The 121,896-nt window shown below is 41.7% G+C and overlaps 1 protein-coding gene across 1 annotated transcript; it reads right to left on the bottom strand.

Moving 5' to 3' along the window:
- Positions 1-28,246: 28,246 nt before the first annotated feature.
- Positions 28,247-119,757, bottom strand: tafa3a (TAFA chemokine like family member 3a). The gene is made up of 5 exons (XM_070958979.1): positions 119,279-119,757; positions 66,511-66,623; positions 37,927-38,076; positions 36,965-37,089; positions 28,247-28,640 (listed from the first exon to the last, which is right to left on the bottom strand). The coding sequence occupies exons 2-5, from the start codon at positions 66,620-66,622 to the stop codon at positions 28,629-28,631; spliced, it is 399 nt and encodes a 132-aa protein (XP_070815080.1). The 5' UTR covers position 66,623; positions 119,279-119,757; the 3' UTR covers positions 28,247-28,628.
- Positions 119,758-121,896: the final 2,139 nt, after the last annotated feature.

A 121,896-nucleotide genomic window follows, 5' to 3' on the forward strand; every position in this document is an offset into this window, starting at 1 on the left:
CAGTGCGTTCCACTTCTTTTGCTCTCCACATGGACTGTTTACCTGCATGCAACCAAATCCTACCCTAACATGATTGGTCAATAATACTTGGACAACAAACTGACTACAAACAGAGAGCAGAATGCTGATGATACCAAAATTGTGTCCCTTGCCTGTAGATTCTGTTTTAATATGCACGTATCTGTGGGCAGGTTTTGAAGTGATGAGGGTGTAGACAGAAGAAGAGTACTTTTTCTTCACAATGACGATTGCATTTGAAAAATGTCCAGGAAAGCCTCCCTTTACATGCATCCGTGAACATGTTTTAAGGCAACATAAAGCAATTGAGAAGATCATTTATTCATAAATGTGTACATTAATGCCAGTTTTCCAAAATCTTATCAGATCATCTACTGGATTGGGAGGGAGGTGCTGTAAGTATGATGTTTGTTTCATGTTGTTCTTGAATATTGTTTCCAGAATAATGTGTATAATGTTCCTGGAAACCATCTGCTTGTACTGCAGAGGACATTAAAAAAAGATACTGAAAGTGGAGAATGATGCCATGTAGCCAGAGGGTTTTATCTTGGCATCACTGGGGATGATTCAGTCTTTTAAAGAATTTAATCTGGTTGCTTCTTGCAACCAGACTTGTAGGACAGGGAGCATTGTTGGGTCATCATTCTTTAAAAGTTGGCCCAGGTGCCCCTTGCTCCTGGAGTAGCTGGTTTATTATCAGGGCCAGAGGGGGGTGTCAGGGGCCAGTAAAACTGTTGAGCTGGAAGTCCCAGCTTCACGGCTTGTTGCTCCCACCTCTTCGACCCACAGCACAGGGTGCATGGCTTCGAGCAAGGACACCAGAGAGAGCTGTGCGTGTGTAGGTGTGCTTTTGGTTTGTGTTTGTGCATAATTAACAAAGCGCCCTGTTGCAAAGGCAAGGCAGCGTGCACATGCAGTGCATGTGTCATTTCTAATTAATCGCTACGTAGCATAATTAACAAAATAGCCCAAAGGTGTATCGCATTAGTAACTATATTTAAAAAAGTGCCACGTTCCTCGAAAATGACCACTACAGTATATCTTTTTGTGTCATTTACCTATTTACAAGTCTTGGATTCATCAACCCAACAAGACACAGTTTGTGACTGCAAACACAAGCGAGCAGAAGACAATCTGAAATGCATTCAAGTATTGTGGCATTTCTCCAGATGTATAATTCATGGCACACACCTGTTTTCTCGACGGTTGCCCCCCTCCACACTCCCTCTTTGTTTTGTATTCTGCCATGTTCCTTCCCCGTGCTATAATTATTCATTACAAGGGCCTTCAATCCACTGTGACAGAGTTCCATTATGATGAAGTGGGCTTTGTTTGAGCGCGCACAGCTGGACAATCTGAACGCGGACTAAATCCAGCCCTGTAGGTGTAATGCTGCTGCACTTTAGCACCTTTTCTTATAAACACGGAATGCTCATGTCATTTTTCAGCCTGATACATTCATGACGATGGCCAGATCAAAAGTCAGTCTCAACTGCACCGATGTCACATTCATAATGGTAAACAAAAATGATAGTGTTAATAAATGTATATTCTTCAAACTGACGGTCTTTGAAGTCTGTGCTCAGTATTTTTTGGGACTTGAAATGAAGTGAGACCAAAATGAATTTAACATCACTGGCTCATGACACTTGTCAGAGAGCAACAAACACAAGCAGGTTCTGTAGTGACACTTTGGCAAAACTATGATTGTGTGGAACATACTGAATATAACGTTAAACGGCAGAGAAGGGGATTATCCTTGAGAAGGGGATTGATTTGTTTGAGGGTTTTTCTTTCCTGCAGAGGCAACGTGTTACCTTTGGAGTAAATTGAAACTGACAAGAATTCAAACTGACCACAGCCACTGTTCTCTTAAGGAGAGACCTGCCAATGTTTAAATGCCACAGGTACAATATGTCTGAACTGGCCACCTGTCGAATTCATACTCCAAACAAATAGGGGGCATTGGAGTAACAGCTAAATGCTGCTAACTGTAGCAGCCAACAGCTAGTTAGCTGCACAAAGCAGTCCTAAGAGCTGGAGCTTGGGGCGCCGGGGGAGTGTTCGCGTTTTCACCACTAGCACAGCAGCCTTGGACCACTGGGAGGTGGAGGTTTAGGACCTGTGGCAGGGGGTACCCAGCATGCTGGTAAGGAGCAGTGCTGGAATAAGCACCAAAACCAGAGCTGGGCTCAGCAGCCTCTCGAGGAATAGTCAGACAAGGACTGAACACAGCCTCAAAGAACAACGGAGGCCACGTTGAGGAAAGAAAATGCAGTACAGCGGTGACTGCCCAGGACTGGGACTTTCGGGACGACGGAGACAGGTTCAGGCAGGACAAAGAGAAAGCATGAAGTGGGAGAGGAGCGAGAGGGAGGCTGAGATCAGTCAGGGTCCACCTCCAGAGGCCTGAGCAGGGGTCAGCCACAGGGTACCAGGAACCAAACCAGGAAAAACTGGATGCTACAGTGACTCACTACAGCCTCTTGAGTTACTAAGTGGTAGTAGAAGACAGGACAGGCCAGACGGCATTGGCATGTTAGCATGCTGACTTCAGTAGATATCTCGGTAACACAAGATGTCTTTGAATGTCAAAACTACATTTTTTTACCTTTTGTTGTAACAGATTACTACATCTATATATCTATAGATCAACAGAAAACACAACCCCAAGACAAAACCAAACGACTAAAGCACAGAACACTGGTCCTGAGAGCAAATAAATTGCTTTCCTTGTTGTTCGTTATTCATTAATAGTTAACTTTGGACTCTACTGGATTCCAGTAGGGTGCTGTTAAGACATTTTTTTAATCGAGCTGACGCATTGTATCTCCTACATTATGAAAATAAACTATCCATTTGATTGACTATGGATTGACCTGTAGGCAATTATAGCAGCTGACACACTGGAGAGCTGTTCATTAATACATTAAAAGTCTACAACAGAGAAATCCTCCAGCATCAGGCAGCTGAATGAGCTGATCACGCAAAATAACACAGACACACCGCTGCAAAAAAATAACGCTATAAAAGTGCTTTATTTTCTTCAAGGCGCATCAGCAACCTTATACGTTCTCTTTAGGAGTTACCAAATGTGTCCACTGGGAGGTTTATTCTCTCTTCACCACCACCCCCTGGTAAGTGAATGTGAGAGGTAATGAGTGGAGAGGGCAGGGTTCAGGACATGAAGGAGGTTGAGCTGTGTTCTCCACAGGGACCCAGGCCCAGGGACCCCTCTCTGGGGGTCACACAGATCAGAGGCAGCCTGCTGCTGTAGGTGCTGCATCGCAAAGCAGGGCTCTTACACCTCCATCAGACGAATAGCAGCAAGGTAGGGGAGTGCTAATGTCTGAAGGCTTAACATAAAGGGTTATTAACAGCCTCTCTGTTCATCAGTAGCTTGAATTTCTCATCAGGGTAGTTTGCTTGAGAGGAAATAGCAGGACAGGGTAGAGGCTGAAATCATACCAGCTGGGTAAGCATAATGTTACACTAAATGGGTCAAATGAGACAGCGCTCATTACTGGAAGGAACTGAATCGGGTGTGGGTGGTTTGCCCCTAAACCCACTGTGGAGCAACCTGAGAGTGTATTTATGTAAGGCGGTGCCTCCGTCCCAGTCACAAGAAGTCTAAATACTTTACCTAAAAGGGCCATAGGGGATTCCTCTTGGCACAGCATACACAAGATACATACTTAGGTGGGTACATTTGATACTTTAGATCTGCATCACATGCAGATCTGAAGTATCTAACAGTATCTAACAGCATATCAACAGTACATGATATGCTGCTGTGCAGTTACAATATGCCACTCTGTTCACATTTATGGATTTTTTTCAAACCTCTTCTTGGTGTCATTTACCATGTGTCAATCTACAGACCTGCTGTCTGTGTATGCTGCATCCTCAGTAACCTGTCATCAAAACAGCAAGGTTAGATGTTGTTCTGTGTTGCCCTGAGACTACCAACTAGCTGATTTTATCCTGAGCTTGTCCTCTTACTCACCGTTTCCTTGCTGTTTGTATTTTCATTTTCCATCCCCTGCAGCATGCCTAGATCGGTACCTCTATCTCTGTCTCTCTCTCTTTCTCCGTCAGGGATGACGGTTTCTTTTGACTTTGACCTCATGAGCCAATAAACTGCACCGAGCATCACATTCAGTTCCTCTAAGAAAACATAATCTTCTCTGGGTGAGAGACTACTTAATCCATGCGAATGCGTTCTGTGGGTCTTTTCTCAATAAATCATTGATGCTTCACACACGTATCCTTGATTAAAAAAAATTAAATAGAATGTATCTGCATTCAAACTGCTGTGAGATAAAAGAAAATTGATTAAAAAGGGATAGCTGAAATTACACAGAAAGGGAGGGACCCTCAGGGACATGGTTAGCATATAAATGGTATAGGGAGAGAGGGGAAACTTCAGCAAAAGTTATTGGTCCAATTATTTAACTCCAATCCTTGGGGTTCAGTGCTCTCTTTTTATTGAAGCAATCACACCTTTTATCACTGACACCAACAAGTCTGTCACATCTTAAACAAGACTACTCCAGTCATTAAAAGCTTGGTTACATATTACTTTTATGTTCTTCAAGGAAATAATGATCTGCCTGGTCGAGGACAGAGAAAAACACTGTGGGGTGGCTGAAGATTTGTATTAGACCCCATGGCATGCCTTGCTTCAATTCCAAAAGCTAATACTAGACGTTATGACACTCTTAAAGGTCCACTGCCAACTTATGTTAACTATGATTTAGCCTCCAGTGTAAGATGTACAACAGAATTTATGCTGCTTTTGTGAGTTTTCATCTTTATTTTTTTTTGCCTCTACTGCTCCTCAAATAAACAGGATGAAACAGTGGCTGTTCAAACCACCCAGAATTCCTATTGTAAATTTAAAACTCTTTCACCTTCTGTTTTATTCAGAACTTTTATTTTAATACAGTGAAACACTTTCATCTGTACTGTCATCTTTCTCATCTCGTGGCTCAAAGCAGCCCTCAGAGCTCACTCTTGATATAGTACATCATAGCACTTCCCAGTTTTTCTCACCTTACCCAGAGCACACTGTGAAAGCCTGCATATCACACCGGGGTGTGATGATGGCCCACTCAGTCACACAAGGGCATCTCAGACACCAGTGGTTTAGCATGCATAAAGTAGGTACACTCTATATCACTGCACAAAAAAAATATGCTGCTTAGAAAAGACTGCCAACACCATCTGTAAACAGATAAACCAACATTCATCTCTTTGTACTACTCATATGGCAAATAAAAATTCATTTACTTTGGTGTGCAATGCTACTTAAGTTGCTCTTTCTTATTTTCTCTTTATTGTTTTTTGCTCAGAAATGAATACACAACTGTCAGCAGCGATAACAGTGTTCTGTGCTTAATTACTGCAAACCCCACTCCAGCCCACTCCTTCAGTACACCGATTCTTTGTAAACCTGACTGCCAGCCACATGAGTTCTGGTTCGGTCTACCTAGGAGTCTCATTCACACACAGGCTGAGTTGCTCTTTTGATGAAATTTAGTGTAATTCAGTCTCTTGAAGGATCTTACATATCTTTTTGTATCTGTGCTGCTTAACCAGCACCCATCATGAAAATCTGTCCATTACCTACATTGATTTGGAGGCATGTGTCCGAATCACTGAACATTTTTACCCACACTGGAAGCATTTTGAGGTTCAGTGTCTTGCTCAAAGACACTTAGAAATGCAGATAAGACCACCAACCCGACAATGAATGGATAACCCATTCTACCACTTCTACCACAGCCGCTCCTTTTCCCAAACCAGCTGGCTAATCAGCCCCTGTAGCTTATTTAAAAGCAGCCCACCGTTTCTGAAGGCTTACAGTATATGCCAACAACGGCACAAAGCAGTCAGAGATAAAAGCAGACAAATCATATTTGAGCGAAATGGTGAATCTCTTTTCAGTTGCAGATTGCCTTTGCTTACCATTTGTGGACGTCATGCAGAGCGTCTCAAGGTTGTTTATCAAAATGACAAGGTTTGGGACAGGAAGTTACACATACAGTAGCATAACAGCAATGAACGAATGAGTCATCTGTACCACTACTGCTTACTACAGCTATTACCATTCCTACTGCTCAGGGCTGCAGATACTGTAGACCTGTGCACTTTGTGGGTTTGATTACACCCACAACTTTGACTCTACTCCTCCGAGCAGCCTCTGTGATAGAGCCTCTCAATGCACAGCAGACAACTCATCCAGTATAATTCCCAAACTGCTGGAACAGTCCAACTTATTGGGAAATACACTTGTTTACCATCTCGTCCAGAGTCAGACTGGAAGATCAATATCAGCATCATCTATGTTTAGCCTTGCTTAGCACAAAGACACAGGAGAAAGTTGCTAACCTTCTCTGTCAAAAGCGAAAATATGGTCTTCTTTTTACAGAAACATACATGCTGTAAACAGGAAAACACTGGATTGAATATCCTTTCAAGCACGAAAAATAGTACAATGATGCCTGATCCCGCAGTAAAATCAAAACAAACGTGACTACATTCATAAAAAAACAGTACCAAAGCAAATAAGCATGGGTTACAAAAATCCTCTACCTCTGTGCACAATTGTTCATGATGGCTTGGGCCAGATAACCAGAACAATGTTCAAGGTAAAACCTGAGTAAAGCGGGGAAGGCGAGTGTCGATTCTCAGTGGCTTTAGCACCAGTGACTGTTTCCCATGCCACAGTCAGTTGGATAATTGTTAATTTGAATACTATTGCAGTTTAAAATATCCATCAAAAGAAAACCTCCCCAACACATAATTGTGAGACTTGAACAGCAACATGCTAGACATACAGTTGTTGTACGTCGAAACAAACATAGAGCAGCTTCTTCATCATGTTGACGGACATCAGGACTGAGAATAAAGGGCACACTGATGTCTTTCATTAATTCCTCTCAAAAGTAAAGTTCCAGACTCACTTCTGAGACTGAAGGTTTTGTGCATTTCGAATGCTCCCTTTCATCCCCCCAACAAAGGCTGATATCTTGAGTCCACAGCCTTTTTAGTCATCCAGGATCGTGTGTGGTGCAGCCTTGGCTGCAGCTGTTTCTTCTTGCCATTTGATGATGTGCAGTGGACTGATGCTTTCTTGTGGCCGAGTGGTCCTTGGGATCATTAAGATGTTGCAGGCTCTTTGTGCTGCAATGTGTGCAACAGGCAGTGGAATGCTCTCCCTAAAGGTTGCAACACGAGGCTTTTAATCAGACTTGGTCTTCAATTCTATCTCTGCATTTCTTGTGTTTGCCACTTCTGTTGTTTGACTACTATGTGTGTATCATCCAGGTTTCATGGAATGTGACAAACATCCCTGCAACTGACAAGAGCAATGAAACAGCTGCCAGTAATTCTAAATGGCCCTCACACGAATTTGCAGTCTAGGAAACATATTCCAGCTAATCTGATGCCTTGAACTCTGTAACCTGCCTACTCAAGGTAATTTTGTGCGTCCAAAAATGAATAGAACCACATTTCTAATGCAATTCCATTTAGAGAACATATTACATTAGGAAGGACACAATTACTATTGGAGCAAATGTATTTCCATCAACACGTCAAAAAATAAAATGTGTTGTTACTTTTCAATTTTTTAAGGAAATAACATTTGTTTTTTTGGTCAGTGCTTTTGTGTACAATCTTTACATTATACCATAAGCAGCCCCATATACATCAACTGCCTTCTTACTGATACTATGTATCATGTCTTAGTTGCACCTTGAAGTCAGTTTGGAGGGTAGCCGCTGCCCCACCCTTCACCAATCACTTTAAAGCTCTGATATGTTATTGGGGACACACAAAGGACAAACATCAAAGCCACCGTCCCAACTTGTCAGCAGTGGCTGCACTGCATCGGGTACTGTATCATTAAAAGCAAGGGGCACAGAGACAGGGACAGGAACATTAGGGCATACAGGTTACTGCAGAAACATATACAGCAAAGCTCACTTCCTTTTATTGAAGGTGAGTGTTTCTTCTTGAGTGATCAAAGATCTGCCTGAGAACGATGCAAAGCTAAATGGAGAAAATATTGAGCCATTTTCACACAATAGGCCACAACTCATGATTATTTTCGATTTTAGAGATTAATCTCATTAAGATATCAGATATCTCAGATATCATAAAACAGTGAAATACTGCTTGAATGTCTGTTTGTACATTTAAAAGACATGGCTCAAATAAATTGACCCTTTGATATGTATCCGTGCTTAGCCATAATTCATCTGCTCCATTTTCAGTGAATAGGCACAGGACAGCGTCAAGCCAAACAACAACACCAACATCAACAACAACAACCACTGGCTGATGAATGACTGCTGAGATGGAGACTGGGATCGAAGGGATTGATCCGCGGCCTGCTATCTCATCCCTGTTTTTACCCTCTGTCAAACAGGTGCCGAGGGGAGATGGATTCTGCCTGCCGAAGGACTGGATTAATGGCAGTAGGAGAGGGGGGTCTGGCTACACCCTGGACTCAGCCGAGTGGTGCTCTCCTCTGGGCAGAATGGAGGTGGCAGAGGTGTTATTGACAAGGCTCCAGGAGAAGAGGAGTTGCCAATGCCTCAGGTAGACTGGAGAGAGGATTGAGTGAGGAGAAACTCTCTGCACCCTTCCTCACGTCAACAACTGCATGCACGCACGCACACACTCTGAAACATGTGTGCGCACGTACAAACACACCAATGCAACCAGCCTCCCAGAGTACCTCTAGCCGGCATAATGATGGATGGTTAGAGGGTTCAGCCTCTCATTCACCTTTGTTCAGACTTCATGCTCTGTGAATTGAGTGGCCACGGTAATGAATATGCATGCATGCGTAGATGATGTTCACAAGCTCAACACACAGCATATAAATTGCCAATTGCACTGAGTTAATGACACAAACATAACCCTTTGTTCAATTTCCATTGACTTATTGTGCGCTAAATTAATTGTCTGGCTTCCAATTACAATGGATATTTTTAGTGCATGGAGATGTATTCTGTAAACATAGATTACATTACTCTAATTGAGGGAAAAGAAAATATGTCTAAATTGCTGCTGATATCACATCAGCGCTAATGGCAAAACAAATGGAGCAAGCTGTTCATCTTTGCCAACAATAACCAAATTAACTGTAAAACGACACATTTAACGTTGAAGTGGTCATACTTGATTGGTATTCGTAGCAAACTTTGAAGGTCACAGTCCAGGAGCTCTACTTGTGCGGAAAAGTGTATGGATTCACTTGCTGGCTGGGAGGCCCTGAGTGTTGCGAGGAGGGAGAGCGGAGAAGCTCAGTATGCTACAGGCGTCCATCTCTCCCTCTCGGCACATCTCTCCCGTGAAACATCACTGACAATTTCTCAATGCAGCAGAAGTGCTAATGCTGGTTTTTATAAAAAACGCTTTGCAAGACAACAGGGTGTGCCCTGTCTCAGATTAATGAGTACTCAAATGCAAGCAGACAGCAGTGGAATTAACAACCTCATCTCCCTCCATCTCTTCCTCCTTTCCTCTCCCTGCTTTGTTTTCTCAAGACTCTGGCGACTAATTAAAGAAACTGCATCATGAAATGTGTGCTTCCTTCTTATCACGCCTTAGTTCTTCATCACTAAGAGAACAAGAGAGTGATTGCCAGTCCCCCTCTCACTGCTCCACTTATGACAAGACATACTCACTAGGGTTTAAGACCTTTGCAGGGTTTGACTCACATATGAAAATTAAAACTGTGCAGAAAAACTATGAATGATCACCTGCTGTCACTCACAGGTGAAAACTATGATGGAGGTAGAAACATTCACCGAAGAAAATCTTTTATTGTGTTTAATGTAAAAGGCGACATATCAGATCTGCTTTGGCCTTAAGCTGTGATCCACCAAAGGCAAATGAAGTCACGTTTGTTACTGAAACCGGTGTAATGAGGAAGCAGTACACACTGTTAAGAGGATGGGTGATGTGATACGTGTCAAGTTACATGACAGTTTCTGATTCACAGATACGGAATCTGGCCGGAAGCAAGAACTTCACAAGCACAAGAGAAGCAGGGAGCTCAGTGTCTGTGACTTTAGCCTCAGGCTATAACTTCAGTGTCTACACTATGTAAATACAAAACTGCATGACTAGTCAAAAAACACGTGGGCTGTCATCATTCGTTATTATTGTCAACAAATCCAATGAAAAGATCACTGTAATTCGTCAAAAGGCTCATAAATGGTAGTTTTCTAAGAAAAATAGTGTATATGATGCTTCACGGGCAATACTAGGCAAGTAGAGTTGGGTCAATTCATCGCTGATTCTGGTCTTTTCATGGGATTTGTTGACAATAAGATAAGTACAACATAACATCAGCCTTATCCTTTAAACTCATAAGTACTGTGCCATTACATTTACAAGCATTGCTCTAAAAGTATGCTGTATTATATGGAATCAGTGAATGTAAATTATCTGTATTTGTCAGCCGTGAAAGAGGTCAGGCTTACAAGTCAAATAATCTGTGCCCAAACCGCAATAACATCAACTCAAAACACAGCAATGATTTCGCTTTCTGTTTAGCAACAAAATTTTGAAAATCACAATGAGACACGTTTGTGTCAGCAGCCGCAGGGTGAAACTAACCAGCAGGGATATGACAGTTTAGAGAAGTTACTGATAATCAGAGTAGCATAGAACCTGACGCACACTGTAGCTTTGTTTGTAACAGCGCTTTAATTAGTCGTTTCAGATTAAGTGTTTTGGTCAGTTGTCTATTTAACCTACAATATGATACACTTGCTTGATATCACTTACAGTACATTTATTTATGTCAGATGACAGAGTCATCTGGCAGGATGTCCGTGATAAGTGTAGCTGCCAAGCTACTGGTACCAGTTAGCCTCAGCCTATCTTCAAGATCCTCCTATAGAAGGATTACAGGTTTGTGAGCCCGAGCTGTACCATTCAGTCAATGGAAAAAGCAGCAATAACGTCAGGATGGATGTGTGGGTGGAATTGGGATTGGGATTTAAGCGATTTGCAGACAAGGCAGACGCGCAGGCAGAGGGGTCGGCAGGAGCCTGATGGATCGTTTTCTGTGAACAGGCGGGAGGACTTGGAGTACTTTTTCTACTGTCCCCATTGTCCCATTTGTCTGTGTCACGAACGAAATACAGATGTGTGAGTGTAAGACGAGTTCATTTTGAGGAGCACTTTGGTAGAACGCACGACCATGTGATGATCACTTTGATTTGTTCCTCACAAGCAGATATTCACTTACAAGACCACAAGGAAAGCTCTATTTATATGCTAAACATTTTATCTTTGATTAAGGCGCTACATGTGGCGTTTTGCCATCGATAAATCATTACTACATTAATTTTGACACACCAGTATAATGACTAGAGAGAGTCCCATGGCAAGACAATTTCAAACATGTTCCTCCCTCTGTAGTGAAGAATAGAGTGATACCAGGAAAAGGGATGGGAGACTCAAACTTCTTCTACGTGACAGCAGTCTTAAATCTGGAGGCACACTAACGACTATAAGACAGGGGACTCCAGGTGTCTCAATCGTTTTCAAAGCCTTATAACCAAAAACGGTAAGCTATGTGCTGTACAGCAAGAGTGCCCAACATTTTTTACGCTTCAGATTAATTTTTAAATTTTTCAACATCAAACGATCTACCAGTCTGACATCCCAGTCTGTGTCCCATGAGGAGTTGCATAAAGCTGCCGTTGTACTGCAGACACATGTTTTCCATTTCAGAGAAGGGAGTGATGACCTTAATGGGATCTTTGGCATTGGGTGGAGGATGCTAGTTTCTCTTAATCAGGGGTGTAGCAGCTGGTGGCAAGTCTCAGGCAGGCGGATAGGTGGTCATCTGTCATGGTGTGTCTGAACTTGGCCTTTACTGTTTTCATGTGGGAGAAGACAGATTCGCATTGGTAGGTTGATCCAAACAGGGCTGACCGGCAAAAGGCACATCTTCTTATGTCAGGCCACTTCTCCTCTCAGGTACCGAAAATTCATCATTCTAGAGGGTGAGACTTTCCTTCTACACCACAGCGGTGTCCAGGAGGAACTATTCCCACGAAGGTTTGGAAAGTATCCTCTCCTCATGTCCTTTTAGTGGAAAAAATATCCCGTAGCTCCGCTTTAGCACTCATGTCATTGAACACCATTTTGATATAAATGCACAACTGTGCCGACCTGTGATGACTGTGGACTCATCAAACTGAAGGGAGAAACACTCTGTCTTCTTTTCATTTATCCCCCATGTTTCCTGCCGTGTCCACGCATTGTCATGTTACTGTGTGTCTAGATAACTGAATATCCTTGACAACTGCCATGATCAGTTTTATTTTTAAAATCTCCAAAGAGCGAGTCTGCAGCCTGCAAAAAGGCACCCTTCACCATCCCGCCGTCTGTGAATGGCTTTTTGTGTTTCACAAGAATGTGACTCACTTGATATAATGCTATGGTAGTTGCTTTTTCTCTGATGTTGGTCGTTATGAAAATTGATTCTGTTTGAGATTCAGTTCTAGAATCTTTTCTGAACTCACTTTTGGCAGGGATATCCCTCTCGGTCTTGTGCATGGTTTCAAATGTTGTTCTTGGTTGCCTTCTTTGCTAGCACAAAGCACACTTTGCAAGTCAGGTACACACATTTTGATTGTGATTCACATGAAAATGATAGGTATTCCGTTTTATATTATCTGTTCCAGTAGCAATTATTTGTTTTGCTAAAGACAGGGATGCTAACGCTTCAGCTTAGTCCACTTAGTTGCATTGGCTTGGCTCACAGCAGCATCGCTCTGGTTCAGGCTGTTTCCGCTTTGTTGATAAAGACCCCATCACAGTATACATTAGACATTACATTTTAAATAGCCAAGCAGCAGATGGCGGTCTCCAAAATAAACATGCACAGCCAGAATGTGAGACATCTACACTGCAAAGTTCAGGGACTGTTCGTGATACATACACTAATTATCCAAAAAGGAATTTGTAGACACCCCCTAGTAGATCACATTCAACTGATTAGGCAACACTGCTGTACAGTATATCCACAAGACTATCCAGTTGTATACAGTTGATCATTTGAATACAGATTTTCTCCAGAGTTGATATGTGTTGACAGGCTCTCATAGATTGGTGAGTTACAATCTACCCCCAGAGGACTCCAGAGAGGCACACTGAACTGACACAACCAGGATACTACACCAAACCCCAGTGCACTCTCTGACTTCACGCCAGATGTCCCTCATCTCCTATGTCAGTAATTTGACTGACTAGAAACACATGAACTATCACCAATTAATGAATTAAAAAAAACAAATGGATAAATCTAAATGTGATATTCCACATGACACAAATACACAACAGTGATGCAGCAAATATGAGTAACATGAGCATACAGATTCATGGCTTGAGGCAACATCTTCTTTGTTTTAAATAAAATATTTCTCTAATGTTTAGTGTGAAGTGTGTGGAGAAAATGTGAATGTGACTATCCCTCCTAATGTGTGACAAATACCATGCTGAGTTTCCCTATTAAACAGTGAAATAATTATGTATACTGGCTCTGAGCAAGAAGACTCTTCTGTTTACATGCCCAATGCTAGGCTCTACTAGATAAGCAAGTTTTCAGTAAACCAGCAGGAAATCCCCAAAACAAAGGCAACAATGAGAGGAACTCTGCTGCAAAACTAATTCAGCACTTAATTCAACCATACCACATGCCAACAAAGGCATCATAGTAAAAAACTGAACTCAAATGTGCGCTGAAATCACTTTCCAGTGATTCTTTCACATATATTTCACCACTATGCCAATGCATGAAACTATCACAGTGCATGTGCCAAACAACAACCAAAAGGTGAACAAGATAAACCACGAAAAAATTACTTCATAATACCAATGCATGGCAAAATGCTGGGAACAGATAGGTAGATAGCAACAGCAGAAATGTGCAGGCAGCGAACAGATGCCAAGACCTTAATCACAAACAGCACATGGGAAAACAATATGGAACGGGAACACACAGCATTCTGGGACGGTACCGGCACTATTTATCTGTCACTGTGACCAGTCATTTATCATCTGTCAATCATTCATCACCTGAAATGTATAAAGTACTCATGAAAGACAAACAAAAAGGAGCTCATGAGAGACAAAGGAGTGATATATTACAAAACTTAAGTTCTCCACATCTGTCTGACTGTGAGTAAATGTGAGGGATGTAGTCACATATTTACTGTGCTTAACAAATAGGTCCTTCATTCCTACAGCTGTCAGACTGTTTAATGCCAGCATCATGTAATGTAGCACTGTCTTGACACTGTCTTTGCCAATTCTACATCATAAACCAACTGTTTTTCGCACTGTTGTTATCAATGGTAATACATGCTCATATTTTCCATTTCATCTGGTGCAATGCCATTACATCCTATGCAATTTTTAAGTGGTTGTATATTTTTTCTAAGCTGTGCATACGGGCAGCAGTATTTTTAGAAACTGTATGTGCATATGCATGGACTCGTGAAGTTCAATGTCATTTCTATGCAACAGCATTTCTCAAGTGCAATACAAGATATGACAAGAATATTGGCAATAGTATTTTTATGGGCAGTAGTATTCTTGTGGCATTTAGTATTTCAACAATCTGTACATAATGCAAATATACATAGCTGATTTTCTTTTTATCTTGACACTTCTGTGCCACTGTTTTCTTCTTCTTCTTCTTCTTCTTCTTCTTCTTGTAATACTTGCTGCTGTAACGACTTAATTTCCCTGGTGTGGGATCAGTAAAGTCTTATCTTATCTTAGCTTAGCTTATCCTACTTTAGGTTTGTCACTCCCAACACTTCATCAGGATATACTTTTTGTTTGTTTGTTGGTCGCGGCTGTTAAAGCCCACTATACAGCAGTGTTGGGTGTCCTCCATAATGGTTTACCGTTGATGACGTCACATTCCGTTCTCCTTACTTATTTGCACACTAGCGCCTAGCATTAGCTTACGGCTAACAAGCACCAACTGAACAGAAATACGCGTTAAGACAAAACAACAAATACTTAGCTTGACAAAGCGCAGTCTTCCCCAGTGTTTCAGCGGAGTTCGGTAAATCCATTGAGTTCCCAGGCTGCCAGCAGCAGGACAGAAAAGCTCCTTTTCCGGTCTGAAGTGGTGCTTTGAGGCCTTTAATTGATGTGACAAACACCTGGCTGCAATCACTAGCAGGCCGCAGTCAATAACGCAGCAAATACAAACGAAAAACACGATAATTCCTCTACAAAACAAAAAGAATCAAACAACTGGTAGCTGAAATTAAATATCACTGCTGCTAAGTTTAGATAGAGCAAACAAGTGAGTGTCAATTAAGCCACCTATATGCCGCCTAAGTTGTGTTTAAAAAAACAAAAAACTTTATTTAACAAAGATGGCTTCCATTCGTTATCTTGGACAAAGCAACATACCCATGTCTGCTAATTCTGTGCTATATTCATCTTGAACGAATTTGCTACACACAGTGCTGATAATAAATAAAGTAATATGACAAATAAGTGAAAAAATAAACCTGAAATGAAACATTACTACTTTTTTAGTGTGTGTAAGAGGAAGAGAATGAAGAAATGGGTTAAATTCAACACAATTGCAGAGAAAGAATGTTGGGAATCAAAAATTCCTGTTTCTGAGGAAAAACCTTGCCCAATTAAAAATGAGAATTAAAAACATAGCTTATTCTGGAGATGTTTTACTCATATTGTCATGTAAATAATATCTTTGAGGGCAGAAATGATGACGATCAGCAGCACTGAACACATAAGAAATGTATATCAATATATTATTTCACTGTGTAAGAAGAAAGACTTTTTATCAGCATTTCCTATACAAGACCAGGGTTATCTACTGAGGTGTTAGAATTCACTGGATGAATTTCACATAAGCCATTTTTGACCTTAGTAGAAATGCAAAATATTCGAGGCAAAAGCCAAACTCTTTTTCAGGTAATTGCTTCCAAATGTGTTTTCCATTCAGTTTTTACACTATTCAAAAGCAAGAAATATGGTATACTTGCTATGTCACTCCCCCAAAGAGGTGACTATTGATGAGTTGGAATAGGTGGACTTTAAAGTGCTGCATTGTTCAAAAGGGAAAGAAGTGCAAATATGTCATTTGTGAGTGCAGTTGTCTGCCTCAGCTAATGTAGGTTTAGCACAGCTACTCAGCTAAATGCCTAAGAAATAATCAGTTTATTTACTGTAAATCCTGCAGAACATCTTCAGTGTGGCTGAACACATTTGAAAGAAAAACATTTGGGGGCACATCCTGAAAGAGGCTGATGTACAAAGGAATGACCTTCCTCTCAATGTCTTTCTAGCTGAAAACTCTCCTCTCCCTGATCTCTGGCACACATCAGCTAAGTTGTCCCTTGCAAGCCTCCTGTCACACAAAATAAATTGCCTTCACTGTGAATGGGTCAAAACAACACAGAGATGTCATTATTTCACTGCAATTGATCATACCTTGGGAAACACAAGTCAATAGTTTCTATAATTGCAATGTCTCCAGCCCCTCAGAGGATCTTCCATGAGGGCTCCTTTGCTTCTTTTCATCTTCCCACTGATTACTATTTTCATGTCTCATATTTTTGCCATCCTTGGGAAGGCTGCAAATTACAAAAATATGTATTTTAAAGCTTTATTGAGGGTGTTTGTATGATGCATTTAAACATAATACTTCACTTTAGTTCAGCTTTTCAATTTTTCACTACAACTTGCTGAACAATCAACCTTTGACATTTGGAATGCTTTCACGAAAACATCCAAGCTTTCACTCTTGAAGTCTTTTGACTGGAGCACTCAGCAAAGTTATTTGGCCTTGGGTGCCTTTTTAACATTTCTCAGAGGTAGGCTGTAATTTTCAGACTACCAAAAGCAATAAGAAGTATACCATAAAGCCAGTGAATATTAGCTGTGGTGTTAGACCAGTTTAATAGTTTGCGCATATTTATCCTTTTGATTAATAATCAGCCAATATTACTAATACTAATATCATCTCATCAAGAGGCCTAAATACTAAAAGAGGCAGCTTTGTGGAATACCAATCATCAATCTGTCACTCAATCTGTCTTTCTGTCCACTGATCTATTCATTCTTTGTAATAAAATTCCTATTCAAAGACTTGAATAATATCAACCTTGTGCTTGTATGTTGTGTCATTGGCAGGTTGATAAAAAAAAATCAAAAAAAAAAATCAATATCTTCCTTCATGGCCTTGTGTCAGTCAGATTTGAGTTTGATTAAAGAGTCCACTGCAGAGACACTGGGTTTCATTAGATGTGTTGACAACAAGAAAAATGAAACACAGTCAGACAACTAATCAATTACTCAATTGACAGAATATTAATAGCAAACAATTCTGATTAACTGTTTTAAACATTTAGAAATCAAAAATACCTTTGATGGCTCAAACTTCTCAAATGTGAAGATTTGCTGCTTTTCTCTGTTCTACAGTTTAGCAGTTTCTACTGGGTATCTTTGAGTTTTAGACCGTTTGTCGTACAACTCACTACAGTTGGAGGATAACATCTATAACCCTGGATGATTTCATGGACACTTTTTTTTTAATTTTGGCATTTTTACAGATTAATCACTAAAGATAATCCTTAATTAGCACCCTAAATCCAGGTTACATTAATAGTTTAGATTCATTATGGATCGCATGAGGTAAATTGATGAGATTTGTTTCATTTGTCCACCACTGTGTGACTATACCACATAATTAAATCCACCACAGAGCCAACATACCTTACAGTACCTTTCATGCAGTGGTACTCCAACTGTATACAGCAAAGTGAAAAATGTTGGTACTGTGCAGAGAACAAGTCGAGCTAAGGAAAGCATGCTGAGACTCACATGGAGTTTAATGAAAGTGAAATCCTGCAGTGTAGGGTCAACCAAGCCTTCTGTTAGGCCTCACTTGTTCTGACACTATAGGCAAAAATGTGCCGTCTACATGAGCAAGCATTCCCCTTCTTTGTGGTCCAAACATTGCCAGATTTGAAGCATCTCTCAGTGCTTTATTTTTGCTTTCATTCTCTACAGTGGTACACGTTCATTCTTAACCTGAAGAGACAGTAGTGGATCGTTAACGGCGTATATTCACACACATCAGCCTGAATATGCAGGACTATACAGGGCACATATGCAGATACAGCAAAGGTATGAAGTATGGGATCTATGCACGTCAGAACTATCCTAATATAATACACACACAAAGAGTGTATGTAATTTATTCATACCTACACTGAAACACACAGACACTTTCACACATTACATTGTGTCAGTATCATCAGTCCCTAATGCAACCATCTGCTCCACTCTGTATTTCTTTTATGCATAAAATGCTAACCAACTCTTGGCATGAGGCCCTCACTCACCATCTCATATGCATCACTGCAAATTAATGAGTTACCTGAGAGAGAACATGAACAGAGTTTTTGTGGGTCTAATGGGAAATTAAAAATGGCTAACAACCCTGAATCAGCCAAACTAATAGAGAATGCTGCAGAGGTCTTTCTGGACCAACTGCAAACTGCCAATGCAAGGAGAAATAAGCAGGAAGACCTGCATGACGGTTTCATAACTGACAGGTCTAATGAGTGATAAAGGGGGAAAAAAATAACAACAAGCCTGTGTGTACCGATGAATTTGAAATGTGAAGATTTATGCTGAGCTGTTTGGAAATCTGATTTTCAAATCTGTTTGTTGCCGGAGAGAAATGCATCAGGAGGTGAAACATTATCGGAAGAATATGATTTGCTTAAAGTTTTTTTTGTTGTTGTTGCCGAATAAAAGAGCCAAACTAACAATGAATTCTACTCACGAGCATTCTGTGTCGATTCAAAGGGTGATATTGTGTATGTGTCTGTGCCATAGAGCGCTGTTAAACTATTAAAAACACATCAGTGAGCAACTTTGTTGCACTAGGAGACATGTCCCCTCATTAGCAAATGCACTATTTACTCCTGTTTTAGCTAAAAACAGTGCCAAGCTTTTTAAGGAAATCACTCATTAAAAAATCTCTGTATTTGTGACCCATTTTCAAACATTTACTGTACACCTTCAGTAGGAACAATTGGTTTTGGGGCTGAGTGCCAAAAACAGGGTAATGATGAGAGATGGACGAAGACAGTGGTTTGTTCTTTTCTTTAGATGTGTTGACGACAAGAAAAATGAAAGACAAGATCAACTCCACAAAGACTGATATGTGATGTGTACACACATCAGGAACTGGAATATATGTTATGGTACAGGACATGTATACCATGGGAATTACTGAGTGTATTGTGAGTGTAAATCAGAGCGTGCATAATATGTAAATGGTATCGTACAGTTTTTTTGAAGAAATGCTGTGAATCATCATTTAGTCATGAGGATAACATGTCCCCTGACATTTAACACCATGAGAGACTGGCAGGAAATTTAACAGTCTTTCATTATGCATTATCCCAAATTCTTATGTGACCTGATTTGGAGGAGGGGACTGCAGATTAAAAGGTGGCAGCATCAACACCCTTCAAGTCCCTCTTTTACACCTCCTTTGAGTTCACCTCTTCTATCAGCCAACATGGTTTAATCTGAAACACAAGCCTCAGGTTGCAAAAGTCACTCTACATCTTGTCAGGACAATATTTTCACTGCCTCCTTTCCCCAGCGGCGATGACCTTCCTCTCTGATCTGTGCCAGCCCACAGCCACAGCCCACATTGACAGGACTGCGAAAGGCAGCCAAGCATATCTTAATCCATTCTAGCTCTGCTTTGCTCTGGCCTGGGTTTTCTAAGGTGCCGCCGGAGTACTCCCTGTGTGCAAGAAGGGCTTTCTCAACCAGCTAGTCCATTAGTTCGAATGGAAGATGCTAGTAAAGGCTGGGCAGTTTGAGGCAGCTGACAGAAACAGACATACTCTGTCGTTTCATGTTATGTAGCTAAACCTGGCATTTTTCTCTGACCTTACCTCGTTGAAATATTCAGGCTGTGTTTGTGAAAGTGTGCACACTGTTTCAATTTGCTCTCCATGAAAACGCTCTTTTGTTAAATTATTCATCGGGAATAAATGTGCCAACATGCTCATCGTACATTAGAGAACGGTCTTAAGAGCAGGAAACTCAGTTTTGTCTCAGATGCTGAACTCCCTTTAAAAGGGATTCACACAGTCTTTACACTGAACACTGCACTTAAAATACCTTTGAATGAAGACACATCTGCTCGCGTGGCATGTCAATTTTATGCTTTTTCACACTCATTGAATTTACTCTACTTGTTGATATGGATGCATAAATTGGATCTCAGTGAATAGCTTGTTTGAATTGGCTTTAATAAGTCACTTGCAAAGATGTTCAAAGGTCTGTTTCCATAAATAACCACATGGCTTCATCAAAGCTCAGTGCACCACAACACAGCTGTTTTTTGCAAAGCGCACTTAAACATAACAGCTGTAGACTGTTGCACTTTATATAACTCCTCTCCCATTGAGCTTAAACAGCAGGGTAGAGGGGGTGTTTGCACTTGGAAATGACAGCTAAAGGTGTGTGTACAGCATTGTATGTTGCTGGTGGGCTAGTCTGTGTGTCTTTCCAGCTCCGCTCACAGATGGAGAGGAGTGCCCCAGGTAAGTGGAGACCAAGCCAAGGATATGAAACAGGGATGACCAGGCTCCCACCGGAAGACAGCAGAGGAACTGAGGGATTGTGGGATCTGCGCTACAATAGATAATTAGTCAGGAACATCTGTTGGAGGAAGTTCCCCTGAACCGCATGGGCCACAGATCTTAAATCACTCTTTGGCTCAGAGTGGAGAGTGAGCAGCTCGAGCTATTTACTTTGATAAATCATTTGTATTAATCACCAAGGTCCACCTGCACGCTTCCATATGGCTGAGACGGGGTGATTCGTGAACTTCAGTCGGTCCCAATGTGGTGAAAAACCAACCTAAACATCAAAACTGACTGAAACATTTTAAACAAGTCTGAACTTTCTCAGACCTCATCTTTTTCACTTTTATGTTTAATCTCTCATCTCAGCCTTAAAAAACAGCCTTGAGTGTGTGTGTGTGTGTGTGTGTGTGTGTGTGTGTGTTTAATTTGAAATGCAGATATAAGATATCAAATGGCATGAAATACGAGGAAGGGTAGATCCCCACTTTCAGCCACAGCTTGTATTGTGCTAAAGGATGTATGTATGATGTCTACCTGAGTGATTATGAGATGTTGTGGGTGCTTTGTCATGTGTTTATCACAGTGAAGATAACATGGAAATTCACTGCCACTGCTACCCATCTGATTTATAGCAGGAACAATGTTCACCACATTCCCTAAACATGTTGTCACGCAAACATTTGCTAAGTAGGACAAAGGTATTTGGTCATAAACCAAAGTACTGGAACTGATGATGGTTGTTGATGGTGTTGATGAAAAGGGGAGCAAAGTTATTGTCCTTCATCCTCAGCGAGACATGGATGTGGGTACCAAATTTCATGTTTTTATAAAAAAAAAATAAAAAGAAAAATGTCAGCCTCGTAATGGAAAGGCAAATTTCACAGAATGCCCAAAGTCGGGTTTCATCCTCTGGGGACTGTGAATGTCTATACCAAACTTCATGGCAATCCTTCCAACAGTTGTCAGAGAGTTCATACAAAACATCAAAAAAAAAAAACATCCATTTGTTATCCACAAAAAAACAAACAAACAAGTAATCCAGCTGCATCTCAAAGCAGTGAGGCACATTTGCACACCACAAACATACTAGAGGATCCCTTTTAGCACAATGGCAGTGCATTGACCCCACCGAGCTCTAAAAGAGAATATTAAAGATACTTTAATTTCACTCGCTTCATCCACTGGCCCCCTAAATCATCAAATGTCGCACTGGGGCCGGCCCTGCTCCTGGTGTAGTGTATCCTGACCATTAGCAAAGAAATGGATGCTATTTACGGCGTCAAGAAATGAGGTAAATAAATAAATAAATGCCCGGTTTTGTGCCACAAATGGGGCCAAGGAGAAAAAAGGCAGTTAGAAATCCATCAGAATGTCATTTTGTGTGTCTCTGCCTCTCCCTCCCTGCCCATCCACATAGATATCAGCTCATTGCAAACCTCTCTGCCATTAACCCATTCACAGGTTGCCAGGAGAGGAAGCAGTATTTTTCACCTTTCTATTAACTCCCCACACCTGTAGACACCCACTCACCCTCGACCTCCTCTTCCTCCCTTACTCCTGGTCTGTTTGAGTAAATTTCACAAAAGATAATTTCCTTTTCAAATTACAGCAGACCTTTTTCACTGACCCAGTGGCATTGTGATAATGCAGTGAGGGAGGTGAGAGTGTCTCTGATGAGGTGCGGGAGCAAACGCGCTGGCCTGCACTAACGTCTTGTCGGCACCGTGCTTGGATACGGGCACCTAAAGGATACTGCACACCTCAGACCTGTGGAGCTGGGCAGCCCAGTCAGATTCCTCTGCAGCATTTTGGCCCACAGAAAAACCTGGTACGATTAGCTGACACTCGCTCCACGCAGAACTTGTCAGTGCATGTGAAGGTACAGTATGTGCTTTGGTAAATAGCCAGAAAAAAGGAAAAAAGAAAAACAACTTTGGATAAGAAACCTCAACAGGATGTGTGAATGACTTGCCGAAGCAGCTTGCAGGCTGTGTCGTGATTCATGAGCTAATCGCCTCCCAGTCCAGTCAGGCATGAGAAACACAGAGAGGAGGAGGTGTCAGGTACAGCGAGGAATACTTTGATATTAGAATTCAAGGCATCTACGTCTTGCCTTGAGCAGGATAATCCCATTATGCCTCAGGTCACAGCAGTGCACACAGAGAGGCACAACTCACTTCAAAATAAACTGCTTACGGATGACGAGAATAACACAAACAGCCGTCAGAAATAACATCAAACTCCGACCCAAACTGAATTAGAACATCCAATTTAGGGACGAAAAATACCCCAGATATTGAAAAGAGAGAATAACACAATTGGATTAAAAAGAAATGCAGCAAAGTTTTTTCCAGCTGGATTTATACAGTTCATCTTGGGTGTTTTCAAGATCGAGCGTTTTTTCATTACAGTCCGTCAGCTTTCATTATGAAATGAGAAAATCTCATTTTGCTTGGTCTATCTGACAGTTTTTCAAACTAATTCATCCTGTCAAGATAAAGCCCTGGCAAACCCACCAGATGGTGTTTGTGTAACTGAGCTTTGTTTTCAGTTTGCGCATTTCGTAAAGTGCAAGACCCTCCTTGATTTAGATCTAAGTCTGCATTATGTTTCTTTTTTTCTCTGGATGAATGAAAGCTGTCTCTACCGATTTCTGATTACTATCTTGCTTGATTTAGATAAGCCCATAAACCAAACTGGCTGTTAGTGCTCTTCAATTTATATTCACTTATTCCTTCATCTCAATTAATTTTACATATACATTGAAAAGGAGAACATTACAAATAGAAAGCTGCAACTCTGAGACACTGAAATGTTGCTCTCATGTTGGCCTTCCATTAAAAACAGGATTGGTGAGTCGTCTCATCCTTTTCCAAAAAGATGAGCGCACCTCCCTGGCCAGAGCAAGAAAATGCCATTTTACTAATATTTTCTCTTTCAGATGCCTGACCAGGGAATTTAATCCATAGATGAGGTGTTGGAGGACTTTAATCAACAGCTTCAGAGGCAGCAAGTCAGTAAAACATGCAATTAAACCTGCTACTGTATAAGATAACAACCTACATACTATAACCCACCTCAGATCATTTCATTAGGAGATATATCTGAAGTTTAATGTGCAGGGTGAGGCATTTTTCACACTGATGAATATTTTGATATTATTGTTATTTCTTAAAAAAAAAAAAAAAAATCAGCAGATATCAAATGTTGTTGCCTTTAAAGGAATAGTTTGAATTTTTTGGAAATACATTTATTCACTTGCTCTTGCCAAGAGTAAGATGAGAAGATTGATTCAACACGAAGCTGCCTTATAGACCGTATGAAACAATGGATGTAGTTTGTGACTTCACCTGTTATCGAGTGTGGGTGGAGCTGAGGTGGCAGGATGAAGCCTGGTTGCTGAAGCCAAGCAGCTGCTGTCACTCAAAGCAACCAAAGCAAAGTCTTAAAATGATTTAAATGAGGGAATTCTTTAAGAATTCAGTCCCCACATAGCACAGAGACCAAAGCTGCTTATGTACCAGGCTGTAAATATTTTTATTTCAATTGTAAAGTTGGACACTTAATTCAAAAATGGGTCTGTGGGGATTGACTTGCCTCAAGTGGTCATTCAAGGAACTGCAGTTTTTGGCATTTCCACATTGGCTTCATTTTCCAGCTACCACTAGCAGCTGCTTAGCTTAGCTTAGCACAAAGACTTACACTACATGGCCAAAAATCAGGAGACACCTGACTTTCCCAGCAAAGGGAGCTTGTTAAACATCCCATTCTAAAATCATGGGCATTAAAATGGAGTTGGAACCCCCCACCCCCCATCCCCTTTGCAGCTATACAATCCGCCACTCTTCTGGAATGAGATACCCACAAGATTTTGGAGTGTGTCTGTGAATTTGTGGCCATTCAGCCAAAAGAGTATTTATGATTTCAGGCACTGATGATGGACAGTCATGAGCAAAGGGCCTTCATCAAACTGTGGCCTCAACGTTGGAAGTTTTAGCCAATTGGCTAAAGTGCCTTTGCATCCTGTAGTATTAATGTTTGGGGTAGGACCCTTCGTTCTAAGGGAAAAGCAGCCTCTTAGCATTACCTCATCTCCACCGAACTATACAGTAGACACTGAGTGCTCCCGTATGCAGTGCTCTCCTGACAACCACCAAAACTAGAGCTGGTCTGCCACACGAACCTCTATAAAACACTGTAAACCCAGATTCATCCATCAGACTGCCAGACAGTGAAGCGTGATTCATCACTCTGAAGAGCATGTTTCCACTGCTCCAGAGTCCAGTCGAGGCGTGCTTTACACCACTCCTCTCCAGCACATGGTGATGTAAGGCTTGCGTGCAGCTGCTCGGCCATGGAAACCCATTTCAAGAAGCTCACGACGCACAGTTCGTGCGCTGATCTTGCTTCCAGAGGCTGTGGTGAGTGATGCAACAGACAGACAAATTTTAACGTGTTGCACTTCAGCACTCGTCGACTCCCGCTCTGTGAGTTTGCATGGTCTTCCACCCCGTAGCTGAGCTGTTGTTGCTTCTAGGTGCTTCCACTGACAAATAAGCGGGGGTAGATATAAGAGGGCAGAAATCTTCATGAACTGAAGAAAGATGGCATCTATGACAGAGTTACATTTAAAGGTCACTGAACTCTTTGCAACACATTCTAAATGCTAAATGTTTCTCCATGGGTGTTTCATGGCTCTGTGCTGGATGCACCTGTTCATGCACCTGTTAGCAATGAGTGTGGCTCAAACACCTGAACTCAATAATTGGTAGGGGTGTCTCATTGACTTTTGGCCATATAGTGCATGTACCAGACTATTTCTTGGCAGGCAGCAGGGAGCTGGAGTCAATGAACAAGCAGAGATTCCAAGACGTCACTGCACGCAGCCAAGAAACAGTCTGGCACACAAGCCCCTGTAAACCATGTCATTTTCACACCTCAATTTTTGTTTGGATTAAACTAACAAGATATAACGTACTAATTAGTGGTCGGCCGATTTTGTTCTTGTGCGGCGCTAAGCTAACCAAGCCAATCAATTTACTCATCTAATTCAGCAAGACAGTAAATAAACAATTTTCCAAAATGTTAAACATGATATCAGTCACACGTCAGCTTATAGTTACCGCTGTGAAGAGGGCAGTGGTTACAGGTGGGCTCTGCCTGCACAACAAGTGAATTATCTACAGTATGTGATCCGTGACCACTGCCAAACTCATCCCATGTGCATCCTGCCTGACTCATTGTACTGCAGAGAATGAAACACCGAAGTCAATGGCAGCGCACAGAAGTGCCAAGCAGCCAGCCCTCAGATCCACACTGTGGTTTCCAAACACGCACAATACATTTCCATTCAACTTTTGTGAAGGTCTTTTATGGCAAAGCAACAAAACCCAGAGGACCCGGGGTATGAAAAGATCTTTCATTATTAATAGAATATTAGCCCACATAAAGGTGAATGACTGAAGGATTGTGTTTCCACACTGGAGGGGCTGTAAAGTGCACAGAGGTTAATTCTCTGATCCAAGGGTAGATTTGTATCATTGTTTGTAGATAGAAAGGGTTTTCCAGGGGATTGGATTCATGTCTCCTCTCTCTGTTCCTCGGAGCACTGTGGTGGATTGCCTGGTCTGATTAATCTTAATGAATTATGCAAATAGCCTTTATCTCAAATGATTTAGCAATGTTTCTGTATTGTTTTATTAATGCACTTTTGAATTACTCTGTATAATCACGTAGCCTTTCCTCAGCCGTTCGCTGTTTGTAATTCATCGCCAGCTCTTTATTAAATCCATGGTGGTCTCCGGCGAATTGCATGCAGGAATGAGAAATTAGTCATTACTGTAATTTAATGATTTCTAACCAAACAAGAGGCAACCTGGATTGCTAACCGTAGCAGCCCTCCGCACTCCTCCCCTCAGCGCTGGTCCCTTGGGTCTGATCTTTGGGAGCGAGCCATCTACATTTTTGCTTAATTAATTATGTTTAGTATAAGGAGCATTCTGCAGTGAATGCGCTGTTTCAATTACAGACAGAAATTGACTTACAAAACATGAAATTCCCCACAAAGTGGTGGTTTGTTTGTAGTCTTAACACGCTTACAATTTATTGACTAAAGCTTTCTCCGCATCAACGTGCGGCTTTATGCGAGTTCGGTCTGTGTTGCAGCAGCAGTTCAGGAACATCTTTGATTTTCATTCACACACAGATGGGATGTTGACGTTTGTTTTGGAGTCATAAGCATGACAGCTATAGAGAAAAATGACATTTCCGAGATGTCTCTCATTATCATATCAGAGGAGGGGTCCCTGTATTATATAAAACATGGTTTCCTGTCTCAACGGTGTAAATGCCACATGCAGGCGAAATATAAATACATCTCCGACCATTTTCTGCCTCCTGCCTCTAACCTGTTTGGCTTCCACAGAGGGGGATGGAGCTGCATGTTGATATTAGTAATGATAGTAGCCACAGTGTGCATGAGCAGAATGGATGGACATCTTATGGACTGCACAGGTGGCCTTCAAGCCCACTAGAGCTAAATAATCCCTTTCTGCAGCCCACTGGTTTCTGTCTTTGTCCATTTTTTTAATCACCTTTCTGCTCCACCTTACCCTCCCCGTATCCCTCGAAAGGTTTATTTTCTGTAACCTTTTAATGACATGCACTAACAATCCTTTTGGGATTTCTAACAGGCAACGCCTTACTGGAATTCACTCGCACCAATGGGTAGCATTAACTTAACACAGCGAAGGCAGGCTTGGGTGGTGACAACATCTAGTTGGGGGAATGAATCAAACAGGATTAGGGTTGTGTTAGGGTGAGAGCTAATTATCAGTCTCTCTCTGGACCAGATTTCAGATGGCTTTCTGTGAAGTAACTTGGTTTAAAGACACAGTGTGGCGAGATTTTTTCCTTTGTGTTTTTGGCCCATTTTTGCATCTGCTGAATTTTACATTTCAGTTCCATCACGAAGGCAACATTGATTAGCTGTGCGCTCTCTCCTCCTCTTGTTTTTTTTATCAAATTATTTGCTTGACCGGCTTATCTGATGTACTGTATACAAAAAGCTTCACCACAGACTGTAAAAACCCGGATTTTTCTGAACAGTGATATCCATTGAGTTAGATTTATTGAGATAATATCGACATTTGTAATCAATGGTAGTCACCAGGCTTTGAAAACAACAGATACCATTAAACATTTTGGCAGAACTCAGCTGTGTTGACCCTTGGTGACTTGTAGTCAAACATCATTACATTTTTTTCTGGGTTTTGTTGTTGTGGCATCATCTTTTGTCTTTAAAAAGAAGACTTGACATCCTAACAAACTTAAGAAAGCCAAACACTCGATAGTTTCAAATCAACAAAAAAGAAACAGGAGATATCTGCTGCATAAGGCTAAAAGGAATGGAAATGCTTATGATCTCACTAGATCGTCAACACAGATATGCATCAAGAGTCCTGTGGCAAGAAAATAACACAAAAGTTTCACATCACATGGTTTTGTTTTAGGAGGTGATTTTTTTTTTTTTTTTTTTTTTTTTTTTTTCTCAGTGTAATCCACAGTCTTTAAGTCAATAAATATCTTCATGGTTGAGTCTTCTAGTCCATAGGAATAAAACTATAATACAAAGAGAGATTTGGTGGGCAGTAGAGTTCAGAGACAGCTACTGTTGATGCTGGATCTAAAGTCAGGAATTTCTTGGGATATGTAGTCTTATATGATGTTCCCTGGTCCTTTTCTTCCATTCGTTTGGTGGAATGTCCGTGATTATTGTCCTTGTTGGTCCCTGGTTTCCACCAATCCTCAAAACACATGATATCCAAATGTCCCATGGTGTTGGGCACAGAAACAAGGTCTGGTCCCAAGCACGGTTATCCCGGAAACAGACGACTATCGTGTGACCTAGAAAGAAATGAAAACAGAGTCAGGAATCAGAAGGAAATTGTGTCAGTGACATGAATGGGTGCTGGGGATAAAAAGGGATTTGAGTCATTAGCGATGACAAATAGGAGTAGTAACACTCTCAAAAGCAGTGCTATCTGACAAGCAGTATGACAGAAGCCACTGTGACAGGAGAGGAATAATTAAACCTACTGTATCTATTACAGCTGAGCAATCACAAGTGAGCCACAAAGAAAAATCCAGTTTAAAAGGAGAAAAACGTCCAAATGAGTTTAGAAATAGAAAAAAATATAAAGTGTTTGTTAACATGGACAAAAGTCTATTTAATACTGCATATTGTGTCTCTGCACTATCAATTTTTTCTAAGAATACACTGTCGGGGTCACTTTGTTCAAATTAAGCCTGCAGCTAAAGATTATTTTTATTATTAAATAATGAAGATCATTTTTTCAATTAACTGATGTATGGTCTATAACTGTGGAAAAAAAAAACTTTAGTTGATCCATTCAAACTCCTTATTTTCATAAACCCAACAGTCAAAATCCAAAGTTATTCCATTTACTAACATAGAAGACCAAGAAAACCTGAAAATATTCACTTTTACAAGCTGGATTTTTGGCAATTTTGTGCAAATAAATTCTTAGTGAATTGACTGTTGATTCAATAATTAATTAATTTTAAAAATTGTGGCTGATCATTTCAGCCATGGCTCTAGCTCTAAGTCAACATCAGCTGGTCGATCTCCCATCACTTTGGTCCACACTGAAATATTTCAATAACTATTGCAAAGATTGCTGTTGTTGTAACGCCCTGAATTTCCCTCCATTGCCATAAGAAGGCTGACGTGTGGTTTTGACTCACTCATAGTTATTAGCATTATAATAACTATTGGATGGTATGTCAAGAAATTTTGTACATTTCAGTCGTGTCCCCTTCAGGATGAATTACTTTGTTGATCCCACAGCTTTTCATCCAGTGCCACGATCTGGTCAAAATGTTACTTTATCCAATAATCTGGTTTATGGTTAAACATGCAAAACACATCATAGCTGTACTTTATATTTAGCGCTAATTATCAAATATTGGCATGTTGCTGACGTGAGCATGTAGCTCAAATAACCCCTTCCCCTGTAGCCTCATTCATGTTTTTATCTAAAGACTAAATGATTGATTGACTAATCATTTCAGCTGAATTTCAACTTCAAACTGCGGCTATCTCATTAAAACAATAAGCAATAGCCTGCCTGTCAAAAATGTATCAGGTGCAAGGTGTGCATATTCCCAGCTGGCATGTTTATAATTCAAACATCTGTGGTGTTATACAGAGAAAGTGAGAAGACAGTGAGCCGCGAGAAGTCAGATGTAATGCAATGTACATCATGCTCAATGATTTCCATGCAAACAGGGGAATATTATTATTCATGATGGCATACTGCTGGCATAAGTATTCTCAGATGTTTTCATGAATATTAATCTAAAAGATTGAAAGATGCAGTTTGTACTACTCTCACTTTAAGCATAGCTCTAAAAATACTCTGGGAGGTGAATGTTGTTCCTTGTTGGTTTGCCCTTTAAAAGTAGAACACAAGTAACTTTTTGACTTGCACTCTGATGCAGCAGGCACAGTGACACACACACACACACACACACACACACACACACACGAACACCCCCGCCCCCCCAACACACACAGTTTAGAGAAATAAACACAGGTGGTCCTGATTGAATATTTGCACATTACGGTCATTCAATTAGCAGTTTGCAGGGTCTCACCAGTGGTTTACCGCGCACACAATCAGCCTTCCAAGCAATACAATTCTAATATTTTGTGGAAGTGTGATTTTTATGCAGCTTAAAGCTGCAGCTGAAGACACAGTGCTTGCTGTGTGGGGAGCCACAATTTAATTTTCACCTCCATGTGACAATCCTCAGGAATCATGGATGTGAGAGAGCATACGGAAATGATTTGGTGCTGCTATTGTTGCAGCACACGCTGTAGATATACATTCTTACATTAGGCTGAGGCAAACGTTTTTAACGACGGCCTCCAGCATATTTCTACTGGCAGAAGAATACTGCATTGGCACAATAATCAACCCATAAATGCATCTACAAGCACAGTTATGCTTAATATTGATTTTTAGTATTGATAAGCGTTGAAAATTTCTAGTCAACACATATTCTAAGCTCAGCTCAGAAAAATACAAACATAATAAGATGCACAAACAGGGACACATTTTAAATTGTAGGAGCATCTCTGAAAGGGAATTTCACCTCGTGAGGGGAAGAGATAAACAAGTTTAGACAGACAAAACTAACAGTGCGAAACAAAACTAAGGAACGTATATGGCAGCGGAAACAAAAATGTGAAGCAAAGCGAAACCTTATCAAAGCAATTAGCACGCTGTGGTGCTGTGGGTGTCACTGTGGGGTTATCGGTGAGTTAACACACAAAGAGGAATCAGGAGAACAGAAGGCAGCTCCACAGGGTTTGATGCTTAAGCTGCTTCGGGATGAAAGACCACACTTGACTGGTCAGCTGTAGGTTCAAACAGCCATTGATAAACAAGCTAAGACCCTACCTTTGATGGAAAGCACACGTGTGCACACATGTGCGTGTCCCACACTCATTATAATCAAGATAAAAATAAAAAACGTGGTTTGATTCTTTGGGACTTTCACTGAAATATATCACTGCAGATTTCAGTGTTGTTCTAAATTTGCAGATTGCACGGTCAGTGTCAGGCTGCAGCGATGTCTTAATGGGCCATAAAAGACAAATCAATCATCAATACAATGATTTAGCTCCTCTTTTCAGGCTGTTCATCGACTAAACGTCTCATGCCGTCTTTCAGCCCTTTAACTCTGAAAATCTGGTTATTCACACAGTTCTTCACAAGTAAATACAGCTTAATACCTTCAGATGTGTTTCCATATATTGGAATTAGATGATCGAAGCTGGTTATGAGTGCTAGTCGATTGAGATTGTTGTAATTTTCAGAGTAATTTTTGTTTTGATGATTCAAGATGACTGTGTTTTATTTTATTTTATAAATGTAATGATCTCATAGAAATCCCACCGCCCTGTTTGGCTTCAAAAAGGACCCAAGTTCCAGGTAAATTGGCCCAGAAGGAAGAGGCAAAAACACACAATGGTACAGTCCAGTTACTACATTTCAAGCTGAGGTCATTATACAGAATATGAAGGCTAGAATGCACGCCTTGTGGTTCAGTCAATTTAAGGCATTTTTTCACTGCGTCCCGAAAAGAAATCTGCCCCAGACAGCTATCCATCACCAACCCTCCACCCGTTCTGAACAAGCATCATAACACCTGTCAAGTGGAAAGGCTCTGTGGTACTTTCGCCTTCTGTCCTCTGATTGATAGGAAGTGAAAAGCGGGAGCTGGCAGGGTTATAATTCCTGACATTATCAGCAGGACTATAAACTAGCCACTGCAGGACATGCGGAGAAAGAGGGAACCACTGGAGATGTCCAAGAGGAGGCCTGAAGGGTGCCCGGACGTCTGATTTATTGATGTGACTTCATCGTGAGGTGAAACGACACCATCATTTTCTTATCAACAACTCTACCACTGGACATCAAGAGAGGAAGAATCTATAGAATATATGAGGAATTTAATGCAACTGAGGATCCATTTTTACGGAGTATTTACTAAAAATAGTAACTTGACTTGGACTCAGGTTGGACTTTAGCATTATTACCTGTGATTGAAATGGTCAAATCAATAGATTTTATGATAAAACATGTGAGATAAGGCCCTGCAATCGGCTGGCGACCGGTTCAGGGTGTACCCCGCCTCTCGCCCATTGTAGCTGGGATAGGCTCCAGCCCCCCGCAACCCCGAAAGGGATAGGCGGTATAGATAATGGATGGATGGACATGTGAGATAAAAGAAACTAAAGTAAAGAAATCAGGATATCTCTGTTAAAAGTATGTTTTAAGAGGAGATTTAAGAAGGAAAGGTTGTCTTACTTTCTGGTTGAGCCAAGCTTTGGCTGTTTATCTGAGGTGTGCTGTTTCCAATAACTCCTGGAAAAAAAGTCTTTTTAAAAGCTGCTAAATGCTCAGTGTCTTTACTGTTTAGGGCTACGCAGGTAGAGAAAACTGGAGGTTTCCAGCTTTTTCACTGAAAAACAGCTGCTTGTTGCTTCTGGAAAAGAGTTGACAAGAAATGTTACAAGAAATGACACAAAGAGTTAAGTCGCAGCTGAAAGAAAGTCATTTGACTTCTTTCACAATAAGCTTTTTCATAAACATGTAGCTATTTGTTCCATTTTTATTCTAAAAATATTGATTAGTGCAGATTTAAGTGACAAGAATTTGCACTTGAGGGCAGCTATTTGGCTAAACTTACTTCCCATAAACCTTCAGGTTTGGAGTTTTCACCTGGACACAAGCAGCCTTTGAAAAGCAGCACACCTTGCACATAAAATGTACGTTTGCCAAGGTTTAGGCACTAAAAGTCCTTGGTGAGGTTTTGGAGAAGATCATGGGTTAAAATAAGTATGTTACTGTTACGCATGTGACTTATCGTTAGTACACTGCACAAGTTAAAATGAGCCAGTGGTGGATTTGAGTTTCACATGGGATACTAAAGCAGTCACCTTCCTCCATCGGTGGACTTTCTTGCTCTTTATACTACATCACCTGACTTCCCACTTTGCCCCCGTCATAATTACTACAGCCACTCGAGGTCGCAGGTCATTATAACTTGTTTACACAGATGATCTATACGGCTGTGTGTCTGGTGAGGACGGGCTGAACCTTAACTTCACTTTACGAAGGAAGGTTCCATCAGATGCCTACTCGTAAGTAATGAGCACACGCGTCTCAACGTTGGGCAGCATACAGTAGAGCCCTCAGACAGTCTCACACACTATTGGTAGAGAGGACATAGAATATAAATAGGAAGGCACTCCCTGGCTCAGTTACCATAGTAACCAAGGTCTTATAGATAAACTGTACACACATAGGGAGGACCATGCAAGGAAAATCGCCCAAGTATTTACATTTTTAATAAGGAAGTAGGTCAAAGTGTTCTCATTTAGTGGGGTGGAAGTCACAACATTTGTCGGTACGGTCGGAGCTAAAGTTAACTCTGATGATCTAATAGAGGAACCACACATGTAGAAGACAGGTATAGAATATCCATAATAGGGAATGCTTGCTTTGCTGTGGTGCTGCCACACACTGCTCATCAGCTTCTCCGTGATGCATCAAGCCTGAAATAAATACGTCTGCTTAAGATGTCTGAAGCCTCCTTCCTTCAGCTCACAAGAATTCCCACCACTCGAGTTTGAGACTTGATTTGACCACTTGTGATTTGACAGGCCTTTGGCATGTCATATTAAAAAAGGAATTTAAAATATATCTTTTATCAGCCAAAGTCTTATTTGGGATACTGTCCAGCATAGATTTAGATTTTGAAGTAATTTTGAAAGAACCGGTGTCACTTTACCAATAAAATACCTGTGAACCTGCTCCATCTTCAGCAGAGCCCTCTATTTATTCCTCAGAACGATGTTAACTGAGCAGGAAGCTTGGGCACAGAGCCCTCGAGCACACACAGGCCGTCCCTTGCCGGCTCTCTGTGGGAGGCAGTGGGGCCATGAGCATGGGGCGACCCCCGCTGACTCCCAAATCAAAAAAGAGTCAAGGTTCTGAAGGGTTCTACTAGCCACCTGGACCCCTGCTTGTCTGCGCCTCTGTTTCTGCTTTCCTGTGGCTGTGTGAGAGGGCATGAATTATTAACCCGGCTAAAATAAAAAGCTCTGCTTTGTCCAGGCCTCCTGTAGCCATGAATAATGGAAGAGGCAGCTCAACTACAGGCGTTTGGTGAGTCAAACACTGGGCTGTGATGGATGGCTAAGGACCCACTGCACCCCCCCCTCCTTACCTACCATCCACTTCAGGTCTACCACACCCTGAAACCCAAAACACATGTCCAGATAACCTCTATTAATCTCTGAAAGCGCTACAGCAAGAGCCCTCCTGCCCTGCCTCAGCACATCCCACTCGACAATTTGGCCTCCTGGAGGGATTTTTGTTTGTTGTTTGTTTGTCTTTCTCCTGCCTTTGCTTGCCTTTGTTTTGCTTCTCGCGCACACTTTTGAAGTCATATGCAAGCCTGCTCTGACTTTTCAAAGGCAGGACCAGACTCAAGGCCTGCTCTCTCTTCCCCTCAATGCTGAAATGCACACGGGATTCTTATTTCTTACAGGAACCACCGACCAAGCACCTCTTATGAAAATGCATATATATATTTCTACATTTATTCAATCTATTCATAAACATATTTTTGTTCTCATCTGACAGTCTATTTCTGATCTTCGTCTGATGTTAATGACATACATCATTAAATTATTAGCACTATTCAAGTGAATCAATCTGACACGTTCTTTCAACACTATAATTCAGATTTTTGTGAAATTATACAGCAGGTCCATGCAGAAACAAGACAAATGTCTTGTGTTGCATTTATCAATGTGACACATCATGTATATTCATGAATAATTTTGACACTAAATAGTCTGCTTTGCAGATAAGCTCTGTCTAATCACAAGTTCAGATCTGAGCTCGTGATAAAAACCCTGGAAATATCTAATTATCATTAATGAAAGAGCACTGCCATCATAGAACAGGCATCAACTACAGCATATTTAGTGCAAATCAATTTCCCATCAAATATGTGAAATTACAATTTAATTGCCTTAGTTTGTCCAAATCACAAGTTTGATAAAATAATCCCCATAAATGAAAATACTGACAGGAACTTTTAAATGTGAATACTATTTATGGGATTTAACAGCAGCTAAATGTACAATAAATTACTGAGACATGAATAGATTTGTCTCAAGTTATACAAAAAAAACCTGCTGAGTCCACACTCAACATTGATGGTGTTTCAGGGATTCCTAATTAAAGATCTAATCTCTATTAATTGAAGTCTGCGTTCACTCTCTCGGGAAACAATAATGGATCATATTCAGACATTAGCAGCATGTTGGTTTGTAGTTTTGGTCAAAATGTCTGTTGAATCTACAGGTGCTTTTAGGCCTGCAGTGTGGTTCAATGACTCTGGACAAAAGACAAAAATTATACATTTATGGCTTTTGGTTAGTTCACACTGTCAACTCTAACTGACAGGTGATTCATTGACTGGACAGTTTTGGCGACCGTCATCCTGCATCATCGGTGCTACGCGTACCCATGAGGGTGTTTGAATTCTGGAGCCGTGCAATACGTTACTGCACCTTATTTGTTAATTTATTTTCCTGATTTACTTCCATTATCTTTGCTCACGATTAGCCATTTTCACCAAACTGAAGGAGTAGCTACCTTTGAAAATGACATGTTTGTTATGTTCCATCCAGTTGGTTCAGCTGTAAGAAACGTACAGCTCAGTCTTACACTTACTGACTTTTCTGCATTGACATGATCTTTGAAGAGAGACCTGTGATGATGCAAATAGCTTTTTCAGCAGCCCATCAGCAGAGAGATTTAGTCCAGCTTTTCACATCACGCTCATGGTTTTGCTTTCACACCAGATCCGAGCTGCACCAGAGTGTGCCTGGAAGCGGACAAAGACCCTCCTTTCAGGCGCTCTTGGTCTGGTTGTTTAGTCTGTACCAGAGTTGGTTTGGAAGCTCTCGCATCAGATGAAATGAACTGAACCAAATGGCCAAACGCACCACTTGTTTAAACCTAACCGGTTAGGTGTGAAAGCAACTTAAAGATACCTTAAAAATATACCAATACCTCTGCTCTATCCCGCAGCGTTGCCCACTCTCTCCACAGCTGTGCACAATTAGCTGGTGGGCTCTTGGATTGACTGCCTGATCTACCTGGCTCTACCAAATTACCAGCGTAAATAAAAATACAATAAACTGACTTTAGTTAGACTTGCACAACACAACGCGAGGTGTTGCTAAATAGATAGCTGAACTTAACTCACCTCTTTCTACTGCTGTAAGCTGATCGCTTCAAGAAACACTTCACTGACTCTCCCCTGTGAGTCACATCTTCCTCTCCTGCTGCCTCCTACTCTGCCTGCTCTGCTATGCTCTCATCTGAAGCTGATAAAAGAAATCTTCTCCAGTGCTCTCTTTAGCTCGTCTTTCTTTCTTTTTTCAAACACTTACCCAGCCCTCCTCTGTTATTCTGGGGTCACATTTTGTTGCAACTATTATCCAAGGCTATGATTTTACAGTCCTTTTCATTGGCCCTAATCTTTGACTATTATGTGTGACAATTCCAGAATATCTATTATCTGCCAACAAATGTTTTGTGAATTAAACGCACCTTGGTGGTCTTAACTTTGTTTCCTGTACTGCAGCTCCATCCTTTGAGATCTGGCAGCACTTTACACTCTTCCCCATCCATGCAGGGATGCATCTGGCACCACCACTTCTGTGCAACTATGGATGCTGTGAGGAAAAAGAAGGAAAGGAAAGAAAACAGTAAACAAAACGCTACCGGAGGCATTTGACAACATGCTATTTGAAGGTGTAGCATGGATCTGCCCTGGCTGAAGCAACAACAAGTTCCTTTGTATTCTTATGCTCATCACAGTGATTGAAGAGAGCGTCTTTTGATCTCTGGCTGACAGAGGAGCCTCGTCAGTCCTGCCCCGGTGTGTTTTCAGATCTGAATTACAGGGCAGGGGTCAATGTCAAGCCGGTGAGTGTTGTGAGCAGGTGCGTGCACTGTGAGGAGGGTGGATGTTTGAATGTGGGAGGGGTAATAAAGCGTGCGGCAGAGGTTGGCGCATCAAGGTCTTGAGTTGCTCTGAGGAGGCCCACAGGGGAGAAACAGCTTCCCCCGACATTTCCAAAGTGAAAGGAGAACTGTCAAAGTCAAGGAAGCCCATGTCAGAGCTATTACAGTGAAAAGAGGAGATAAGGATCGATTCACCTGTAACTGAGGCCACTTTTGACATGATATTAAATGACCTAGCCTTCTGTACAGAACATGTCGCTCAGCACATGGTCTGATGTAACCTCAACAACAAAGAAAGAATAAACTGACCTGTGATTTGATTTTGAAGACTATAAAGCTTTCGGGATACTGCAGCAGGATCAGGAAAATCTCGACTCTTTTTTGCCGTCTTTCATACAATAAACCTCTCATACCCAAATAATCAGTGAAATAAGCACCAGAGGCACAGTGACAGGTGTGACAGTTTTGCACCGTAGCGCATTTCTTCCCTAATCAGAAGTCAGTCTCAAATCATTACCAAAACTGTAATGAGAAGCCTGGCATACCGTCTACACAAGATGGAGCCGCTCTTGTTGTTCCTGCCACCTGTCCAGGGAAGCAGGAGCATTTGACAGTCTGGGATCTCTCTTCGATCTTGTTCTTGTTGCAGCACCGGTGTGCAGCAATTACCTCACAGGTTCCCGCTTTCACATGAACTGAAAGCACAAACATACACAATGGTTAGAATGCATCTGACTGCTCTCTGCACGTTTTCGGATGTTTCTCACCAAAGCAGTGAAGTAACAAATAGCAGATCTTTAGAAGAATATGTTGTTATCTTTTGTTTGATACACACGAGTGTTAATTTTGATTTCTTCTCTTTTGGATGAGGCTCCTTTTACTCTTTGTTTTTTTCCATTTCAAAGAAATCCCATGAAAAGACCAAAACCAGCATCAGGCTGGTCTCTCTCTCACTTCACTGTGTCTCTCAGCTGAAAGCTTTGCTTCTACTGAAGGCATACATCTTAAAAAAAACAGGTCATAAATATATTAAAAAAAAAAAAAAAAAAAAAGCAAAGTCATTTTGCAAAGCAGCTGGGTGCTGTAGTTTTTAGCAAACATCCCTCAAAAAGGAGTGAAAAGTGCATCTGTTGGGAACTATTTTCATCTGCGGATTAATACACATTATTGGATATTTACAGCACCAGGATGGATGGATGGATTGATTCAAAGCAAGTGCCAACATATGTTCAACATAATGAAGGAACATGTGAGCTAATGCCACTGTGAGGCTTATTGATGTTTCCTCAATCATTTTTGGACAACAATGGAGGGTTATTGCACAGTGCTGATCAGGCTTTGGATACACAAACAGGATCAATGCAGTATTGGTTTTGGTCTTTTACAGGTTTTTGTTGACATGCCACCGTAGCACTTGATACATAAGTCTTGAGCAAATATTGGACGAAATCTTGACCTTAAAGGATTAGAAAAACACACTTTCCTGCACTCTCATGTCTGTACAGTAAATATAAAGCTAAGCCTGCTAGCTTATCTTAGCTTAGCTTAGCTTAGCACAAACACTGGACACAGAGAGAGACAGCAAGTCTGGCTGACGGCATTTGAGTAATCTCTTAGCACGGTCTTGTTTCAAACATCCAAACACAACGGTTATTTGAAATCCAGGTCATCTCCCAGGTGGAGGAGCCAGGCTTTGAACCCCAGTGGCCACTCCACATGTCCACATATCCTTGAGCAACATACTTAATCCACTGACCCTCCACCCCTGCCAGAGGACGAAAAGAGAACTTCTCCACTGGGAGCTATTGAGGTAGTTACATAACATCAAAGACACATACTTCAAGAAAATGACTTGATTAACATCACTAACTGCTTATTTACTTGAAAGAACATTTACAGCATCAGTTACAAGGATACTGTTTACACTGCCATTAGGTTACATCAATATTGCTCTCTATTTTACATTCATTACTTTTTGCATAGACTCATCACCATTCTGACCATGTTTGTGTATTTACACCTGACAATCAGGATTAGATGGGTGGAGGAAAAAAAAAACATTTGAAAAGTTTTGACATTCCTATCAGATAAGCCTTAATTATGCCAGTAAAGATTTTCAATTTGGAACTTGACTTGAAAATAGATTGCAGAGTGCCTCCATCTTCCCATTAGCCAGCAATCCAAAAATCTCATCTACAACATTAAAAACATTTTGGCTCCAATCAATAAGGTGCTATTCACATTCCCACAAAAGGCAAGACAACAATTGCCGATTGAGTGCTTTTCACCGAGCAGAAACTTACTGATGCAAAAACAGGTCAGGCTCCATGCCCTTGATGTAATTATCTTTAAGCCACCAGTACGCCCCCGTGGTCAAAGTTAATTTCAAAAGTTGGAATAGCTTAGATATTCAAACTTTGTTTAAGAGATAGACGCGCATGGACAATAGCCAATAACATGAGGTGTGATGAGCAAAGACAATCATTGTAAATTACCTGATTATAAGGGGAAATGAATAACTTGAGTGTCTAGAAAGTGCTCTCTAATTTTAACTTGGCAGCCAGACTGCACTACAATACGATAATATTTCTCTATTACTCCGACAATATAATTAAATTAGCTGTCAAAAAAAGAAGTGTCAAGGGACAGGTGTCACACTTTAAAATGTTCTCAACCTTGTCTGCTAGTGTTGCACAATGCTGCTCATTGGATGTAGCTGAATGTACGCCCACTCTGCTGTGGAGGAAAGAAAGCTGCAGCGCCTGGTCTGGGACTCTCGACTCATTAAGGTGCAGGAGGTGGCTGGTTGGGGCTGCCCGGTTGGAGAGAACTGCTGATTAAAACTGCAGCTGCTGGTAAAGGTCGTCGACTCTGAGGCTGGACCCAAAACCACCATGCAGTGTGGACAGGATGAGAGGTCAGAGAGCAGGGCACCGTGGTCAGACCCAGCTGGCAACGATCCATATGAGAAGAAGCAACCATGAACTGTCTGACTACTGTTATTGCTATACACTGAGTATAAGGTCTGTGAGGCAATGGAGCAGAGAAAGTGCATTAAATAACAAGGGAAAGAACTGAACTAATGAAATTAAGAAATATTACATTACTTCACAGCATGGAAGCAGAAAAAACAGACAAAGACGACATCCTTGACTTATTTAGGTGGGAAAAGACAATTAAGAAATTAGCACACATAATTCTGAACAGGCACGAATAGTTTGGCATTTAGGGAAATACACTTATTAGCTTTTTATGTCCAGAGTTAGATGAAGAATACTGATACCACGCTCATATGTGCAGCAGCCAGGAGACAGTTAGCTTAGCATAAATGCCAATTTACATGAATTAAACAAAAGACATTAAGCGTGTTAATTAGTGAGATTTAGAGGTGCTGCTCGGTCGATGGAGCCAGGCTCAGTACTTCATGAGCATATTTCCCAAAATGTCAAACTACTTCTTTTAGGACATAGCTGGAAAAACATAAGATGAATCCTCCAACTAGATTTTATTTGTTTTGCATTTTATTGTGAAGGCACAATAAAAGGATATGATTTTATAATATATGTTTTCTCTATCATCATTCATTTTTGTTCTGATTTTGAATTCAACTTGCATGTTATAACTTCATGATTTTGCTTACTAAAGGGTTCTGGATGGTCATTTGGTTGGAAAAAGGACTATTTAAACAAATTAACACTAACAGTCCCTAACCTTCTAGCAGTGAGAGTGATTACACTAACACTGTCAACAATCTTATGACACCGTAGGCTCTGCCACGCTCCTTGTTGCTACTCCCTCACTACTGCTGCTCCTCCCTTCAGCTCTGGCAGACCAGTCATTGCTCTGGTATTCTGCAAAATACAGAGAGATTTTCCAGACACTGATTGGCCTCATCGGCACTGTGTGAACACGTTTGGAAGAGGGCTTGAATATAATGGATGCTCATTCATATGTAAAAGGAATGTGCTCCAGCTTTAAAATGTAATTGTCAAGAACAATTTTTCTGAATAATTTTAAATTGTTTTATTATTACAGGGAACCCTTTGGGAACATTTCACACAGCCAGGGGTGTATAATATTATCATTTTTTTCTCACATCCTTTCAGTCAAACATACATGAATGCATATATTTGAGAGCTGCAGCTCAAAGCAGGTAAGAGGTCAACGATTTGCTCAAGGACACAATGACAAAAGGAGGGAGGATCATTGAACCTCTGATTCTCTGGCTGTAAAATGGTCTGTCTAACCACCCGGGTCACCCTGTCACACTGTTCACAGTGCAAACCATGCTCTTTATAAGGCATCAAACGGAGCAACTGAGTATGAGAGACCTGGAGTGTAACACACACACGCGAGAGAGAGGACGCCTGTTTTCTCCATGTACTCTGTGTATGAGGGCAGCTGTGTAAATGTCTCACAACACCTGTGATCGATACGTTTCTAATAAAGCACTTAGGACTGTCATCAGTTAGAATCACCAGGCGCCCATGTCAGCAAGAGGGAGAGATGAGAGACAAAGAAAGGTGAAAGGACAGGGACGGCTAACGAGAACTGGCATAATGCCCAACCCATCAGCCAGTCAATACCACTCTGAAGCAAAACACTCCACTCTACAATCGAATGCATTGATCCCTGATTGATAAATGCCAATACGCAAGCCGAATCTGCTCAGAGCTGGAAGGGGCATAAGAGGGACAATCACCTTGTTCTCCCCTTCTCTTAGAACATCTGCTGTGCACCCAAGCATGAGATATTTATATCAGTTTCAATTCATTAGCAGGGCAGATGTAGAGCATTTGCTTTAGAGGTTGTCATGTTGTCTCCTGGGATTAATGATTGCCACTATGACCAAGTGATAAAAAATGAACCCTCTATCTGTATATTGTCACATTCACATTGCTAAAAATACAAAGACTATATAATTTCTTTACATTTTGGGGGCACAAATTTCAAGTTCTCTGTTGATGTTATGGCCATTAGCATCAGTATAATTTATTACATTCCTCACATTTAATAACAAATGCACAAAAACTTCTGCTAGCTTCTTTTTGGTGTGAAATTCCCTCTTCTTGTCAGAACAAAGACCAACAAATTTGGCTGATAGAAACACCTGTAATAGCATGAATTTGCATGATTACCTCTGTAAGCTCATCCCTGATTCATATTTCAGCATCACATCTATCCATCCAGCCCGGCATCTGCAGGAATTATCTTTATTTTGGATAATTCGCGGCACACGATTTATGCTTAGCGCCAATATTCATCACTAACGCCATGTTCACGTCATATTGTTGAGACTTAGAAAAGATATTGGGCAATTCTGATAGTGACAAAGAACTTCAAACATGTCAAGAAACTGTTGGCAGAATAGCTGCAAAGCCACATTGCTGGCAGTTAAAGTCGAAATGATATTCGATATTATCGCTAACACAATTCACAATGGGCTATGCATTGTTTGTCTGGTTCCCTTGTTGGTGTCGCCAGTTTAAAAGCTGTGTCTACCAGCTAATGCTCATGAACCTTAACAACCAATCAAGTGCTTTATCTCTTTAACTTTAGATAAACCTTAGCAACAGTTTATCTGCCGCAAACTTTAAATACCATAGCTGTCACACGCAAAGAAAGAATTTCTGAAACTTGACGCTGAATGTTAAAAATAGTCATGAAACATAATGTAGAGTTTTGCAGAGGGTCAACATTGTCAACATTTCTTCCTTGACAATAAGGCTGATTCTTCCATACAGTGTACTTCTTTTTCCTTCTCCGCCCTCTGCAGAGGTTGAACAAGTGACAGGTTTGTTGTGACAGCAGCTGTGAAACACGATAAAGGATTCAAGAGGTTGCCAGAGTTACCTTAATAACGTATTGCATGTTTAGAGTTTCAGAATATAAGTGAAACTTGGAGGAATCAATTGGGAAAACGTGACAACATAGCACTTGAACACATACAAATTTAATCCAGCGAATGAAACAAATGAGCCACAATTACTGTGTTTAAAGTCTTTCATGGTCAAAAAAAAACTGTCTTTTTAAAGTTTAAAGGTTAGAATTAGGGAAGATCTGTTTGATCCTTCTGTTTGAAACACATATGGGGCTCTCATATTAAAACCAAATTTAACATAAACTCTCACTGATGATTAAATGAAAGAAGCAGACCAAAATGACCCGTTCCTGACCAGCTGTTAGTTAACGTCTTAAAGTGGAAAATATAAACCTGTCGTTACTTTAATGAGGGTACGGGGCACTTATAAATAAGACTTTGCAATGTGTGAATCCTCTGGCACAAAAACAGAAGAGTTGACAGCTGCACTCTGCTTTCGGCTTTCTTATTTTACTCATCGCATTGCCTGCTGCTGTCTCTTTGACTTCTTACAAAGATAACATGCAGGGTTTAGCTAACACGATGACACAGGCAGGCAGGAGAGAGAGAACCATTACCCTCCACTTTATTCATAAAATGTGTTCATGGCTAAAATTTGCATTCTTACATAAGGTAGACATTTTGGTTTCGTACATGTTTTATGTTCCAAAACAGTTAGATAGCAGCAAAATCAAGCCACAAGACACATCTTGTGGGATCCGGTTAATCTAACAGTTGCCAGTAGTGGTGGGCGACATGGCCCTAAAATAATATGATATTTCAGGGTATTTCTGCGATAATGATATTCTACAGAGTACAACTTGCCAAAGATTTGGTGATTTTGGCAGATATTGTTTGTCTGCTTGGTTGGTTAAGTCAGCGCTCCATCCATCCAGGAGCTGATCTCTGCCATTCTAGCCAATGTCTGCAATTCCACCGGGCACTTTCCGTCTCTGTTTCAGCATCCCAGAAGCGTATGTACTCTCTGCTCCATGTAGAATATGCACCAAGTCTATTTTTGACTGACGACGCATCAATCTGCACTAAGATTGAGCCACACATGATGTCAGACACACATCAACGGTGCAGAGAATCTGGTAAATTTTCAAAATAAAACACCCTCCCGATGGTACGTCAGCAATAAACAAAATTACAACAAAAAAAAGGAACCATTTAACTAGGAAGCCTACTTACCCATGGCAGACGCAAAATATCAAGGAAAAATGATCAAATCAGCAAAAATCTGAGAAGTTAATAAAATCAGGCAGGCGAAGCGCTCTGCTTCTGAAATGTCCTTGGTGGGGTTCGCAGCTGCATGGAGGACAGAACAAAAAGTCACCTGGTGGAGTCTTTGGAGTGTGAGACTCTCACAGTTACAAAAGTACACCACTGACTATCGATCCAAGGTCAAGCTGACACTAAATATATATTTTTAACCTATGAACAGTGCTTTGAAGCTGACCTCTGCAAAAAAAAGCACTTATATAGGCCACATATACATTAAAAGTAGGATGAAATTTCTCTTATTACTCAAAATAACTCAGGTCCCAGCTCAGAAAGCCCTTGGGAAATTCCACTGCAGACTGAACCTTATGGGGCAGCACTGTACATTCGTTTCTGCAGTAAAACTTGTTGCCAGTCACTGGGTAAAGTGCTCTCCTGTTGTCCTTATCAAAGAACTAATCACACAGGTTAGAACGAAGCCACAGGTTGCTTTCAGCTTCTGCAGCAATCAAACAATTGATCTAACATGCAGGTAGGGAGGCATCAAGAACAACACACTGTTCCAACTGTCAGCATGACTAGCTGTATCAGCCTCACCTGGCCAGCCAAGCACAAGACACAGTAATAGAAGCACAACAGGGGGATACATGAAAAAGAGAGGCACAGCATTCATTCTAATGCTGACAGGGAGGCTTCACTGATGGCAACAAGCCAGAATCAGAAATGCCTCATGTGCCAAATATAATGCGCCAGATGTTTCATCCGTCGACATGACACTGAGGAGGCATTCTGTAAAAAAAAAAAAAAAGAAAGAAGAAGAAGAAGAAGAAGAAATCCAATCCCAACAAGATGTCTATTACAAGTCTATTGTTAGGTCCTAAAAAGAGTCTTTGAAGTTACAGTATGCACTTTGTGATTTCCTGGAATAGAGTAATTATTAAAAGCATCATTCCAAAGCCGTTCATTTCTTCAACATTTCTGAAAAAGGGTAAAATATACCTTAGACATATCATCTATTAACACAGGTAGAATTCTTTCTTGTTTTTAAGGGGATATGTTTGAGAGCGCAATATGAGACCAAATGTCCACATAACCACAGCAACCTGCAATACTTCAAGACAGAACCACCTTACAAAAGCAACTACTCATCAGAGAGCGCTCATTAAAGCCGACATCCATAACTTAACAACTGTGTCGGAAATGGCGGAATGCTACTTCTACAAAACTTTTCATGTCACAGTTTCTGGCATATGCTGAGAACTTAATGCAAATTCAAATCAATTAGTTTAAGACGGCGTGAGGAATTGTCACCTTAACAGGTACAACACGAGAAACCCAATCAACACTTTGCAAAGTTTTTCCCCAATGACAGTAAATGTGCTGTTCCTCTTCACAGGTGACATTACAACCTGGATTCCAAAAAAAGTTGGAGCACTGTGCAAAACATAAATGAAAAGTGATGATAATGTAAAATATGCTAATTTGCTAATCCTTTTTGACATCTACTCAATTTAAAACAGTGCAAAGATAATAGGCAGCAGCTCAAGAGGAAGAGTCTGCCACGATCGATCCTGTCAGTCTGCATGTCAAAATGTCCTTGGGCAAGATATTGAACTCAAATTGCTCCTGATGGCTGTGAATGGGTGAATATGGCGTGTGATATAAAGCTCACTGAGTGTTTGAAATGCAAAAATTAAAGTGTGAAAGCCAGTCTGTGATTTTACCCATTTCTTAGCTTTATTGCCATGCAACCAGCAGACATTACTGCTTCAGGACGCTACTGCACCCACCCAAGAAAAAGTCCTGCACATAAACCAACGAAAATTTTGTTATTTCTACATTAAGCAGTATTTTGAACAGACTAAACAAAGAAGATATTACTTTAAAGGTGCTGGAACAGAGCCAGGCTACGTGTTCCAGTACTGTTTTCCAGTCCTTATGCTAAGCTAAGCTAACCAGCTGCTGGCTGTCGTTTCATATTTAACATATGGTAATGGTACTGATTTTCTCAACTAACTCTGAGCAACAGAATGAATGTCTATTTTCTCGAAGTCACATTCACGACTGATCATTTTTAGTCTTGTTTTAGTCTTACTCACCATCAGTAATCTGAGCACCCTAAAAGTCATTACAAATTATCACAGTACTTTTAAAAATACATCTGCATCTGAATCTGTACAACCAATTTAAACATGACACTAACTTCTTTAAGGCTTTAGTGCATGCATTATGCAGAAGACACAAGGTCGTAAATACCAATGACTTGTTACATAACCTCAGACGGGGACAATATTCAGATAAGGTAATTTCACGGTTAGCTACCACTCTGATTCACTGACATAAGAGCAGCTAAAACACTCATAGGGCAAAATATGAAGCGTAGTATGATTTCTTTTTTAATGACTGTGTTCCGAAACACAGAAGAATCAATATGTAGTGAATCACAGGCAGGATTTATACTGTTATCAGCTGTGTACACTCCAGCGCATCTTCACACCTACTCAGCAAGCCCAGATTGCATGGAAGAAAAAACATAATGACTGAAGCACATCACAGCTTAAACATGTTAATAATTAAAGCAATTACACAGCAATTTACAGCAAATCACTTCTAAAACACACACTAATCAAGAACCAGGTCGATGAAACTGCAGAGACCAAACCGACACTTGACAGACCTCTGTAACCAATCACAGGAGGCACATGAATGTCCAGTTGAATTAACGTCAAATCAAGTACTACTTCTTGACCGCCTTGTTGACTTGACCAGATGTATCGGCCTGACAGGAAACAAACTTCTTTACCCACCGAAGCATGAGGCAACAAGTCCGCCTTCAGTAGTCTTTCACCACAGAAAGACAGAGAGCAAAACATACAGGGTGTATTTTCTGTTTCAACCCGGACTCATGCAGCGTTTGCCAGCCGGCCTTTTTCAGTCGGAAAATGTAGAAGCAGATCAAAACACAGAAAACAGAGTCACGTCCTGGCCACAGGCCCAGACCGCAGGAACAGCAGCAGCCGTAAAAACAGAGGTTGTAGGCCATACAATGGAGACACCCGATGAATTAGTAATGATTCAAATCATACTGTTTGCTCCAGATACCGATAACCCATTTTGGTGGACTCAAAAGCTTCCGCATGCTGAACACAACTAACTGCAGCATATTTTCCAGGTAAAATGGGTCCTATGATGCTAAAAGACCACAGCTGCCAGTTTCACACAGCCAAAACACCCATTAAAAGGAAATGTGAGTGGGTATTAAAAATAGTTCCACGTAAAACAATTCAAATGGCCATATTAAAAAGTCTGTTACTGCTGCAGCAAGCCATAGACGTATTGAGGTGCTGGTTTATGAAACATTCATTCCTCTCGCCGAGTGCGGCACACGGAGAGAAATCTCACAAAACCAACGTTTAATGGGATTACCATATTCAAAAAAGACTGACTCATTTCCACCCAGCTGTAAACCTGCTGAGCTGACAATCAGGCCGAGCGAAACCCAAGAGATAAGCCCACATCTGAGAGACTGAAGCAGGAGTTTAGTTTCAGGGGAAATTCCTGTTTTTCAGTCTGTGTGTAATTCTCTTTTTTTTGTCCATTATGAATATTGGTCAAGATGACATTTCACTCTCCTAAGTTGTAGAGCAGGGGTGAGGAACCTCCGTTTGATCCAACCCTCAATTCATAAATACAAAAAAGCAATTACTTTTTTTTTTTCACAGATACAGAAAATAACATAAAATGACAGATTGACGTTCGTCCTGAACGCAATGGCTGATATCCCTTCAAGGCACACCAGTGTGTCTACGTTAGTTTGTGGGGACGCAGTGATGGAAAAGGCTCTTCTCCAGAGGCATTACAGCTGCAAACATGCTGAACTGGATTAGCTGTGAGGGCGAATGCGTTTGGATAAAGTTCACGCTCTTCGGTGGAGTTTGGAGGCCCAACAAGCAGCTTTCATGGGACCACGTTCTGAGCCTTGTTGCTGCTGTGGAGCTGCAAGCATCAGGCAAAGCAAGACTGTTCAAATGTTTCAGTTTGCCTGGAGTAATTTATAGAGATGAAGGAAAACCTGATGTGGAGAGTACAAAACTCCTTCAGGCATTTGGAGAGAGGCTCAAGGACATGAAAAGTAAACAAAAGCGTAATTATCATCTAACATTGGCTGCCTCACCAAAGAAAAGCAGTCCCAGCCACACCAGGTTACTGTGACATGTGTTCAATAATTTAATATGGCCAGGGGTGCAGCCAAAGGGTGGCCAGGGCGGCCAAGGCCAAGGCCACCCTGATACAACTGCCGTCTAGGTAAGCCCAACTAGGTTTAGTGATCAGCTGCAGGCATTTCCCCGGGACTACTTCCTGTTTTTACTTTTGTTGGATTCAAAAGCAATTACTTGAGATGATGTGATGCTAACGTCACCTGAGAAAAGGCATCATTGGTTATTTATTCAAACATTTGAAACTGTCGCAAACAACAGGGAAGCAAGGGGTTGGACCAAAATGCAGACTACAGTGTCAGAGCAGGTGCATTCAAATAATTTATTTACAAAAAAGGCAATAAACAAAAGTCTTATGGGACTGCGAGGCAGGCAAAGGTCAAATCCAGAGAAATCAGTCAAAACAGGCAAACAAATCCAAAAAGGGAACAGAAACCAAAAGTCCAAAAATAAGCAAATGGCAACAAATAACAAAGCAATAGTCCAAAAACATTGAGAAACACTGGAAAAGACCAAGTAGGGAAGGGAAACTAATGAGGGACAGGTGAGACAAATCAAAAAGTACAAAGGTGAGAATGCACAGGAAGTAAAGCAAAAGGGGGAAAACTTTCAACATAAAACAGGAAATAACTAAACTAACACCCAAAACCAGGACAGAAACTACCTGTTCTTACGTTTACCTGACTCTTGTGGCTGAGTAAACGATTGATTGGTTGATTGGGTTGTCAGACTGTGCTGCAGGAAACCCCTCTTACTCACATTGGTTTAACTACAAAAACTATTTTTCCTTAATCTGAACCATGTAGTTCTAGCTGTGTAATCCAAACCAAACCTTAACTGTAGAGGTGGCAGATGAGAAAATGATCAAGTGAGAAATTTTTGTAATGAAGATTTGTAACAGCATTTGAACACGCTTTTGTCCCATCACATCCTCAAACCCTTACACAGGTAAAAAGCATATTGTCAGGCAATGTTGAACAATTGTCCTTTTTTGTGGAGGACTTGTTGGATGATCAGTTTGAAGTAGCTGGAAAGGAGTAAGAGAGGGTGTATATTATATTCAGTGGTTTATTATTCTTGTGAGACCAAGAAAAGAAAACCAAGAACCCAAACCAAAGTGCAACATGAAGCATTTGAGCTCAAACCTCTTTCAGTTCCTACATAAAACAAAGTATTGCTTACTCATCGGTCTTTACTCTCATTGGTCAGTTTCCTGGGAGCAGGACTTCAGTTATTTTTTAATCTTTCTCTCACCGAGGATGATCTTTAGAGAGACAGAATATAGAAACAGATGAGTTGGCTCTCACATTCCCCGAGTGCATGCTTTAGTGGTTTAGATGAAGTCCATGTCAGTACCATTCATCTAGCTGCCAAGATGTTAGAGCCCACCACTGACTGATCAATTGAAGTCCCTCAAGGAATCCAACAGCCTTATAAGTGAAAGGCTACTGAAGTTATTAAACGCAGGGACAGCGGCGGTGGCAGCAGCAGAGAGGCAGAAAAAGAAAAAGATACACAAACTCAAAGGCTTCTGCTAAGAAAGCTTTGTCTTGACACGGTTACTCATTCTCTAGACAGCCACTGAAAATGTAATATGGGATGTTCAGACACACCATTGGAGAACCATTACAGTCCTTTTCTCATTTCATCACATGTGATTTTCTGGCACTTTCAGCGTACTGTCTGACTCTGTATGTGCCTTTTTCATCGTTTCATCTTAACATTGTATGAAGACAGTACAATATGGGGTATTTTTCTACAGTTTTCCACCTGAATGGAAAGAGTGTGGCACACGTGTCTCATGATTGTGTATCACTACATGTGTTTTGATGTACCCTCACATCTGGAAACATTCTCTGTTAGAGGATATTCCAGGTGAAGAACAAGGCTGTGACTTAATATCTAGCTTCACCACCTCAACTGTGGATGCCTGGCCATCTCCAATCAAACCCTCCAATCAGAAGTCTCCCTCTCATGAGGCCATTCCAGCCTCCAGCTCTGGTCACTTGACCTCCACCGATGGGAGTTTCCTTCTTACTGGAAGCACGTAATGGTGATCTAGTTCCTGCTCGGGTCTGCTCGCTTTCTTCTGTTCACGAGACGTTTAATCTTCAAAATTCCTCATTCCCCTTTGTCCTCTCATGATTGAATAACATTTCATTTTATGGGTCACTCCTAGATGAAGTGTCTAACTCTGGTTTATATGTTCCTGTGGTAATTTAACTACAGAAAATGTTAAGTATTGGTCAAAAGTTTGATTTTGGACAGTGGTAGAACGTAGCAAGTATATTTACTCAAGCACTGTGCTTGGTAAAGACTGGAGGTACTTGTACTTTGCCTGAATATTTCTTGTTTTTGCTACTTCGTACATTTCAAACATACATTACATACAAAAGACATGATGAAGGTATAAAATCTGATAACAATGCATCATGTTTTATAAGTTCATCACGTTTTCTATTTAATTTTTATTAGACCTCCCAACAGTATATAACATAGTTCAAATCAGCATCATCTCGACCAACTACAACAGGGAGAGTACATATGAATGCATCAGTAATAATAATAGAAGATATAATAGAAAAACACTCACAGAAGGCTTTGCAAACAGAAACTGCAAAAAGTCTCCGTCCTGTCTTATCTCGACTCTTTGAACTGTTTTCTTTTCTTTGTGAAATAATATGAAAAGGGAAAAAATAAATTCTTTCAAAATAGTCTGATATTGTCATTCTGTTGCTGTAGCAAAGAGGAGCTTTTTGTTGCTGTTTTCTGCGCGAGTTTAAATGAAGCCAACAGGTCTAAAGATGCAGCAAAATGGATTTAAAATTAGTGCGTGAATGCAAAAACACAAAATTTCCTCAGTGTTTTGGTTTCCAGTCCCAGGGCATTTCTTTTCTTCCCTCATCACAGACAAATGAGACCATCTGCATTTAGACTCTTTCCTTTTGCAATATCATTTAATGGCTTAATACTAATCTTACATGGGCACAACAAGATACATGTCATGGATGCAGACAGCTATTTTTCCAAACTGTCCCTCTCTTTTCACAGCAAACACATGGCTGAAGGTCATGGATGATTCATTCATATTAAATTTTTCTAAATATGTTTTGGTGGAAGGGCTGCATGGTGGCGCAGCAGGTAGTGCGCGTGCCTCACAGCAAGAAGGTTGCCGGTTCAATCCCCGGGTCAGGCGGGGCCTTTCTGTGTGAAGTTTGCATGTTCTTCCTGTGCATGCGTGGGTTCTCTCCAGGTACTCCGGCTTCCTCCCACAGACCAAAAACAAGCTGAATGTGGGTGAATATAACTTTTAGGAGACATGGTTGTCAAATGCTACAGCTTATAACCACACAAATAACTGATTGCTAAAGTAGCTTTGAATGGAACCCAGAGGTCCTGATATACAGTTTATTAACAAGACCTCTCTTCCTTTATGTAAGTTGTTCTCATTTCATTCATTTTTGGTGAATGGTACTTGAGTTTGCTTTAAAATAACCAACCCATTCCCAGAGGGTCAAATACCGATGCTTTGCCACAGTGTCTTATACAGGCAGCACAAGGTACCCTTGAGCAGCTGTATGAGAGGCACGACACTCTCAACTCCACTGTTATCCCATCCGAGGCAATATTAGAGAAACTGCTCCAGCGTCCAACATGTTCTCAAAACCTTCCAGTCAGATCGCCTTTCTAACATGAGGTTAATGCTCTGAAATAATCGTGGTTTGGTTAGGTCTGTTTACCAAAACTACTTGGTAAAATTTAGGAAAAGATTGATTTCACTTTTGGTTTCTCACAGGACATGAACCCAGATCTCGAGGATGAAAGTCCTCCATTAGCTCACACTACATCACCTTGCTCTGAGCGTCTGATATGGCCACAAATGGATTCCTCATACAGACACTGAAGGGTACCTTGTTCGTCTGTATGAGACACAGAGGGTGGAACAATGCTGCGGTATCTGATGCTCGGGAAATGAGACCGGGCTCTAATAACCTATACAAAATAATATTATAGCGTGCCTGAGAGTGAATTTTCTCTAAGCCTAATCACCAGCGCTCCACGCCCAGCATCATCATGAATGTCTGGTCTCCACAGAGGCAGACAAAAGAGAAGCCAGAGATCCTCTACTCCTGTCTCTGGTCTCTCATCTGACATGCACACATGCTGGTTATCTGTCAAGCAGATGTCATGTCTGCTCTAAACGGCTGTCATCTCTGCTCTCCTACTGGATTCCCATGTTTTTCATCTTGAACAGATTCCACTGATGCCTTTCAGAGCTGAGTGGCAGGCACAGTGTCACGAAACATGGAGGATTGTTCAACTAAAAGGGAATGAGGGTCCCCGGTTAAACTGTACATTTCTGTAACGATGACAGAGCCGCAGCGATCTGAACCTCAGACGGATCCGTCTTCATTAGGCGGAGGAGACGGCAGCCTGCGTTAAAAGTAGAGCAACAAGCAGTCTGAAAAGAGGAGGAATGGGTGGCTTCAAATTACTCATAGCTGAGCGTCAGAGAGGTTTCTCCTCTACATCAGACTGTCCTGTAATTACATTAACAATGCTACTAACTGAGAGGTATATTTAACCAGTTGCTCTAAATCAAACCTCGCCCTGGAAAACAATGTTATCTCGTTAGTGGAGAGGCAGCCACTGGCACTGATCCCTTGTTGAATTGCAGGCCGCCTGAGGACACTATTAAAGGAGCATCTGACCTGTCCACCCCCTGACAGCTCAATATAAATGTTCCTCTTTTTAATAGACCATCTTGCTGAAAAATATGTCGACAAACCTTTTAAAAAAGCCATTTCAGGAGAACTCCAATGGTTCCACCCATTACATTTTATGCTCCTGTCCATTCACATAAACTTGATGCTCAGCCTCGGTTGCTGTTTTTATGGTCCGATGTGGACACTCGGCGCTGCACTTCATTCCTGGGGAGATGTGAGCCAGAAGGCGAAAAGTCATGGAGCGAAGCCGGGAGATGAAGGAAAGCAATTGATAGACTGCATTCTAGAAGCTTATATTTCACTTTATTCAGTCAGTATCCAGCCTTTAGTGAATAACTACCAGGCCATAGCGTAGCATTACTTTAAAATAAAAAAGGAAACTACCCAAGGCTGAACGGCTGACGAGTTTCCCTTCGCCTTCCTTCTCAGCATCGCCTGACTACAGATGAGCACTCATAAATGTCTGTTAGGATTTATATCCCCAAACTGCATGGAAAAGAGGTTTCAGGGGACAGTTGTTAAGGCAAATGTGTTATATTTACGATTGGGGGCTGCAAATCAGTAATAGTAAGTACAGAGAATTAGCGTTTAGAGGGGACATTAAACTTTCCCGACATGTCCTCAGACATCTTGAAATAATACTACTTGCCAATTTGGAGACAGATGTCGAGCTGTTGGAAAGCCTTCACCGGTCTTAATGACGGCAGAGCTGCAACAGCCAGCCGTCAGAGGGAAAAAAGAAAAGCCGTAAGATGATTTTCAATTGATCATGACGAACATGTTACATGTCTCAAAGCAAGCTGTTAGAGTTTATTTACCTAAACCTTTTCTAGCCTGTATTTACTTACATTTCAGCATGCTGGCGTAATTAAAACTATGCCGAATTAGCTATTGCCAGCTCCTGTTTGCAACGTACCTCAAGGAAGTACAGGCAATTATCGTTAGATTACTTTGATACTGAATAAAACTAAGTTCTGGAGTTGGAGGAGATTTCTTTTCTCTTTCTATAAAAGTCGACTTGCAATCACGATGGACCTCAGAGATAATGAGTGTGAAACTCACGCTGAATCTGTATTTGTGTTCAGATGTGACAGAGATATGAAAGTTATCAAAAATGAATTGCAGCAATCAGGCTTATAGTTTTAAAGCATGTGTGTAACAGCCACTACAGCAACTGTTGACCATGCCGGTAAGCGTTCTTCACAAATCTAACTTCCTGTTGTTTTCAAAACAATGGCACGCACCTGTCCCTTTCAGCGTATGCAGTGTCTGCGCTTCACATCTTACATTTAACTTCTCCATAAAGCTTTTTTTTTTTTTTTTTTTAAATGTGCTCCGTAAATTAATTGACATAAGTACCAATCAGGCACTGATTAATCAACCGCCAGTTCACCTTTTCTAACTTGGAACTCGAAGCATTTCAAAAAGACATTTCTGGCGTCTTTCTGCCTTATATTTCTGATTCTTTGGCCTGGTCTCACTATAAGCTCAGCAGGTGGTCGTTGCTCTTTGAAGTCTGTAATCCTCATGCACCACATGAACCGTCCAAACATCAGGTTGTAAATATCAAATATGTATGATAAGATAGGGCCAGCTCAGATCTGTCTGTGAGTCAATCACTGTGGGTAAGACTGCATTTGTAAAGCCCTCGAACTTCCAGACAATCTGCTCAGACCATCAGCGCAGACCCATTTCCTCTGTGTCACCTGCTTTACATGAAAGTACTGTACGTTGAACTACGTTGCACCAGTTTAAGCTGCCGTATTGTAGTCAACCTGAAGGAGTAGATGAAAATAGGAGCAGGTTGCACTGCTGCATGTATCTGTGGCCCTTTCTTGATCCTTGCCTACCTTTATGTCTTTATTTATTTATTTCTGCCCTCCATCTGACTGATTCTGCACTAACACGTCTCTGGCTTCTCTAAGTATGGCTGCACCTGTCTGCTTCTGTTACCATCATGACTCAGACATCCCTGCTGCTTCTCTGAAGCTATTACAGCTGCTATGATACGCTCTATAGACATAAACCGTGAACGCGCCACTCCAGAAACCGCCGTTTGTGGAGTCATTTAGCTCAACACAACTCAACTTAAGCATTAACATGTATGAATCTTACAGCCTACGGCGGCTCGTTCAGTATGTGAAGCAAACGTGTAATGTGCAAGTCATGTGCTCGTAATACATGCTGCTAGCGCTCCACTGACCAAAACTGGGAGGATGAAGAGAATTTTCTAGGCTTCATTTTTTGGTTTGGTGCTGGGAGGAGTCCGAACCACCAATCAACCTCCCAAGTCATCACCTCCGTCTTTAAATATATGAGCTGTTTCCGGTACATGTTACTTTTGTTATTAGTCTTGTAACGTTGTAACGTTTGAATCACCTGTTATGTTTTGTCTTATCACATCACACATTATATTGTAGCTCTTTTAGGATCATATAGCTAACATATGAGAACCACTGAAAGGGCAAACATCTTTTCTTTCTAGGTACAAACAACAGCTGAAGTAAAATGCACTTATTTTTGGGCTCGGTAGAAGACATTGCTGCCCTTGCTGGTTCTTACCCGCTTGCATCACTTCTCTGCTGTCTTTTAATGTGGCCCATATCGCTCAAACCGTCGGATTATGTTGCAGGTGTCGGCCGATTTCACTAAACTTGGAATATCCAGCTTTTCTAATTGTGCACCTGCAACCTGGAATAACATGAAGAACAATCTGAAGCTGAGCTCATTTCTATCCTGAGGACAAGTTGAATTTTTAATCTCATCTAATTTCACTTCCAGCTGTTCTTGTTTTAGTTGATTCATCTGCTTTAAATTATAATTTTATTATCTGTTCTTAAGCTTTTAATATTTAACTGGTTTGGCGTTTTATTATTTTTGCTTTTTAATCACCATTTTTAACTGCTTCTTGGTGTCCAGGATCTGCTGCTATGCTTCTTACTTGTTTTTATCATGTTGTACACATAATATGCCAAATGCATCTGAGTGGCAGATAAAACGCTTATGGTCAAGTAAAGAAAGTGCAAAGAAAATGAACATATTTGTGTGCATAAACTGAAAAAATGGCAAAGAATGACCTTTCTATGGACTCTATTGATTTCTATATTCATGTCGATTTCGGTGTCTGTCTGTGCAGGATGTCAAACGATTTGAGCTCTCTCTCCTACAGAAGGCGACATGCTGATTGTTCATAGTATTAAAAATAGAAAGTCGTATTAGCAACCCCACCAGAGCATAGAAACAATATATTTGAAAGCAGAACAATGGCATTACTCTTCTTTATGACACATCAACTGTAATAAGTCACTAATTCCAAAGTTAATGTTACGTAGCAACGTGCATCAAACAGCCTCTCATATAACACAGTCTGCAGGGCAGTGAACCACCACCGCTAACAAATTAATCACCTCAAAAAATTCTTCAACACATTAAAATTTCAGCAGAGCACCGAAACACTGTGACAAGGAGCCGTGGCCAATTTGAAAGGGGACTGTACCTCCTCGTGCTAAGCTTCAACCAAGCGTAGACCATTAACAGCAGTACAATTGACTAACTTTAAAGGAGGTTGCTCTAATTGCTGGGTAAGGGCAGGCTTTTAGTTTGTAAGACCCAATTACCTCCATGCTGTTAGCACTTCTGCGCTAATTGCGTTCATCAGCTTAAATCGTTATCACCAGGCTTCCCTTCGATTTCTATCGAAATCCAAAAATCCTCATTTCTTTGAGTTTCAGAATAGCTAGAGGTAACTCATAATGTGGCGAGGGATAATGGGTTTACATTTGAGCTGTAATTAGAGCAGGAATGGAGATAGAAGACTGTTGGCGTCTCTGACTCGGACACAGCGGGTCCTATCTGCAACCATGAGACACACAGACAGACTTTGCTTTGAGCTATTGTTCCGGTCAGTGTTTGCTTGAAAGCACAGATCAGTTGCGGTCTGACCTTAATGTAGGCAGAGCACAGACACCGAGGTTCAGTCAGATTTTGGTTTATTAAAAGTTGCATCTCGGCCATCACATGATATAACAACACTGAGGTCAATCAGACAGGTAATAAGCAGTTTATCCACCGATTGTCAGCGTGGTTTATATTTACAGGCCTATTTCTGTTCAAGAGGAACATAAACAGACTTTTACCCTCCAGCTACGAGACCGAATGCTGTCACTCAGACAGTCAGCACTTTAACATGAGGCCTTGCAACTGAGAGTTCAGGAAAACTAGTTAACAGGCAGAGAGAGAAGTCAAAATGCGGCACTAAAAATAATGGATCATTTTTAATCTGGTTTTTCAGTTCAGTTTTTCTCTTTAATGTATTCATTTGTTTTAGCCTGTTTGACTTGGTCTGTCCTCTTCATAACCTCTTTTTTTATGTCTGGTTTACTGGTTTACATCTCCTCTTGTTTGTTTTATCCTCTCATTATTTTTAGCTTTATTTTCCTTTCGGTAGCCCACCTTAAATTCGGCTTTTACTCACATAACTTACAGCAACTTTATTTTATTATTCATTGATTGTATTATATGATTCTTTTAATCTTTAATCTTTTAGTGCATTATTACAGATTTTTACATTTTTATCCCACCTCCAGTCTTTCCTCATTGCAGATTCATGGAAAGTTATGATAGCATTTCCTGTTACACAGTATTTATATTTATATTTATATTTATATTTATATTTATATTTATATTTATATTTATATTTATATTTATATTTAAATTTGTATATGGATCCGGGTGGTGTGCGGGGAACGGATGTGTTGAGAGGGAATATTTTATGAATTTTTTTTTTTTTTGTGTGTGTTTTCATCATGTAAAGCACTGCTCGGTGTAGATTGATTGATTGATTGATTGATTGATTGATGTTATAATTAGTGATAATAATGACAAGCAAAACTGAAAGCAGGACTCAGGTTGTGTGAATATCCCTTTAAATTTGCTGTAGCAGGCATAAAATACATAAATATATGGATATAAAAACACTTTTATGACCGTAGCATTACACAGATGATAAAGAGAGCAAGCTTGGGAGTGAACTCTGATTTCCTCTAAGCACTGGAATAAAACTACTGACATTCAGCACATACACCATCACCCTGCTCCCCTCCACTGGCTGCACAACCACACACACAGAGGATACAACCAAGGCCACACGCAGCCACTCATGGCTCATCTATACAGCTGCCATTCAGAAGCGTATAGCAGACGACGTTTGATGGTTTTCTAATCTCGGAAGCTGCCACCGGGAGATGGGGCAAGCTGACCCCTGTCATCCCCGCAGTGCATCTCAAACAGCACCACATCTCCATCTCAATCTCCCTCTATCTCCGTCCACCATTGTGTCGTCCACCTGCTCTCCAAATGTCAGGACGAATGCTCTGCAGCTGCATCCCCGCACATCCCCAGGGTGGGGGTGACCTGCTCTGCCGCCGCTTGGTATAATGTCATGCTACCCCTGGGCAAGGGTTCCACGCTGACCTGCTGAGTGGAGTGTGCAGCCAGCTGATGTAAGGCCACACAGCAACAGAAATTGAGATACAGTATATATATATCCTGCATCACAGGGCTCCTTACAGGCCAGTATGCAGGATGAACCCACTTAAGAAGCAATGAGGTAGGAAAAGCAATGAGTGTGAGCCCAGTTGGCTGAGATCAAAACCGTCTCCCAAACTGTTTCCTCATTTGAATTCTTTGTCTTCATTTCTGTCACTGAACTGACAAATGAGGCAATAACTGACCTGTGGGACCGACGCTCAAACCAGCAATCAGGCGCAATTTACCCGACGCTTCCTCTGTTGCTCACTTAGGGTCTGTTTGGCAGTGACTGTGTTGAACTTGTGTGTCCATGTCAGGCACGTACAGTAATATATCAGTGAATAGTATGGTTAGTTAAAGAACGTAACAAGAGGAAAGAACAACAGAGCTTTATATTTTATCTCTAACATCCAATCAGCTGCCAGTATGATTCAAATGTCAGTATTTTACTTTTCTTTTTATCTTCCCTGGATCATTTTATTTTTAAACTGTAGTGTTTTCCTGGATTTCTTCTTTGCAGTTGAGTGAGTGTGTGTGTGTGTGTGTGTGTGTGTGTGTGTGTGTGTGTGTGTGTGTGTGTGTGTGTGTGTGTGTGTGTGTGTGTGTGTGTGTAAACCATGTATTCCTTATGTTGTGGGGACATAAATCTGTTTAGTCACATTGTGGGGACTCGACTTCCTTATAGTGACAAAATGCAGGTCCCCACAATGTAAATCATTAAATTTTAGGGTGAAGATTTGGGATAAGGTTAGGATAAAGTTAGGTTTAGGTAACGGTTAGGTTAGGTTATGGTTATGGTTATGGTCCAGGTAAGTCTCCAGGAAATGAATGTTAGTCTTTGTAATGTTCACTATTGTCATTATTATCTTTGTTGGTCTGGAATCTGACACAGACCATTCAGCTGGGAGCCTGGGGGTCCTATCCTGAGTTAACTTATTATTATATTGTTGACTTATTAGTTTTAGACTGAGTTCACTTCTTATTTTCTTTTTTTATTTACACTTTTTCCCCTGAAGCATGATCTTTTACTAACCCTAAGTAGTTTTGTTGCCTATATATAAATAGCAGCATTCAGTGTGGACAGACAGATGCATTCAGTTATATTTCTGTCTGGTAAACTTTTGTATCATTTACTCAGTTTTGAGCCTCCAGAGACAAATGTGAATAAAAAGAAACACAATTGGTTAAATATAAAATGACATGACTACAATGGGGTATAAAAACAAACTTCCTTTTTCAATCATCCAGCAATTTCCTTATTAATATTTCTTTACTGGTGAATACAAAAATAATGATTTTCACTGCCCCAAACACAGTGACTATCTACCCCAGAGCAATTTGAAGTTGGACTGTCACAAATTACATTATTGTGAATTTCTAAAATAATCTAAGCCTTTAAACACTGAAAAAGTACTCGGCTGCTGCCTGGTTCTCATCAAAACCCATCAAGCATGAAAAGCTCTATTCACAGCCTTTTCCCCTCCAGGCCGGAACAGGCAAACAATTCATATTTATCTAGTAAGCATAATTTCATTTACAAATGTTATTATTTGTGACAAATCCTAATATATCTTTAGTATAAAATAACCTGGCCGGGACGGTGGGGAGAGAAAAAAAAAGTTAAACATCAGGCAAGAGCTTAAAAAAGTACATGTTGGATTGTGCCGTTAATTCGGGTTCCAGAGATTCAGTTTGTTCCTCATATGAAACAATGAAAATGAAGAGGGGGGCAAAAAAAAAAAAAGTTAAAGCCAATTTGCATAGAATACAAAAAAAAATCCCCTGAAGCATGAAAATCAGCTCGAGAATGAGCCATTAGAGTGCGTCACACAGTTTTTAGAAAGTCTCTACCATAAGCAAATATGGAAATATTCCTCTCAATTCAAATGAGTGCCAGTGCACAGTTTCATCTTATTAATAAGGCCCCTCGTGTGAATATAGAGCGGGACCTTGATTTAAACCCGGCGTAAACATGAGCTCCGAAGCCATTCTGAGTCCAATTTGTGTGGCTGTCCATGAGCCACGTGGCTTAATGCCTTATATTTAAACATGTAACCGAGTTTACGACCTGTAAACGGCACTGCTTAGAGCGCTTTTTATCTGAAGGAGAGGGAGCTGCTGCCACATTGCATCACACAGCCTCAGTGGGAAATGTGTTTTTCACGCCTGTTTTCCTCTCTACCACATTTCAGCCTTTGCCCCGGCAGACACTGACCGACAAACCACAGAGAGCTTGATTACTGTTTTTTTCATGAGACAGAGTGAGTTACTGCTAAAAAAAGGGTATCCAAGTACCTAAATAGCTGAGTAATGAGGCCGCCATTTGACCCGGTCGCATCATCAGTCTAAATCCTATCGACAGCACCAAAACAAATTGTACAGCTGCAAGGTACTAGTTATCACGCTCTCTCTCCAGGACGCTCTCCTCTTGCACCCTCTCTCTCGCCCTTCCTCTAACTCTCCACTCTTTCATGACTGGCTAATGAATGCAGATGGTGCTCTGGGGGATGCAGTGGTCTTATTACAGGGGTTATGTGTGCGTGCTGTGGGTTCAGCTCGCTCTAGTCAGGCTGTGGTGAAAGGTTCAATTGCTTTGGTGAAGCCCCCACCTCAATAAACAGAGGGGCTAAAGAGGTTTGTTTACTGGGCCTACCTTGACTTGACCTCCGTAGCTCAGGGACAGGCTGCGTGATTACCTAAGTGTCAGAGCAGCCCGGGGGGAACGGAGCCAGGCTACTTTGGCCCCCTCTGTCTCTCTCCTAATAAATCACAGGAATAAGTGCACAAACCACAAGAGCGGGACAAATGCAAAACCAGAGAGACGGCGATGTAAGCCCGAAGATTAAATGGTTTATCCAACATGTTTGCAGTCAAACAAGAGGGATTTACGACTCCACTGTCAGTCTGCAACCATCAAATATATACAGAAAACATTGGCTGTATTGATTAGATCATCACACGGGAAGGTGAAGAGCAAACATGTGATCCTGCATCAATGATGTGCAGCTGCCAAAAGAAAGACGTATAAAACATGGCTGAAAGTATGCGGACGCCTAATCACCACACCTGTGGTGTGATTGTTGAACACCTGAAACCAAAACCATTCAAGCTTTACCTCCTCTAATAAGGGTTTCCACAAGATGTTGGAGCCTGGCTGCAGGGATTTTCTTGCCTTCAGCCACAGCAGCATTAGAGTCGCCAGGCCACTGATGCTGAGCGATAAGGCCCCGCAGTCAGCGGTCCAGTTCATCTCAAAGATGTCGGATGGGGTTGAGGCCAGAGCTCTTTTCAGGGCAGTCAAGTTCCTCCACACTAACCTCAGAAAACCACTTCTTTTTTCCCTCACAGGTATTTTTGTGGCCTTTGTCTTTATCGACAGAGCAGAGAGAGAGAGGGAACGACCTGTAGCAAAGGGCCACAGGTCGGAATCGAATCTGGGCCGCTGGGACGAGGACACAGCTTCAGCACGAGGGACGCACACACTGTCACACTGAAACATGCCACGGTTACAGCGCATGCCACATGGCTGCATGGTCCACTGACAGTATGTAAAGATGGACAACATGACAGCTCCTCAAAGTGAAGCTAAAACATCTCCATCACCCCCCGGTTTCATTCTCGTACAGCGGGAGGAAGCAGAGACACATCGTCCATCTGTTAGCGATTTGAATCCAGCCGGCGACCTTTGTTGCATGTCCTACTCCACCCCCTCGCTTCCTGTCTATCTCTGAATCTGCCACTATTAGATTAAATTAAGGCAAAAGTGATACTTACTTTATATTACATTTTACCACATGATTCTTGGTTGTATTCATGAGGAAAAGGGTAACAGAAGGTCTTTTTCACTGCTTTCACGTTAAATATGCTGAGCATATTAAACAGGCTGCATCCCACATCTTTACTGAACACTCATCAGGCTTCTGACTGTTGTGTATTCACACTGGACAGACGACAAAATCATTATTTAAAGTACACTGAGAGATGTCAGTATGCACACTAATTTCACTGTGTATTTGAGCTGCTGTTGATGGACGCTCACAGTTCTTTATACAAATCATATTCAGTATGTAATATATACTATTAGTCTGACTATTAGTGGCTTTTCAATTGGAAAATTAAACTAACTTTACTATTTTGTACAAACCAAGATTAGTGCTGTCATAAATATTGTGTTAACGCATTAACACAAATCAATTTTAATGGCGTCATTTTTTTTTATCGTGCGATTAACGCTCTTTGTGACCGCGTGAACTTGTAGTTTTTTATAAGCTGTGGCCACTGCTAGTAACGTTACAAAAACTACAGGATCCGATTGTAAACCAGAAACAAAAATAGGCACGCCCCACGCACGGGTTTGGTCTTGCCTGCTTGCTAGCTGTAAAAGAGTAGGTGGATGTCAAGTACGAAACGCCGAAATGGATGCGAACAAGGTTCTGAATGGAAAGTTTAGTTTCAAAAAGTTGCCAGATGGGTCGACTGACAAGACCAAAGTTATCTGTGTGTACTGTTTGTGTGAACTGAGTTATCACCGTAGCACATCCAGTCTGAATTACCACTTTACCAAGTAATGTTCAGTCTTTCTGGAGAGAAATAAGAGGCTGGGTTGATGAGCTTCTGGTGAATAAACAGAAGAGCATCACAGTCTGACTGCTTGTATGTTCAGAGGAAACTTAAGAAAGGAAAGTTTAAGCCATGGTTTAACTGAACTATAGCCTGAGTCCTAGTTTACAATGATGTGCACTTTGTAACTTTATTTTGGATCACCCTGTTTTGATCCCTTAGAAAGGGTTGTTGAAGGGGCTTTTTTGTAACAAAGTTTTTTTTTTGTCATCTGTTTATTGACAGTGTTAAATTGTGTGAGATTTTATTCATTCAAATGTGAATGATGCTCAAAGTGAGAATGTTAGTGTGAAATTTAACGCTACACGTTGTTGTTTTCAATAAAAAACATTTGCACAAAGCAAGCCTATCCACTTTTCCATGTTGATAAGAGTACTGAAATGATAATTAATGGGATATTTAGAATAGATAAAAATGTGCGATTAATTTGCGATTAATCGCGAGTTACCTATGACATTCATGAGATTAATCGCGATTAAATATTTTAATCAATTGACAGCACTAACCGAGATATAATGATGTATGTGTGCCAGAGAAAACCAGTCATACCACTGCAAATTAAACTTCACAAAGAAATGATCAAAGCTTTAATATTCAGATTCTTGTTTACTCAGATCTTCCTAAAGATGTTTCATGTGCATTTGTTCAAAATGTTTTGTAGCTGTCTTTCATTCTTTTCCTTTGTGCATTGCATTGTTCAACAATGGTCACAACAGTACACTCAAAAAGTGGTAGCATGCATGCTTTGTCTTAAGTACACTTGCCACTTTTCTTGCCTTGTGGGAACCAGCCGTGTCTCAGGCTGGAGCGGTCGCACACACCCGCTGTCTTCGCCCCTCTGAGTGCAGAGCAAACATTTGCTTTTCCTGCCATGACATGCCACAATGTCTGCCATGAAATTGCTCTTTTTGTCTCACAATGAGAAATGGAAATGATGCATACAGACGGAAAAACTTAGAAGCGATTGTTGGCAGTGGTGAAACAAAAACATTAAGTGGTAAATCTTTGGACAAACATTTAGCTCCCTAACTTATCAGCGGCTACTTTCCAAAGACGCTGTTTAATTGGTGTCTCTAAGCAGTCCTGTCATATTTCTTGTTAGTACACACCAGTAAATTATGTGAGGATGAGCGTATAGTGTACACTGTACAGTTGTGTATTGTGTGGTTTTGGGACACAGTCACAGAAAATGAAACGTGGTGCTGCCCTCCTCAGGCCAATCAATTTCAAAAAACAAAAAGACTCCTGAACAGTTGTCTTCTATGTCCCATAGTCTCTCCCAGGTGAATCTGAAGCTATTAAATAGTGAAATTATTCAGCAGCTGTTGAAGTTTAAAATTGGGCTGACAGAGAGGTAATTCTGCTGTCACAGCTTTTTCCTCTCCCGCCTTCAACTCGGTTTTAAACGCACCTCGACAAAGGCACACGCTCTGATGCATTTTGTTTCATTTAATGTGCATCCTCTCCCCGCGCAGTCCGTCCCGTCACGGCCCTGGATTTCGACGTCCTATCAAAGTATTTTGCTGGTCGTGCTTTTGTTTTCAGCGAATGTCGCGCCGTTTCCCTCCAGCCACTGTGTGCTGTTTGTCCTCCAGTGGAATAAAGCTCATTATATCAATGTGTAGTCACAGTTTCTACCGATACGCCCAGGGATCAGGCCATCTCTCCATTAAGGGAAATCTCTTTGAAAGGTCTTGTCCCCTGCCACACACACACACAGACACACATAGAGTTGTGTTGCTATCCCTTTTGGGGACATTAAATAGACTTATTTCATTTCCTGGAGCATTACCCGAACCATAACCACCCTTACCTTAACCTTAACCCATGTCTTTACTCTCAAATGTAATGATTTATGATATGGGAACTTGTGTTTTGTCCCCATAAGGAAGACAAGTCTCAACAATTTGACACACACACACACACACACACGCACGTACTTGCTGTACTCATATTACTTTTTCCATCTCATGCTTCACTTGCAAGCCTGCTAAACTGTTGAATTCCCATGTGCACAAAACGCATCTTTTCCTTGCCGGTGAGCAGAGAGACCGAGAGAGCTTGTCTAATTATATCAGTTCCTGTTTAAAAAGTCAGTGATGTGAACTGTGGTCAACACATGAAGAACCGGTTGTGACACACTGCGACTGCTGTGCTAGTTTATTCAGAGTGCAATCAGTGAGAGAACTCAACTGTAATCCACCTGAATCAACCCACACGTGATGTGTTGTAACTTACTGATGCAGTAGAAATTGTATCATGTCTTTTATTGCGAGGATTGTTTTGCTGAGCGTAAAAATGGCCGTAAAACATGTATAATTCTTTTTTATGGACTTAAAACGGTGTCTCTTTCTCAGTTTGTTTGGTAGAAGTGGTGAACAGCAACAGAGAGCGTTTGTTTAATGACTCCAGGTACGTGGCTGGTGACTGAGAGGCTGTTGCTTTAATACCTGGGAAAATTAAGTCATGTATACAGTAAATATCCGTATGCAGGAACAATCAATGCGTAATGCTCTGTTTTTTCTCAACAAAGGCCTCTGGAGTCTATTCAAGAGGACATTTTAAGTATCATGCCAGTGTGCTGTGCTTTGTAACTCTAAATACATTTCTTTTTTCTTCCAAATGTCATCATAAATACTGATTAAATATCTATATTGCTGTGTAATATTAGTAATATCTATATTTCCAGTCTGTTGCTACAGCTGTCTGCTGCTGTCAAAATCTCACATTATTTTCCAAAATGCATTAGAAACAATTTTCTCTAAAAGTCTTTTTCAGACTATTAGTGGGCAATGACTGTCAAAGGAAAATATGAATGAATAAAATTACACAAGTACTCCAATCCTTGGCTTCTCCAGTGGAGCTGCTGCTTAGAGAGTAGGAGCAGACTTTGCTTGTTCTGGGCAAGACGCCCTAGAAAAAGAACAATGAGGAGCACATGCTGTGTCGTACCTATGTGGCTTCTGTGTGACGACGCGCTGGTCAGTTGTCCCCAGAGAGACACCATACAGACGGTCAGCAGCAGCGCCCTTCTGCACATGCTCTGTAGGTCCCTCTCCCGCATTCTGGAAAAAAGAAGACAAAACATTGCCAGCGGTCAGCCATATTTACATCACATGAACACTCAGATGTGCAGGCTGGCTCGCTTGGGCTCATGCCAACAAGCTCCCAAAGCTTTGGCTTGGCAGCCAAAGGTGGTCAATTAGAGTAACTCCTGAAATCACAAAGCTGGGATCTATAGAGCTTTAACTGGACACCTCTGCTGTGGTAAGGATAAGCCTGCTGAGGCCACACGCACAACGCGGTTCTGCAATGTGGCCACATGCTGCCGCTCGCAGCTTCGGCGAAGGAAATCTGTGCTAATTGTTTTGCGTCAAGTTCAAATTTGGTGAACTTTGACATGCCAATTTGTACAGCTGATGAAGAGCAGGTGCTGACCTTTGAGACCAGAGTCCAAATTGGATGAAGCTAGTGTAGCATATTAGCTGCCTTCATTGCAATAAAATGGAGGTGAAAATCCAGCACACCTCACACCTGTGGACAGTTTTCATAGGGACTACTTGAACATATTCACGTTCATTCTGTGGATTATCTATTGGGCACTGATTCTGGAAAGATAAGATGAATTTTGAATGCTTTATTTAAATGAGAGGTCACGTCCTGTATATGGGACAGCATTCATGCACACAATAACGCCACTACGACTGAATTTAAGCAGCAAAACCTAAAACAAACCCTTAACAGTAGACCTGCCAGGACAGACAAAATATCTGTGACATTTCAGAGTGTATTTATAGTAAAATAAAAATGTGCCAACCGCTGTCAGATGGAGCTAAGAACTCAACATGAGGACAGCCGGTGTGCGGTGTTATAAAAGATTTGACTGTAAACTGGGAACCTGTGTGTGACAGCTTGCCTGTCTGAAGTGCAGAAAAGTGCAATTAGATCTGTTAGATCCTGACCGATCCTAACCGATGCTCTTGGTTGGCTCAGGGTTATTTAACAATAATAATAATAATAATAATAATAGCAATAATTACTGAAGCTACCACTGCGGTCTCATGCATAAATGTTCCGTAACGTCCTGCTGCTGTGTGCCGTGCCCTGACCCTGTACCATCATGGCAGCCTGGATAAAAGCCTGATTTTCAGACTTCATCTGAAGGAAAGGCCTATTTAATCTATATTTTTCTTCATGAGGGAGTGGCTTTATGGCTTCTTAGCATGAGATTTATTTGAGCAGCATGAGACGGAGCTTAAAAGCGGGCATCTCACGCCAAAAGTGTGAGAGTTGGCAACGCTGTATAAACACACCACAATTTATAATACCAATTTAGATCTGGAGACAGCTAGAACAAATGAAGTCTGTTTACGCTCTCAGTCTCCTTGCCTCCTGCATGCTGTCATCCTGCTACCTGGGAGGTGAGTAATGCTGTTTGTGTGGTCTGTCTTAATGTGCTCAGCTCAGTAATCTTCATGTACTTTCAGAGGGCTGTTGTCCAGTAATACTCTCCATCTCCATCTGAGAGGCCTGCAGAGAGCGGAACAAACAATGCAATCAGTGGCTCATCTTACTGCCAACGGCGCTGGCCCCCTCTCCCGTGAGAAAGCAGTTGCAAATCACAGCTCTGCTTTGAACTCTGTTCCAGTGCAGCCACTCAAATTAGTAAAATGCTTGGTTTCATGCAATGAGATCAACTCTTGCTTATCTGGCAGAGGCTCGCGTATGAGGGAGATGTTTTTGCTGTGACTGCCTTTGTACTGACAGCCAGAGCCGGGTAGGATCTTAAGCGGGAAGTTCTAATTCTGTACAGTATCAGACAGCTGATGCAATCAGGATGTTACGCACACAGACTGTAGACAAACATAGACACAGTGTCTGTGGCATCACCAATTGACTTCAAAGGGGACTGTTTGAAGCCTGGGGTTTAGGTTTACATTCGTTTCCATCTGGTCAGGTGCCGAAGCCAAATGATCCAGCACTGAGCAAAAGGGTTTGGAGGCTGCATGTACCTGAGGTGAGGCAAACAAGAGGAGCAGACTGTCAATCCATACATCTAAGCCTCAAGATCCTCTGAAAAATCGAGTTTCAAGACAACAGCAAAGGCAAACTGTGCAAACCTGATGTCAGATGTTGATTTTGCATTTCTTGAGAGAGGCTGGGGTCTTCTCACTGAATCGACACAAAGACCTTCCAGTGTTAAATGCACCATTCTTAGTTTTGACCACCGCAAAGTCCTCTTTTTGTGTGAAGGAATGATGCAATGTGACAACAAAAGCAAAGGAGATGACGTGCTTGCGAGCAAACATGAATGCAAACAATGCATTTTTCAGATTCTTCAGAGAATCGGCTCTGCAGATGTTTTCGTGGTCTGGAAATGCAACAAATACAAGCCTCAAGGATGCATTTTGGTAAGAATGTAAAATAACTGCATATCACCAAAACACAAACCCACCATAAGGAACCTTTAACCTCTACAGGCCATTTGGTGAACTTTGTCTGAAGCAGCTTCACATGAGCTTCAGCATTTTGTGGTTGCCTGCAGGCTCTCTGTCAATTCCTGTGGCGTGTACTTGGATCCACGCTGCAGCATCCAGGGTGAGTGGGGTCCTTCACTTGATTTTTTTGTCTCTTCACTGGGGGACTAACGCAGTGAAATTAACTCCCACAGAGTTAGGAAACTAATTTTCACCTGGGCTCCCAGTAGTTTCATACAACACCAACACATGCCGCCTCCACCAGCAGACCAGATGATGACCAGATGTTTCAAATACACAATTACAGTACTTGTAATGAGCTCGACTGTTCCACCTCACGCTCAGTTTATTACCTTCAATTTCTCCCCCCTTCTGTTTATCTTAAAAAAACAATGAGACACACATTCAATATTTCAGCCTCTGTTCACAATCTTATTTTCACTTATTTATAGTTATCAATAACAAGAAAGGGAGAAAACTAATAAATCTGCTCTGACAGCTGAACTCCAGGAATAATTGGAATTTGAATGCATGCTGCCATGCTTGTTGGAAATGAACTGCCTCACGGATAGTCTGTGACTGTGTGGATTTCGTGGTTGGGCAGCAGAATGCCAGGTTTTATTCCAAACAAGATTTAAATCTACTCTCGTGTCTAATATTACAATTTCCAGCTTGTGTCAGGTAGTGTTCAGGTGGTCTGTTGGAGTTGGTTAACAGGGAAATTATTCCACCTGATGGATGTGGCACTGAGACCAGGTGGCTCATCATGAAATGGCCTGATCAGGGTAAATCTATTTCGTGATAGGTTAAGGCTGATTTTTACATGCTGGAGGCACACAATGCGGTTTGGGTATGATGTTGTTTTTATTGGTCCGTCCACAGCAGGGCCACACATCATTTCCGACCTGTGCACACTTAGTATCCTCTCATTAATTAACTTTGTAGTTATTTTATGATGCAATTACACCCTGTGTTAGGTCAGGGAGTACATTTGATTTCTGGCTTTTACACAAGGAGGCATCATCTAACCACGCAGGAGTAGTGACTCGTATTGTTTTCATGAGCAAATAAAGAAACCACCAATTTACTCAGGTCCATTTTTAGCCGTGCAAGTGTCACGGCTCTACAAACAAGGCAACGTCAGAGGCAGCCACTTTGATCCAGGCTCAAATATCTCAACATCTGCTGATTCTGTACAGACATTCATGGTACTCTGAGGATGAATCCGATTAACTTCCATCCAGCGTCACCATGAGGTTGACATTCTTGATTTTTTTAGTGAATAAAGCATTTTTCCTGTAACACCTATTAGATGGACTGCAATGACATTAGCTGAACGTGTTCATGCCCCCCTCGGGATGAACTGTAATCTTTTTGGTGATCTTTAACTTTTAGCACCATCATCAGGCCAGAATTTCAGTTTGTTGTGCTTTAGCTAACATGCTTACGTAAGATGATGAACATGTATTTGTATAGTGCTTTCTCGCCACTCAAAGCACTTAACAACACATGCCATGTTCACTCACACACGCACACAGAGCAATTGGGGGTTCAGCATCTTGCCCAAGGACCACTTGACAGGCAGACTGGTGGAGCCGGGCATCGAACCACTGACCTTCTCATGGGTGGATGACATGCTCTACTTAACGAACCACAGCCGCCCAATAAAACAAAAAACATTAAAAAAAACCCCAGCATACTTGCTTAATATCTACCTGTTAGCATTGTCATAGTGAGCCTGTTAGCATGCCGACGTTAGCGTTTAACTCAAAGTACGACCTCACAGAGCCTCTGGAACGCCTGCAGACTCCTACTCTTGTTTAACCTCATCCACTTTGTTACTTCAGGTAAATCAGCTAATATTAAACTATATCTTGCATGTTTTTGGCAAATTCTGTGTTGCACAGCAACATAACACTCCTGGCACCCTTTGATCTCCTGCTCTTTCTGTTATTGGAGAGGCTCACAGCTTCTCATTGTGAAAAAAGCCTCCTCTCTGATTATGGCCTAACGGATAGACATAATCGACGTGTAAATGTGCACACACACACACACACACACACACACACACACACGCACACGCACACGCACACGCACACACACACACACACACACACACACACACACACACACACACACACACACATATACACACAATCTTGCACACAACAGACTTCCCCCAGAGCACCTATTGCCTTGTAGCAGCAGTGAGTAAATAGACTACTAAGACAGAGGAGAGTGTTTGCAGCTGATACGTGACACAGAGTGGACGGGCTCGAGGTGGCTGCCGTGGTTGGAGGGCAAAACAAAAGCGATGTTGCTGTTTATGCTAGGCGTTTTTGTTTACCTCTTCTCTAAATATGACACACGGTTGCTTGTGTACCAGCAGTCATGCCCCGGGCCAAGCCTTCCCTCAGTTATATAAGCAGCTATTACTCTGACAGACAAAACATGGAGTCTGCTGAAACCTGATGCATCAGTACAGTGAGGTAACATCATAAGTTTAATGCTCAGTCTTCATATTTTTTACATATGACAATTATCAGGAATATAATCCATAACTAGCTTTATAGTTAAAATCATTTAACTTCACACTGTCTGACAGTATAATCACCTTATTCTAGATCTCTTGTATTGAGAGAAACATTCAAATCTAAGACTCACATTTCCCTAAAATCCAGCCCGATGTTGTTTGTATTTCAGAAAATGTGGGCTGTCCACTAGAATCTGAAATAAAGTTCTGTGGGTTTGAATAATGTTTGGCTGCACAGCCTGAGTTGACCGACCCACAAGCAATGCCGCCGCTTGTTAAGAGGTTAATGAGGCAGGCTAGAGATCTAAAACCATGTTATTCCTCCGATGATTCACTGAGAGGTGACAGAATATAAGAGGCAGCAGGTAAGGCTGCAACTTTTTAATGATTGATTCATCTGCCCTTGTTTATTCGATTAATGGTTTAGTCTATGAAATGTCTGCAAAGAGTAAAAATAGTGACGACTTAAAATGCTTTTATTTTTCACTGTCCAAAAGATAAACCATTATCAGAACATTCGCAAATCATTTTGACTAATCACGAGTAGCATTAATTGTCAGTTGATCAGCTGAAATCCACGTATGAAATATCATTTTGGTATTGGAACAAATTGTGTTTTTGCAGCCAATTTGATTTCTGTGCAGTTAAATGCAATGAAGAAATGTCAACGATAGTTCAAATGTCAGCATATTCACTGACCTTGTGGTTAACTCGTGACCAATTACACAATCAGTTTCATGTTGGAGTAAAGAAAGGCATTTAACATCAGGAGATGTGCCAAAAACAAGACTAACTAGCCCGAGGCATGAACCACAGCATGTGCGACGTACACTGTAGTTAAAACATATGTTCCAAATCATTTCATATTGAGTGGCTCAGTGCACCGATGTGTCAAAACATACCCTTTCAATTCAGTGTATGGTGAGTTAAATCCAACGTATACAATCAAATCCTCCCACAGTCCATATCAACATGAATGCAAACATAAAACACATTTTTGAGTGTTAGGACAATTACCTGAAACTACCGCTGCTTGTGACGCCTGAATGAAATGGTAATTAAATGAAACATCAATTAAACGTCACGTAGATCAGCCTGAGATGAACTGCTGTTCTCTGGGGCTGAGACTGATACCTCCTTTAAAATGAATGCAGCTTACAGCAGTCTTTACAGTCATCCCATCCCCTCTCGCATGTCTGACGTGCATTTCTGTTCCTTGTTTTAAAGCATTTTTCCTGATAATACTGATAAGTTGAAGCGCAGAAATGTCTTGGAAGCTGAGGCATTGCCAATCCCAAAATGCTGTTGGAACGACTGTTTTACAAAAGGATTGTAATGACAGGATGAGCGGGAAAGCGTGCTACTTAAATCCCCAGATGAATGGATTGAGGGAATGGCCATTTCCATAAAGTGATAGCATTTGCCCCAAGCTTGTTTTTGTACCCACAAATCCCTTGCAATCCCACAGATAACTTGAAAGAAGAAAAAGATTTGCGCACTGCACAACCGACTGCCAAGAGAAACTCACACAACAAGTGACAGACGAGCATCAGACAGCCTGTCAGCCACAGCTTTAACTCAGCAGGACTGATTACCTGACAAAATTATAACTTCTTGGGGAATAGTGCATGGCATGTAATCAAGAGCACAATTAACACTGCAGCATATGGCTCAGTTGGCAGTCAAGTACAAGATGTTGTAAGCATGTAAATACGACAGCATCATGCAAGGAAGGGGGGAAAAATAGGTAATATAAAACTGAGGAACTTTGCAGTTGCAGCCTCAGGTTTGTTACGTACAGGAAGGTCAGACAGTGATGTTACGTATTCATTCCTCCCTGCCAAGCTGATTATTAAGTGAGTGCCATGATTTGCAATCTTGAAGGACCACACAAGCAGTTTTTCATGCTTTAGCTCATTAACTATAAATCAAACTCACATTAGTTCCAACCATTATCCAAATCCTACCATATGTTTTTGGACCCCTAAATCCTACTTTTGGCCCATTTTTCTAGCTTTAGTTTGATTCAGTGCCTAAAAACTCTTCCTGCCTCTTACTGTCCAGCTGCAATGGTCCGCAGAGAAGATCTGGGCTGATTGACCGAGTTTCCTCACATTATTAGAGTGCAGTCAGAGCAAGCTTTACAAGCGGTTGCAAGTGCTTGGCGCACCCTTTTGCCCTAGATTTCGCCTCTCAGGCAACATACACACTACCCTATCCTGATGAAACTTGTTGGGGCTGTACGCAGCCTGAGAGGAAAAGTGAGGCAAGATGTATTTTTGTCTTAAAATATTAACTATTGTAAATAAAAACATTGATACATTTTCAATATATGTAGCTATACAGGGTTAATATTCTCTTAAAATTAAGTTGTTAAGTGCTCTTAAAGATGAAAGCCCCATTTCTCATAAAATATCAGGTCCTTATTGATTTTAGAAAACAGCTCGTGCCTCCCACCTCTCAAACCAAACCCCCACCCTTGACAGCACACATACAAATGAAAGAGAAGAAAGCCCAGCATTTTGCAAGATGGCGAATCCAAAATGCATCCATTCAGTCAATATTGGCCTTCTCCCTCAGTTGTGTTTTTCAGGCAATCAATTAAAGCTCGCCCCACTGTGCGAACAAGGACAACAGCAACAGTGTTGGAAGACCTATTAGTCTGCACTATTTAACATGGCTCCAAGATATCTGCTGAACAAAGTGTCTTCCCTCACACTATTTCTCTAACTCGGAATTTCCGAGTGTGTTATAAGGAAGCCAGACAGAGAGAATATTTTCAGTTCTGCCGAGTAAAAACTTGAGTTTTACGGTTCTGCTTCAGTACTTTGCCACATTCAAACTCTATGTGACTCGCAGACTCCCACCGTGTCTAATGCTGACAGAGAAAATTGGAGTTATGAAAAATAGCAGTAAATTTTAGTGGGCAGCAGTGGAGGACTGCGGCCTTGTTCCAGCGTTTACTCCCCACCGGGCTTGGTATGGTGTTATTTTGGAAGCGACAGACCAGAGGAGGTCGAGCACTTAGTTCCAGAAGCCAACATTAGGCTCAGACCTGTTGGAAAATATCCCCTGGGTGCAGAAGCAGAGGTCATCTCAGTGTAGCTGGAGTCCTCTGACACACTTGGCTAGTCCCTCGATCTTGTTGTGTTCCTCTCTATCTCTCTATCTCCTACGCTATTGTGGTTCAGCGAGGTTTGCTTGCTTCTGACTCATCGTGTGTCCTCACAGCATGTTCTGTGCCACCGGACACACGGTACAACGCAGCAGGGATCAGATAGCTGTCCTACTGCATCAGCACAGCGCACAGACAGGGGGAACAGAGGAAGAGTCGGCCACTGTGGCTTTGCTGTTAGCGTAAGAGCACAGTTTGTTTTTGCAGTCACATTTTATGCAAATGAAATGCTAAAACTGCATTCGGCACACTGTACATCTCCATCCAAGCATCAAAATGAGGGCTGGATGAAAATTCAAAAGGAAAAAAAATTCTACACACAGTGTACAGTCACATTCATATTTATAAGTCACCAATCGGTCTGTTTTAATAGGCTACAGATAAATGAATGTTTCCTCTTTCAACTTATTAAAGACTGCAGATGGAAAAGTCAATGGAAGTCATAAATTGGCATTTTTACTCTATTTAGCCTTTATAAACAGTAAACTAATGGTTTTCAACACTGCAATGTTTCTACATGTATGAAAAGTTAAAAACTACCTCTGAATCATCTGCACACTTACACAGCTAATAAAGGTTTCATAGCACACTGATAAACATAATCATGTATCATTACATAAGATTACAGCTACGTTATTCAGCTTTATGCCATTTGCCCTTGAAATCAAACATTTCTGAACCATTTATATACTTCTTATAAATAGCAGGATTAAAGTGAAGTTTTGCCCATAGACTTTATGGTTGCAAACAAAGAGTTTGTTAATAATATAGATATATTCAAGCTCATTGTGGAGCACCTTGTAGCTGAGCGGTTACATCACCGCCACACGGCTGCAGCTGTCGCCTGCTTCATTCCAGCCAGACCTTTGTTGCATGTCATACCCCTCTCTCCTGTTTCCTGCCTGCTTCTGTGCAAAAAAGCCAAAAGAAAATGACTAAAAAATAAGCTTGCTGTGTGAGTCCAGCAGAACAGGTCCAATTATTACGTATACCAGGCTACAGCTTTTTATTTCTGGAGGTTTGAGTCTCTAATTTGAAGCTTTGTATGAGCAGGGTCCTTTTCACAAATACCGACAGAGCTGCCAAAGAACACTAACATGCAAAACCTAAAGCCCAGTCTGAATTCAGAAACCAAATTATTGTGACAAATGCCATCTTGGTTGCGTTAACATTTCCCAGCCACAATTCCTGATCTTGTGGATACTTTTAAGTCATTTGCATTTTAAAACACAGAGACAGGTTTGTTGAATTTCCTGGGTTATTTTTCTAAATTATTTTCCCCTCAGCAGTCATGTCTGATATCGATTCAGTCACAAAATGCTGTTCTGGACTGCGTGTACTACCGACTTAAATGAATATTCAAAACCGTGAAAAGTATTTTGACATAAACTGAATGCGTGAGCCAGGCATAAGCTGTAATAAGATCAAAGTAATGCTAAGTGGATCTTCAAGCTTTATTTCCACATTTCATCCAACAATGTGTCTGCTGAAGCAGAAAATTATTCTGCTGCTTTAAAGCAATATAAGTCACTCCAGAATAAACAGTGTTCACTCGGGTCCTCGTTCTCATACAATTAAGCTCCGACGACTGACTGAACAGATAAGAACTATCAAGAAATGAAACCCAAATAAAATGACAAACGACGGCAATGAACCAGCAGACCAACGATCTGTGTGTGCAGAGTTAACGTTGCTCCTCAAACATTTTCAGGAGCAAGTGGGAGACAACTCTGACACCATCCGATCATTTCCTCCTTCCACAGAAAGCTGACTTTTACACACAAACACAAACAGTACAATGCAGTCCTGACTGTGCCCTGCAGCCATCTTTAACCTCTCTGTCAAGATTGCTGTGCCTGTATAACCCCTAATGCACAGTCTTGAGTACTGCTTTTGAAAATGTGATATTACACATTTTGTGGTTAGCGCACAATTTCAATAATTGCTGACAAATGCAGGCCAGGGCCAGTTTCATTTAGAATAACAGCCTAAATGGGTTTACTGGTAAGAATTTTAGAAACGTTGACAGAGGAAGCGGCTCCAGATTCATCCGCATGTGCAAAAACCGGTCTTTGCACATGCAGATGCAGAGGTCTGCCTGAGCAGATAAGGTTGACTGAACATGAAAACATTGTGCCAACAACACATGAATGGATCATGTGAGTTTAACAGATGGTACCTGAATATACTGAACATAATAAAAGACCTTCATGTAATCTGCAGTAAATATGATTTTAATGTGCATATAATTTTTTATATTTTACGAATAAACCTTTTCCAGCTTTCAGGAAACCTTAAATAACCTCATCAACATTTCGGCTCATAATTACAAGACTGACACTGATACTGCCCCGTCCATCGACAAGCACAGCATCATCTAATATCACCTCGTCATTCATTCTTCTCTTAACGCCACTCTCACCTTTACTGGCCAGCAGACAAAGGGAGACGGGAAATGAGGGTAGAGAGAGATAGAGGGGCATGACATGCACAAAGGCCTGCAGCTGGAACAGAAGAGAGGACTGAATGTCTCCAACCATTTGCTTGTCATTTTCTATTCTATGTACCTTTTCCAAATCTAGCCAATGATCATGCAGAGAAAAATATGTATTGAGAGGAAGCAATTTGGTTATTGTTACATATCAGCCAAATCGTGGCTCGACCCCTCTGACTTGGAGCGTTGTAGCATTTGGGACACCTCACAATGTCCAGACTCAAAGACTCAAAGAGGAACATTTTGCTCTGTTTGAGCGAACCAGCGCTCACTCAGCCATCAGTCACATCTGTGGGTTCATTGTTGCATTCATAAAACCGTGATTACATACATTAGGATTAGCCGTGGGTGCTGTCTGGTTAATCACTGCAGGCATCGTAATGATCACTTATGTAGCCTACGGCAGCACAGGCTCTTCACCAAGTCACTGCAACAATTCATGACTCACTGATCACCTAATCTGGAAAAACACAAAAACATTACGTAGTCTGATCCATGAGAGCGGTTAGAAGCAAAATGGAAATCACACAGTTTTATTGTCAAAGTTCATTTCAACTCATTGTAATGGCTGTTCAGTTTTAAGGCTTCTGATGTAATATTGCTTTATTTAAAATATATGGAAGTATTTTTCACCCTGGATGGCAGCGTACAGCAAGTTCCAGCCTTCCCCTTTCATCCCTGCCATCACTGAAACCAAACCTCTGCCGGTGCAGCTCCCTGGAACCAGACTTTCCCATCCTACATCCTGCAGCAACATTAAAGTGACTGGTGTGTGTCTCTCAGAAGAGTGACAGCTTCATGATGTCACCCCTTTATTCACTGAGCCGCACGTCGCACCTCAGCACTTACTGTACTGAATCTGAAACGGGCCAATTACAACTCGAAAGATGAGCTATGAAAAGAAATAAGATTCTATTAAAGTGGGATACTGGCAGAGTGAATGGCAGTGGGGCGGTCCTCTGCATTAATGCAGACCAGGGGCGATGGCTCCTCAATGCCTTGCCAATGCAATTCAGTCAGTTTTAGGTCATCAATAAGAGTCCTGATTGTTCTCTGTTGGGAGCAGAAAGTTTATTTTATTGTTCTCCGAGGCAAGATTCGCTTGTGTTGCTGCGTTTATGGCCAGATTGTGGCACAGCTGAGCTTTCTAAGAAAACAAGCCACCCTTACCAGTCATAGTAGCACTTAAATAATGAGTCCCCATGCTGCTGCTGGGCTCTCTGTTCTGCATCATAATAAGTGTAGGGTCAGAAAAAATAAGTTGGAACTACTGTGCTGCACCTCATTAGCCCCCCTCAGGACAGCAGAGTATGTGCCAGAGACTCTAAGGGGCAACACTTTGGGACACGGGCCAGTATTCACGGGGCTCCAAGACAACATTGTGCTCCACCATCTAAAAGTCCACCAATACCTCTGAAAGACTACAAGTTCGTGCCAAATGCATTATTTACACTGGAGCAAGGCAGGGTTCCCGTTCCATTTGCTTCAGCAGAAGTAGCTTTGCATGCATTCATAAATAATAAATGCGCAGCACAACGCGTGGGAACGGGGAAGAGCGAGCATAAAGAGGAGCCCAGTCACACAGCATGAAAGAGAACACGGCTGCTTAATCTGGGCATGGTAAAACACTGTCCATGCAAGTGAGTCACCCATGAAGAATTAAACGCTAGATGGCAAAATGCAGACAGAAAAAACAAGAAGGGACGAGCAGGCCGGAAAAGACAACAAAATTTGCATCTCTGGCGGCATCTGGGCACCTCACCACAGTGCTGAGGAGATCTCATCACCATCGGGCAGGAAGACGAGAGCAGAGAAGGGGCGGCTCCAGCTGAGATGGATATTTCATGCACCATAACATACAATGAGAGGCTTTCACTGACATGACAACTAAGCAGAAATACACTGAGACATGGTCTGTTGCATGTGTTCATGCAACTGCCACATATCTAATTCTTCCTCTAAGCTGCTGGTGAGAGCTCCACACAGACTGTCACGACTGGTGCCAGAGAAATGAACGAACCTTTCGAATGGGATTAGACGTCAACCCCGACCCCTCGCCAATCGAGCGAGGATTTGCAGAATGCTTGGATTCATTTTTCATAAGAGAGTAGTTAATAAAAGTTGTTACAGTCGATAGCCCTGGGAGAGCAGCAGCCGTAATTGGATGTCTAACTGAGTCCTCTGACATGTTTGGACAAGCTAATTCTCAGAGCAATTTGGAACTTTAGTTTTACTCCATACAAAGCTCCGACGCTGTGTGCTCCTGCAGTCACACACAAACATTAGTTATCTACTGCTTTGCACATTTCTGGTTTTATATGTGCACAAACATACACACATATGCACATTATCAAGAGAAATCTTTGAACAAATACATGAAGATTTCTGATTACTTGGTGATTTGGTGAATTCTAAAATCTGCAGCTGCCACTTTTCACTCCAGTTGGGAGTGAAACTATTTTCTTGCCCACATACTGCAGGTACGACTCCTGAGTGTAACATCATAAAATGAAGCCAAGTCAGGATTGAGGAGGTGGTTAGAAGTCCTCACATGCAACATGCATGAATGTGTAAACAGCGGTTGGCAGCTGTTAAATTATTCATTTATACTTTGATACAAGGCTTTTGAATTAGCTCAGTTTTTGTTGAGGGCTTATCATTGATGCATGATGGTGTGCAGCATGTTTAATTTGTTATGTTTATATCTGGTGTACGACGGGCTGCTTCCGTTCGATTTCCTTTGCCTCTGTTTGTGGGCCGCGCACCCTCATTCATTCATTCATTCATTCATTCATTCATTCATTCATTCATTCATTCATTCACTGCAGCCACCTGATGTGTGGTCTGTATTTCTGCTAAATTCAGTGTGTGCCCACGGGGGCTTTGTGCAGTGAGCATGCATCTGAATAACAACAATTGTGGGTTACACATGAGTTTATGTGTCATGTGCCACAATGGTGTTAAATAGCTGCAAATAAATAAATAATTAGCTACTATTGTTTGTGTTTTTCAGTAACTAGCACCGGAGCAAAACGAGCTCATACCCTTCCTCACGTTCTTCTCTGGTGTCTGAGACATTGTTGATGAGGACTTTATCGCCACCTACTGAAGATAGGTGTCACTGGACAAAATCGGGGGGAATAAAGGTCTCACTTTTTAGCACCATAGCGGCCCCTGGCCTCATGTTTCATTACACGAACATAACTTTAATGAGTTCCACAGAGGACATGGTTAAAAACAGATTGTTTACAGACTCATTAAAAATCCAGTGAACTTGTCTCACCCGAACAAATGCTGTCAATTCAGTTGAAAAGCAGGAAATCTGGTTGAACTGGTATGACCAAAACAAACCACCCATCCATGCAAAAAACGACTTACACTAACAAGACGTGAACTGTTTCACCAAAAGCTCAAATATTTAAATTCTGGACATTTTCTTCAGCAGACAATAAGTGGTATTAGCAGACTCTGTGTGAGGTTTTCCTCCATGGGAGAAAGATCTGCAGTGTGGACTGCAGTGTCTTGGCAGGGCCCCATGTATTCTGGGAGAAGGAATGGGGAGGCAGAAGAGAGGAGCTAAAAGAATCCCTTTTCAAGCCGGAGCCAGTTTAATTTTTTGACAGGCCTGCTTAATTCCCTTTTAGAGTCCCTTCAAAAGATTTTGTTCTGTGCTGCTCCTTTGTGCCTTTCCAGCGGGGAGTCTTGTGTTTGTGTTTTCCGGGCACTCTTCAGCCTATTTATGCAAGCTAATTTAAAGTATAAATGAGGCCGCATTTTTGGTGAGTGCACAGACAATTGCAAGTGGGAATAGAGTTTACTGTTTATTTGTTTCACCTATAGTCAGTTGAGCGAGGATGCCTCCTCTCCTGTGACTTCTTGAGAATACGCTGCTGCATATAATTACAGATTTCAATGACATTCGTAACTTGCATAACATGAAGTGGAATTTGCTGCATCTATATTGCAGTAAACAATCGTGTGCTTTTTATATTAGAAAAACAGCAATCTCTTAAACAAAATACAGTTTTTGATGACATGAAGCAAAATTAAATCAATGCATTTGGCTGCTAATAACACTCATCATCTATCAAACGACATGTGCAGCAATAAGAAAACCCTGGAACAAGACGTAATATTCTATCTGATGTATATCTGAAATCAGGACCGACACAAATGTCAAGTCCTTACACTTACTGCATCCACACTTCCTGTTCAGTGGCGGAGGAGGATCTGATTTTCCCTCACCAATCACGACAGTCCAATGTATCCACCTGAGTCTAACATCGTTCTAAGTCCGCAGCGATGCATGGCCGTGCCAACAGACATGGTTTTACCGGAGCGGAGTGAAGTAGAAACAAACTACGACGTCGGGCGAAGAACAGCCTCGACAGCAGCGTCTATCTTGTCTATAGCTGTCGCCATTGTTGTTATTACTCCTCCTTGGTTCCGGCGCAATGCTTGACGACGTTTGACAAGCGCGTGACAACTAATCGTTAGTGCCCCACGGGGCTTACTGGATCGTCTGCTTTTTCTGACGAGAAACTTCTCTTCCATGTCATGAGGCCAGATGAATCAGTCAACTCATCCGAGTGGGTGGATTCAAAGGTCTGGACCCTGGCAAACATAATATACTGAACAGACTAATAAATAAGTCAATCAAAGAGTCAATGTTCCATTAAAACTGACTGATGTGCAACCTACAAATTATAATTTGCTTTGCCAGAACATTTTGAAGCGTGTTGTGTGTCCAGAGAAGGTTAGAGAAAGATACCCCTTCAAAGTTAGCTCATCCAATCTCACGTTTCAAGTTAATGATCACCTTTTTAATATTAAACCGAGCCTCCATCATCTTTCCCTGACTTAACTGAGTGTGTTGAGTTAAAAAAAACATAAAAACATCCTTCATGCTTAAGTTGCTGTAAATGTCTATCACAGAAAAAACAATGAAAAACATTTTGCAGAAACATTTAGCATCATCGTTCCTGCTGTTAATGTTAATAAAAACTGCAGCGTGAAATAACTTAAGCGAGGCAGCATTATGTTTCTTCCGAGATGTATTTGGTGCTGAAAATTTTTTTAATATGAGCCAAATTTTCACAAGTGATAAACGCTATTAAAAAGCTACTCCGACCTGAAAAAACTAGTCAAAGTATCACAACAATGGTGACACGCTGCCAAACTTCAGACGGACAGCAGAAGTTGAGTGCTGAGTTTGAGTCTGAGCAGCAAACTTTCCTTCACAGGTAACCTGCGGCTGCCACCCCTCACTGATGATGACTTCTTCCCTGAGCATGACAGCGGGTTATCACGCCAATGGTGCAGGCGAGCGGGAAGAGCCTACGGGGTCATCCATATGGTGCAGGATTTCCAGTGTGAGGTATGCATTTATGTGGGTCACAGTGGGACGTGGAGGGATGAAGTGCTTTGATTTGTTCTGTTTTAATGTCTTCACCTTCTTTCATAAGGATCTATACAGCTTATTTCCACATTTTGCACCCTTCACATAGTCAAAAATGAATCAAATATGTTAATGTATGATAGTAATAATGTGCAGCCACTCTTATTTTAAACAAATATTAAGTCTGTGAAATAAGGTGCAGCATTTAAAGAACATACACCCATAACAACCTGCTGTGTGTGTGTTGCAAGTTTTTCCTGCTTTCTCGCTCCCCTCTTCCTTCTTTCTTACTTTGCCTCGCCCTTTTCACTCAGCTGCAGCATCTCTTGAATCACAGTCCCTGTCAATTTCCTCCCCGAAGTATCTAAATACTGTGCATACCGCCTGCTCTCTGATGTGAGAGAAACTGTTCTCAGCTTATCTTACAAACCCACTCAGGGGAATTGATTAATTCATCACTGCGAGCTGTTTTTAATTACAGTGTCAAATGATCTGTTAATGGACAAAGTGAAATCTATTACATCATTCTATATATAAGTGAGCTTTCTGCCTTTAAGCCAACAATCCTTGGTCTCCAGTGGCCGAGGTCATACAGGATTACTGATATATGAAACTGCATTCGGAGGCATAAGCAACTCGGAGGCATGAGCAACACTTAATTAGCTCCTGCCTGCTCACTTATCACCGTCTCAGTCTAATCCTACAGCTCGGACAGGCTTTCACACCACTTTACAAAGGACATTTACTTTAATGCCTCGAGTGCCAATCAGACAGAGACATAAAATTATAATATCAAACATTAAAGCGATGAAAATGGCTGATATTAAATACCGTGTTGTTCAATCCTCGCAGCTTCATGGGCAGACATTAGCGCGCAGAGGTGCTCAGAATGTGAAAAGTATGCAACCTTGACACTGTGGTGAAATAATTGGCGGTGTAGATGCCAGCCTGCAAGGCGAGCTCAAGGCCTCAAGGTTGAAAACTGCTTTCATTGCGTTTGGCCTGAAACGAAAGCACAGCACATATTCTAATGGCATTCTACCTAACGTCAGGTGAATGTTGATATGTGCTGCGTTATCACTTTCACTGAGACTCTTTGAAGGCTTTTCCTCAGCTTTGTACTTTATTCCGTAAATGAAAATTTAATCTCCAGATCAAGGACGGAGAGCCTCAATTATCTGTCTCTCCACAACATATGTCTAGACAATCTTCCTTTTATTTCTGCTTTGGTTTTTGTTTATTTCTCACTTTTTTCCCTTTGGAATGAGGAATCAGGTGAGGTGGAGCAGAAATGACGTTTTTAATAAGAGAGATTTATGGATTCTATCTGACCCAGAAATGTTAGGAATCCTACAGCATCGTACTCCCCCTCACAGGACCAAGAAGTTGTGTTTCATAAAATATGTCTTTGTGATCAGCAGCATGTCGAGCAGCCTTACAAATGTTCAGGAAACCTGCCCGAGCTGTTGACATGAATTATGCTCTTAAACTATCACAGGCACATGCATAGGTAATCCAGGCATTGGTTTGTGGTCCCCAAATGCCTCTGAAATATTATTTTCTGACAGTGTTGAGTCTTGTAGGTTCCATTACCATCAAGGATGAGCTGAGAATATGTTTCTCCGAAACCATTCGAGACACTAACTTGCACTGTAAACCGTTACGCTGCATTGACGTACAGTAATGACTGCAGCGATCCCCTGAGCCAGGCTGCAACATTTATGAAAACATATCAACAGCGAGTCAACAAAGGAGTTAGTGAAATGGAAACATGTCATCTAAGCAACTGTATGAGTGTTTTGTCAAACAGTGTGCTCTTTGAGCATTAAAAGCCGCTCTGAGTGACAGGCAACGTTTCTTTCTAACGCCAGTCCTTTGACCTTTGGCTCAGTGGGGGCTCCGGTGATGATATACTAACCGCTACTCATTAAAATATTACCTTACACCTCACCACCGCTGTGAACAACACTGCTGCCGAAGCCAATTTGCACTCTTTTCCTGTCTCCTATCCCCTCTATCCATTCTAACCACACTTAACACTCTTTTCCACTTACTGTTGCCCATATTCAGCGGCCTCGGGGACGAGCCATGCACATATGTCGAGGGAGGAGGGGATGGGGGAGGAGGAGGGGAGGCAGAGCGTGGGGCTATTAGACAAAAAATCATCGGCTCCACTTTGCCTCGGATCTTTGCACGACTCTCACTAATTCCTCTAACCGCTGCTCTTGAAACGCTGTCAGCATTAGCGTCTGTCCAGCTGGTGGAGGCTGCTGCGCAGAAGCACCGCGCTACGTGTGCTCTTGTTAATGTAAGATGCCAGATTATACACAGCTCTGGGACGGCTATCGGGTCATGCATTAGGTAGGGCCTGACTGGCCCAACAGATGAGTTTCAGCAGAGAAGGAAGGTTTAATCAATCCAGTTTGCACACTGTTTACTGAGAAGATTTTATAGCGGAGAGTAGGAAAGAGAGAGCAGAGGGGGAAGCTTGGGTGATATTAAATAAATGTTCACATCCTCTAATTGATTTATTTGTTGTTGTGTCTGGCTTTTTATTGACCGGGCCGCTCCAGGGCAAACACAGTTAGCCTTGTTTGAATTCATTCTGCAGTGAAAAACAATAGCTATTGTAAAGTTACTATAAATACATACAAATAGTAGCTTGTGTGAGTTGAAAATGGCATCTGGGCCGGCATTGCTCTGGTGGCCTGAAGCCAACACAGTGCAGTGGTCATGTAGCAACAGCTGCGACCATTAAGTTACAGGGAGCCCTCAGGTCAATGCACATGTGTTTACATGCTGGGGGAAAAAGTTACCAGTGCAATGCATAATTTTTGTCAAACACTGGTCACAAAATATGATAAACTGACCATTTGCTAAACCAATTCCCCAAAAGGTGACCAATGTCCAATCATAACCGTAACTGACCCTGGCAGGTGTGTCAAAGCAAAATGTAAGGAATGGATTAAAGCGTGTGTTTGTGTGCTTTAACTTATGATGCATGTCCAGTTAACAACAAGCTAGCCAAGCATTACTTCTAAGGCCGAGGAGCAGGTTTTTAGTGTTGTCAGGTAAGAGGTTATGTTCAAAAATATTTATATTAATGGCTCTCTCTTGGGTCGTGTCTGAAATCACTCCCTTGTTCATTCACTGCTTCCTATGTTCCCGTTCACTGCTTGTTCATCACTTAGTAAGATTAACGCATGCATATGTCCAGCACTAGTTATTATTGTCAAGTGTGAAGCTTGATCAGCTCAGTCAGGCTATTCATTTGGAAGATACCGTTAGCTGGCGACAGTTATTTGCCATTGATCTAAGCTGCAAACATTTACATTTAGAAGTCCATTCCCAATGACACTGGCTGGATATTAACATGTCCACTTTCACTATGAATGTACTCTGTGTACAGAGAGCGAGGCAGGCAGTGATCAACAGGGGCAGAGATCTGTGTTTTTAACAGCTGATATTTGAAATCCAATAAATGCTGGATGATGAATTTTTGTGCGTGTAGCTTTAGCCTCATTTATGTAGCCATCAAGTGCACATTAAGACCTTTCTCACGGCTCTCATTTAAGACGAGGAAGCCGAAAACATTAAAAAGTCAGCCAGCGACAGTTTTCAACCAACTCAACGAGCTAACATTAGCTTTATTAGGCTAAAGCTGATGATTGCACAGAAAGTCATTTCAGCCAGTATAAGCAATTGTTCTAAGCAAGAAATGAAAGCCTTTTGTTTAACTCAAGGAGCCACTGTTTCAAAGGATTTCAAGTGGTACATCTGTCACGTATATTGAATAGTGTGTGAGAACAGAGAGCTTGAAAGGTGTAACAACAGTAAATAAGTGGAGTAGGATTTAGCGCATGGTTAATTTACACCTAAATTCTACTGATGCACACAGTGCATCTGATCACCTATTAGCCTTTCATGCAGTGATTTACTGTAAACACGTTGAAATTACATTAGATATGCTGTGATTGAACTGACACTTAACGTGATCAATAATGTGATAAACGACCCTTAATGATTCACAAATTAATTAATGTGAGGAAGCTCCGAGGAGAGAAAGAGAAGATCATGCAGCAGAAGCACGGAAGTTGAGAGCAAAACTGAGCGACGTCGGTTTTCGCAGCCCAACAATGACAGCTGATGTGAGCTGATGGGAAGTCAATGGACGGTTATTTCTACATGTGTTTTTAAATCGCCTTAATGATTGACGTTGACTCTCAGACCGTGATTTGAGGGGAGATGAAGATGACAAGCATCATAGTCCTTGTCAGTGTGTTGTAATGAGATGCTTCAAGGACTGAAAATAGATCCTTCTATTTATACTGAAGGACCTGCGAATTGTCTTGCTCTGTATGACAATTCTCAAATTCTTCGGCGTCTCAGATCAACACTGCGAGGAGGAATTCAAGCCAAAATGGTTGCCTTACCCACAGAATTCAAAACAAGCTGTTTTATATTTGTTCTGTCATTAATTAAAGGAAAACCTAAGTCCCGGCTTTGTTTTCGGTTTCTCTTTGATCAACCTTCCATTGTGCGACTAAAATAGTCGTTGCAGTTTCAACACTTTTTTATCCAGGATTTATTTGGCCTGTGACTGTGCATGTTAATACTTTATTACAGCCTGTATGCTAAGTGGATTGTATAAGCTTGCTTAGCATAATCTCAGAGGTGTAAGCATATGCACCACAGCATGTTAAAAAACCACACACACACACACATACACACACACTGCTAACAGATGCTAAACCTTCAGTTGATCCAGGAGCTTACTCACCAATTAGTTGGTGTGTTTCATTATTTTTTTTTACAGGATGCACCTTCAAACCTGTCTTTTCAAAGGAGTGTGTAACATGAAGGAGGTGTGTTACTGTGGAGGGCTACTCCCTTGCCCTCCTGTGTGTGCAGAGTAATCTGGAGAGCAGTTTGACATGATGCTGACTGCTGACTCCAAAGCTTTTTTCCCCCCTCCCCTCATTTCTTTGCTTCTCCTCTTTTTCCTCTGCTCCCTCTCTCTCTCTCCTCTCATTCTCCATCTCTCCTCTCCTTCCTCACTGGCAGCTGTCTGTTCAGCTACCCGTGAGTACAGTATCACCTTCCAGACAGCGACGTGGTCTGTACCGCTCTCAGAAATAAGCCTCTTTTCTGTTTTGCAGCAGAGGTGCAGATAAGGAAGAGAGAGGTCTCCTGTGAGAATGACCTTTTTTTTTTTTTCATTTCAAGACAAGCAGAGGCATGCAACAGCATTAGCATGGCTCAAGTGAATAATCTGCCGACATAAATGTAAAACATGCATGCAAGATTTCTTCCCTCTGAGGTCAAAAAAAAAACTGCACAAACCCACTGCAGATTTGCTCTCTTTGAAGAACAAAATATTCCAGGAATACCTTAAATTTATTCTAAATGCTTATTCTAAGCTTATTCTAAACGTGCATGTTTTTGTTTGTGTTATTTCTGTTTTCTGTTCTTTCATCAGGTTTCGCATTCATTTCCTCCTGAATCTGATCAAAGCATCTCCACTTCCAGTATTTCTCTCTTGTTGCTCCCTGCATTCAATTGTCATGTAAAACAACATGCAATCGCTTTGTCTCCGCTAAGGCAGTCAGATAAACAATATGCACTTCTGCTACAACATCACCTGAATAATAAAGTCCCACTTCACATGACCAACAACACATTTGTATGTATAAGCAGACTGAATAGAGGCAAATCACAGAATAATCTGAAATACAGCAGAGCGACAAAACAAGAAAAAAATGACTGAAATGTTCATCTATTAAAAACATTTAGTCTCAATTTTCATTTCAATTAGAACTTATTTCAACAGAGATAAAAACTTGATACGGACCTCAAACGTAGCTTCACCTATTCATTGCTAGAAAACAAACAAACATCTAATTGATTTACTTTAAACCAACTGTACCTTCAGCAGTCGGCTAGACTGACTCTCCAAAGGTGCATGAAAATGCAACTACCGACACCTCTGAATCTATGGAAATGTATAATATGCATACACATTACATATATGTTATGTAAAGGACTATTTCTTGGCTGGGCACAGTAAACCAGGAAGTCACATCTCCTGCCAAGGAAATCGTCTGACACAAGAACGAGATACAACAGATTTAAATGTGATAAATAGACTTTTTTACCTTTGGACAAGCTCGTTATTTCGCCCTGTTTGCAGTGCAAGCTAAGCTAACCATCTCCTGGCTTTCAATTCAAATTTACCTTACAATTAAGAGAGTGGTGTTGATTTTCCACATTTCTGAAAGAGCTAATTTCCCAAAAAGTAGTACTCTTCCTTTAATTTAATGAGAGTCCATCTCTCCCTGGATAAAGCACTCACTGCCGGGTGAGCGAGCAGCTAAAATCCACAGTTGTTGCAGCCAAATTTGTGGTTTTGGCTGCTACATTTCCATAAAAGATTTTAAGACTTACAGTGATTAACAGACTACTAAAGATAAATACCTCTGATGAGACTACCTTACACAACAATCCAAGCCAGTCAGGTTCCTGGCATGCTAACCGGTCGTCTTTCAGAAGTGGAGCTAAGTAGAAATCTGTTATTGACATCATCCTGCAACCCAAGTGCTCGTCATACTGAGTCACGCTCAGCTCTGTTATGCCGTATTATGAAGAGAAATCTGTCACAGAAACTGACAAACAATAAAGACAACACAAACGGGACAGCTCAGGAGCTAAATCAAATATTCAAACAGAGCGATATGCTCTATTAAATCACTCCTCACGTAGACTTCCTCAAAAGGAACTCGTAGTTATGACGTGGGAAGTCGTGTACATGATATGCTTGGAGTTCAAGTGGTTAAGTCAAGAGAAAACAACTGCTACGGCAACATGTTAGCATCTAGAAGCCACTGAGGCTAACAATTTAGCAAGCTAACGAGCAGGTAACGTAATGTTCTCTCAGCCAACACACAAGTTTTTATATTTGATATATGTGATAGATATATTTGTTCGACTATTAATGTCAGCATGTCTATGTCATCATAAAATGAATTCATAAAACCTGATTCCAAGTAGCGTTTCATGACATGATGGCTGGCTTAGCATCTATGGGCGACTGTGACGGCGACGTCATTATGGGTATGATATAAAGGTGTGCAGGAGTGGCTATGGCTCAGGAGGTAGAGCGGTCGTCCACCAAACAGAAGGTCAGTGGTTCGATCCTTGGCCTTGGCAGTCCACATGCCGAAGCATCCTTGGGCAAGATACTGAACCCCAAAACTCTGATGCTGTGCCATCGGTGTGTTATTGTAACTCTTACACACCGACTGTAATTGTAAAGTGGTACAGCAGGTCGGTGGCAGAAACACACACATTTGATGTTTGCTGAGATGGACGATGCAAGTGCGGCAAAACTGCAGCTCATTGATTTTCAAACCCCTGGAGGAGAATGGAAGTCAAAAATTAAAGCCGTGAATCTTAAACTGTCCCACATGCATTTAAAAAGGCTCAGCAAAACTGTAAAGTAGGCATTGTTTGTTGATAAGGAACTTAAACACTGCAAACAAGAACGCTTTCGGACAATTCTACAAAATCCTGGATCGCACTGATGACAACAATTTTTACATCCAGTGACAACATTTTTAAATTTTTCTCTTCTTGGCAGCTACACTGTTGTACTAAACGAAGGCCACGCTACTGCCAGCACTGGCACTGAACATAAACCACGAGCAGCAGATTTGTCTAATATGGACTTGGAGTACTGGGCTGCACAGTGTTATCATCCCTTAAATCATTCACTACATTTGCATTTCTAAGAATAAATGTGTCCGAGCGTTCTTTAAATACTGCATGTGAATGTGTTAGCATGTGATCGTCACCTGCAAACACACACACAAACACACACAAACAGGGGATGATTCACACAGGATGGAAATCTTCAGCTCGCGACACACAGGCATCTGCTGTGTGATGACGGCATCGTTCTCACACATCTACATCTGCCTCCTTTATTCTTACCACACGAACAAAGAGAACACAAGAACAGAAGAAATACACAGAACACAGGTGTGTATTCACCACGTATACCTGCACACTGCACACACCAGGGCTGCGAGGATTATCCATTTCAATTTGGGAGCCCCAAAGCTGTATAGGCAGAAACATCTGTAGAGGACTGAGCGATCACTGGGATTGTTATCAGATAAAGTCGGCCATCTTTTGGCCAGGGAGTCAGCCTCCACATTCAAAATGGTGAATATTGATTCGTCCATTAGTGTCTGCATCTTTCTTTTCCAATCCATGTCACATTCAGCGATGACTAACCCTCCTCCCCTTGTCAATGCGGCCATGGCTTATGCTGCATTTAAGTGAGGTGGGATCAATCTGTCTAACAACATGACAGCTCAGAGCAGCGTGTTGGGAGCAGTGATGTATTCAAAGCCCTGCTGGTCGCCGTTTCCTGCAGACTTTTGTTTTTGTGCCTCGCCGTTGCATTTCAGGTAAAGTTGGGGTTTAATGCATTTTAGATATTTTAGAGGGAGAGCAGAAAGAAAGAGTTTAGTCATCTGTTTCTATTCTGTCTTCACCTTCAATTGTTTTATTTTGTCTTTTTTTTAGCCGCATACAGTTTAAATTTATTGGCTGATACAAGGAAATTAATTTCTGCAGATATTTCTCCACAAACAAAAGCAAAAATTAAAAGTTCCCAGCAGAATTACAGTGATTAAGATCCAACGCGTAAGGACACCATAATAAGAAAAATCATCTTCTAAAACTTATGCTCATATAAAGCAGGTTGCAGAATCGTTATTCCATAAGTACATTTCAACATAATAAATGCTAAATATAAATATTAAACATACCTACATAATGTTCACTGTCAACATATTTAATTTGGCTTTCCTGCAGTATCCACTCCTGACAACTAAAGCATGATTAACGTATTTATGGTCGTGCAACTCAAAGCACTGAAAGGTTTGGGTTAAGGTTCTTGAAAGATCCTGTTCTTGATTTCAAAAGGTCGACACTGCCTTCAGGTACTAGACAGGACACAGTGATTAGTGGTAGACCGATTAATTGGACCAATATCTGGCATTTTCAGATAATTGGCATCGACTGATGCAGGCGCTCACACCAATGAAACATCAGAGATGAACATTTTTCATTTTCAAACAACAGAATGACATCAGCGTTATATATTGTCCATCAGCCACCCTTCTCGCATCGGTGTTGGCTATTGAAAAGGCCGCATCAGTCGACCGCTAACAGTGACTTTATCAATGTTCAACCAAAATCATAATGTTGGGAGATGAAAACACCACTGGCATCTTATCACCTTGTAAAGTGAACTCCTTTGCATCAGCTTCTATCACCACATTGTGCAGACAGAACAACTTCAGCAATGATGTGAAGTGTGAAGTTTTAAAATCCAACATTCACTCTCCTTTTAGCTCCGGTCTGGTTTCCACCAGCAAAAGTTAAGAAAACCAAAGAAATGAGCTGAAAGTTGGTAAAATGCTCTATACTGCTGAGGGGAACTGCAGAGTTGGGTAATCTTAGAAGAAGAAGAATCGGAGGGACAATCCCCTTTATTTGTCACACAATTTTTCATGCACATGCACACACACGACACGCAATTGGTGAAACTTGTCCTCCGCATTTATCCCATGGTCGTCCTTCCTCCGCGGCAGACCAGGAGTGGTGGGCTGCCATCCGACTGTTTGTCACCATTGGTCAGGTGGTAATCTTCTTGCATGTTTTTAGTGGGTTTTTTTTTAAGGAGGAAAATATCGAGCAGCAGGCACTGGAGGCATGGTGGAGGACACGTCCCCCAGCACCCACAGCGAGATTCGAACCCGGGACCTTCTAGCTGTGAGGTGACAGTTACCACCAAGCCACCATGCCACTAAAACACAACCTTTCAGGGCTCATCCGGGATTTGAACCCGGGACCTCTCGCACCCTAAGCGAGAATCTGACAAAACAAAGGGCGCAGGCTGCAAACCCATCTCCACCCAAAGTCATGTGCTTTGTACGCGCAACCATCCAACCGGACTTCTTCCCTGGCAGTGAACAAAACACCACTAGCGAGGGTAATACAGGCAGCAACTATTGCATTGAGCAAAGCAAATGAGTAAATATCCATATGCAGGAGAACAGCCTCATTCTTCATAGTTCTGAATTAAACTCCGTCCTCCCAGTCTCTTTCAGTCTCCAAGAGTCAAACAGAAATGTCAGTACAAGAAACACAGACATTAAACAGACAGAAGCACACAAACACCCTGTCATCACCCAAACATGCTCATGAGTGACAAGACAAGTGGGCGGTGTTTTGAGTGCTGCTGCAGACAGTGTGAAGCCTCCTTACTTGACTGGTTAATGAATTGGCAGAAGCCCCCTACGTCCTCTGCCAAACAGCAATACAACCCTGGCATCTGTTTCTCAACCAGGAGGGCCCATCCGTACTTCATCCTTTCCTGTTTTTTCTGTCCTCTATTTATTCATCATCACTTTTTCACGATCTTGTTTTTCTCCTGGAGGAGCAGCGTGTTTCTAATTACCTCAGGGCTATTCATTATAGATGACACCCTCCACGTTGCACTGCAGAGATATTCGGAGTGCAGAAGAAAATGGGGTTTGCCTTCACACTGTGTTCTTCTGTATTGATGAAAAGGGAAATAGAGGGGAGGAAAGCTTTAATCTTTTGACAAAATGCTACGCCGGGGCATGAATATCTGCTTTTATTGTCAGACTATCTTCTGTGCAAGGAATCTGTTAAAGGGAGTTGGTCTTGCTTGAGAGAGCACAGAGAGAAAGTTTGATCTGCAGCGGTGAATCACCTGGAGGAGGCATCCACAATGCAAGTGACGTGAGATAAATTAATTACACCGCAAAAGGGTTCAAGCTCACAGGAGGAATAACATCTACAGCAAACAGTAGAACTGCTCTGCATTTCTATCTCTGCTGGTGCCACAGTGGAGGACGCACCATTTTCCAAATCTCAAACATTCTCAACAAGTAATATTTGTGGTAATCAGACATCCGGCTGCCTGCCTTCGCTTCTGGCCAGAAATTAAATGTACATATTCAATCAGCCCCCAATAGTGTGCAAGATTTACCTCCTGCTACTTAAAGCATAGCCAGTACAGCTGTCAACAAGGCTAATATTGCAATCACACAATCAATGGCATGACTTGATTGCTTTGTCCTGGCTGTTGTGAGAGTGTTTTAATGTTTGTTGGTTCTGTGGAAAGCAGAGCTGGACCAAAATGTATTTTCAAACAGCCCTTAGCTAGTCTCAATATGTTTGCAGCACAGTTCGGTGTGTTAAAATCCACAAAAAGAGAGACCACTTTAGTATGTTTTAAAGGTCAAAGGATGCAGGAGGAATGTGAAAACAAGTGTCTACAGCCACGCTGTGTGACACACAGCTGTGCTTTGAGCTAAATGCTAAGATCAGCATGCTAACGTGCTGAAAAATGACAACGCGGTGGTGATGTTAAGCAGATGTTTATGTTTTATGATGTTTACGGTGTTGACGATTGTAATTTATCATTGCAGCATGCTAACATTTGCTAATTAGCAAAAAGTACAGAAAGAACTGTCAGTTTTTTAATTTACTCAAAATTTGACCTGTTGGTGGCACTAGAGGAAAAAACAAGGCATCACAAATCACCCATTCAGACTTATTGTGGTCACCATGAACGTCTGTAGAAAATTTGGTGCATTCAAGTGTAAATCCACCGTGTCAACACCCATTGGTTTGGGGACTACAGTTCTGAAATCTTGTGTTTGGCATTTGGGCCGTCGCCATCTTGGTTTTTTGTAGCCAGGAGTGATCATACTTGGACGAGAGGGTGGAGGTGGGGAGGATATGCATTGCTACACCTCTTTCCTGATCGGACTGAGAACACAAGGACACGACAATCACAAGGTAGCCACACCCTAAAGCATACCCTGATTTTTCACCTATTTTATTCTAAATGAGGCAGTAATTTACAAAATGAACACAATGAAGAAGATCTGACAGTAAATGAGATCATGAACTCATTAGGAAACTGTTTACTCGGGTAATAAATCAAGTGAGAAGCAGGGTCATTTTCCCATTAGATTCCATACAATCTGACTTCTTTTTGCAGCCAAGGAGTCGTGCCCTAATGGCCATTAGAAAGAATGCCTGTTTAAGACTCACTCGCATTAGCTTCATCCACTATTTACACAGTCTGTGGGTGCAATCCACAAAGTAGATGTTGAGATATTTCACAGGATAATTGAAAACACTGACCTGCTGCCAATTTATGCAATGGTTATAGAGATTTTTCAGTCTGGAGCACAGTGGTGGACGGACACTGACATCTCTAAAACCGTTCCACTGTGGTTTAAAACTACTGACTACCAACAGAAATATCTTCTTTAGTTTCACTTCTAATGGAATTACTGATAAATCGGCAACATCTGGTACTCGCAGCAGGTTAAGAATTATCATTGTTAAACACTATTTGCCCAGATGCAGTGAAAGCCAATCAAGCTTGGGCTCAACGACTGTCCCAGGCAGCTAATGATCTTTTTAATGTGCCGTCTTGTGTATTATTGTTTCCTCTGCCACTCATTTAAAGACATTTCTAACAGTGGAAGTACAGTTCTGAAGCAAAAACAGAATGGATAATGATTTTTTTTTCACTGTTATTTATTAATTATTTGCAAACTGGGGATGGACCAGATGGCAACTTGGTGATGAGAATGAATTGAAAACCCTAGAAAGATATCTTGTTTTATCTACGCACTCCAGCTGGAAAATCTTCCTTGTGCTTTAAAAAAGCTACTGGCAATGCACCACTCGCGTATCATCTCTCAGCTCATTGTTATGTAGTTTATTTTCCTTGCTTCCCGGAAAAATGTAAGTGACATGACATTTCATTTGCAGATACGAAGTTTGATGTGGAAAAGTAAAAATTATGCAACAATAACAGTAAATATCAGATTTACTGTAGGTGTTAGAGACGCCAGCTTCTCCGCTTTTAGAGCATAATGCAGTGCAACCACAAAACATGTGGTGATTTGACTAAAGAGCCCGACTGTCACTTTTGTTTTTCTGGAATAGAAATGTACTTGTTCTCTTACCCTTAATATGCGATCACAGTTGCTTTTGCTCTCTCCGCCTACACACACAACCCTGATCTGAGACAAAAAAGTTCAGTTAGGCAGTGGAGGTGTGATCTCTGTGCTCCTGCTCCTCAGCTGTTTGCTCTTTTCAAGACAGGTTGAGAATATGTTCTACACGGCTACAGAACTATCACCTGGGCATTCCTGCATTAAGAAGATCACCTTGAAGCTCACACTGTGGATAAAAACATGGCAAACTTCATTATTTATGCCAACATATGCTAAAATCCATGGCATCTGTGCAACCTATCTTATGCAATATTCTATATTTTTTCCGTGTTATATATTTTTGCTGTCTTTTTTCTACCGCTCCTTTCTATTCTTGCTGTTGTTAACAACTTGTTTAAATGTTATCTGATCTTATCTTATCTTATGAGCTGCATTTGCAAAGACCCTAAAACCTTAAATCAAAAAAGGAGCTTTTTTTACATGAAGACTTTCTGATTTCAGAACAGACTTTTCCATGAGTCTGTAAAGGCATATTTTTGTTGTGTATCTTTCTCAGCAAAACAGCCATCAAATGGGAGAAATTTCCTATTCCAGGGGAAATAAACTAAAGGCTCACCTTAATTCAGTAACTCCAGCCCGCAGCAGTGTAATCTGATTAGATCATGTACTGCTTTAAAACAAAAGCATGTATTTAATTCATACACAAAGCAGAGTAGCCACTTATGTGCTGGGACTCTTTCCTTGTGTTGATAGTGGCTGGGTGCAGGGTGCTGGTAGGTGTAAAATTAGCTGTTTCCTCTTGTTTCCAGTTTTAATGCTACGCTAAGCTAATCACCTCCTGGCTCTATGGTCTACACACAAACATGGGAATAATCAGCCTTTAAAAATAAAATGTTTTCATAAGATTTGATTAAATGTGATGTTTTGTCCTAAATTAAACTACCCAACGGTATACCCAAGTACAGCTGAAATTAGCAGTCGATTAACCAATTGGTCGAGTGACAGAAAATGAAGTGGCAGATATTTTGATTATCATTTAAGTCATTTTTCTTGCAAAAGCATTTCATGGTTCCTGCTTCTCAGATGTGAGGATTTGCTGCTTTTCCCTTTTTATTTGCATAATTCTTTATTTATTTTTCACACTTTTGATGTTTTTTGCAAAACAAAGCATTCTGCAGATGTCACTTTGGGCTCTGAGTAATTCTGTTTCTCACTACTTTCAGAATTTTTACAAACCAATCGATTAATGGAGGAAAGATTCAGCAGATGAATCCATAATGAAAATAATCATTAGTTGCAGTTTCATGCAAAATAGTTCAAAATGAGCTCTACCCCAAACCAGCTACAACAGCAAAATCCTGCTTTTACATTAATGCATGCCTAATAAGAATCTAATGATATAATATGTAATAGTTTAACAGTCACAGGGGGCCTTTTACATTCATTTTTAATCATCTAAGTACGTTTTCCTGATTATAGTTACATATTTTCAGAGCAGCACTTTTAGTTGTAACAGAGAAGTTTTACAGTGGAATATTATTACTTCCACTTAAGTGAATGCTTCCTCCACCACTGGTGCCTCTCAGCGAAGACATGTGGGAGAAGCTGGAGGAGTGATGCTCAAGAGGGCGCAGAGGGAGAGAGGGAGGCTGACAGAGCAAAGAGGGAGTGAAGAAGCTTGAGAGGTGAGGCAGAAAATGAAGAATTAAACAGGGGCAGGAGGATGGAGTCGGGGAGGAAGGCAGAAATTTAGGGATGAAAGGGTGAGGATTCAGGAGGGAAGAAGGAGAAAGTCTGGCTGACTTGATGTATTTTAGAAACAATAGGTGAGACGAATAGACCGGGAAAAGGAAGTGGAGGTAGAGAAAGCAGTGAAATGAGTGAAAGCGAAAAAAGTATGTATGGCACTGAGATCTATAGCGACAGAGAGAACGAACAGTAGGAGCTCAATTATCCACATGTCCCGCTGCTTCTCTCTCCGCCTGTGATTGGACAGCATGAATATATCACCTCTCGCAGCAAACTAATTAGTGTTTGTTTGGGGCGATCATTTCAAACAAAGTTTAAGTTTGCATCATTATTACCCACAAAATTCCAAGCTGTTAGTGCATTGTAAACATTTGATTAAAATTAATTGAGCAGTTGGGAGCGCTGTCAAAACACGAGGCGGCACAAGAAATCAGATGTTTGGGAAGGATTGTTCACAAACTCTGCTCACGATTCCTCGGAGAGATGATGTCATTACGGGCTAATAATAACAATAATTTAGCACACTTTCACAGCTGCTTGCAGCCGGCTCTCTGCTTGATTTTTCTTCAGTGTTTGCAGAACTCGAGCAAATAAGACGCTCACGCACACACAAAAACACACAGAAGTTATATTGAAAATGGCAGTGGAGAGATCTAATGCATCTAAGGCTGACGGGGGCCAGATCAATAAAGCTTTTGGATATTTTAAGAAAATGACTGAGGAGGCACGCAGACAGCCCAGAGCTGTGCCGCGGCTTCAGCGCTGCGCGTATTTAGAGAGCTATTCCTGAGGGGAAGGCAAAGAGCAGCAAAGCTCAAACAGAGCCACAGAGTCATTATTTTTAGTCCTGTTTGCTGTGGGCTCGTTCGAAACGCCCTCTCTCCTCCCCGGGAATAAAGAGCAGCAGCATGAGAAGACAAATGGAACGGGCCCCGAGGAGAGCGCACACATCAATATAAAATCTGATACAACCATAATTATAATCACTCAGTTTCTTTTTCTTTTCTGTTTTTTTTTTCACATTTGTGCAAAGTCATTATGGTGCATACTGGAAGAGGCTACAAAAGGCTGGGAGCTGAAAATCACGTGTGACTAAAACATTTTCCACATCAGACTACATTATACTTTGGCTCTTTGTGCTGGTGGACTTTTACAGGTCATTAGAGAGGAGGAAAGGTCTGACAGTGCGGCGCTGTGGGATTTCAGGGCTGAAAATGCTCCTTTATCATAGCCGGTCTGCTCTTCCCTGCAGGTGTGCGTGTGTCTGAAAGTACACACATGAAGAATCTGAACGTTTGCATGAGGATGCTGCGCGTGTGCGTCTGAATGCGTCCGTGTGTGTCTCGGTGTCCTTGCCCATGCACGCGCGTGCCACTGAAGCACCATGGACAGGAACTCATTCTGGTAGTACTAATACAGAACAAAGCAAAGCCAGAGATGACATCTATGATCTATCACACTCAGCCACCTGCTTCCAAAAAAGAAGGCCATTTAAATGCCACATCTGCTCTGGTGCACCACCATCCGCCAACCGTAAAACACAAAAGAACACCAGAACACAGCTCTCCCAGAATACATCAAATACTATACTAAATATATATATAAATGCACAGTAGGACATACTGTATGTTCACACACAAGGGACGAGCTCACACTGATTCCTGACAACCATTTGAACAAAGAAAAAACATATATAACCTGTTTTTTAGTTCACAGTAGCCCACATGGAGCCAAATGATGCATGTTCTGCTGTCATGTGTTATAGAAATGGCCGAGGATAGCTTCAGAGGTCACCGAGGCTGCACACACGGAGATCCGAAAGCCCATTGGTCACAGAGCAAATGAGGTCCAACACAATCTGACCGACTGTCTGCGTTTGGTTGGCTCACTGTGTGAACTGGGCTGCACTGGTGTGGATGAGAAATTAATGTGCTGTGTCGCTGTGTCCTGACGAGAAATGATGCAAGCCGCACACCAGTTTGAATGTTGTGTTCAGCTCTATTTGCAAGGGACTAGTGATCTCAATCTGCTGATTTGTAAAGTAAAAATTCAGCCAGAAATGATCTGCAATACAGAGGTCATGTGATAATATCAGTCCCGTGCGAATCGGCATCACGGTGATTTGATTTTTTTTAACATCTGTTTTGAAATTTTAAGCAGGCCCATAATATTTTGAACAGCGTCAGATGCTGCCACATCAGCTATATTGATCTATTTCAATGAAATTTAATGAAAGGTGGTAGAACGTGCAGGTGCAGATAAAGATGCAGGAACATTTTAAATACATATTTTTCCATAGTAAACTGGATATTTTTGTTCATGTTCAACCAGCAAAAAAACAAAAACTGCCAAATATCCATGATTATCCATCACAATGAATTTGGATCTGGATGAGATATACATTTCTAAATATTCTAAACAGTTCCTGTTGTTAAAGGAGTAGTTGATCATATTAGAAGATAAGCATTAAATGAGAAGATCAACAACAATCTCATAGAGCATGTCTGTTAAATATGAAGCTGGAGCCTGTTAGCTTAACTACTAGCACCCTTTAAGCTACGATAGGGCTAGCTGTTTCTACATATTTCCAGTCTTGCAAAGCTAAGCTAACCAGCTTCTGGCTCCAGTCTTATGTTCACTGTACAGATATGAAAGTGGTATCAATCTTCCCATCTAAGTTTTGGCTAGAAAGTAAATCAATTTATTTCCATATTTCCCAAAATGATGAACTGCTGCTTCAAGTGAATGTATAAGACTGTGCAGCCTTTGTGAACATGTTTTCTGAGCTTTTCCCAGTTCATTAGCTTTTACTTTAGAATCGGAGCTGCTGCACCACCGTCTGCCAATTCATTACATTACTGATGTGACACAAAAGCATCCATCAAAGATACATTTAATCACTGCTGGCACTTTACTAGCATATGGCATATCTATACTCACATGCTCTTTAAGGCTCTTCAAGACACAATTTTAACATCATTCTGTGTGATGCTTTCCAGAAGCTATTTCACTCTTCCTACTCTCAGCCACTCTGCCTCATCTGTTTGTCCTTCAGTTAGCGAGATCTTTCTTTCTCATCATATCAACAATGACGGGCTGTATAATGTAGTGGACAGGGATCGTGAGATGTAAGAAAAGCTTCCAGGCAACATGACAGGAGGTTACGGAGAGAGCCGTGCCGTGCTGTGCTGTGCCACAGTGAAAAGTTCAATCGTAGCAAAAGCCACCAAACAACATTGCCACGGTATACATTACACCCACAAGAGTCAACAAAAGCTTTCACTGCATTACAACACTGGAGTGACATTCACTGAGAAAACATGCAGACTGTATATCTGCCTGTCTGCTGCCTGCTCGTCCGCTGCGTATTTGTCAACAACCCATTCAAAGATTCAAAGGACATTTTCTCAAGTTATCATTCAGATTTGATGTAAAACCATGGAAAGGGAATTTGATTTGATCTGTTTTGTCACTGTACCTACGTCAAGTAGCAAAACAAATATACAGAAGAACACACATGCAGCGCTTATAGCCAATACTGTATTTACAAGACGTATAGGTATAGAAATACAGACAAACAGCCGAACACAAAGCATCCCTACAGTTTATATACACGGCTCAAAACAGCAGGTTTCTGCTCCACAAACACCTTCTGCAGTGAACGCTGCATCAATGATGTTCTCCATATGTCAAATTTACATACGGAGCAGGGCTGTGGCAGAAATATGCAACAGTGAAAGTGAAAGTGAAAAACATGGAGAGCGCTTCTACTGCTGTTTGCTCTCCAATTAAACAATAACAGAAAGGGAAGAAAACCAATCAATTCAGTGACTCTGGAACAAGCCATAGGCTGGCGAGTGGTTTATTTAGCAGCATTTTCAATGAGAACTGGAAGGCGTAAAGTATATGACTGGATGTGCGGCGCACATACTGCGGTTTGAGAGGCTTTAAGAGTTATTAAGGGCATTCTGCTTTTGTTTTGTTTCAATAATATGAGTCTTTGATCAACTTTACTGTAGCACTAATGGCTAGAAACATTTTGTTTTTCTATTTGTTTTTCATTTTTCATCTTTAAAACATCTTTATTCATTCCAGACTACAGCAGCAGAGAGTAGGTAATGGATGTAAATTTACAACTTTTGGCTGAGCAAAAAAACAAAATCTCCACCACTAAGTGCTGCTTTTTTCATTTTTCTGGTTTTTGATATTTGTTGGTGAGAAGTCAGTACAGAACATTTTCTTTTCTGCTGCCTCGGTATTGTTGTGGACATTGCAGCTGCCGGATACTGAAACGTGATGTTTAAAATTGATATTTCTTGTAGTCTAGTTTGACCAAGTGCGCGTGCCTCACAGGAAGAAGGTCGCCGGTTCGATCCCCAGGCGGGGCCTTTCTGTGTGACGTTTGCATGTTCTTCCCGTGCATGTGTGGGTTCTCTCCGGGCACTCCGGCTTCCTCCCACAGACCAAAAACATGCTCATTAGGTTAACTGGTGACTCTAAAAATGCTCCTAGGTGTGAGTGTGAGCGTGAATGGTTGTCTGTCTTGTGTGTTGCCCTGCGATCTACTGGCGACCGGTTCAGGGTGTACCCCGCCCCTCGCCCACTCACAGCTGGGATAGGCTCCAGCCCCCTCGCAACCCCAAAAGGGATAGTCGGGTATAGATAATGGATGGATGGATGGATGGATGGATGGATGGATGGATGGATGGATGGATGGATGGATGGATGGATGGATGGATAGTTCAACCATGAATTGCAGAAACATTGGTTTATTTAAGCCCTAATATCCTGATGGAACAATGATTCTCCAAGACAGAGGCAGATTGCACCTTGATTTTCCTGAAGGAAATACCAAAGTTTCAATGTCAAAAAGCTAAAAATTCAGTATTCAGTATAAAATTCAAACGATTCAAATTTAAATCAGGAAGTTTCTGATCAAAGAAAGAGTGTGTGAGTGTTCTTGTCCAAATATCAGCATGAACAAACATCAAGCAACAGCTTTTCTACTTTGAGGAGTTTTCTTCTTCAGCTTTTGTTATTGCTGAACTGCATCAACGAGTGGTGAGCTAACTTTTTGACCCTGTTTGTTTAGCATGGGAGGCTGGCTCCGGTTCAGGAGCCACAGAGGAGGCTGCGTGGGCTATTTTAATGAACTCCCTGCTTCAGAGTGATGAATAGGTGTGTCTGAGCTCAGTGTCTGCTCCACCCCTTCAGAGGGCTCAACTACCTGGGCGCCCCAAAGCACAGCTTCCCACACACATACACAGACGCCGCAAACGCTCATGTATGCTAATAATGACCACGCAGCAAAGACTTATGCATGCACATAAAAAGACACACACAATCAGCGCAACGGTATTCTTGGAAACAAAATTCGAAACTGGCAGATGAGGAATGCTGAGAGATGAAAGGGCATATACGCATCACGCTGAACTCCACACAGCATCAGAAGACAGCTACAAAAGGAAAGCCAGCAGCTAAATTAGAACAAAAACAAACACTCGGCATGAAGGGCCTTAAAACACAACTTCTCATTCAGCGTCTTACTGGGCGATACGATGGGTTCTACATGCAGGAACATGCTTTTTGTTGCTGGTTATTTACCATGAGAGATTACTGTTACAAATACATGATGGCACTTATTTTTAATCATTCAATCAATCATTTTAGCAGAGTATGAATCTGATGATAGCTGTTGTGATTTAGTTCTGTTGCCATATGCCAGTGAAAAGCAGATTAAAATCTCATCAAGTGAAACAGCTGCACAGTTGTGATGAAACTGATTAACTAAATTTTTAAATGTGTTAACTTCTAAATAATTAATAATGTTTTTAGTTTTAACTTTAAATTTACTGTCGCTTATTTGGTCATGAAAGGCCGACGGCTTAGAGAAATAAGATGTATATGCTCTATATATACGTGTGTAACCGGCAGTTAAGGTCTGCCCCACCACTGGGGGGCGCAGTGCTGTAACAGCAACGTCCCCGCTTCTTCCGGTCATGCACCTGCAGTGAAACTCCTAATCAGCACCATTAGCAGCACATAAATGTGGCGGCACACCAGCCGATATCTCTCTCCCCCTCTTCTGCTGCTGCTCCCGTGTGGTGCTGTTAAGCTTCAAAAAAAGGCAACGATGACGCTGTCCGTGTGTGTGTTCGCCACGGCTGGTCAACTTGAGCGCTGACCAGGTGTTGTACAGCCAAGGTAATGTTACTAATATGTAGTAGTGTTTCAGTGAGCAACGTACAGACAGAAAGATTTGCCTAAGCCGTGTTTCTGTCCTTGCAGCAGCGACCGCCACTACTGCCTTGTGTTTGATGAAACTCAGTTGAATATCTATCTATCTATCTATCTATCTATCTATCTATCTATCTATCTATCTATCTATCTATCTATCTATCTATCTATCTATCTATCTATATGTGTGTGTGTGTGTGTGTGTGTGTGTGTGTGTATGTATGTGTGTGTGTATGTATATATATTTACACACACACACACACACACACACACACACACATACATACATACATACATACATACATACATACACACACACACACACACACACACACATACATACACATACATACATACATATATACACACACACACATATATATATATAATTGCAAGAGACAGGTTGTTGTAAATTGACTTGTAGAAATAACAAGTCTTAGACCTGCAGTGCGTAACTCTCAGAATAAGCAGATATCTACAAAAATCAGTGAGGCTGATGAGGTACAACATTAAATATATTGTCTTTCAACTGAGTATATGTCAAAAAGCATTCAACATTTTTTTGCGGGGGGATCAGAGTTGTATAAGCTTGCAAGAAACTGGTCTCTAAAGCTAGATGTTTGTTTTCTAACAGACCACTACGTGGTGACGTTTGTGCTGTACAGTGATGCATCGCGGGACGCTGAATGTATTAACCTTTACTTGTCCACGGCTGACTCGATGAGCAGGTCATCTTTTGTTCAGAGATGCTGCATTGCACATGCACCTAAACGCCTGAGAGGAAGACTGAGCAAGAGACATATAGAGCACCACCACCACCGCTGCAGCCTTTTAGTTTCTTCTGTATTTTTTCTGAACAGATGGAAGAGACAGCTCCTATAACATATCACAGTTCATTAGCAGTGAGCCAGCACCGTTTCATTTTCTCCCTTTTCAGTGAAGATTTATTCTTCTCCTCAGAGCGGTCAGGATGATGTTCTGTCAGATTCTTACAGTGGTGTCATATAACATGCTCTTTGGGAAGAACGCGCTCAATCTGTAGCCAAGTCTCCTCTTGCTTTGCTCGAGCACGTTGAGGGGAAATGCCTTCACAGCCCTTGGTGTAATGCAAATTTCCAAGTACATGTCCAGCTCTGTAGACCCAGTGGTGCCCATGGGGCCTTCAGGGCAAGATATGCCATATCTTAATACAGAATCTCTGTCTGTCAAGTCTCACACCATTAATTCTATGGAGGCTCCACAAACTGTTAACTGTCAAGCTATCAACTCCCTCTCATCCACTCTCTGTTTCTCCCTCACTTCTTACAGACCTCATTTGCAGATAATAGGCCATACAGGGGGGGAAAGTGCCCTTTTTAATTATCCAGAGGATTATGAGGTTTGAGTTGTTCCCAAATGCTAATACATAGATCGCAGCTGCGCATCTTTGCATAAGGAGGGTTGTATTATCCTTCCATTTGGCCTCTGTTGCTGATGGCTTACAGCTGATCTTTGCACACCTCATTTGACGGGAAAATAAGAGGCTGAAAAGCTCCGCAAGATAGACCTGTGAGCGTAATGAGGTTCTGAGATCTGACTAGGGAGTAAATGGCAGAACACACACAGTTAATGACAGAAATGAAAGATGGTATCAATCAGGATTTCATTTTGATTAATAAAAGAGACTGATGAGGGTGATTTTATGGTAGTGAGCCCAACTCATAAATCAAATCAACTTGCCAAGTAACACACCCCAAGGGTTGCAGTGAGGTGCTGATCACTGGAAGTAGAAAAAGTGCTGCACACTCTGCCCGCATATGCATTTTTCTTATATGAGATGACATTTCGACCCTCAGGCCTTTGTCAGGATCAGCAATCATCAACAATCATGATTGTTGATCTTGAAGACGGCCTGAGGGCCAAAACATTATCTACTTATAAGAGAAATGCATATGGAGGCAGAGTGTGAGACGCTTGTCCTCCTGAGTCTATGTTCCCTCCAACACATATCAGCATATATTTCAGCAAATCAATAACATTCACAGTCCCCATTAATTACAGCTGCTCTGCAGAGGTGTACATGTTTTCACAAAACACACGTGCTCTATATACAGTCTCCAAACAACACAGTGGAGACCTATTTATTTTCTTCTCTTTAATTCTGTATTTTCTTCTTGGCTCGCTTAGCTGCTACTTTGTCAGCAAATGTGGGAGACAAAATAATTGCCTCTATATTTCCTGAATTGATTTCTTGCACACTTCTAATACAGCGGTCAGGCTGGCACTCAGGCATCCATGACAGGCCCTTGTACTGCAGGCTTTGTGTTTCTGTGGGGAAAAAAGGCACTCAAGAGTCAAGACTCCTTTTTTTCTACAGCTTCTTATCACAGCGAAGCATTAACAATTAAAACAGAAAGCCCTTGAAGCAAATCCATCAGCTAAATGCAGTTGAAGCACATACTATCAGTAACAGTTAAAATGATAGTAAATTCACCCAATAATGACACAAAAAGGCTATTCAATATGAAAATATGACAGACAGCTGATTCCCAACCTGAGGGTCAAGCGCAAGGACTCATAAATATATGCAACCTGTGACAAGAGGCTATGAGTAGTGCAGGAAGTCCACACAGGTACAGACATCCACACGAGTCTGTTGTGCATCTTTGAAGCCACAGAGTGCAGGGCAATGCTAACAGGATGTGCTGGTGGAAGTAAAGCAATTCATGCTTCTTTAATCTTTCAAAATGTTAAGCTGGAGGCTACACAAGGCTCATAACTTATGAAATCACATTTACTGTGCTGTATTGATTCTGCTTGTGTTTTCCAGTAAATAAACAAAAATCTACCCACACACTGGTGCGCATGCTGTGTCGTGGCAGAAGCCAAAATAAGACGCTGCTGCACACTGACATGCAAAACAATTATTAATCCATTATGCACTATAGGTAATCCAACTATGGTGTTATCACAATGGCAACGTATACACCAGTGGAACCACATCATGCTGTCACCAGGTGAGAACTGCACCACGAGCCTCATGTCTAAACCCACAAGAAACTCCTCTAGCAAAGACGGATATTTGCCTGTGCATACAATTGATTATCAGTTGTAAATATACAACTGCCTCAGCACAGCCTTAACAGAATTAACCATAGAAGAGGACCAAACTAAAAAGACAACAAATAAATAGAGCCATGGACACCACAGCGGGTGGAGCAATATTATGCTACATCCAGTAAGTCAAGCAAAGCACCATCAAGGCAGACAACACGGAGATATATCGACAATATAAACTACAGCAGCTACAGCCCACAAACATACGTCTCAAAGCAAACAGAGAGTCAAAAGCTCTGAGCTGAACGAGCGCTCTGCAGGCTCAACTCTGACAGAGCATCGAATCAGGAATAAATTAAAGTAGTGTAGTTCTGTTTTTTGTTTTTTTTACCAACACCTTGGAGCAATACTGCAAATCCATAATGACATCAGCCTTAATTTTACTGCATTCTCTGAACTGTTCAGAAGCTGCTAAGCGCGACCCAGGCGTGAACACGCCTCTCACATCCAGAGTGAACGCACACATTCAATATCTATCTTTTGCGGAGTGTCAGCTGAGTGCGGAGTGTCACATCTCTGGAGCTCTGCCCTCCTGCAGCTGCAGAAACACCATCAGCGTCTTCTCTGCGGCAGCTGCTGATGTGGTTCATTCCTTTTCATCCATCCTAACATCGTTTATCATGACTATTTCATGTGACTTTTGTTTTTACTCTGCAATGGATGCAACTTAAAATGTAGCAAAGTGTGCTACTTGAGATGAAAAATACAAGCATAATGGTATTTTTAAAAATATCCTAAAAAGTGTACATGTGTCAGTAACCAATGTAACCCGTTACGTCCTCCCCTGCTGACTGGCTTCAGCAGGAAGCAGCTCCGGTAAGCTCCAAGGGTGAAGCATTCAGTCACCGCCTGCACGCTGCAAGCAAGCTAAACTTTGTCCAACAGAGCTGGAGTGAGTTTGTAGCACTGTCTAATGTTGTAATGCTTCCATTTGAGTTGCTGGCAGTCAGTTTGGTAACATATAAAAGCTGAGTAGGCGGGAGAAGGCAGGAGCTTTTGTCAGCGTTGTGCTCATGCTTGAGCGAGGCTGTGGCTATTTCCTGGTAAGCAGAGCAGTAGAAAAGATTTGTTTGTCGATTTTTTTGTAGCATTTGAGCATTTGTTGCAGGTTGATATTGCTTTGCCTTACAGGGTCACCTGATGGCCTCCTGAAAATAAGAAATGAGGTAGTTTGCTATAGGTGCATTTCTCCAACTAAACTTTGAAAATTTTTGAGGATGAGTTGATGAAGTTTTACACACACACACACACACACACACACACACACACACATATATATAAAGCTCGTCCTGTCATTTAATCTCTTTAATGAGTAGAAAAGAAAGAAAGTCCTGCTCATATGCTTTTGCAGTTTTTAATTACTTAACTTTTACTTAACTCCCTGTAGTGAATGTTCAGTATAATGGTCCCCTTGAACCTTCCCTTCTGGTACAGACAGCTCTTTAAATTAGACAATGGCAGAGAAGGCAACCACCACCCACATACTGAGCTGAACGATGGAGAATATGGGGCCCGGCTCAAGAGAAATGAAACAAGGACTGAAAAGAAAGAAGAACAGAAAAAAAAAGAAAGAAGTATGTTGTCAATTTACACCAGTCTTGACCCCTGAGGTCTGGCCATGAACTGAGTTTTCCTTCAGATTTAACCCCTTGTCTAACATAGCCTTTCCTCTTAGCAGGCCAGTGGGGTGAAGACACCCTTTGAACCTTTTTAGCACGCCTTCATGACATCTCTGCAAAAACCCCTCACACCCTCCGTGTGAGCGAAGGAGGAGACGACATGCTGGATTGACAGGGAAAGCAAGCAGAGTGAGAGTGCATTAGACCTCTGGCATCAACTGAGGCATCAATTAATGAGCAGCCTGGGAATGTGTCCATCCAGACACACTCTGCACCGGGGTGCCACAGGAGGCCATGGCCACAGACGGCTGGAGGACATGAATAATTGAGGTCCCTGTTTTAAATGTTTCAATGAATTAGGGCCAGGGGAAGAGGTGTTAGGAGATGTAGAAGAGGGAGGAAGGGAATAGCTGCAAAAATACCCCCATTATGTCTCTAATCATGAGGCAGGAAGGCGTTCAGTGTCAGCAGTGAAACTTGCTAAGTCACGTCATTAGTGGGTGCATAATAAGTCCTACATAAAATTAGCCTTGATATGTGTGTCTACAGACCTCTGTCTCTGCACTAGCACCAAAATAATGACCTTATTTTGGCACTGGCAAAAAATTTAAGTCTTAAAAATAGACAGCGGCCAACATCAGTACCGGAGCAGGGCAGAGGAAGACATCCCAACAAATAATAACAAGAGGAAGCCATCTCTTCTTTCCTTCCACTGTGTAGCGTCTTATCTTCAGTTTCATTCAGTAAGTGTTCATTCAGAAAAAACAATGGCATGATACCAAGTTTATAAGTTGGAATTAATCATTATCAATAAATCATTTACTAATTATTCATAGATCAGTTCTAAATTATTACTAGGAACAGATTTGGGGTTAGCAGGTTGTGAAAAAATCTGGCTGGCTGGTATTTATCCGCTTCCAACCCGACAACAGTTTGACCTCTTTTAATGACTCACCAATGTTTGTCATGGCTGGAAAAATTGGACACCCATGAGCATTTTTTTGACTTGCTAACATTCATAACCGCAGACTGAATGGCTTATCAGACGCTGATAAAACAATGACCCTTTATTAATGACTTACTAACATTAGTAACTGCAGACTTGAGTGTCATGGCGGTAATGAGTTTCTCTCTTTCTCACTTTTTAATGAGCCGTCAAATCTGCGGTTATAAATGTTAGTCATTAATAAATGGATTTTGGTCCAGATGTTCTTCAGCTCTTTTCCAGAGGGTAAGCAGTCCACTGGCGAGCTACAACCTGTCAACGAAAGAAAGAGGTTCTCCCCTCATTTCCTGTCTGCCTCAATAAGACAGCCGAAAAGTAACGTTTAAGAAAGCTCTTTGGTTTGCAGGTTGCAACACGTCAATGGGCCGATTGACCACTTAGCTTGTGGAGCAAAAGGTACCGACTGGAATCAAGCCAGGGACATTTAGAGGTATGAGGCATGTGCTTTAATCATGAGGCACCCTATTGCTGATCTATATAACATTAGCAAATGATTCATTTATGACATGGCCTCTCTACATTTGTTTGTGAATGCATAGAATGTAGTATCGCTGACTTTTCTTTACAGGCAGGCTGAAACCAATTTTTCTTGGCATTCATGTCACTTCTTCGCTTAAGTCGGCAAAGGAAGGTCAGGAACAGGTTTGTTTTTCCTTCTTTTCACATACACTATTCAGAAAACACAGATACAAAACTAAGACAAGGTAATGTTATGGTGGCTGAATTCACCTTGAAGACTTCTGAGATGCTTCACATGAACACTGACACTGCGGCGCAACCTGAACACAACATCCTCTGGACATCCAGGGTCAGGAAGTCATACCTGACTGCCTCTTCATTATTCACTATTCTGAAGTCTGAGGACCTTCTATGGGGCACGGTTACCTGCATGCAGCTGGAAAACATTCCTGCTGAACTGCTGCCAACATTTTCAACAATCTCAGCCACTCAATCGGACTCTGGAAAAGTCCACTTTGGCCTTCGAAAATGTAGCAGGTGATGCTTTTCTTTTCAATAACTTTAACTTCTTTGAACTACTTTACTTTAACAGATTTCTGTTCTGTTATTTCGCTAAAGGTCTAGTTACAAACGTTGATTATTTTACCTGGAGATGAATCCACCAAATGACTGTGTGGTCTAAAACACCCTTATAAGAGCCATATAACCTATTTCAGTTCGATGTTTTTTAAATTGTATGAATGCACAGTGTGTGACACCACAGCAGCTGATATTTGTACCAGCCACTTGCCAGCAGGACACAGAGGCTAAACAAAGCCCTACTGATTGGCAGTCGTTCCACTCCACAGAATCCAGCAAAGAAGGCTCAAATTGGATGCAAAAACAGCACACTTAGATTTCAATTTCTCCTCACAGATGGGAGCACCACGCACATTGCTTGTGATGTGTCTCCAGTACCTGAAACTGGGGAGCAAACAATGATCAAATTGATATAGTCCCAAGGAGCCTACATGCATGCTGGGTGCTCTGGGCTCGCACTGGTTTCTGAGACAGACAGGCGGCCAGAAAGATGAGATAAGAGGTGGTATCAGGCTCCTTCAAATTGGGTGGCTTCCTCTGAGCTGCCAGTGCACCACTGCTTCTCCTCTCTCTTTCATTTTCTCCATCTCAACCTCTCTCACGCCGACGTCCAAAGCCCAAGAGAAATTAGTCACCCCGCACGCTGTGGCGAGGGAGTTGTTGTGTGTGTGTGTGTGTGTGTGTGTGTGTGTGTGATAGTGTGTGTTTGAGGGAAAGAGAGAGTGAAAGCAAGACGAAAAGGAATGGGGAGGGGGAGAGAACAAAATTGTTTTCCATCCCAAGGCTTATAATTCTGCTTTATATCTGAAAATTGATGCTGGTCTGTGGAAAGGACATCAATCTAAGCATCTGAAATGTGCTGCAGTAACTGGAAAAGCCTCGCTGTGCTGCACGGATTCAGCGGAGGCAACAAGAGGAAGGGCTGAGAATGATAAAGGCATCTATAAGCTTAAGAAATGACTTGTACAGAGTTCTAGCCAGAGCTCTCATTGTGAAAATGACCCCTTTTAAAACACTAAATGGTCCCATCACAACAACCTCCCACAACAACCAATTGTCCCCCTTAAAATCAATAGCAGAATCGATGCTGTTAACAGGCTTCTCATTTTTGATTTTATAAGCTATGTCAACATACACTTTATTTTGTGAGTTAAACTACAATTACGCATCCGTGGAGATACAAGTAAACATGTCTGTGAAACTGAGGTGATGCACATACTTCCCAAACCAAGCTGATTGGTTGATCCAACAGTTTGAGCGTACATTTCAGGTTAGTTCTGCCACATCCTCTAACAGAGCACAGGCCAATAAATTTCTCTTCAATTCATGTATCGATCCATTGACCTGTCCATTTACAGTATGACAATAAATCCAAAGTTTGCACTGTCACTGTGGTGGAATTACAGTTTGTAGAACATGGTGCTTCTTTGTGAGAGACTCAAAATATCAAAGAAACCCAGATTTGAATGAGTCCAAACATATATGTGCATGTTAGCTTATGTGCAGAGAAGCATAATTCCAGCATTAGCGAAAACATGCTGCAAACGTGATGTCTGCATGCTCTACCAAAGCTGTTTTTCACAGTGATGAGTCTCATCCATCCATCCATTTTCTTCAGTTTATCCATTGCAGCAGGCTAAGCAGGGTATTCCAGACGTCCCTCTGCCCAGTATCGTTTTCCAGCTCCTCCGAGGGGATTCCAAAGCTTTTCAGGCCAGATGAGATATATAATCCCTCCAGTGAGTTCTGGGTCTACCCCGGGTCTCTTCCTAGTTGGACGTGCCCAGAAAACCTCCAAAGGGAGACGCCCAGGAGGCATCCTAATCAGATGCCCAAACCACCCCAACTGGCTCTGCTGCAGCCGCGGCTCTACTCCGAGCTCCCCCCGGATGCTCCTCACCTTATCTCTAAGGCTGAGCCCGGCCGCCCTACGGAGGAAACTCATTTTTGTATCTGCGGTTTCATTCTTTTGGTCACAATAGCTCATGACCACAGTTGAGGGTTGCAGCGTAGATCGAATCGTAAATGGAAGGTTTTGCCTTGCGGCTCAGCTCCCTCTTCACCACAAAAGTCCAGTACAAGTAATGAGTCCAACAGTGAGCAAAGAGCTAACGTTAGCTACCTGCACACTTCCTTTTCCTGCTCTGTACTTTGTAGCTAGATAGCAGTTGAGCACTGAACAACAGCTAATGCTAGCAGACAACAGTCACACGCACCTTCTGTTACACTCTCAGTTAATCTGATGAATCTGAACCTCTGGACATTTGGAGTTGACACATAACGTTAGCTAACATTAGCTAACGTGACATTAGCTCAACAACCAAAGACGAGACTGTCAGCAGCACCAAAGTCTATAATATCTGATATTTCCATCCTTAAATGTCAGACTAAACATGTTTTGTCATTATTACAATAAGTGGAAAGCGGTCATAACTGAATACGATGCCACTTTTGAATATGATGATCAGAAAAATGAAAAGGTAGCGTAAGGTATCCTAGTTAGTTCACAGATCCTACAGGACTTCAGGACTCCTTCAGGTCCAGGTTTCTGGATACAGGTGAATTTTGAAGCAGACTGTGGCATAGTCACATCCCAATAAAAGGTGAGCACTTTCTCACTTTTATTTTCCATCCATATAATTTTGCAATTTCTTAAAAATTCTCATTGATATTGTGTAATTAAATGCAAAATTTGTTACATCTCAGATATGTCTAATATTAATTATGGTACTATTTCAATATTATTTTATAGAATTCATCATGTTTTAAAAAGAGCCCATTTAAACCCCTCCCAGACCATCCTGGTACTCCTGTATTGAGCACTGTAGAAGTCTGTATACTCCTCACGCACAATACTGCGCTTCATCACGTAGTCACATTAAAATGTGACTGATAAATCAAAGTGCAAAAGAATAATTAAAAGTGAAATGTTCCGTATGTATTTATAGTGCAAGTACATTGTGCACATAACTGAGCGAGAGAGAGGGCATGTTTAAATGGATGAAAGAAAATCTTAAACTGCGGATACCCTTGAGCTAATTCTATCATGGTGTGGAGATAACACAAGCACCCAGATTTTCTGTTTCTCATTCTCATCTTGTACATTAGATCAAGGCTCAGACGTCGGCTTCTGCACAATACATTTAATGACATGGGTACATTTCTTTTGAAGATAGGAGCCTGCTTTGAAGAGACCTCTGTTTTTCAATTGCTGGGATCTGACAATGAAGAGACCGGTCACCACGTTCGGTGACAATATTCAACCCACCTCTTTTTGTTTGTGCAAAGACGAGCAGGAGGGCAGATGAAGGGCCTGCTAAATTCATATCAAGCAAACCACAGGAGGAAATCGTCAATAAGAAAAAAGGCCTGAACATCAGCCCTCTTCTATGAAGCAAATTGAGAGACCTTTGACATTAATTGTCAATTTCATTGAATCCAATTCATTTAATTACAATCACAACAGGGCTGCCTTTCTCCTGTTTTCTCAACAAAGAAATAACAAGCGTAGAAAATAGCAGGCTCATTTTTAAACCCTGTAATTGAAATTTTCTACTCAAATTGCAGTTTAATGATTACAGGCATGAGGTGGAGCTTGACAACAACCCCAGAAAGAGTAGGAGAGGGGAAAAAAAAAAAACATATTTTATTAAGACCCTCAGGCATCGCAAGAGAGGGAGGGAGAAAATCTGCCAACCAAAAATGAGAGTTCCCTGAATCCAACAGGAACCAGGGTTTAGAAGTGGGTTTCTCAAAATCTGCAATTCCCCAACCTTTTCACCGGGCCAATGGTTTTAAGGGCTTGGAGAATTGAGTTCCTCGCTGCTGTGCTGGAGAAGGAGTTGATGGGAATTCAGTGCAATGGCACAAAATTGAGAATGAAAGCTGCCAAATACTGACTAACTCAAGGAAAGGGAACGGAGCGATGGGCTGAAGGACGAGAGAGACAGAAAGTACAGTTGGTAGAAAAGCCTGACGCCCAAAACCACCTCCATGGACGAGTGGATTCCTAAGCTCTGCTGAGGCTTCTCCACTCAAACCTGATTGTCCTCAGTGTCCAGAGCACTTGATTCAGCTGGAGAAATTCCCGGGCAGAGACACATGGCTCCTCCACTGTACACAGAGTGTGTTCAAGACAGACATTTCGGCTTAGCAAATGTGAGTTTGCTTGCATATGACATCCCGACAAAAAAGAGAGATCTGGGAATCCAGTTGGCTTCATTTCAAAAGATAAAAGAATCCTTTTGAAGCCATAATACTGTGAATCTACACATGAATAGACTTCTAAGGATTTTGTCAGTGGTTCCCAACTAGGGAATCAGGGGTCACGAGTGGGATCAAAAGATCAATGGAAGATGATCATCAAGATCAGAAATTTAAAGATTTATATTTTCAGCCCAGAAAACTACTCAGATTTTTTTTAGAATTTTCTCTTTTATTGAGAAAAAGTTTAAAATCTTCTACAAAACACGGCGCCATAATCAATGAATTCATCCACAATTGGCAAAGCATCTGAAAATGCATCATGGGAGTAACTTATCACCTGGAAATCTTGCTTTTGCTGACCTCCACTGGTTTAAGTTCTCGCCTTTCTGCAGTGATGTACAGGTGTACTTGGCTGTGGTCAAAGGTCAAACAGGCTTGATATGTTCAACCAGAGAGGGCAGCAAAACTAAATGTTGATTGCACACTGTAACAGCTACAGAATAATGACATTATTTGTGTTTTGATTGTTATCTTTGGTTCTTATAAGCCTTCTATCAATATGCATTTCTGTCTGCCATCGGGTGCAACCTCCCAGGAAAATGAAGGCTGACTGGCAATCCGGTCCAGCTGGCACCACTTGTATCTACTTTCTTGTCTCCATTCTAGATTAAACGAATGAACAAACTGAAGTTTTCTCTCCTGCTCCCCCCTCCCCTCCGCTACAGCAAACCCCTGCTGTACTTACTTAATCAATACTAAAACTACGTCATTACTCCATTTAAAATTCTGACAATTTCATCTCACCTCTTCAGTGAACATGCTCTTTCTTCTCTCTTATTTCCAAAGTGGTGTTGTTCATTTCTTCACGGAAATATGAAAATAAATGCAGTGTGTCCTGTGTTTTTGGTAGCTGCTGGGCTCTGAGGAAAATGGAAACCGATCCATTTGGATTTGCGACCATGGCGCCAACAATAACACCAGCTGGAAACACTAGGGAGCTGAAAAGTTTCTGTTTCCACTTTAAGTTACTCTCACCTTACATTTTTCAGAACAAAACCTTGCACCTTTGCCTTTTCCTCAAAGAACCAGATATTTTTGAACACAGTTGTTCATCTTTCGTACCGATGATTCAGCCCAGAGACTTTGATGACCATCCGAGCTTCAACTGACGGTTACCTCACGCTGTCTATAGGAAAAACGAGTGGGACTTCATTCTGGAACCAGAGGAAAACCAAAATAGCTCTTCCCACTCCCAAATCAAGAGAATATGATTCATCAGAGACATGCACAAAACAAAAAAAAAAAAAAAGCAGGCATTTAAGTAAAAAGTTGATTCCACTATCGGAACGATGCCTTTATATTGATGGCATGAGGGGGTTTTTACAACTGAGTCAAACGAACTTTGCATGAGCGAGTCCTGCAGGATCGCAGTCTGGACTCCAGTCACGTCCACTGAGCGAACAAAAGCCGGAACTGATATGACTCCACGACATCACAGCACACAAACAATGTCAACAAATAATTAAGAGCTGCAGAAGCAGATACACGCATTCATTTAAACACTCAGGAAATCACCCACTTTTACAAACACTTCAGCTGTCAACACACACACACTCTCTCCCTCCTCCTCACGCACACTCATGTACACCCACAACCAAACATGCACACAGCAAATCAGCATGAATAAATAAGAGATGGAGTTGTGCTTCACAATCTCTGAAGAAAAAAAAAACAGCCTGCCGCATCGGCAAGGATCAGCCGGGGCGAGGGAGAGGGACACTGCTGGCTTCCTGGAAACCAATTTGTTTGTTTATTGTCTTGGTGTTTTGTCGGCGGTTACAGTTCATTGCAGTCAGCCCATCTTGGGCATGCTCCTTTAAATGGCATCTATAAAACATGGGATGTGCTCTCCCCATATCCTCCTCCTCCTCCTCTGTACATGACAGAGCTGCACACAAGCGTAACAATGCTGCATTTCGTTCGCTATGGTGAGGCTTTGAATTTCCCTTTAAACACGCGACGGATTCACCCCAGCAGCTCGAGTAGGCGCTTTGAGAGGCGGAACAAACTGTGCTTTCTAAACACATTAGCCTATGAACACCACTGAGCAGCGAATCTCGGGGTGCTGAAATCGGGTGTAATCATGTAGATAGATGGCTGACTTTTTATTGTTCCGTTAAGCCAAATCTGCAAGACTGGTGGTGAATGCAGAGTTTCTGAAATGATGCAATAGCCGGGGTTCCATGGTTAACTCTGCAGAGCGATGTGACAAGACGCCGGGCTGTCACATGTATGTGCATCCTGCATAAACAGACATGTTTGGCATGCCTACCGTATAAGAAATGCAGAGATGTCAAATGTTACATGGAGACATCTGGAAGGGATGTAGCCACAGCAGGCAGTCGTAATAGTACCACAGGGCTGTGCATACATACATACACACAGTGCAAAAACTAAAATGTATTGTTTCGTCTCATGCCTGCAAACACAATCCAGACGCTCATATCATGCCCTATTGATCTGACAGAGTGAGCAGGAAGCTGGCGGAGAACACAAATACTGCCTGGGGTGGCTCCTTAAAACTAGAGACAAGCCTCTTATCCATGGTGTTCTCTTCCTCTGGAAATCACCTGGTGGCTCATGCATATCAAGTACTCTCTCCAAGCCTCAGTCTGCGCTCTGCCTTCTTCAGGCTCTGCTGTTTGTTGCAATGTCTGTGTAATGGTGGCTTTAAAAGAAACACACACACACACACACACACACACACAAATGAAATTGCCAGCTAATCCGTCAAACCTCTGCATTCTGGTTATTTTGCAGAAATGCAGCACGTTTGTCGGCCCAAAACGGCACGAGCGACCCTTTTTTGTTTCACCGCCTGCTTGGGAATATGCATGTCACAGTGCAGTATTGCAAGGTTATGATAGCAGGGTGTTCACAGGTACAGACAAAACTTCATTCTAAGCCTTTAGCCCCATGACTAATTCCCACTTTTTACAACAACCACTGCAGAGCACACAAATCTTCTCCAAGTTTCCAGTGTTACTGTCAAATACAGTGGAACTGTCACAGGGATCCCATCTCCAGTAATCCCAGGGTGGCCTTTGCTCTGCCTGTCAGCAATACCAACCAATAACACTGCACAATAAAACCCTCCAGAACAACAGAGGGACGCAGGCAGCTTCAAGGGCTACTGACGGCGATCTATAAAACAATATAATGGGTTGCCTGTCAGTGAGTGTGAAAGGGAAGATCTACGCCTCCTCTGACTCTCTGAGGGGACTTCAATTAATCACAGCAGAATTGTATCACCCCGCAATACGAGTGTAAGGTTATTACCATCCCCATATTCCGCAGGATGAAATGCGATGATAGCACTAATTGAGGGAAGGGAGGGGGGGGGAACAGCTGACCGCACATCGCTTGTCAAGGGGATGGAGGGCAGATAAAAGAACAAGGAGATGGGGAAAAAAAGAAGAGAGGAAGTGAGAAAGGGTGAGAGGAAACAGAAATATTCACTGTGGTGTGTAAGCACAATCAGAAATATCTACAGTCTGTGTGCAAAGCAGCTGACAGCAAATACAAGAGCCAGTCTTCATCAGGGACTCCACCCGCGTCTTCTCAACATAATCCAACAAGATAACAGCATTGTACTTCTCTTAAGTCACAAACAAGCCGCTTATAGCTGAAGCTGCTCTTTTTTCTTTTTTGCCTTATTTTGAAGTTGAGGGGAATCACACAGATGGAGGACGCAGATAACGCTGTGAATTCAGCCCCAGGTCCCAACGGGGAGCCATGTTTAGAGTTACCTTGACTGAGGTACCAGCGATGGAGACACTTCCATCTAGAAATACTGTCCACTGAGCACATCAAACATCTGATCAGATGTAATCTAGACTGACGGATAGATAAGGACGGGATTATATGGCAGTTTTCACAAGATTATCAGTGAAAAATCTGTTAAATAATTTCAGATTCTTCTCCTCTGAAGCCATTATCAGATATTAACTTGTCTGCATGCTGATGAGACCACCCACCCACCCACACACACACACACACACACACACACACACACACACACACACACACACACACACACACACACACACACCATTCAATTGCTTTTATTAATATGTTTCTAAAGAAAAAAGTTTCTTTTTGGGTTTGCACACAGAAGAGAGTTCCTTCAGCGCCTTTGTGCAACCAAAAGCAGCAGGCGGATCCCTCTGAGGGCAAACTTGATTTTTATCAAATGTAAGCAGTCAGTGATGATCTCATGCTGCCGCACATATCTGATCTCTCCGGATGGAGACAGTATGAAAGCCGCACATTCCCCAGCCCGCAGCTACACCTGCACGTCACTTTAAGTCATTAGTTTGCAGTAGCTTGCTGGCGTCTCACAAGTTAATAACTATTTATCACAGTGGAAACGATCAATATCCCGATCGATAAGCTTAGTTTATTCATAGGTTTGGCTGCTCGGCTGTTTCGCAGTCACACGTGACCAGAAATTGTTTGATTGCAATCATTTCTACTCAATTCGAGGTTGCAAAATCTGCAAATGTCGCAATTTCACGTTGAACTTAAAAGACTTTTTTTTCACCACCTACCTGTCGTTGTGCTGTCAGTTAATCCCCTGAAGCGTCCCTTTCATTTATTTTCCATTGTCAACCACAAAAAACAGAAATGCCATTTCCTCGTCGCTTCAAGACGCCCCCGGTAACACATCACCTGAACACTGGTCTGCTGTCAGAGCTGTCCGGGCGCGCGATCCCTGAGTAGAACAAGTCTGAATGAGCTGCTGCGACTTGCGGCCGGCGGACTTGAAAGTCTATAAAAGTTGCTGGTCCTCCGGCTCTGACTCACAACTTCCCCTCCGCCAGAGCGCCACAGCAGCTGGACCCCACGCCGGACCCTCACTCATACTTTCTGCATTCAAGCATGATTTTTTCTTTTTTTCTTACAATCCTCCTGCCAGATACTGGTTGCAGTTGGGGTTTTGGCAACGTCTTCGTGCAGTTAGAGAAATGGATTTGAGGTGTCCGAGGGATGAGGGAGCAGCCGGAATCATCGCAGTGTGTGTGCGTTTGTGTGTGCGTGCCTGTGTGGAGGCTGCTGGTGCTGCGCTGGTGCTTCGGCGCCACCCAGTGGACGTCTGCGGCAGAGGTGCGAGGCGGCGACAGGAAGGAGTTCAGACTTTTTAATCTCAGCCAGCTCCTCATGGTGATGACTGCATGGCTGTGTCCTCGTGTGAAGACAGCAGCACCCTATTTATAGCAGCGGAGAAAAACTTAGTCCGTAAATGTTCCTTAATTTGCAAATTTACTCATCTTCCAGCATTTCTTGTGGTGTTTTATGTCGATTGATTGATTTAAAATAACTTGTATCCAGTTTCATTTTCCTTTACTGCAGAAAAAAACAAACAAACATGCCAGTTTGTGATGTGAAACTGATATTTTCAACAAAGTGCTTAAAGCTTGGGCCAGCGGGTATGTATATAAAATATTTAGGCACTGTGTGAAAGTTATTTGGGTGGGAAGGAGTGCTGAATGTTTTACGAAAAAAGCAAGGCCCTCTCCAGCATTATTGATAGATACTTTCATATTTTCTTTGGATCCACTGCACTCCTCTTCCTCCAGTGTCTCAAAGAAAAATATTAACATTAAACACAACAAAAATGGTGAAAATGCAGCCACTGTCATTTGATTAAAGAGCTGCTAAATAAGTGGTTATTGTTATTATTACAGCCACCAAATGAGTGAACCGGAAACATCCGACAGCTCATGTGGATATGGCAGCTCCACAGTGCACACGAACACCATCTCCTGATCTCTTTTTATTAGATCTTGCAAATGTAAAAACAATGCAATAAAGCATTTTATTATTAGGGTAGGGTAGCAAAGTCGAAGTGACCTTCCTTCCTCCCTTAATTTGTGTACAGTCCCTTCCTCAGAACAACTTGAGTGTTACGACGTGCATTAGGCTCCTGACTGCTCACCCAGTTTATGATAATACATCTGTTTGTCTCTGACATTCAACTTCCACTCTCTTCAAGCACTACTGCCCAGTCTGGAAAGGCTCCCCCCTCAGTAATTGCATTATCATCTCTCCATTTCTCAAGCAGTCTCTTTCGTCTGCCCCCCTGACTCCTCCCGAAAGGCAGGACTAATCAATACCAACCTTTGAAACAGCCTGTGGAGACAGGAGGCAAGCATTTGGGCTTGGATTTGATTGATTTTGGACACCCTCAGAGAGTGTTATCATCATAAAGCCAAGGCCATCTCCGTAAACACACACATGCACAAAACACACACTCCACGCCGGCTAGATTCAAAGGGCAGCCAGTGCAAATCCCAGGGGACCGAAAGCAAGAAATGTCTGGCTATTATCATTGACTGGACTGAGCTATAAAATTCAAAGCAGATATGCAGACCAGTGCCAGACTTCACATCCCTTCATAGCTGCTTATGAATAGAGAGGCTGTTATTCTGATGCTGTTTACATAGTTTATGATATGATTCTCAAAGTCATCAAGTTTCTTCATCCCTGCCTCACGCGCACACTGACAGAGGAGATGACCTCATTAATCTTTAGTGCATTGTGTAGACCTATCCTGTCATCCTCCTGACACTGTGGTTTGTGACACAGCTCTGCTCATTAAATCATATGACAGGATGAGGTCAGGCGTGAGGTAAGGTGTCTCAAGCTGTGTGGGAGCAGATAAAGCCAGCTGCATTAAAAGTCTGCGAGAGAGCTCAACAACAAATGTACTGTAGGTGGCAGCTGAGGTGAGTCATGAGGTAATCCCAGTTACTGAGCTTTTGGCATCAAAATCTAATGAAAGTCTCTGGTTTTGTCTCTTTGAGGTCGAGAAACGCACATCTGCTGCATTTGAGGCGTCATGTGATTTGGCCCCTCACAGAGGAAACCTCACTGCCTTTTTAGGTCTTGTTACTGTAGGTGGCAGCATGCATAAAGCTCATCATCCCGTGCTTGTCATCCTGTGATTATTTTCACTTCACACGGGGAACAAGAGGTGCGGGGGGCTCCACGGTCCAGCATTGATTGTGGTGGCTCGGCTTAAAATAACAGCACCCTGCAGGGAGAAGTGCAAGCCCTCTGCCTGAACCCTCACTCGCCTTCACCGCGGAAGTGTGTTTGAAGACAGTGGGACGTCTACCAGGAAATTGCAAGAGGAAAAATAGGAGGCATAATGGCCTCGGGAATG

This window comes from Chaetodon trifascialis, chromosome 3 (assembly GCF_039877785.1).
Source record: "Chaetodon trifascialis isolate fChaTrf1 chromosome 3, fChaTrf1.hap1, whole genome shotgun sequence".
NCBI lineage: Eukaryota > Metazoa > Chordata > Actinopteri > Chaetodontiformes > Chaetodontidae > Chaetodon > Chaetodon trifascialis.

Excerpts from the sequence above, each read along its gene's own strand:
- tafa3a (XM_070958979.1), bottom strand. The coding sequence starts at position 66,622 with ATGCGGGAGAGGGACCTACAGAGCATGTGCAGAAGGGCGCTGCTGCTG. Across the intron at positions 38,077-66,510 it reads GTCACACAGAAGCCACATAG|TTCATGTGAAAGCGGGAACC; the intron begins GTACGACACAGC and ends TTGTGCTTTCAG. Across the intron at positions 37,090-37,926 it reads GGCTCCATCTTGTGTAGACG|CATCCATAGTTGCACAGAAG; the intron begins GTATGCCAGGCT and ends TTTTCCTCACAG.